Here is a 130,314-nt window from a genome sequence, read left to right on the forward strand (position 1 = left end):
GTGGACCCTGAGGACATCCACGCCCGTAGGAGTGGGCAGAGCTGCTGCAGCGGGAGGAGAGGGCTGGCACTCCCAGGTGGGACAGCGACACCTCGGCCGCGCTCTCCTCCTGTCTGCAGGCTGCAGAAGCAGCACCTGTAGATGCCTTGCCTCGGGCAGGGCAGGAACAGACTCTCGGGGTAACAATGTCAGGCCAGGCTGGCTCATGGGCAGGCTCTGAGGGTAAGGATGTGGTGTGTCCACTGCTGTCCCTAACACCAAGGCAGGAAAGGGTACACCTAACACCTTCTCCAAACGAGCTCCCTCCTTCAGGATGCCGGGCACAGGGTGCCAGGCCCAGCCATGCCCCAGCCAGGCACGACTAGCTTCAGGTGACGCTGGCCAGAGGAAGAGACCCTCCCTATTTCTGAGCCAGAAGCTGCAGGCTTGAGTCCTGACAGAGCCTGCTTGCTGGACTCCTGAACCTTCCCTGGAACCAAGCCCTTGGGGAGAGGAACCCAGCACATCCAAGAACCTGAGTGATTCCTGGGAAATTTGCAAGGAAGCTGTGACTGCTGGGGCAGACGGGGTCTTGTGGCACCCAGTGGATGAGCAAGAGCCACACCCAGGCTGAGCCGAGGTAGTTCTGGAGAGGATGAAGGCCTCACCACACTTCCAAGGGGACTGGCAGAAGCCGTTTGGCCTTGGCTACAGAATCTAAGAGGGGCCAGGCCGAGACTCCAGGCAGGAGCTGATCAACAGGGCAGACTTCACCTGCTCAGGAGTTGCCATGGCTGCCACTGGCCAGGGCCACTGGACAGTGGAGGGAAAGAGGCAGAAGGTGGACACTCCTTGAGGGCCCAGTGGGAAGCAGAAATGGTTCCTGCAGGTGTGCAGCCCCAGGCAGGGCAGGAGCTTGCTCCCAGTAGCCATTCATCCACCCATCAGCACCCACCTGCTGAGACCAAAAGGTGGGCCCCCCCCCACGCCTCAGGTGGTGGGGGTGGGCATTACTGGGATGGCAGGACAAAGATGGCCCCAGAACTGAGATGCCAAATGCCATGGGACCACAGCGTGCCACGCTCAACAGGGAGCTGCCTCACAAGTCATTGCCAGGGCGGAGGCGCGTCACAGGTCACCCAGGCCAGCAGCTGCTGACCCGGCTGCTTCCCAGGTCCTCTCTCCCAGCACAGTTTGACTGAAGCTGACGAGAATCTCCACGCCAGGGCTGGGGCTGTAGCTCAGTGGTTAAGCACCACTCAGTTGAATCCCCCAAGAAAAACCCTCCCAGCTGGGCAGGAGGGTGGACAGCAGCTTCTCCAGGTCTGGGCAGAAAGAGTGGGTCAGATTCAGGGTGGCTCCAGGTGGCAGAAACATTTGGTGGTGCCATGAACAGTGGGCACCAGAGCCCATCAGACTAAACACCTAACCAGGACCTCGCCCAACGGCAGACACAGACCACAACAGAACAAGTCACCACTGAGACGCAGCCGTGGCTGCTAGCCCTGGCTTATCAGGTCCCCTGGTCCACCGCACCCTTACCTCCTGCTGGGGCTCCTCGCCAGGCCTTGGCTTCTTGGGTTTGGAGGGACCTCCAGGGCAGGAGAAGGACTTGGGCGACATGGCCAAGGGTGAGACTGGAGACTTCGCGCTCTGCGAAGGGCCCCCCAGCCGCTGTCCCCCACCAGAGAAAGGAACAAAGGGGGCGGACACAGGCTTCTTTGTGCTCTGCTTTGCCTGAGCGTCTCCTGGCTCTGAGCTGCCCGTGAGGCTGGTCCCCGAGGTGCCTGCATCATCCTGAGACCACAGGTCGCCCCTGATGAGCCCCCCTGATTTTAAGAGGGGCAGAGGGCTGCCAGTGGCCTGGGTGGCTGACGTGGAGGAGGCCGGGCTTCCTGGGGTCTTGCTCCCCATGGCCCCAGGCTCCTGCTGGCCTGCAGAGTCACATTGCTTCATGACAAACCTGGGGGAGCCAGAAAGTGAGTGGACACCACAGAGCAGAGGACAGGACCTTCTCCACTTTCTCCAGTCCCACCCTCTGAGGGCACCTCATAGAGGGGTGGCCCGAGCTCCCGCACCGCCTCTCCTACTTTCCACATTCCCTCTCTCTTTCCTTTGAGATCTCGGGTTTGTTGTTTTGTGTGGGGATTGAACCCAGGGGCTCTACCACCAAGCCGCACCCCAGCCCTTTATGTGTTTTTGTGACAAGGTCTCACTAAATTGCTTAGGGTGATCTTGAACTTGCGAACCTCCTATCTGAGCTTCCCAAGTCGCTGGGATTACAGGTGTGGCCACTACACCTGGCCGAGCACACATTTTATTTTTAACTAAATGGAACTCCAAACCCAGTACTGCTCTGCCCTTACCTGATGGTGGCACTGCCCCCAGTCAGCCCCAGTGACTGCAGCGTTGTGCTCCGTAGGGCCTCTCCGCCAGTGACCTGTAGGAAAGGCAAACAGGACTCTTAAGTGCCTCTCCCGGATGCCACACCCAGGGCAACACCCCAAGCCCTCGCTGACAAAGACCTAGCAGGCCCAGGCCGGGCTCCTCTGACAGTGCCCTCTCCCACCAGGCCTTCCTCTGCCCTTGAGCTCTGTGAGCCCACGAGCTCTGCAAGGTCCAACAACCTGACTTGCAGCTGGTGAGGCCCCGTGACCATCTTTCTCCACCCAGCCTGGCCTCCTCAGCTATGAATTGAGCCCACTGAGGCTGGGAGAGAAGGATGGGCTGGGTGGGGGCCACCCTGAGGCCCGTAGCCCTGCCCAAAGCTGCCGGCCAGTGGGAATGGATGGGGGGAGCGCACTGAGGTGAGCGCAGAGAACAGGCCCCATACCCACCAAAATTGCCCATCTTGATCTGTGAACACTAGGTCCATGGCCACCACTGGCCAGAATGACTGCCGAGTCTGCCCAGAACAGCCTGTTCAGAGAAGGGCCTCTTCCCCAGCACTCCCAGGCCCCTCACAGCCCACTGCACTGCGGCAGGACGCAGGGACAGCAGACAGCCCAGGCCTCAGGGGTCCAGACACTGGGGTGCCGGTCAGGTTCACCAGCTCCACAGCTGCTGGCCAGGCTCCAGCAGGACCAGCCACCTCTGTGGAGGGAGCCCGTCCATGGCTCTGACTCTTCAGAACCCTTTGAGCCACAGGGACCCCAGGTCAGAACATAGTCCCGCGGGCTCTGCTGGCCTGGCCAGGGTGGCAGTACCCACTCTGCACCCTGTCTGGCTGTGGCCAGCCCAGCTTCTTCCCCACCATGCCACCAGCAGCCACAGCTGCCCTCCAGGCCAGTGCTGCCTCAGAGTCACTGACCTATCTGACTAGTCCTCCCCTCTCAAGGACCACTTTTGGTTGTGTTTTGCCAGGGACTGAACCCAGCACCATACTCCACCACTGAGCAACATCCCGCCCTCAACAGTCATTCCTGACACTCAGCTCTGGATGCACAGGGCTCAGGATGGACAGGGCCCAGGCCCAGCTGTCTACACCCACTGAGCTAACCTAAGCTCTTTGAGGAGCAGCCCCTGGAGAGGATCGTCCCTCTGAGGGCTGAACACAAGAGCCAGGGTGCATGGCCACACCCCAGCGGTCAGCCCAGTCCCAGAGGCCTGTGGCCATCTCTTCCCCAGGACGCGCTGGCATGAGCGGCTTCCTGGTCCCTCACAGCTTCAGGTCAGGGGACCTCGAATGGGAACAACGGGGGGAAGTCCTGGCCACACAAGGGCTGTCCCAGCCTCTCAGGGACCGTGTCCCCCACTCTGCCCCAAGCCAGCAAAGGGCACTGGGCCAGGGTTGAAACAAAAAGGCCCTGTGAGGCCACAGGACCAGGCACTAGGAGGGTCCCCACCATGGCAGGCAGGCTGCCGGGCGGATGGCAGGGTCTTGGGGCCAGACTTTGCCTCGGCCTCGCTGTGCTCGGTTTTGAAAAAGATCAAAACAGGGAGCAAAGCAAATATTTATTAAAATGAAACCACTTTTGTAACTCTTGGGCTTTGAGAGAAGCTGAAAAAACAAACAGGCCACTGAGGGAGGTTTCGGGAGCAGCCTGGGCGGCGCGGCTGGTCCCAGTGAGCCGGCTGTGCCGCTTCTTTCCATAAAACACGCCGGCTCTCAGGAGCCGCCGCCCAGGCTGCCGCTTTGAGCTTTGAAGATGGTGGGCAGTTTCCAGCCTGGAGAGCGGGCTGGGCTGGCTGAGCATGGCAATGGGCAGGGGTGGGTGGCCGGCACCTACCTCGTCCCTCATGTACACACAGACAGGGGTCGCCTCTCCCGGCTGCTGCACGTGCTCTCTGGGTGGAGGAAAGAGTGCTGTCAGGGGCCTCTGGGTGGGACAGCTAAGAGCCCCAGGCACCCAGCCCAGCTGGGGGCAGGGGGCCCTGGGGGCTTAGGGCCACAGCCCTCAGCCAAGCAGCCCAGCTGGCATAGCCTCCCACACCCCATCCACCCCTGACCACTGGGAGGAGGGAGGCGACAGCCAAGCAGAGCCCCAAGAAGGTCCCAGCCATTGGCATGCAGCCTTGAGAGAGAGAGACCGTCAACCCTAGACAACCCCAGCAGCAGCACGCTGCCAAGGGTGCTACACTCTGCTGTGTGCTAGGCCAGGGCACGAGACAGGTATCAAGGTCCTGGGATCTGGGTTTCCATCTCAAGACGACTCTCAGAGGGCCACTGACCCGAGATGGCCAGGACCAGTTCAGCATGCAAAGCCATTAGGCGAACTTGGAGCAAGAGGTAAAGTCCCCAAGGCCACGAGCATTGCTATATGCTGTCCCCGCTGCCCAGCACATGGGGCTCACTGGGGTGTACATGCAGCAGTCTTTAGGTACTACAATGCCAGTCCTTGACCACAGCGCACATGGCAGTCCGCAGGGCCCAGTGGATAACCGCAGGGCATGGACAGGGACAGTGGCACCTCTTGGTGAAGCACAGTTCAACACCCGTGGTGTCGAGTGGGACAAGACAGGCTCTGAAGAGGACCTTTACACAGTGAGGCAGTAGCACTGCAAACACGCTGGTCCATGCCTGCCCAGAAGGCCACCTGGAAGCTGAGCTCCCAGGGACCAACACAAGTTGGGGACAAGAACAGGAATAGGCTGGGAAACACCAGACCCAAAGGGATCCGCCCCCCATACACAGCCCCCCCCCCCCCGCATGGTCCCACCAAGGGCTGTGCCCATCCCTGGCCCCACGCTCAGCTCAGGCCTGACTGCCCACATCAGTCAGCCACATGATGTGGGGCAGGGCTCGAGCAGCAAGGGGCATGGGTCCGTGCTGGCAACCAGAAGGCAGGGCAGAGACTAGGTAAGGCAAGGCTTGGATGGGCTGCAGCCTGGGAGGGCCAAGGACAGGCACTGGGACCACCAGGCAGGGAACCTGGGCACCAAGCGGGTTTGCAGCCCCCCCTCCCCTTAGAGCATACTGTAGAGCGTCTGATGGCAAGAGCTCTGGTCTCTTCCTGGGTTACTCACAGCTCTATGGGCCCTGGGAGGTTTGGAAACCAGGAGGTGGGACCTAGCTGAAGCAAGTGGGCCCTCAAGGCACCTGCCTTTGGGGACTCGACCTTGGCCCCAACCCCTCCTCCCCACCCTGCTTCCAGCCCCTGTGATGAGCAGCTGGCTCCACCACACCCTCTGCCACCAAGCACTGCCACTGAAGCCCAAGGCCTGGGGCTGCAGGGCTAGGGACCAAGAAGCCTCCAGAACCACGAGCCAAGATGAACCTTTCCTCCTTCAAGCTGTTGCTCTCAGGTGCTCGGTCCCAGCAACACACACAACCTAAGGAAACAGGGAGCTCAGGCCACAAGTCGTCTGGGAAAGCCCTGAATGTGACAGCTAGCTTCAGGTCACACAGCTGGCCGCACCACTCAACCAGGGACTCCCCCGGCCCTGATGCCGGCAGAGCGTGGCCAGGGCTCCCTGAAGCAGGGGTGCACACAGCAGGACGACATCAAAGCCTGGACGGGCTCCGACACATGGCTTCTCCAGAAGAAACCCAGGCGGTCAGATTCGCTTGTGCAAGACTGAGGAGCGGCCAGAGGCCAAGGGAGGGCACTAAAATCCCTCCCAGACCTTCAGCCACTCAGACCAGCAAGCAGAGCTCCCTGCCAGGTGGCAGGTCTCCGGAGGCCTCCTGCACAACCCTCAGGTTCTGAAGACCTGCCGTGCACCACAGGCCAGGCGAGCCTGGAGGGAGAGACAACCAGTGCACCCCGTGGTTCCTGTGGTGCTACCCACTCACATGAGACACCCCTCGGCCAAAGAGAGGGTGCTGGGGGCACAGTCAGGTCCCAATCCTCAAAGGCCAGCAAACATTCCCTGGTCAGAGCCAAGGGCCAGCTTGGATGATTGGGCAGAGCAGAGATGCCACGGCTGCTGGCCTTGGGTACAAGTTCCACCCACCACAAAGCTCATCACCCCCTGAGGGGTAGACTGCCCACTCAGGGCCCCACTGCTGTGTGGTGCACCTTGTGCTGGGGACAGGCGGTGTCTGTAACCACTGTTTGGCCCTGAACAAGCCAGAGCTGGTACAAACACACTGCCAAGAAAATTTTGTGTTCCCCACACAAGAATGACACATGCTGACAAAAGCTAGCAAGACCAGCAGAGCCGTGACTGCCGGAAGAGTGGGTCCTCCTGCTCAGGGAGCCTGGAGAGCCAGGCAAGGTGTCTTGGCCACCAGCACACGACAGCACAGACCTGCTCCCTGCCCCCTGCCCCGTGTTCAGGCTGGAGGGAGCAAAGAGGGCAGCAGCTGAGCCCAGGAGTTCAGAGCCAGCTGTCCACTGGGCCCACAAAGCAATGAGGAGGGGCTGAGTCCCCTGTGTAGCCAGTTCATGGACTTGACACTCACCAACACCCCCAGTACCCGCAAACTGACTTGAGAGTGCCCCCTGGGGCGGGCTGGGCCGGAGTGGAGCAGAGGCGGCCGAGGCTCCTTGGGGCAGGGCACTCCAGCCTGACTGGGGGCTCTGCCCAGGCAGCGAGTTCCAGTCTGGGGACTTCGGCATCTGTGCTCAACACATGTCGGGCTTTCTCCCACCCAGGCTCAGCCCTTGATGTTGCTTCCAGCTTCCCCCTCCTCCAAGCTCACCTGGCCATGCAGAACTGTGCCTGCTCAACAGCTGCTCTGAGGGCTGCCCCACGGGCAGCAGGATGCTGCCTGACTTGTCCCTTACACCCCACACCAACCTGTCCTGGAGCTCCTCACAGGTCCCCCACCTGGATGACACTCAGGCCCCCAAAAGCCCCCAGCATCCGCTCCACGTGCTCCTGGCCTCTGCACGTGGCTGTAGACGTGCTCTTCCCAGGCCTGCCCATGGTAACATCTTGACCGCCCGATGCTGCAGCTCATCGCTGAAGGGCACTGCAGCCAGACTGAAGGTCCAACCCAGACAGGCAGGAGCAGCAGCGGCCCAGATGCCAGTGAGACATACCCAGTGCCAAGAACTTCAGGCCCACAAAAGGGGCCTCATCTTCCCGTTGATTGCGTGCTTGAAGAATACTACTTTGGTACACTGAGCTAAACAAACATTACTAAAATTATTATGCCCATTGTTACTTTCTGCTTAACACAAGTGCTAGGAAATTCTGAGTTCCTTCATGACCTGACGGTCATTGCTTGTGTGGTATTCCCAGAGCTGCTCCAGAGGCTGGGGGCCAGGTATGGGCCACATCCATGTTCAGATGGAAGGCCCTACCTAACATCACTGGCTCTAGCCTAGGAGACCACCTGGTGGTCCCCGACACACCGAGCATGACCCCCATGCCATGCTGATCTCCAGAGGACTCCCTAGCAGGTGTAGGTCTGCGATCCCCAACCTAAGCACACCTAACCAGGCCCAGCACCTGTGTGGTTCTCATACTCTCCCACTTTCCGGAAGTATCAGGGAGTAGCCAGCTTCTCTCCTGTCCCAGTCTGGGGAGACTGGGGGTCCCAGAACCAGACCACATGCTCCTCCTCACTTCATGTAAACATGTCAGAATCAGGGATGTCTCAGTTCCCAGTGGACCCTCTGCTCTGTCCCCAGCCTGTGCTCACTGGGCCTGGAGCCCTCACCATGGAACTGGAAAAAACACACGCGCGCGCACGCACACACATACACGCATGCATGCACGCACGCACACACGCACGCAAGGGACCTCCATCCTGCTTCCCAGTGAGGAGCACCAACTTCAAAGACAAAACTGGTTCTGCACTTCCAGAGCTGAAATGTCTCTTGGTTCAGCAATTCTGCCTCTGGAACTTATCCTAAGGGAGGAGCTAAGGGTGGTCCTCGGCCAGCAGCCCACTCCCACTGCCTGTGCAGGCCACACGCTGGGCAACAACTGGCTGCGTCTCTGGCGAGTTGGTCAGGTACAAAAGGCAGTCCTGTCACCCAGCAGAGGAGGGAAGTGGGAAAAGCACTGAAGACACTCTCCACAAGGGAGTCTGCACAATCATGGCCAGAAAGGCCAGCCCAAACCTCTTCCCACGCAGCCTTCCCATGTCCATGAGCTGTCATGAACATCCTTGACAGACACTCCAACTGTCACCCAGGCCCTGAGGCTGTGACCTCCAGACTCCATAGCCTCTATGGCGCGTTCCTCCAGGTGGAAGTGCTGCCCACCCTCCCCCCAGCCACACTTCACCATTTACAATCACCCAGCCTAGGAGGCTTCTGTGAACACCCTTGGCCTGCCCCAGAGGCCACTCCAGGACACTCGGGGCCATGTCCTCGTCTTCGTACCCACCCACCACCAACATGACAATAAATGAGGTACAGTCCACGAGCCGCCGAGAATCCTGCTGCCGTGTGCAGCCCTGGGACCGCCACCTCAGGCAGTACCAGGCCCAGAAGGCAGGTCCCCTGGGGCTGTCTGTCCTGGGTGCTGACTCTCCTCAAGGAGCCCGACTCCACCAAGCACAGGCCGCAGTTCCCTCCCTGGGGTGTGGGCAACACTGGAACCTTTCTGGGATTCGGAAAACACCGGATTCTGAAGGCACTTCTCCACCCCCGAAGAATTCCCAGGCCTGCCCTCCCTCACAGCTGTGGAACGTCCTGCATTTCACAACGATGACCCTTGATGAGGGTCTTCCACACACTCGGCTGGGCCCTCAAACCTTGGGCACTGCTCTCCAGAGACCCACAGGAGAGGCTGAAGATCCCACTGAGTTTCTGACTGACCCTCTGCCCTCTTTTCTCCACCCTCCACTAGGGTGCCCTCAGTTCCTCCACCCACCGAGGAGGCGCAGCCTCTATCCTCAGAGGAGTCAGCCACACAGCCACCAGGAGGGTGACCAGCAGTGGTCATGAGCCGGCCAGTGGTGCGTGCTGGCCCCAGCCTAGGAGGCTATGCACACTCTGGCTCTGAAGCCCACAACCAGAGAAGGAGCCAGTCCGTGTGACCACAGCCGCCACGGACCAACACCTGCCTGAGGCGCTCCTGGCTGCGCACACACCTGCAGCCCCAGGCCACCTTCACCCAAGTGCTCCGTTGCAGCCCATCCCCATGTTGATGACCTCGCATGTCCTCTGAAGACAGCGACTAACACACAGTTCCCAACCAGCCGGGAGCCATCTCGTCCTCTTCATTCCCCTGCCTCAGGGGCAGCTGCACACCTGGGGCGTCCACTCATCTTAAACCTTCAAACCAGGCTCCATCAAAACTGCTGTTATCAGGGTTGCCGAGAGCCCAGCCTGCAGACCCCAGTGCCTCATCCTTAGTGCAGCTGAGGACAGCTGGGCACTCCACCCACCCACTAGGGTCCAGAGCAGTCTCTCTCTACAGTGGCCTCTGCCAGGCAGAGCCACGTCGCACACACAACCCCCACGCCAGGCCCTGTTCTCAGAGCTGGAGACACCCCCGCTCATCTTGTCTGCACACCCATGCAACAAAAGGGGCCACAAAGGCCCTGAGAGTGGAGCAACAGAGCCTCACAGTCAGCACTACTCCTTCTGCTCTGCTGGTGAGGCCGGTCAAGTGAACAGAGACTTCCATCCCACAATGAAAAGACCCAAACTTAAAGGGCTACCACTTTCACACATCCAAGAATAAAGCTTAAACCATAAATCAACCGCCAGGAACTAACACATGCCAATATTATTAAGAAGACCAGCTAGGCACAGTGGCATATACTTGATGCTAGCTACTTGGGAGGTTGAGGCAGGAGGATCCCAACTTCAAGGTCACCTCAGTGATTTAATGAGATACTGCTGCAAAGTAAAAAATAAAAAGGGCTAGGGATGTGGCTCAGTGGTACAGCCCCACTGGACCCAATCCCCAGTCCTGAGGGATTAAAAAAAAAAGACAATTCATTTTCATGAAGAATTTCATACCACAGAGTTAGTGTCTTTTCTGATCCCCCAAACACTGACCCCATCTATCCAGGGAAAGCAGGCACAGGAAGAGGCACCAGTACCACTCCCTTCTCTGCTCACCAAGCCCCTGGGGGGCCTCACAGGTCCCCACAGAGCTGGAGGCATGCTCCTGCTCCTCTTGGAGAGCAATGACAAGGCTGTGTCAGGCCTGAAAGCTTAATGAGAGGAGCCACTGGCCACCCACAGCACTGGGTCCTGACCAGTAAATGGGCAGCTTCCACATCCCATCAGTCCTCTCAACCAGCACCACCTGGGGCAAGGCTCATGCTCGGGCCGTGGCCATAAAAGTGTGGGTTCAGACCCTGGGGCCACAGCAGCATGCCTGCCAGGAGCGGGCAAGAAAGAGTCAGGGACCTGCCCACCAATACTCACCTGGTCTGTGCAAAGTGGCTGAGAAGCTCCCAGAGGGTCTGGCCTGAACAGAAAGTATCCTGCAACCGGGAGCCATCATCAAGCTGCAGAGCAATTCGAACCTGGAAGGGCAGGACGTGAGAAGTCAGTTAGCAAGAAGAGCAGGTATCCCAACAAACCTCACTTGAATCCCAGGGAACAGGCAGAAGGCACCCACCTGGGGAGCACTGCTGCCACTCTGTACACCCTGGAGACACCAGTGGTTTAGGGGCCCTTAAGGGTCACACCAGCACATGCAGGGGCACAGGTGTGCAGGCCCCACAGGAAGAATCCCTCATGGAAATGCCTCTGGTGCCAGAGGCACCCTCAGAAGGTCACACTCCATTCACCTGGTGCAGCATCACCAGAGGCCCCGAGCCGAATTGCCCCTGACCAGCCCCAGAACCCTGAGACAGTAACTGATGTGTGTTGCCAAGTTTCCAGAAATTTATTACATGGCAAAATGTAACTGACACATGCCATTTTATGAATTTTTATTCACAACTGAGCACACTACTTTTCCAAATCTTTTTGGACTGGTAATTGATCACCCTGGAGCACTGAACCCCCAAGCCACATCCCCAACCCTTTTTATTTTTGAGATAGGGTCTCACTAAGTTTGCTTAGGCCCTCTCGAAGTTGCTGAGACTGGCTTTGGACCTGTGATCCTCCTGCCCCAGCCTCCTAAGCCTCTGGGATTACAGGCATGCGCCACTGTACCTGGCCCATATCTACTGTTAATAATTGTGTCCCCATTCAGGAGCACACCCAAACGGAGGCATTCCTTCTGGTCCCTCAGCAAAGGGAAGCAATAGATCCCCTGGTGCACGAAGCCTGGGTGTGGACCTGAGCTCCACCCTCAGACCACACACCCTGGCCCAGGCTTACACATCTGTTCTCACCATGGGATTCTTTCTTTAAGTGCACATTTACATCGAACCCCAGTAACTCAGAGGAGGGACTCCCTGCATGACAGGGTGCCTGGGCCTCCCACTCAACCCGCATACCTGAGGAACCCTGAGGGAAGCCAGGCTCCCTCCCACGCAGCCGAGAGGACCGCAGCAGCAACCAAAAGACCAGTGTTGGGCTCAGTTCCAGCCCACTGAGTCCTGGTCGACACAATCCAGCCACGGCCTTGGGGAGCTATCAATGCCCCAGGGCAGAGCCTCCTGATCTGATGAGAAAGCACTTTCCCACCACGCAGGGAAAACACAATCACAGGAGAAAGGCCTGGGCAGCGGCTGGTCAAGAGGACAGTCATCACCCTTGCTGCCGTTTTCATCTGCAACAGAGGCTACCTTCCAAACCCCTAATAGCCTGGACCCAAGGGACTGCGGTGAGCAGCAGCAGGGCCAGCAAGCCCTGCTAGAGAAGGACGGCAAGGCCTAAGCTCTGCAGCTGCTGGCCGAGGTGTGCAGCAGCTGCTGGGGGTCCACCTGGCTCCTCAGGTTCTATATCTTTATGACTCTGTGACCAGACGCGTCAGCCTGGTGGGCAAACATTATTGACAGGCTGAGATCGACACGGCACCAAAAAGGAAAAAAGGAAGACAGAAGACCATGACTGGCTTCCAGTCAAACCAGGTAGAATACATTGCTCCAGCCTGACGGAGAAAGGCCCCCGACTCCCTTCTCCTCTTCCAGCCCTTCCTGGCTCACAGCCCAAACGAGAGCCAGGCAAGCAGCCCCCACCTCACAGCCGGCCACATACCTACCATTTTCTCTGGCCCCTCACGGCTCCGGGACACAGGCACCATCTCTAGTTTGGCATTGTTGGGCAGGTTGGCAAATCTCCACTGGAGAGAGAGGTCCAGCACAGTCCTCTGGAACCTATGGAAAGAGACCAAAGCCACTTGCTGCCTTGCAGACCACACTCGTCCTGACTCCATCCAAACTGCAGGGCAGCTCCCCACTGAGCAGGCCCCATGGCCACAAGAGCAAAAAGTTACAACCTGCAGAGAGGCAGGTCCCCAACCACAGGGAGCTCAGGAAGGAAAGAGAAGTATAGCACTGACTCAGCCTGAAAGCCTGGGAGACAGGGAGAGGAGCAGGAAACTGGCATCATGAACCTCTGGACCCAGAGGCCTATAGACCCTCAAGAAATGAACACATGGGGGCGGGGGCTGGGACTGGGCTCAGCGGAGGAGCGCTCGCCTAGCACGGGCGGGCCCCAGGTTCGATTCTCAGCACCACATAAAAATAAAAGACACTGTGTTGTGCCCATCTACACCAAAAAAATAAATATTCCACCAGTGGAAAGTCTCCCCCTACCACTCCTGCTTCCTCCCATCCTCCAAGGGGGCCACACCCAGGAGACAAACAGAGGAGGCAGAGATTCTAGAGAAACCACACCAGGAATGGGCCAACCCAACATCCTCAAGGTAAACTCAGGGCAAGAGCAGACAGTAAAGCTACAGCCTCCCACCTGCAGCAGCAGCCATTTCTCTGCCATCTCCTGGGGTGAGCTGTGAACCAGGGCCTGGAGGTCTAAGAGCCTCCTAGCCAGCAAAAAACACCATAGATCCCTGGGAAAACAAGGTGAGCCTGAAGACTTCTCTGAGCCCCAGCAGGGAGGGTCAGAGGTGTTCCAAAGGCCCAGACAATACGGCTTCTCTCAAAAGCACCAGGGACCAAAAGCCCTGGTGAGTCACAGAGATGGCATCCAAGGAAAGGAGAAACAGGCAGCAGCCCTGAGCCCATCTGGGATCAGCCTTCAAGAGCCTGCCCCTTCCAGAAAGCATGGCCTCACATAGTCACAACTAGTGTGCCTTCTGATGAGCAGCTCAGACCAGGAGCCAGCAGGCAGCCCAGGCCAGGCGAAGGCAGAGCCAGGACCTCAGTGCAAGGCTCCTGACACCCAGCTCAAAACACCTTGGCCGCAGACCCACAAGGAACTCAACACCTGCCCTAGGAGGAGAAGAATGACAGGCACTGGGGAGCTCACCATGCTGCCTTCGCCAGGGTGGGCAGGGCAGGAGCCACCCGCCTAGGAGCCTTCCCAACCTAACCCTTCTCATGCCAACTCCCACAGGTCCCAGGACCCGTGTGGAAGCAAGAACCACTGGTCCACCCCACACTCTGTGACAGACCACACACACCTGAGAAAAGTTCCTGCTCATCCATCTTAAAAAACAAAGTTACTGGCTCCGATTTAAAAAGAGACATGTCGGGGGGAGGGAGAGGAAGGGAGGGGGCATAGGGGTTGAAAAAACAGTAGGATGCGATGGTCATCACTACCCTAAGTACGCGTACGAAAACACGAAGATGTGACCCTACTTTGTGTACAACCGGAGATATAAAAAATTGTGCTTTATATGTGTAATATGAATTGTAGTACATTCTGCTGTCTTATATAACAAATTAAAATTTTAAAAATTTTAGAAATTAAAAAAAATAAAGAGAGATATGGATCAGAGGAAATCAATGGGAGAACAAGTAAGAGAACTATTGTCACTCAGAAGTCAGACACTGGACTCTATTTTAATTAAAGTTTAGAGGAAAACTACAGAACTCAGGAGAGAAATTCATGTGAAATTTGAATACAGAGAGTGGTCAGCACAACTGTTAATGCAAAATATTAGAAACAACTGCTCAAGGTTTTCTGGATTTCTAGCAGTTTACAAAGCCCAAAGGTATTTGGAAAAAATGAAATGAGGCAACACTGATAGTGTCTTGAACATGGCTAGCAGACCGGAAACTGCCAAATAAATATCTAATGTAAGACAGGACAGCAAGTCCAAAGAGAATCAAGAGCAGTGGGCAGAAAGGAGCCTCACTCACCCAGGAGAGGGATGGCAGTGCTTTGTAAACCAATGGCACGGTGAGTGATGACAGGAAGACAGGAGGAAAGCTAATACAGTGTTGCATTGGAGCTCACTCAAACTATACTCATTAACTGGGCATGATGGCCCACACCTGTAATCCCAGCAGCTTGGGAGGCTGAGGCAGGAGAATGATAGGTTCAAAGCCAGCCTCAGCAGCTTAGCAAAGCTGTAAGCAACTTAGTGACCCGCAGCCGGCTGGCCCTCAAATAAGAAATTAAAAGGGCTGGGGATGTAGCTCAGTGGTTAAGTGCCCTTCAGCTCAATCTGTGGTACCAAGAAAAGAAAAATTATACTCATTGGCTCCAACCAGACACCATCATACGGATGGCAGTCAACAGAGTTGGAACAACACTCTGTGACAGGATGCTCAGAAATGACCCACCAGTTGAAGCATGTGTCCTGGGATTCTCAGACAGACACAACAGGATGAGGGACAGGAAGGCTGACACCACCCGATGATAACTCCTGAGAAACTCCTCCCTGGAAAGCCCTTGAGCTGTGTGGACAAAGCTGAGGCAGGCTCCTGCCCTCTGCTCAACCATCAGGACCACACTGCCAGGACCTATCTTTAAGATGTAAAGCTTCCCTGGTAAGACAGAAACCCATCCCTCACCAGCACAAGTGTCCTGACACCCCTAGGCCTCAGACCCCTGGAGGATCTTGTGGATCTCCACGGAACTGTGCAGGGAACTCCAGGACTATGCTCTGCCATAGCTGCCAGGCTCCACCCCGTTTACAGAATTTCTTCCCAGAACCTCTTTGTCTTCAGACCCCTGCAAGAAACTTATACAACCAAATGCACTAAAGCCCTCTGTAGGTTGAATGTAGGCCCACAAAAGACACATCAATGTCCTAACCCCTCAACCTGTGAATGTGACCTTATTTGGTAGAAGGGTCTTTGCAGATGTACTTAAGGATTTGAATAAGATCATCCAGGATTACCCGGTGGGCCCTAAACCCAATGACAAGTATCCTCCTAATGCAGAGAGAAGCCATGTGAAGGCAGAGGCAGAGAATAATACAGCTACAAGCCAAGTACCCAGGCCTGCAGAAGCTAAGCTGGAAGAGGAGAGAAAGGACTCTCCCTCAGGACATGCAGAGAACAGCTCTGTCACACCTTGAATTTGGACTTCCAGGCACCAGAAAAGGCAAATATACTTCTGTTGCTTGAGGCCACCCAAGGGGACTCTTCCAAGCCAGAGACAGTACATGTTGGGGGCATGGAAGCAGATAAGACTGGGACCCCACAGCTGAGCCCAAGCACACTCACTTCAGATCGTATTCACTGGGGTTGAAGTCCTGCCGCCGACAGGTGTCCTCAAGAACCTGGGAGATTAAAGGACAGTGAACCTCTATTGTTGGCCAGGGCACCTGCCCAGAAAGGCAGACACCTCCATCTGTGCAGAGTCAGCTGCTTGGCTGTCCTGACAAAACCAGGTGTCAGGCCACTGGATCAGCAGCTCAAAGCCCTGCGCAACTAACCCACAAATCCTGTCCACTCACCCCTTCTAACTAGGGACCTCCACGACCTGCCTTATTTCCACCGTCTATTCATGTGGACACGGTCTATTCATGCTCTGGGCTCTCTGGTCCTCACTCCACAGATATCTTTGGATCACATGCCCTGAGATTGTCTCTCCCAAAGAATAAAGTTCAAACTATTCATTTCTGCCCGCTGCTCAAACCTGCCCAGAGACAGACTGCCCTGGGCCTAAGAGCCTTTGAAAACCTGCTCCCAGACCCTCGCCCCTCGTCCCCAGGAGCCAGATCAAAAGGGTCACTCCTGTAGGTCCTGTGGCCCCGCAGCCAGAATTCCCACTTCTGAACTTCGCGTCCCCCACTCCACCCGACCCCGTGGTCTCCTGCCACAGACACCGGTCGCATGTCCTTTGACCCTCACTGTCCCCTACAACAGGGGCTCAATGAACACTTTTAAGTTGAAATCATTCGAGGTCACAAGCAGCGCCCAGCAAAAGCGCAGTGCGTGACTCAGCAAGTCGCTTCCGGACACGAAAGCCGGCCCGTCCAAGGTCCCGGAGGATGAGAGGGACAGGGATGACCCCCTGCCCAACGCCCCGGAAGGCTGGGCTCAAGTGAGCGCCGCCGTGGCCTCTGGGCCCTCGAGGAGACTCGCGACGCGACCACCCGCCCGCGCAGGGCGCCGCCTCCCTCGGAGACCCCCGAGCCCGAGCCGCGGACCTCCAGGAGGGCGGGGCGCCGCGCGGGAGGAGACCATTGGCCGCCGCAGGCCCCGCCCCGGGCCCCGCCCCGGCGCTCCCGGCCGCCGCAGAGACCCCCGCCCGCCCCGGGCCGCCGGCCGCACCTGCAGCAGCACGGTGCTCGGCGTCACCTTCACCGTGTGGCGCCTCCCGTTCGGGGCCAGCACCGACACCGCGGAGCCCCCGCCGCCCGCCGGGGCCGCCATCTTCCGCTCACGTGACCCGCAGCCGGCTCGCCCTCAAACAACTTTATCGGCAACAGCCGCGACGCACAGCCACGCGGCCGCGGGGGCGGGGCCAGCGCCGGGTCCCGCCCCGGCCGCCAGGCCCCGCCCCCGCGCGGTCAGAACCACGTGCCGGCCGCTGCGGCCGGGGAAGAAGGCCACCGCCAGGGCTCTTAGGCTTGCGGTGCGCTCCACCGGGCGCGGCGTGGGACCGGGCGGTCAGCCCGCCGCCGTGAGAAGAGCGAGGCCTGAGGTCCCGCCAACCCCGCAGCCATGCCCGCGCCGCTGGTCCTCAGTGCCCAGCTCTCCTGTGACCCCACCCCTCCAGCCCCTGGACCTAGCCTCCCATTCGTCTACCCCTAAAGCAATGGGCAAGCATCCCTGCATGGCTCTCCTCACTGACCCAGCGCCTGGCCTTCTCTTGTCCTCCTCATCTTCGTGGCTGGAGGAGACAGTGAGATACCTGTGAGGTGGGGGTGCTGTAGAGACCTCTGTAAAAATGGGCCTGGGCGTGTGGCTCCCGGCAGCGCGCTCGCCTGGCATGCGCGCCCGGGGCGCTGGGTCACCCTCAGCACCATAAAAAGCTAAAAAATAAATTAAAAAAAAAAAAAAGAAAGATCTCTGTAAAGCTGAGAATAGAGAAGTGGGGACATGTCCCAGAACCCCTGAGTGCGCCACACTCCTAACTTCATGCCCAGAGGACTTCCCTGGCCAAGCCCTTTGCTGAGCAGAGGCTCAGGGGACATGCTGCAACACCCTGGTGGCCTCAGCCATCCAAGCTGAAGGCTGCTGGCTCCCATATTTTGGGGGAACTGCCTTCACTCTCCAGCCACGGGCTGCTAGTCATAGCCACAGGTGTCCCCCAAGCCCCGAGCTTGGCAAAGCTCTAAATTCTGTCCTGGACTTTTGCCGTCCCCAGCACAGCTGCCCGATGCTGGTCACACTAGATATCGGCTTAACTGCCTCTCCTGGGCGCGCGTGCTGTGATCCTCTGGTAAGCAGGATCATCCGTGTCACAGACACGTGATAAACATGGACGCCTGTGTAGAAGTGGGGAAATGGGAAAGCCTAGGTGAAGGGAGAGCCCACACACTCTGCTACCTGGAACCGTCCCTGAGCCACACACGGTGCCCTGGGGAAACTGGGTGGGTTTGTCCCCACTCTCAGGCAAGACAAACAGATGTCCCAGATCTCTTGGTGGCCTGCAATCCAAGCCACACTGTCAAAAGAATCTGAGCCTATTTTCTTTCAACATACCACAGTTGGGAACCTGCAGCTAAAACTTGGGACAGCAAAGTGGGCACGGATGAGGCCAACATATTCTTCATGCAATAAATAAGCCAGGTGTGAGTAGCTCTTTGGGGCCATCAATATCATATTTTCTCCATAACCATTTACCCAACAATTTTAGCATCAGTTGATAAATGATGCAAAATTATGATTATAGCTGCAAAATTATGATTTTCCAAGTTAATCATTCCTCCTACATTTAGCAGTCAATTTTCTTCAAAAAGAAAAGTTTTCCTCTTTTTGAAAATGTTCTTAAGGGGCTGGGGATGTGGCTCAAGCAGGAGTGTGCTCACCTGGCATGCGTGCGACCCGGGTTCAAGCCTCAGCACCACAGACAAAGAAAGCTGTTGTATCCGCTGAAAACTAAAAAATAAATATTAAAAAAAAAAATTCTCTCTCCCTCTCTCTCTCACTCTCTCTTTAAAAAAAAAATGTTCTTAAGCAGTAACATGAAAATTCGATATTCTTTCTTTTTTTAATTTGTTCATTTTTTTTAGTTGTAGATGGACACAATACTTTTATTTATTTTTATGTGGTGCTGAGGATCAAACGCAGTGCCTCACATGCACTAGACAAGCGCTCCACCACTGAGCTACAACCCCAACTCCTCATTATTCTTTTTTTTAATATTTATTTTTAGTTTTGGTTGGGTACAATGCCTTTATTTTATTTACTTATTTTTGTGTGATGCTTAGGATTGAACCCAGAGCCTTGCATGTACTAGGCGGGCGCTCTACTGCTGAGCCACAACCTCAGCCCCTCATTATTCTTTATGATGCTTAAATTGGTCCAAATGTAGCCAGTGAGACTGACTTCCTTCATTCTGTTTCCTGCCCTCCTTTTTTGGGGGGAGGGGGTCTTTTTTTGGGGGGTTGTGGACTGAACCCCAGGGTACTTAACTATTGAGCCACATCCCCAGCCTTTTTAAAATTTTTTTAAATTGTAGTTGGGTAGTTTAGATGGACACAATACCTTTATTTTACTTATTTTCATGTGGTGCTAAGGATCGAACTCAGTGCCTCACACATGCTAGGCAAACGTTCAACCACTGAGTCACAACCACAGCCCCCAGCCCTTTTTTATATTTTATTTTATTATTATTTTTTTAATATTTATTTTTAGTTTTCTGTGGACACAACATCTTTTATTTTTATTTTACTTTTATGTGGTGCTGAGGATCGAACCTGGGTCCCGCCTGTGCTAGGCGAGCGCTGTACTGCTGAGCCACAATCCCAGCCCATATTTTATTATTTTTAAATATTTTTTTAGCTGTAGATGGACACAATATTCTTTACTTATTTATTTTTATGTGGAGCAGAGGATTGAACCCACGGCATCACACATGCGAGGCGGGCATGCTACCACTGAGCTCCAGCCCCAGCCCCCCTTTTTTATATTTTATTTAGAGACAGGGTCTCACTAAATCACTGAGGCTAGCTTTATAAACTTGCAATCTGCCTGCCTCAGCCTCCCAAACCACTGAGACTGTAGGCATGCACTAATGGACCGGGCTTTATTTTAACTTTTTAAATTTTTATTTCTTTTTCCAGGACCCCGGACTGAGCTCAGGGCCTTGTATGTGCTAGGCAAGCACTGGGCCATTGAGCTAAATCCCAACTCCAGGCTTATTTTTATATTACTTCAAACTTAGAAGACATCTGTAACAAATCTCTGTCTCTCTCTTTCTCTCTCTCTCTCTCTCTCTCTCTCTCTCTCTCTCTCTCTCACACACACACACACACACACACACACACGTGTGTGTATATATATATTTTTTTTTCTTTTTTTTTTTTTTTTTGCAGTGCTGGGGATGAACCATGCAAGGAAAGCACTCTACCAACCAGGCTACATCCTCAGCCAAGAAACCCCTCTATGTCTTTTAGCCAGATCAATCATTTGTCTACAGGTGGCACCATTTGCTCCATCATTGCCCTTCTCCACTTGTGTATAAACTTCTTTTGAATCATTGGAGATAAGTTGGACACATTGTGTCCCTTTGCCACTGAAAACCTCAGTGTGCGCTTCTCAGGAATAAGGGCATTCTGTAATAGAAGTCCCCTCCTGTTACGCAGAACGGAGGGATCTAACGTTGGCCCCATACTCCAGACCCACCCACAGCTGGCTGTCCAGTGACCCCTGTCCTGCTCTTTTAGGCTTCCATGACCCCCAGCACTTCCCCCTTGCTCCAGTCCTAAAGTCATCCATTTCTTTAGGAGGCCCTGGTCCTCTTCAGAGGGAAATGGGATCCAGAAGCAAGTTCCGAGAACCCAGTGTTCTCATTGCTGCTGAAATGCCCCTGCCTTCCAGCCCCTCCTGGGGCAGCACCGCACTGTAAGTGTTCCAAATGCTGCTAATTCCATGCCACACCTCAGCTTTTCCTTTTCTTCCCTCATCCCATATTTGTATTTTTTTTCTGGGGGGGTAGTGAACTCAGGGGCACTGGACCACTGAGCCACACCCCCAGCCCTATTTTGTATTTCATTAGAGACAGGTCTCACTGAGTTGCTTAGAGCCTCCCTTTTGCTGAGGCTGGCTTTGAACTTGCAATTCTCCTGCCTCAGCCTCCCAAGCTGCTGGGATTACAGGTGTGTGCCATTGCACCTGTCTTTTCCATATTTGTATTTTATTGAATCATGAAACTTCCAATCGTTTTTTATCTACAAAAAAAAATGGTAAATCTATATGGCTCAGCCTTACATCTCCTTTGTCCACAGTGAGAAGGCTTGTTTTCAGCAAATCAATATGTTGATTCTATTGGTCTGTACTGGATTACCTTCCAGGGCTGGAGGTGTAGCTGAGTGGTAAAGCACTTGCCTAGCATTTGTGAGGCTCTGGATTGGATTTCCAGCACTGGAGTGGGCAGGGGGTGGGGTAGGGGGAGTCTTCAAACAATTTCAGAGCTACTATAGTAGTCCTGCTAGTAACCACAGACCTAGTAATGAAATGCCAAATTTTTTCCTAGTTGTTTTTGCCCTTAGAATATATCCTACCAGAGAAACACAGAGTATTGTGTTCAAGATTCATTTAAGACTGGGAACAATGGTACATGTCTGTTGTCCAGCTACTGGAGAGGCTGAAGCAGAAGGAGTGCTGGAGTCCAGGAGTTAGTGGCCAGCCTCGATTACACAGTGAGACCCCTTATCAGATAAATAAAAATAAAACTGGGAAATTTTATTTGAATTAATTATTTTGGCGGGCTTAGGTCAGATTCTCAGGCTACAGTTCAAATGTTTAGGAGGAGATTCATTATGGGGATGGGTTCACATGGTCTTGTAGGCTGGAAGTTCCATGATCCACTGTCAAAGACCAAGGAGAGGGGGGGGGGGGCAATCGTGAGTCCTACTCTGAGGCCAGAGGCCTGAGAGCTGGGCGGGGAGGGGGGCCTGCACTGCCATAAGTCCTCAAGGCTCAAGACCAGGAGCCCACTCTCCAAGGGCAGGAAAAGCAGGGAAGGGGCTGAGTGTATCTGGAGGGTAGAGCCTGGCTTATCCTGCCCAAGGCCCTGGGTTCCAGCCCCAGCCCAGTCCCGGCAGTGGGAGCAGGATGAGGAGAAGACAGCGTTTTTCCTTCCGTCTTTATGCGCCATTTGTTCTCCAGTGAATTGGATGGCCCCTGCCCACCCTGGGGAGTGCAGATTCCCTCAGCTCACTGATTCACCCAGAAGTCACGTTTCACCCGCTATCTGGGCACCCCCTAAGCCCAGCCTCGCCCAGCCCATCTCCCTCCCTCCCTCCCCCTCCTCGCGTTTTTTTGTTTGTTGTAATTTATTTTTATGTGGTGCTGAGACTTGAATCCAGTGCCTCACATGTGTGGGGCAAACGCTCTACCATTGAGCTACAGCCTCAGCCTCCCTCTCTCTCTCCCTCTCTCTCTTTAATGCATTGCTGGGGTCTACTACTGCTGAAGTGCACCCCAGCCCTTTATTTATTTTATTATTAATTTTTTTTAGTTGTAGATGGACACAACACCTTTATTTTATTTATTTAATTTTATGTGGTGCTGAGGATGGAACCCAGGGCCTCACACGTGCTAGGCAGGTGCTCTGCCCCAGCCCCTCTGAATTTGATTTTGAGACGGTATTGCTGAGTGTCCCAGCTTGTCTTGAACTTGTGATCTTCCTGCCTCAGTCTCCCTAGTACCTGGGACTACAGGTGTGTCAACACGCCCAGCTAGCCCAATAATCTGACATGAAATTGACCATTACAGCTAGGTTAACAATTTGATGCACAGTCAGGCTCATTCATTTTGATTTTAACTGAAGTTTAGAGTTTGTTTTCTTCACACCCCTCCACCCTGCCTCTGGCAGCCAGTACTGGGGATTGAACCCAGGAGTACTTTTCCACTGAGCTGCATTCCCAGCCCTTTTTACTTTTTTTTTTTTAATTTATATCTATTTTTTAGTTATAGGTGGACACAATATCTTTATCATTATTTTTTTAATGTGATGCTGAAGATCAAACCCAGTGCCTCATGCTTGCTAGGTGAGCACTCTACCTCTGAGCCACAACCCATACCTGTTTTTTTTTTGTTTGTTTTTTCTTTTGAGACAGAGGTCTCACTAAGTTGATGAGGCTGGCCTTGAACTTTTGAGCCTCTTGCCTCAGCCTCCCAAATCACTGGGATTACAGGTGTGTACCACCATGCCCTACTCTTCACCTCTTTTTTTATTCTTATTATTTTAGTATTTATTTTTTTAGTTCTCGGCGGACACAACATCTTTGTTGGTATGTGGTGCTGAGGATCGAACCCAGGCCGCATGCATGCCAGGCGAGCGCGCTACCGCTTGAGCCACATCCCCAGCCCTTCACCTCTTTTTCTTCTTCTTTTTTTTTTTTTTTTTTTTTTTGACTTTCTGTTACATTTGGATGGTTCACAATATATGCTGATTTAAGTTATAAGGAGACAGCATGACAGGGCCAGCGCCTTCCTCCCGGCTCCTTCCATTGGCCTAGGACAGAGTGCTGGTGTTGGAATGCCAAAAGAGCCCAGCTGCAGCTCTTCAGTTTTCTTCTTCCACCGCAGGTGACAGGACTCGTCCTCCTTTGTTCTTTTCCTTGCAGCTTCTCCGCAGTAGAGTAAGGGGAGAGCCAAAGTGTCCCTTTGAGCAGGATGTCACAGCATCTGCAGCCTAGCTGGGCCTGAGGGAGGCTCCCTCCCCTGCACTCCAGTATTCCCTGCTGGCCTGGGCACAGAGCAGACCCTGCTCTGCCCTCAGCCCCAAATTCATGGAGTGGAAGCAGCCACAGCACTGGCCTCACAACCCCTCGGGGAGTGGACCCTGGCTCCGCACGCGGCAGCACATCCCGTGTGGGCCATGGGAAGGCCCCGAACGTGACCACAAGATGGGGTTGGGGTCTTTGCCCGGGAAGCAGAGGTCTGGGCCTGTGTGGGTCTGTTCTCTGCCTGGTTTTCACACTTCTCCTCCCACTGTCCTTCTGCCAGGAGCTCCAAAGACAAGCCTTGTGATGTGCCCTGCTGTCTAGGCCTGTGTCCCTGTGCCTGGACAGGACTCAGGTGTGTGAGGTGTGACTCTCAGAGAGCCTGCCCCTGGCATGTGGAGCCACCCACCTCTGAAGGCAGCCAGCAGCCTGCAGACAGGCAGACCCCTGGGCAGTGAGGACCTCGGTCCATGCTCAGATGTGTGAGAGGGACCACATTCTTTCTTTCATTCAATCAGCCTAGGTCTAAGTTGCCACCCGCTGGCTGGCAGGGTGATAAGCCCCTACCACAGTCCCCTCCTCTGAGAAGCCAGTGGTCTCCTGCAGGACTGGTAAGGAAGTCCCCTGGAGAGCACCCTCCTGTTCCCAGCCCCCACCGCCTTCTGTGCTCCACCTAGGTTCTGGGCAGCGACACGGTGCGTCTGGAGGGGAGGAGTGGCCCCTCAATACCACCTTCCTTCTGCTCCTTTGCTGCCAGCACCCTCCCTCCCGCTGCAGCTAGACAGCTGTTCCCAGGATCTGCTTTGAATTAAAAGTGGCATGGCCCTTTAAGAGAAGCATCCACCACCCCCGAGGCCCCCTTTGATGTCTCTGGCGCTGAAAGGTTCCCAGTGGCAAGATCTGAGGGTTTGTTTCTGCCTCCCCAGAGGCCACGTGCGAATCACAGGGTGGGAGGGAGGCCAGCGTAAGGTCACATGGCCCGGCGGCGGCCTCTGGCCTGCAGCCGCTGCTGCAGCAGGAGCCTGGGGACCAGCAGTGGGCAGATGGGCCAGGCTGCAGCTTTGTAGGACTCAGTGACAGCTGGAGGGGCAAGGAGCAGCCTTTCCACCCCTCTCCCAGCACCCAGGGCCCTGACCTCCTTGAACACTGGCTCCTTGTCTGTCCAGTAAGGACGAGGAATTGCTTGTCACTTTGGTGATGCCCCCAAGATACCCAAGAAGCCCCATCTCCACCCATGAGCTAGGCGGCTCACCCATGCCGCACCTTCTGCCCCAGCTTTGGAGTGTGCTAGCCCACATCAACAAGGCCAGCACCCCGCAGGGTCCTCCAGCTGGACCACCTCCAGGCAGGGCCACACAGGGAAGTGACTAGGGCAGGGCTCAGCTGCTGGGGTGCCAAGAAGGGGATCCATCCTAGCAAAGTACCAGCAGGGCGAAGACTGACAGGTCCAGACTGCAGTAGAAACACCCCCGGGGTGTCGGGGGCACAGTGGATCACAGGGACAGCGACCGGTCACCAGGGCTCCGACCCCCCAGTGGAGGGACTCGGAGTGCAGTGTTTCAGTCCTAGGACAAGGGTAAGGTCTACTTGCCAGATCCCCACCGACTGCGCACATCAGGCCTGGTTCCTAAGAGCCAGGCTGGGGGCTTTGGAGAGACTGGGCCTGACCTGTGGCCCTGCCTCTCTCTCCCCTACCAGGCCTGAGCTGAGAGATCCACGGTGACCCCCAGCCTCAATACCATCCCTGCCAGACACCTCTTGGTAAGGGGCTTTCCTCAGGACAAGGGTTTGAGAATCCTGCCAAAGAATGGGAGGGAGTATGGAAAGGGGGGCTTAATCTGTGGTCCCCAGGCTCAGAGCTGGAGGGAGGCTCTCAGTTCACTGGGACCAGGGCATCCTCTTGAAGCAGGCTACAGGGTAAGGAGTGGCCTTCTCAGTTTCCCTGCCTACTCAGGCCTCAGAGGCCAGCGGATTGGGTACAGAGCTGCCCAGCTGGCCACAAAATGCAGAGTGACTAGGGCAGCCCAGAAAAGCTGGGCCCCAGATGATAGGCAGCTGCTGGACCATGGAGCCACCTTAGTGCTGTTGACGGGGCAAGACATGCAGCATCCCACATCTGGGCATGGAAACTAGGTCCAGCGAGACTGGACATCCTAAACCCTGGAGACCTAGCAACTGGTGAAGTCACTGATCTGTTGGGGCCTCAGGTGGAAGCCCATGCTCTGCTACCTGCCCTCTATGATACCTGCACTCTTTCCCCAGCCCCGCCATTGGTCAGCCCAGCCTGCAGTCACCCCAACACGTACCCTACCTCTTATTCCCACAATTTTCCAACTTGACTCTCTCTTCCTAGGAATTAGGCTTCTACCTTCTGAGACAGGCCCGTGACTCTTGTCAGTTAATTTTGTGCTCATCGGTGCATCCCTGGGTCCCCTCCTCCCAAAGGGGGCGGCAGTGAACCAAACCCACGGCCCACCCTCTTCTCGGGGTTCCGCTCAGAAGGAGTGAGCCCCCTTGGAGGATCCCCTTTTCCCCAGCTCCCTTGCAGCTAAGTGGGCAGAAGATCTATGCACAGACAGCAGCATCTGCCATTGGCCTGAATGGGAGCTGGGGAAGCCCAGGGGCAGGAACCCTGCAGAACCTGGCTCTGACATGCAGTGGGCAGCCAGGGGCAGATCCGGGCACACACCATGCCCAGTGTCTTCCCTTCCAAGTAGTCCACAGCCTCCTGTGCCTGGGACCCCGCACACCTTGGTCCCTGAGGGACCGTCAGCACCAACCGGGGAGCCTAGGAGTCATTCCTGTTACCTGTCACATGTTCCTTGCCTAGAACAGCAGGCAGAGCTCCCACACAGCCTGCCTCACTCGATGCTCATGATGACCCTGTGGGGCAGGTACTCGCACTATGTCCCCTTCACGGACCAGGAACTTCAGAGCCCCAGTCACAGGCCAGCAGTAGAGCCTGGGTCCAAACACAGAAGGCAGGCCCTTTGTCACCCTCTCCATCCCCAGCTGTGCAGGGAGCAGCGACAGGAAGAGCAGCCTGCCCATCCTTAGTCCCTCCACCCGCCGGCCTCAGGCCTCGCTCCAGCTGTCCTCTGGTGTTCTCTGCCCAGCCTGATGACCATCAGCAGTCTGACTCATTGGTGAGTTTTGTTTGGATAGTTGGTTGGTTGAGGTTTTTTGGTACCGGGGATTGAACCCAGGGTGCTCTACTGAGCCACATCTCCAGCCTTTTTAAATTTATCTTTTATTTTGAAACAGGTTCTCACTAAGTGGCTTAGAGTCTTGCTAAGTTTCTGAGGTGAGCCTTGAACTTACGATCCTCTTGTCTCAGGCTTCCAAGCACCTGGGATAACAGGCATGAGTCACCACACCTGGCTGGTGGCACTTTTTAAAGGTAAAATTCATAGAACATAGAATTAACCACTTTAAAATGTACTTTAAAGGGCTGGGTTTGTGGCTCAGAGGTGGGGCACTGAGGGTTCAATCCTCAGCGCCACATAAAAATAAAATAAAAGGTATTGTGTCCACCTATAACTAAAAAAATATTAACAACTAAAATGTACTTTTAAATTCCATGGTGCTTAGTATGTTCACATTGTTGTTCTATCATCCCCACAGTTGATTTTAAGAATATTTTCATCACCCCAAAGATAAACCCACGCCCATCAGCAGCTACTCCCTACTCCTCCCTGTCCCCTGGCAGCCACCGCTGTGCTTTCTGTCTCTGTGGATTTGCCTATTCTGGATATTTCGTATCAATGGAACCACAGCATGTGCCCCTTTGTGTCTGGGCTATTTCATTCAGCATAGTGTTTTCAAGATTTATCCACATTGTAGCATGCAAAATATATCTCATTGTAAAGAAGGACTGTGTTTTGTTTATCCATTCATCTGCTGGACTTTTGAGTTGTTTTGAGTTGTTAGCTACTGTAAATGGTGCTGCTGCGAACTCTTTCACAAGCCTTTGTCTGAACATCTGTTCTCAGTTCTTTTGGGTCTATGGAGTGAAATAGCTCCGTCATGTGACAACATTATGTTTGACTTCCTGAGGAGCCACCATCCAGGGCACTTGCACCATCCTACACACCCACCAGCAATGCACAAGGATGCCAGTTTTTTCATACCCTCACCAACACTTGTTATTTTCGTTCAAAGCCATCCAAGGGGTATGTGATGGTATCTAACCTGAGCTTCGGTACACTTGTCAGGGACACAGCATCTGGTCTCAGTTGCAGGTGGCCTGAATGCAGAGACCTAGCATCCATGGCTTTAAAGATCTGCCCTCTGGGGAATTTCTGACAGGTGGTAGGGGTATGAGCAGTCTCAGGGTGCTGTCTGTGGCCATACAGTTGCAGTCTTGTCAGTTATCAGACCAGATGACAGGGGCCTGAGAGGAGAGGGGATGGGAAAGACAGAGAGAAGGCAGAGAAGTTCCAGGAAATTTTGGGTTTGAGCCCCGCTTTGCTTCTGCTACTAGTGTTGAGTAAACCAAAACATGAACTCATTGTGGTTCAATGTGCAGGATAAATCGCATCACAGCAAATGCCAGAGAACATAATATGCATGTTCTGCGCTCATCCTGGGATTTCCTTGGCAATCATTACCACGGACCTGCTGTGCACTTTCATGCACAGGCTCCCTTAATCCCACAACAGTCCTCTGACGGAGGTATTGCCGTTGTTGCCCTTCTTTGAAGAAGAGGAAATGGAGGCACAGCGAGGGGTCACAAGCCTTGCCCAGGATCTCCTTGTCTGGAAATGGCTCAGGGCCAGAGCGGTGTGCAGCACAACCTGCACAGCCATGCCACCCAGCTGGAAGTTAGCATTTCTGTGCTGGGATTTGGAATACAGTCTCCTAAAGTAGAGAGCTCCTGGTGCAGCTTCTTACCCAATGCTGAAGTCCCACCCTTAGTCAGCCTACACTGCTGGCGGGTGCCCAGGATGAAACATCAGCATGGTGAAGCTACTGCCCCTGGCCAGTACCAAACATGACCTTTAAACTGACCCAACAATGGAAGTACAGCAAGTGTGGGTTTCTAAATGAACAGAACTAAGCGCTGCCTTCAACACTTCTGTTACCTTCTCTGAACTCAGTTGCCATGAGTGTGCACCTGCCCTCAGATGCCTGAGAGTGAACCTTTGTGTTCCTCAGTTTCACTGATGTCCCAAGGTCAGCTGGGGACCTCTTGGACTGATGTTGGGCCTTGCAGTTCACACTGGGGCAACTTACACCCCTCAGGTGCCGGACTCCACAATTCTCAAGAGATCCTTTGGCCTCTGGCCATATTTTGCTAGGGTCGCTGAGCGTGCAGGTGTGCTTGGGCTTTCTTCCTATAGCTCATCAGGAGCTCAGAGACCAGCAGGACAGCACCTGTGTCCAAAGAGCACTGCAGCTCAGGCAGCGTCCTAGCTACTGTCTCATCCTAGCAGCTTGGTGTTTGCCTCAGAGGGCCGCAGTGGCCTTCCAGGTGAGGCAGGCTCCCACTGCACTGAATAAAGAGGTGGGACCCAAAAGCCCTCCCTGGGTCTGAATCCTGGCCCCAAAAGGCAAGCCTATGTCCTGTCTTTAGGGAAAGATCACCAGGCTGCAGGTGGCAGGGTGCTGTGCATGAATGGCACTGTGGAGATGGGTGTGTGAGTGTGTGTGTGTGTGTGTGCATGCCTTCTCTTTCTTTTACCCACCCCCCACCCACCACCACTGGAGTAGAAAGGCTCCTGAGCAAACACCCGCTCCCTTCCCCCAGTTTTGATTTCTGACAGCACAGGAATTTCATTCTGTCCTCAGTGACCTGAGCCCTGGGACGTGGAGGGGAGGCCAGCTCAGAAAGTGAGGTGACAGGGCAGATGATCTAAAAAGGTCACCAAGCCGGCCCCTCCTCCGGTCCTCGGCTCCCTCCCCCTGTGGCGGCTGGGTCAGGGAGAGGTTCTTGGGGGTCTTCTGTCGGGGGTGCGGCAGCCTGGACGCTCGCGGGACCATCCCAGACCTGAGACCTGCCGCTGACAGACCTTGGTAAGTCATAGCGGTCCCTCTGATCCCAGTGCCTCAGAGAGCCGCCCCGAATCACTCGCTCAGGCGCGGGACGGGGAGACTCCCCCGCGGCGCCGAGCCTGGGCGCCAGGTCCCTCCCGCAGGTCGCCTAGGGAGCGGGGCCTCGCGCCACACCTGTCCGCTCCTCCCGGAGGCCCCGGCGCCGCTACTGCCGGCCCCTCGGCGCGGAGCCCTGTGTCCGCCGCCGCTTTGATCCCGGGGGCCCGGCTGGATAAAAGTCCCGGGCGGCTCTGCGCCAGCGCCAGAGGGGAACGCAGCCGAGTCGGGCGCACCAGCCGGGCCGCGCAGCGCGAGCAACGCCGAGGAGCCGGGGCCGCGGGGCCGCCCGCGCTGGCCGCGGTGAGCGCAGGGCCCGGGGCCGTTCGGGATACGGGTTTTAGGGCCAGGGTGCGGGTCGCCCGCGGCTGCTCTGGGGCTGGACGGGGGCGGAGGAGCACTGCAGCTCCAGGTGCGCGCCCCAGGCCGTCGGGCCGAGCCGCGGAGCCGCGGGGAAAGCGCCCCCCGACGCGGAAAGGCCTCGCTCCTCCCCGCCCCCAGCCGCTCCCAGGGCGGGGGCAGCGGCGCCGGGCTGGCCGCGGTGAATGGAGCCACTGGGGCCGCCCGGCCGCGCTGCCCCCCACGGAGCTGGGCCGGGAGCGCCTCCCGCGGCCGCGACGGGGTAGTCCAGGCCCCTCCATCAGGCTTGCGGTTTGGGAAGAAAAGGCGATGCCTCCGCCAAGAAAAGAGCGAGCGCGGCCCCCTCCCCCTCCACCGAGCCCGGGCGGCGGCGGCGGCGGCACATCTAACGCGCGGGCACCCGGGCCGCCGCAGCCCCCGCGAACTACGCCCAGCTCGGCCCCGGCTGCCTATTGGCGCGGGCCAGAGCCAGCGCACCCAGACCCTGAGCAGCGCGCGGCCGGCTGAGCGCGGAGCTCCAGCTGCAGAGGCCGACGGTGGAACCCAGAGCCTCGACGCCCAGAGCCCACGCCGCCTCGGCCAGGCCCGGCGCGCGGGACTGAGGACCAGCTAGCAGACGCGGCCGGCGTCCCGTGGCCCAGGCGCATTGGGCCCGGCGTCCCCCTCCCCCCAAGCCACTGCTGCCTCAGGACCGTCCGCTTCTCTGCAGGTGGCCGCGGGCCGGAGTGGCGTGGTCATGGGCCGAAGGGTGTGCGTGCTGCTGCTACTGGGCCTGCTGCACTGGGCCGGGGGCGGCGAGGGCAGGAAGACCTGGCGGCGCCGCGGCCAGCAGCCTCCTCTGCCGCCGCCCCCGCCACCTCCCCCGCAGCGAGCCGAGGCGGCGCCCGCCGCGGGACAACCAGTGGAGAGCTTCCCGCTGGACTTCACGGCCGTGGAGGGCAACATGGACAGTTTCATGGCTCAGGTCAAGAGCCTGGCCCAGTCCCTGTACCCCTGCTCGGCGCAACAGCTCAACGAGGACCTACGCCTGCATCTCCTGCTGAACACATCTGTGACCTGCAACGACGGCAGCCCAGCTGGGTAAGGCCCGCGCCGGCCAGGACCCCGGGAGGCTCGTCCTAGCCCGTCGTCCCCGCCGAGTTCCAGGCCGCTTCATCACCCGTGGCACCCGCAGCTACACCTCCCTGCCCCTGCGAGGACTCAGAGACTCTGTGCTGGACCCCTACAGTCTGTGGCAGTTCTCAACTCTCACCCCCAGAGGAAAGGGCTCCCGTCGGGTGCCCAGCGGTGCTGGCCCTGCGGAGGACCTGGCTTGGTGCCTCCCTCCCGGGGGAGGGGGTGATTGGCAGCATTTGAAGGCCTGGTCCCCGGCCCAGCGCGGGCACTGACCCCTGGGCCGCAGTGCACAGCCCCTTTGCCGTGTCCTTGGGCGGGGATAGGGGAGTAAGGCAGACTGGAAACAACCTGAGAGTAGCCCTGGCACCAGCAAGAAGAGGCAACACTGGCTATCTCCCCCGCCCGCGCCCCTAGCAACTTGATTTTGGACAGGCAGGAATTCCATCGTTAGCTAGAGGGGCTAGGAGGGGGGCACAGGTGGGATAGAAAAGCCCCAGGTGCGGCATGGTCACACTCCAGGCCGGCAAACTAAAGATGTGATGCTGGGGATGAGGAAGGGATTGGGAGTGCCTCTGCGCTTGGTGCGTGGACTTGGTGACAAAACTGCGACACCGCTGCGGTGGCGGCCCCCCCCCCCCAGCCTGGCGCGTCCCGTGCCTCCACCCACGCCCAGACCTCTAGCGTGAGCACTCCCCACTCTCCCAGTGCCACTGTGTGCCCCAGAGCGACCCCCCAGCAGGCGGCGAGGTTACAACGGGTCCCGCACCGGGCGGTCCATGGGGATTTTCCACGGACCATACAGCCCTCGCAGCCGGTGCGGTCCCCGCGAGCGCCATCTCCCGGGACTGCCGCGTGGCTCTCGGGGCTGGTGCACTCTGCGTGGGTCTGGCCGCTGGCGCCCCCATGCGGCTATCGTGCGCACAGAACGACAGGTGGAAGCCCCAGCTGACTACCTGCTCCACGCGTTCTTCCCTGCAGTTACTACCTAAAGGAGTCCAAGGGCAGCCGGCGGTGGCTACTCTTTCTGGAAGGTGCGTTCTAGGGAACCAGGAGGGGGAGGGCTGGAGTCCCCTAGGTACAGGGGCTAGACCTTGGTGACTGTGTCTGCAGGCGGCTGGTACTGCTTTAACCGGGAGAACTGCAACACCAGATATGACACCATGCGTCGCCTTATGAGCTCCAAAGACTGGCCGCACACGAGGACAGGTCAGCAGTGGGGGGCCTGCTAGCAGGGAGCCTTGAGATGGGGAATAGCCTCAGGGCAGTAAGCTCTCAAAATGAGGTCCTGCAGAAAAGGATCTCTTCACCTGGGACATCCCCATAGCAGCACTCTGAGCTCCGGGAGGCCAGCAAGCACTCTGTCTTACCAGTAACTTTCCAGTGCTGATGGTGGTCACCCACACCCCGCCCCCCGAACAAGCTTGAAGCACCTGGTGTAGAGTGGGAAGGCCAAGGGTTGCATCTAGTGTCACAGCCTGGCGGGGCATCGTGACCTCTGTGACCCGCAGTAACTAAGCCCGTCCATCCCCCACTTCCCTGGCACCCTTGGCTCAGGCCAGAAGTACCACCTGCCTCCCTTGCCAGGGCCAAGCAGGAGCCCCTGTCCCCCACACCCTCCTGCAGTCTCCATCTTTGCACAGCCCCTCCCACAAGAAGGAAAGCTCCACTGCCTGTCTGTCTCCAGGAACCGGGATCCTGTCTTCTCAGCCGGAGGAGAATCCCCACTGGTGGAATGCCAACATGGTGTAAGAGCACGGGGTGTCCTGGGGGGTCTTCCCTGGAGGGTCCTGTCCTGAAGGGTTCTTCCTGGTAGGTGTGGTCTTTGGGGGGTACTGCTGGGGGGTCCTGTCCTGGTGGTCTTTCCTGGGGACTTGGCAGCAGAGCAGACTCACAGGTTCCTGTTTCAGCTTCATCCCCTACTGCTCCAGTGACGTTTGGAGTGGGGCGTCTTCCAAGTCTGAGAAGAGTGAGTCTCTGGTTTCCAAGCCCCTTCCTTGTGACCAGGCAGGATGGTGGGCTTCTGGTCCTCACTCTTGAGTGTTCCCCGGGGGGTGGGCCCAGAAGGTCCTCTTGCAGCTGACCCCCCTCCCTCCAGTCTACCCCCGCCCCAGGGACACCCCAGGACCTTCCTCCTGCTGGCCTGGGTGGAGGCCTTTCTTTCTGCCCAGGCCCTGCCTGAAGCCCCCCCCTCCTGCACGCAGACGAGTTTGCTTTCATGGGCGCCCTCATCATCCAGGAGGTGGTGCGCGAGCTCCTGGGCCAAGGGCTGAGCGGGGCCAAGGTGCTGCTGCTGGCCGGGAGCAGGTGGGCAGGACAGGGCTGGGTGGGGAGGGGCGGTAGCCCCTGGGGCCCGCTGGGATGGGAGTGTGGGTGGGACCGAGAGGAGGAGGCCCAGGCAGAGCTGGGGTGGGGGGTGAGGGCCAGTCCCTGCTGGCTCCAGCCTGGTGAGGCCTGGGTGGGTAGTGATGGGGTAGAGGCTGCAACCAGAACAGGGACCACCAGGGATGTCCTGGAGGTTAGGCCTCCAAGGAGCTCAGGCTGCAGACCTAGGCAGTTGGTCAGGTCTGCTGTAGACAGCTGCCTCTTCGCTAGGGCTCACCGTGTGTATGTGGAGTGGGTGACAGGGCCGGAGGCAACGTAGTTTATCTTGATTTCCAGACCAGGAAATCGAGGCAGAGAGGGTGAGGGGGGAAGGACGAGGGAAGAGCTCAGTGCCTGTGCTGCCAGCCTAGGGCTCTATCAGCCCCCTGCCTTGGGCCCTCAAGAGGCCCACGGGTTTTACATGTGAGCAGGCAACGCATCCACGGTCCAGATGCATCCTTGGGAGGCGGCAAGAGCCCTGTCCTTCCTCAGGGCCCAGGTCGGGGCTGAGCAGGCCCTGGTCTGGGTGTCGGGTGCCACTCCCCAGCCAGCTGCCTCACGTCTGGCCTTCCCTGCAGTGCCGGGGGAACTGGGGTGCTGTTGAACGTGGACCGGGTGGCCGAGCAGCTGGAGGACCTGGGGTACCCGGCCATCCAAGTGCGGGGCCTGGCTGACTCAGGCTGGTTCCTGGACAACAAGCAGTACCGCCGCACGGACTGCATTGACACCATCACCTGCGCCCCGACAGAGGCCATCCGTCGGGGGATCAGGTGACCTGGGAGGGAGGGGCGGGCCCATGCTGGGGAACCTGTCCGTGCAAAGGGCCTGGGACAGGGTGGCATCTCTGAGGGAGGAGCTCCTGGGGAGAGAGGACCCACAGCAGACTGACCTACAGCTGTGGCTCCAGGTACTGGAACGGGATGGTTCCGGAGCGCTGTCGGCGCCAGTTCAAGGAGGGGGAGGAGTGGAACTGCTTCTTTGGCTACAAAGTTTACCCAACTCTGCGCTGTGAGTGGCTGGCCTGAAAGGGGTACGGGGGAAGCAGTGGGAAGTAAAACCCAGCCTGGTCCAGCCTCTGAGCTGCTGGGTGGAGAGACCCCTGTCCTGGCCCACACAGGTCAGATCCATGCCAGGCCATCAGTCACTCCTGTCTGTCTGCAGCTCTCCTGGTTTTAGCACGGAAATCCTCAGCCCCAGGCAAACCAGGATGACTGGTAACCCTGTCTACACCACTGCTTGGGGATAAGCTTTAGAACTGAATCCCTGCGCTGTCCCTGGGTTGCATGGCCTCAGGTAGGCCCCACACTCTGAGGACTCGTGGGGTCCCATGCAAAAGACTAATTCACCAAATTTTGGTCAAATTAGAGTCCCTGAGACTCAGGCCAAGAGCAATTTCTTCCTTCCTTCCTTCCTTCCTTCCTTCCATCAGGGATCAACCCCCCAGGGATGCTTTACCAAAGAGTTACTTTCCTAGCCCTTTTTGTTTATTTTGGAGACAGGGTCTTGCTAAGCTCCTTAGCACCTTTCTAAGTTGCTGAGGCTGGTCTTGAACTTGCAATCCTTCATCATCAGTCTCCTGAGTCCCTGGGATCACAGGTGGGCACCACTATGCCCAGCAGCAAGGGCAGACTTTAAAGAAGGAAAGGAGTGTGGTGTCATCCAGTAGTAGAGGCTCTGGGTTCTGTCCCCAGAACTGTAAAAAAGGAAAAAGGGGGGACACACTGGTAGGGAGAACCTGGCCGGCCAGCTGGCCTCTGAGGCTGCCAGAGAACTGGCCAGGACCTCAGCACCAGGCCAGCCCTCTGAGCCAGGTGCCCTCCCAGGCCCAGTGTTTGTGGTGCAGTGGCTGTTTGACGAGGCCCAGCTGACCGTGGACAACGTGCACCTCACGGGGCAGCCAGTGCAGGAGGGGCAGTGGCTGTACATCCAGAACCTGGGCCGCGAGCTGCGCAGCACACTCCAGGATGTGCCGTGAGTGTGCTGGGGACCCGCTCGCGCTCGGCAGCCCCCCCAATCCTCAGTAAGCCACCCGATTCAAAAGCAGATCTAAAGTGACAGGAGAGTCATCCGTCAGGGACAGCCTGCTGCTGCCTGGCAGGCCCCAGAGGGGGAGGTAGACTCTGAGAAGGATTTGTCGGCAGAGGTCAGGGTTAGCAGGGCATGCTGGCAGGTGGGGACCAGACCTGGGCAGAGGAACAGCTGCCTAGCCACAGACAGGAGGACTGGTCCCCAGCCAGAAGATGGGGTGCAGGGAAGCAGGGTGGAGCACGGGGGCTGGCGGCACAGGGTGGGGGGCTGGGGGCCACAGGGCTCAGGCCGCTGTCTCCTCCCCCAGGGCCAGCTTTGCTCCTGCCTGCCTCTCTCACGAGATCATCATCCGCAGGTCAGTGTCCCTGGGCCCCGGGGCCCCTTGGTCTGCAGTACTAACTTCAAACACCTCAGGCTCCCACCCGGCCTGCACTTGTCCCCCCTCAAGCCCCCCACCCCTGCCTCTACTGACGAAAGGGCCTCTGGGGGTTGTCAGAGACGTTCACTGAGTGGCTGGCTGTGAGGCCAGGATTACACAGGCCCCGCCACAGTGATGGCAGGGCCCCTCCTCCGTGACTCCTGCCCGGATTTCTGTCTGCAGTCATTGGACAGATGTCCAGGTGAAGGGAACCTCACTGCCTCGGGCACTGCACTGCTGGGACAGAAGCCTCCATGACAGCCACAAGGCCAGCAAAGCCGCCCTGAAAGGCTGCCCCGTCCACCTCGTGGACAGCTGCCCTTGGCCTCACTGCAACCCCTCATGTCCCACCATCCGGGACCAGTTCACGGGGCAGGAGATGAACGTGGCCCAGTTCCTCATGCATATGGGCTTCGATGTGCAGACCGTGGCCCAGCAGCAGGGACTGGAGCCCAGCAAGCTGCTGGGGATGCTGAGCAGTGGAAGCTAGGGGAGCCTTCTGGAGAAGCAGCCAGCACCCAGGGCCAGGCCAGCCCTGCCCAGGGCCACCTCTTGGTGACTGGCAGGCCCTCCGCCTCTCCCAGGACCAGCCAGGATTCAGCCACACCCACTGGGGTGTGGATGCCCTGCGCCCAGCTCCTCTCCCGGTGCCCTCAGGAAGCCCATCCAGAGGGCAGCCTGGAGACCTTTCCCACACCCACTGGCCTCCTCCCAGCCCCCAGCCCCCAGCCCCCAGCCCGTGGTGGGGAGGGGAGCCAGAAGCGAAGCACTGGATCCCTCACCCAGCAGCCCAGACAGCGTCCAGCCACCCCGCTGATCATGTCCTTTTGTATTATTTTATAAAATGACTTTTTTATGACTTTAATATTTTTAAGAAGGAACATAAGCAAGAAATATATGATGAATGATATTGTTTTGTAACATATTTTTTTAAATATTGAAAAAAAAAAAGAAAATGAAAGAAGCTCACGCTTCGACCTGGTTATTTGAAGGGTGGCTCCACTCAACTCGCACCTCAAGGGGCTGGGAAGGGCTTGGGGGTCACGACACTGGCCCCTTCTCGCGTGCTCAGTGGCCCTCACTCCACCTCAGTCTCGTTCCAGCCCTGAGGAGGCTCTGTCCATTCAGCAAGTCCCGACTTCCTGGCAATGACGGCTCACAGGTGTTCCATGTTTTTCTTAATGGGAATAAAGTCCAGTAATGCCACCCCTGGCCCGAGAGGGCAGCTGACCTTAAGGTCGCTCTGTGAATCTGCAGGGACACTAAACAAAACACAGACACACTTTACCTTTACACAAGCTTCAGGGCGGCTGGCTTCTCCACTCTCGGCCTCAGGCCCCCAAGAGGGAGCAAAGAGAAGGTCCGAGAGGCTGGCGAGAGCGAGCACTTCAGAAGTGAGCGTTTATTGGGGGACTCTTGTTCTTAGAAAGTTTCATCCAAAACAGGTCAGAAAGGACAGGGTTACCAGGTGAGTGTAACTCGACCCTGAGGATGACACCCACACCTGAAGACGTGCCTTTACCCGAGCTGAGACAACGCCCAAGTCACCACAAATGTAGTGACTGGACAGAGCTTCTTGCTCCAGGACTGGAAGGTGTGGGTCATTCAGAGTGGCTCCCCACACAGTAAGAAAATAACATCAGCCAGGCACAGGGCATGTGCCTGTAGTCCAGGACTTGGGAGGCTGAGGCAAGAGGATCCCAAGTTTGAGGCCGGCTTGGGCAACTTAAAAAACCCTGTCTCAAAATAAAAGGACCAGGGCGGGGGTTGCAGCTCAGTAATACAGTGTTCCTGGGTTCAATCCCCAGTACAAAAATAAATAAATAGCGTGAGCCTTTTCACTGTGACGATGGCATCAGCACGTTCAGTCTTGTGCAAGGCCAGCTTTGTCTAGTTTGAAAACATACCGCTGCAGGGCTGGGGATGTGGCTCAAGCGGTAATGTGCTCACCTGGCATGTGCGGGGCGCTGGGTTCAATCCTCAGCACCACGTAAAATAAAATAAAGATGTTGTGTCTGCCGAAAACTGAAAAATAAATATTAAAAAATTCTCTCTCTCTCTCTCTCTCTCTCTCTCTCTCTCTCTTTTCTCTCTCTCTCTTAAAAAAAATTATAAAAAAAAAAAAAAAGAAAACATACCGCTGCAGAAGTACCGTTCCCTACCCAGCTAACATTTTCTTAGAAGTTTCTGCATTTTTACTTATTTATCACGATGTCACTCAGTCGTAGAGCTAAAAATCCGAAAGGTACAAAACTGTGAGGGTGAAGACGCCCCCTCCCCACCTGGCTTCACTTCCAAGAGCAAATATGTGCATCTTCTGTTCCGGCTGTTTCCGCCCCTCACTATCCTGGACACAAGGACAGCTTCAGTGGGGAGATGCTCCTGGTCCTACAACAGGCTTTGTGTCTTACACGCTCTCTGGGTGCAAAGGACACGTGTGAACAGCTTTGGGTCTACATTGCTTAGTGTGTGGGCCAGCAGTCACTTACGTTAACCACAGAAGCAGGATTGCTGGGACATAGGCAGAGAAGAGAGATTTTTTTATTTCTATTTTGGCCCTGGGGACTGAACTTGGACTTGAACACCAAGCCACACTCCAGCCTCTTTTTGTTTTATTTATAGATAGGGCCTAAGTTGCTGAGGCTGGCTTTGAATGCGTGATCCTCCGGCCTCAGCCTCCCGAGCTGCTGGGATTACAGGTGTGGGCCACTGCACTCGCCTAGGGCGGAGAGTTTTTATGCTTGTTTGTTTGTTTGTTGGGTTTTATGTGGTGCTGAGGATGGAACCTGTACGAGGCAAGCGTTCTGCCACTGAGCCACGACCCAGCCCGAGGGAGGGGTTTTGCTGGTGCCATGGTTGGTGGTAGCAACACTGACCTTGGGCCTCATGGCTGAATTCCTGAGCAAAGCCCTCTATGTGAATCCAGGTGTCAGTGCTCCTACTTCCTGCCGGGCGGGCGGGTTCTATCCTAAGCTCCAGAGAGGCCCTGAGACAGCTCAGCCTGAGCTCTGTATCTGGCTCCCAACCACACACATCAGGAACCTACAGCTCCATTCCAAAAGAGGGGACAGCCATGTGGACCCTGACCTTCTTGGGGCCTAACTATGCCAACCATTCAAGGCAACCCTGACTCTGAGAAGCACTGAGTAGGACCACAGCTGCTCGTGTTGCCCTGGCAGATGTAGCCCTGCTAAGTCCGGCCAAAGCACACTGAGGCCTTGCCCTGACCCAGGTGGGCCTTTCGTCACCAAAGTCCACTTCCTCAGGTCTCTTCCGTGGGCCACCCTGCCTGGTTTCCTGCAGAAATCCATGGAGTCCCAGCAGCCAAAGGAGACAGCACAGGAGGTTTGCAGAGACCCACGGCTGGGGATGGGAGAACACACACCCAGGGGTAGCTGTGAGCCTGGGAGAGCAGCCTTGTCCTCAGGCCTCCTGGGTGGGCTTTGGACCGCTCGCTCCATGAAGGAGCCTGGGCAGTAGAGGAGGCTGGGGGGACCCGTGGGGCTGGGGTGCCACCTTGGCTGGGGAGACGTTCAGAAGGTGGGGCCTGCCATGCTGCTGTCAGAGCTGGGCTGGGTCCTGGGAGGTGCTGCCTGTCTGTGCAGAGAGGGAGGTAGGCAGCAGCTTCGGCATGGTTCCTGCTGCGGGGACCCAAAGGCATCCAAGACAGCTCTGTGTGTCTGGGCGCAGCAGACACATTGAACACGACACTGTGGGTCAGGCCCAGGGGGGTTTTCCCAGATGAATAAATTCTTTCTCTGCACGACTGTGGCTCACCTTGGACTGGTGGTGACTCTGTGCTGGGCTTGCCTGCCAGGACCAGAGACACAAAGAACCCCAGCCTGCAAGGACAGAGGGCGCTGCGAGAGGCACCCTGGAAACCCACCCTGTGAACCCACTGCAGCCAGCCGTGGCACAGGGCCCCTCTGCACTCACGGCTCAGCCTTTCCAGACATGCTGGGGTCTCACACTTTCCATAGGAGCAGCACCGCTCAGGACAGGCACCCACACCTGGGCCTCTCCTCTCCACGAGGAATGGCCAGAGCCGCACCTTCACTGTTCAGGAGCCTGACAGTGGGATCTGAGCTCCACGTCGACATCCGTGATACATTTCAGCCCCACACTGAAAAAGAGCCAACAGGGCTGGGGTGCCAGTGGCCGTGGACTCGCCTGGCGTGAGCAAGGGCCGAGGTTTGGCCACCAGCACAGGGAAAAAAAAAAAAAAAAGAATAGAAAAGTAAAGCTCTTGGGGCTGGGGTTGTGGCTCAGTGGTAGAGCGCCACCTAGCACGTGCAAGGCGCCGGGTTCCATCCTCAGCACCACATAAAAATAAATAAGTAAAAATAAAGGTGTGTGTCCAACTGCCACTGAAAAATGAACTTTTGCTTTTTAAAGTAAAGCTCTTGAAGGACAGAGCTGGGTTTCTGCTTTTGTTTCTTCCTTTCTTCTTTCTTTCCCTGGGGACCAAACCTGGGCACTTTACCAGTGAGTTACCGCCCCCGACCTTTAAAAAAAAAAAAAATGTAGATGGACAGCAAGCCTTTATTTTATTTTATTTTTGTGTGGTGCTGAGAATAAAACCCAGTGCCTCACATGTGCCAGGCAAGTGCTCTGCCACTAAGTTACAACCCCCGCCCATTCCAGCCCTTGTGATTTTTTGAGATAAAATCCTACTAAATTGCCCAGGGTGACCTCCAACTTGTGATCCTCCTGCCTCAGCCTCCCAAGTTGCTAGGATTACAGGCTTGTGCTACCACACCCAGCTTTCCCTCTCCTCTTATATTATCCCTGCTTCCCTGAACCAAGGCCACCTAGACCTTTCGATCCCTTTTGGTCCCCCACACCAGGCCTTTCTGTCTGCCACACCCTGGCACCTGCTGATCACTCTGCCTAACACTTACCTGGGCCGGCCTTCTCACTGAGCTCACAGTCCTGTGGTCACCTCCTCAGAGTGGCCCCACGTTCTTGTCTCATACAGGAGTCTCTATGCAACACACTGCAGTCCACGATTGCCTCTTTTGTGGCCCAAGTTATGAGGATTTTTGGCTCCTTTCTCCACGTCTGTTTCTCAATGCCTAGAGCAAGGTAGGGCACTGTGCAATAACAGGGAAATATTCACTTAGTGAAAATGTTAATTAGAATGAGAGAGAAGATTAATACATTGCTGGGTGGTATGATCCCAGAGACTTGGGAGGCCAAGGCAGGAGGTTCACAAGTTCAAGGCCACCCTGGGCAACTTAGCAAGATCCTGTCTCAAGATAAAATTTTAAAAAAGGGCTGGGATTGTGGCTCATGGTAGAGTGCAGGCAGGACCCGGGTTTGATCCTTAGCACCACATAAAAATGCAGGCATTGTGTTGTGTCCATCTACACCTAAAAAAAAAAAAAAATATATATATATATATATATATATATATATTAAAAAAATAATAATAAATAAAATAAAAACAGCTGGGGATGTGGCTCAGCATTAGAGCATTTGGGTTCAATCCTCAGGACACAAAATAAAATAGTTCTAAAAAAAGAAACTCTGAGTATAGTGGCACATGCCTATATTCCCAGCCACTCAGGAGGCTAAGGCAGGAGGATCACAAGTTTCAGTCCAGCCTAGCAACTTAGCAACACCCTGATTCAAAAATTTAAAAATGGACTGGGGATGTGGCTCAGTGGTAAAGCAGCCCTGGGTTGAATGTTGAATTCCTGGCACAAAGGAAAAATAGAAGGAGAATGAGAAGAAAAAAAGAAAAAAATTTTTTTTTTTTTAAAGAGAGAGGGAGAGAGGGGAGAGGGGGGAGAGAGAGAGAGAGAGAGAGAGAGAGAGAGAGAGAATTTTTAATATTTATTATTTTTTTTAGTTCTCGGCGGACACAACATCTTTGTTGGTATGTGGTGCTGAGGATCGAACCTGGGCCGCACGCATGCCAGGCGAGCACGCTACCGCTTGAGCCACATCCCCAGCCCCAAGAAAAAAATTTTTAAAGAGATAATTCTAATATTTATTTTTTAGTTTTCAGCGAGTGGACACAACATCTTTGTATGTGATGCTGAGGATCGAACCCGGGCCGCATGCATGCCAGGCGAGCGCACTACCGCTTGAGCCACATCCCCAGCCCAAGAAACTTAAATTTTTGTAAAAGCAAATTTTGGGTCTGGGGCTATAGTTCAGTGGCAGAGCGCTTGCCTAGCGTGTGTGAGGCACTGGGTTTGATCCTCAGCATTGCATAAAAATAAACAAAACAAAGGCATTCTGTCCATCTACAAGTACAAAAAAACAATTTTTAAAGCACAAATTTTGTAAAGGCAAGGTTTTTTCTGTTCATACAAGAATATGCATTAGCTTTTAAGTTTTAAAGCATGACAATTTTTTATAGTTGACAATTTTTAAAACTAGTCTTCTTTATAGTAGTTTAGAAAGTATTTATTTTGGAAAAAAAAAATTTAAAGTCCAAAGAACAAGCAGAGGCGCCGAGTACTGCCTCATTTCACAACTGAACACTCGGGGTCACTCCAGCTGAACTGGCTGCACCCCATAACCACACAGAGACAGAGAGACCTTTTTCTTTGGGTCCTGTGACGGCTCCTCTGACCCTAGGGTCCCTGGAAAGACAGAGAGAGGAGAAGGTGCTGAACCCTTTTATGGGGGAGAGGCCATTCAACGAGGCAGGGGTCAGGTGGCGGTGGGGAGTCTAGCTTCCTGACGTCCGCTGCCAGCAGGTTGACTGACGTCTAGGAAGGCCGTGCCCATCTCAGGAGCCGTGCAGGGGTCATGGCAGAGCGAGGCCTGCCCAAACAGAGGGGCCACATGAGTTCAGCCCACCCTGTGCGCCCAGTGCCCAGAGTCCACACACTCAGCCCACGGCTGGATTGCCACATCCACATTCCCATCTCTCGGGGCCAAGGGGCGCTCGGTTCCTGTGTGGCAGCTCCTGACAGCGTATCCCCTCTTAGAAGTAGCTGCAGGGGACATTCTGGGGGCTCGCCCAGCCCCCCCTGTCTCTGAGGCCTACCTACCCACATGGCCTCTTGTTGGAACAGTGAACCGTGTCACCCAGGTGCCTGTGCAGGCTCCTCCCACGACCCCCCCAGGCCTGTCCTCTCTCGTCTGCAATGTGACCCTAGGGCCTGCCAGCCTGCACTGAGGTCAGGGCACCCCACACACTGCTGAGCCTCTGGGTGGCCTGCAGCTCCCTTGCTGCGGAAACTTTACCCTGAGGAGCAGGTGACGCAGAGTCTCAGAGCCTCTGCTGTTGCGAGTCCAGGCAGATGGTGGCTGGCTGACTGCTGGGGCCCTGGTGTCTGGGATTTGAGACACAGCCCGTGTTTGGAGCTGCTCTGGGTTTTCTGGGCCAGCCTTGGATCAGCTGCTCAGTCTGCTTCCCAGCCCAGGGTGCTGAGCAAGTCGGTGGGTAACAGGGTCAAGGGGTGAGGACCAGGGGCTGCCACACTAGAGACAGAAGCCCCACTGGGGTGGGCACAGTCCCGGCAGCAGCGCACACAGCACTTTTGTTCACACAGGGATCTCCCTATATGAGCCTGCTGGCCTCAACTCCAGGGCCAGAGCCATCCTTCTGCCTTGGACTCCCACCAAGCTAGGTGCTGCATGAGGGTCTCAGGCCTTGGGAAGGTGGTTGGGAGCCCAGTGGCTAGAAGAGGAGGTAGATTCTGTTCCCCATCTCTTCTCACACAGCCCCTGAAGGCCTCTCTTCTGAGGAGGAGCTGATAATAAGAAGGGGAGACAGCAACCAGGGCTGGGGCGGTGGCTGTGCCTACACCCCGTCCTCTGCTCCTCTGGACACTTCATTTCTCATCTTTATGTGAAAACATGGAGGCTTGACCCCCACCCACAGGCAAGAAGGGCTGGGGGAACAGGGTGGCAGCAGGGAGCCCAGCCTCACCTAGCCTAGGGGACACTTGTGCATAGCCACCACCTTGGCGGGGTGGGTCAGGAAAAGCCACACCCTGAGGTAGACACGAGGCTGGGTGGTCCACCAAGCCAGGTGCTTCCCAAGGTCTTGGGGAGAGCCGCTGTGGGAGGAGGGTGGGGCAGTGGCTGGAAGCCGGGGCTAAACAGCCTCAGCATCCATGTGTGCAGAAGGGTGATAAGGAGACCTCTTCAGGTGGCACCGCCCTCCCCAGACTCCAGCCCTCGGGGCCTTCTGGCCTCTGACAAGCCCAGGACTCCCCATCCCCTCTTCCTCCCTAGCCCAGTGCAGCCCGTGGAGGACACAGCCTTCTCCTGGCCGGGTCCCTGCAGGCTGAGGTGGGCCTGGAGGGGGATGGCAGGGAGCCCGCCCACGGCTCGGGCTCCAGGCAGTCACAGCTGCTGACTCTGGGACTGCTATGGTGGCTCCCAGGGTCACTTTCGCTCAGAACCCAGAGTCCACTGGTCACTCTGAGAGGCCCCGCAGGGCTCCTAGGATGGTCTTTCCTTGGTCGAGACCTCTGTTGCCTATTTGTGCAGGCCAGCCTGATGCCCCTGGGGACACCATAGGCCCTGGCAGTGCCCAGTGCCTCAGGTGCCACAGCCAGCTGTCATGGGTGGCAGATGTGGGCGGACAGAAGTAGAGGCCCAGGGTAGGAGCAGAGGGACTGGCTCTGGGGTTGGACCTAAGGGGTGGTGGCACCAGGAAGGTTGAGATTGCCTGGCAGCTTAAGAGGCTGAGGCAGGAGGATCTTAGTTCAAAGCCAGCTTCAGCAACTTAGCGAGGCCTTAAACAACTCAGCAAGACCCTGTGTCCAAAAAACATATTTTAAAAAGGGCTGTGGCTGTGGCTCAGTGGTCGAGCACCCCTGATTTCAATCCCCAGAACCAAAAAGGTAAATAAATAAATAAGAAGGTTGGGACCATCAGTGACCACCGGACCCATGTGGTGAAGAGATCTGAGGTCGGACACTTGCTGCTGCTTTGGCAAAACTGAGATGAAGAGATGGGCTGTGGGGATCAGCTCTGTGGTCCCCGCACAAACAGTGGCTGGTGCCAGACGCTAGGGCACGCACCTGTCGTCCCAGGAGGTGTTTCTGCGTACTGCAGGAACTCCTGCGGAAGGGTCCCCAGGGACACCGTGGAGCGGGGGAGCAGGGTGAGCTCCGAGAGGACGCTGCCCTTGAGAAGCATCAACAGACACCAAGACCCCTGGGCAAGGCCGCTGGGGATCAAGTGGACACCTGAGTGGGGGCCCCAACCAGACGGCCGACTTTCACAGGCTCTGGGTGAACTGTCACATGAGATGTCCCCTGCCGGGTTTTTCTGCCACAAGCCTTCAGCCTGGAGCCCAACCAGGAGGAAACAGGCAGACAGACTCGTTCTGAAGGCCAGTCTGTGAAAGTCCTTCCAAAGAAGGACGGCTCTAGAGTGAAGAGTGGTGGAGGCCCGGATGGCCACCCAGGGCATCCCCCGGTCAGATCTGTATTCCAAGGACAGGTGGGGGCGCGTATCCGGACATCATCGCTATGTCTGCTTCTCTAGGAAAATGGCCTTGCTCTGAGGAGCCACGATGGAAGTGTCTAGGGCCACACCGTCACATCTAGAACTAGAGCTGATTGATTAACTAACGGAGGTGCAGACAGGGCACACCATGACCAGTTCCTGGGCGCGCACACACACCAAGAAAATCCTTGACTCTGGGGGAAGGAGGCACTGTGTTGGTCACACTCTTGCAACTCTTGCCCAGATCTGAAGTTTTTCTGACTGCAAGTTGAGGGGACATCTATGAAGATACACCAGGACATTCGTGTGAGTGTTGCTGGGAATTGAACCCAGAGCCTTGTGCATGTGAAGCAAGCACTCCACCAACTGAACTATCCCGGTCCTTTTTTTAGTATTTTTTTAGTTGTAGACGGACACAATACCTTTATGTCATTTGTTTATTTTTATGTGGTGCCTTGGATCGAATCCAGTGCCTCACACATGCTAGTCAAGTGCTCTACCACCGAGCCACAACCCAGCCCTGGACATTCTGTGTGTGTGTGTGTGTGTGTGTGTGTGTGTGTGTGTGTGTGTGTGTGCGCACATGCACATACTGGCATTGGCACCCAGGGCCTCACCCATGCCAGGCAAGTGCTCTTGACTGAGCCACCTCCCCAGGGCCGACACCATGACATTTTAACAGGGGTTTGATGCAGTGGAATTTTAGGTAATGCTTCCTTCTTTCTCTTTTCTTTACTGACTGGGTCTGAGCATCTACTAGCTTTACAATCAGAATTTGCTTACCATTTCAGAAACATTTCATAATGCATTAAAATTTCAGCATGGAGTTGGAGTTACAGTTCAGTGAGAGGGTGCGTGATCATAGCATGTACAAGGTGCTGAAGTCAATCCACAGCACCAAAAAACAAACACACAGAACTCAGTTTAAAAATGGAGGGCGTGGGCTGGGCTGGGGCTCAGTGGTGGAGCACTGCTGAGCATGTGTGAGGCCCTGGGTTCAGCACCGCATATAAATACATAAAATAAAGGTCCGTCAACAAATACATACAAAATAACTAAAATTTAAAAAAAAATGGAGGGCTGGAGTTGTGGCTCAGTAGTAAAGCACTTGCCTGGCATGTAGGAGGCCCTGCCTGTGTTCCATCCTCAGCATCACATATAAATATAAAAATGGAAGATCCATTGACAACTAAAAAAAAAAAAAAAAAAAAGGTGTGGTGGTGCACACCTGTGATCTTAGCGATTCGGAGGCTGAGGCAGGAGGATCATGAGTTCAAAGCCGGCTTCAAGGGCTGGGGATGTGGCTCAAGTGGTAGCACGCTGGCCTGGCATGCATACAGCCTGGGTTCGATCCTCAGCACCACATACCAACAAAGATGTTGTGTCCGCCGAAAACTAACTAACTAACTAAATAAATATTTTTTAAAAAAGAAACTCTCTTTGAAAAAAAAAAGCCGGCTTCAACAACTTAGTAAGGCACTTAGCAACCCAGCAAGATCCAGTGTCTAAATAAAACATACAAAAGGGCTGGGGACGTAGCTCAGTGGCAAAGTGCCCCCGAGTTCAATCTTCAGTACTTCTGGGCATAGAGGAAGTTAGCCAGGTACAATGGTGCCCACCTGTAGTCTCAGCTGCTCCAGAGGCTGAGGCAGGAGGAACACTTGGAGCCCAGAAGTTTGAGGGCAACACAGCAAGATCCGGTCTCAAAATAAATAAATAAACAATAAATAACATAAAACAGGCAGCGCTCCTGTAATCCCAGAGACTCTGGAGGCTGAGGGAGGAGGACTGCCATGCCCAGTCAGCCTGGGCTACTCAGCAACGCCCTGCATCAAGATGAAATGAAATACAACAAATGGCTGGGGTCAGTCCTTAGTAAAAACTGACTGAATAAATAGCACTAGGAATGTAGCTCAGGGGTAAAAGCCCCCGAGGGTTCAATCCCCAGCACCAAAGACAAAACACCAAAGCAACAGTGCAGATCTGTTTTCCAGGTGTTTCCATGCCTCGGAAGGACAGAGGCTTCCGGAGGCCACCTCCAGATAAAAACTAAAAACCCCACCCCCACCCCCCAGCCCACACCACCAGGGCCAGAACGAGGAGGATGGACTCTTGACAAGTGGCCTGGGGTCTCCACACTTCACTCCCCTTCCCCAGAGCTCCAGGGACAAGGACAACAGGGTTCTGAAACCCAGCAGAACTCTAGAGGCACTGTCTGGGAGGGGTGGGTGAGTGACAAGAAGGGAGCCCCCCAGGTCCTCCCACCTCCTGGGCCCCTCCCCCAGAGCTGGCTCTCCCCACCCGTCCCCGTCACTGACCGGACTGAAGGATGCAGGTGCTCAGGCAGCCCAGGGGTTAACGTCCCAGCAGAGAATCTGCGTGGGACGCAGGGGTCAGATGCTCCTCCTGGACATGGACAGGCACAGAGGCTGCTATTCCGGGGATCTGATGGAGGTTGTCTATTTATAGCTGCAGGGAGGGGGGCGCTCACCACTCAGGCGGCAGAGAGGCTGCCCTGCTGCAATGTCACCATCGTCACCGCTGCTGCAGGCTGCCGGCACCTGCCACTACTGCAGAGGACAGAGGGCCCCCAGGCCATCAGGAACCCCAGGGCCGTGGGGCACTGCGTGAAGCCAGGAGGTGGCTGGCCAGATGGGAAGCACCGTGGAGCCCCCCGGGGGTGCATACCTGCACCTGGGTGCTGTGACGTCCCCAGTGGGCACAGCCCGGGTACTGCAGCTGGCCTTTGGCTGCACCACCTTCAGCCTGGTTGCCCACCGGGGCGGCTTTGCGGGCGTCCAGGGCACCTTCTGCATGGCTGCCTGGGGCTTCTGCTTCGCAGTGTCACTCCTGGTGGTGGCCTGTGAGTTCACACAGCTCCATGGTTGTCTCCGCCTCTCCTGGGGCAACTTCACAGCGGCCTTCGCCATGCTGGCCACGCTGCTGTGTGCCACGGCTGCCGTCGTCTACCCACTGTACTTCACCCGGCTGGAGTGTCCACCTGAGCCTGCTGGCTGCGCAGCTAGGGACTTCCGCCTGGCGGCCAGCGTCTTTGCTGGGCTCCTCTTCCTGGCCTACGCAGCGGAGGTGGCCCTGACACGGGCCCGGCCTGGCCAGGTGGCCAGCTACATGGCCACAGTGTCAGGGCTTCTCAAGATCGTCCAGGCCTTTGTGGCCTGCATCATCTTTGGGGCACTGGTCCATGACAGCCGCTACGGGCGCTACATGGCCACCCAGTGGTGTGTGGCTGTCTATAGCTTGTGCTTCCTGGCCACAGTGGCCGTGGTGGCTCTGAGTGTGATGGGCCACACGGGGGGCCTGGGCTGCCCCTTCGACCGAGTGGTGGTGGTGTACACTTTCCTGGCTGTGCTCCTGTACCTCAGCACCGCTGTGATCTGGCCGGTCTTCTGCTTTGACCCCAAGTACGGGGAGCCCAGGAGGCCCCCCGATTGCCCCCGCGGCAGCTGCCCCTGGGACAGCCAGCTGGTGGTAGCCATCTTCACCTACGTCAATCTGCTCCTCTACATCGTCGACCTTGCCTACTCCCAGAGGATCCGCTTCGTGCCCACCCTGTAGCCTGGCAAGTGGCCCCTGGCCCACCTCCACTCTCTGGCTGGGGGTTACAGGCATCGTGGGAGACCCAGGTGAACAGACGTGAGGGCGAGCAGGAGGGAGTCGGAGGGCTTAGCAGACGTGCGCCATGGGCAGAGGACGCTCCTGGACTTGTGGCACCACTCTGAGGTTGGGTTGGATGGGGTCCGAGGAAGGGTGGGGGCAGAGGCCCTGAGCAGGAAGACAGGGCAGCTCTCTTCCCATCTCTTCCCGTCTCCGTCTGTTTCTAATCTCTCTCTGTCTCTGTGTTTCTCTCTCTCTCTCTCCATTTCCCAGTCCTCCCTGGGTCCAATACTGACCGCCGTAATGTGGGAAACCTTGGAGCAGGTGCTGCTGTGACCCATTTTAGAGATGGGGACACGCAGGCTAAATGGACTTCAGAGGTGGACCAGCACGTCCTTCAGTGTCTGGACAGGGCACTCACGCTGGATGACATGTTAGAAAGTGGACGATTCCCAGAGGTGTGGGAAGGGTCACACACAAGCCCAGGAGCACCAGAGTCAGGCCCCTGGAGTCGACTGGAACCTCCTCCTCCTTTGAAGGGGCAGTGCCCAGAACCCTGGGGAGGGAGCTCTGCTGGAAACTGCACCAGCTCACAGAGAAGGAGCCCAGGAATCAGGACCCTGCCTCACGGGCCTCTGGGGAGCCTCCCGGTGGCCACTGGATGCCAAGTAGGACTGTGCTATGGCCACCCAGGGCTGCCTTCCAGGGCTCAGAGGCTGGAGATGGAGCTGGTGGCCTGGAAGGGCCTGCTGAGCTGGCAGCACCACCAGAGCAGAGTGCCAAGGTGTTGGGTTCCCAGTGATGGAGGCCCTGCCCAGTGCCCACCATGGGCTGTGACGCAGCAGCTTCTGTAGAGACTCCTGCGGGAGGCTGGCCTGGTGGGCAGTCCTGACACGGGTAAGGGCCCGGCCTGGGGCAGTCGCTAGAACATGGAGCCTGGGCACCAGGCATCTAGCTGCCTGCTGCTCCTGACCATCAGGGCCCACTGGCACCCACATCCTCCACGCTCCAGCTAGCTTCTCCTGCACAAGAGCCCAGCCCAGGGCAGGCCACCGGCCACCAGAGCAGGAGCATGTGTGCAGCAGTTGTCAGTCCCTCAGCTCACGGCTGTTCCCAGGACCCTGAGCAGTCAATAAAAGGAGACTCATTTGCACCCCAGCTGTGGCTAAGCCTTCTTTGCTGAGGAGCTGTGCCCGGTGACACCTCCTGGGCTCCCGGCATGCCCTGGGAGGAGGGTCTGCACTGGGGCCTGGCTGAAGGAAGACGTGGCCCTAGGAGCACCCTGGGCTCTGGAGTGCAGGGAAGGCTGGGCCTCATCTCCCGAGGAACTGGGCTCCATGAAAGGGACAGGCAGTGCTCTCCTCCTTGGTGGGTGACCGTCCAGGAGGCCTCAGATGGGCCAGTGGGGGAAGGAGGGTCAGCTCAGCCTCCTCCTTCCTAGAGGCCTGGGCACTCATCCCACACCTCCACCTGGGAGTCTCCGAGACTTGGGGCATGGGCAGAGGGGCTGCTGCCCTTTCTGGTCAGCCCTTGCTGACAGCTTCTGAGCAGCCCCGAGGCAGGCCCCGACAGTCCTGTGGTACCACGTAAGCCACGTGGCCTTGGCTGGCTGACTGGAGAGGGCACCCGGAGTCAGTCAACAAGCTGTGTCTGGACCCATGTCTTCTACTTGGAGGGGGTGGGTGCCTAGGGCAGATCCCCAAGGGCAGGCAGACAGCTGCTGGGTCTGGGGGCTGAGAAGGCTGGGGTCAGGAGGCCATGTCACCAGGTAACAAAGGAGCAGGTGGGCCACGTCCATCCTGACTCTCAGGGCAGGGCTGGACATGATCCAGGAGGGACCCTGCTTTCTTCTTTCCTTTGAAACAAAGTACCTGTCACCAAGGCCCCCCCTCACTGCCCTGTGGCTTTCTGCCCCCGCGCCCACCCCACTCCTCTGAGGTAAGGCCGAGGAGGGGCCTGGGAGAAGGCTTTGGGAGGCTCCTCTCCAGGCTGGTCCTGCCATGGTTACTCCCTGGACCAGAGGATGGTCTTTGCTCTGTTTTAGGAAAGAGTAAGACGTGTGGTCACCACTTGGAGAACAGTGACCTTACACAGGGAGCTCTGTGCTGAGAGTGTGAAGCAGGCCTGGCTTCCTGCCATGGGTCTGAGCTGCACTGTGGAAACCCACCACGACCCCAGGCCCTCCCTTGGAGTGCAAAGACCAAACTCCTCCCTACCCAACAGGGCCCTGGTGTTGGTGGTGACAGTTAGATGTCAAGGAGAAGGAAACCAGGTGGACAGGACAGAGTTTGCAGCCAGGCCTGGAGGAGGAAACATCTTGATCATTCTCAGGTTATTTCTGAAGCAGCTGGTCCTCACCCTTTTTTTTGGGGGGGGGAGGGTTTGGTAATCCGGAATGGAACCCAGAGGTGCTTGACCACTGAGCCATATCCCCAGCCCTTTTTCAAATATTCTATTTAGAGACAGAATCTCACTAAATTGCACAGGGCCTCACCATGTTGCTGAGGCTGGCTTTAAACCTTTGAACTCTGGTGATCCTCCTGCCTCAGCCTCCAGAGCCACTGGGATTACAGGCGTTGCCACTGCACCTGGCCCACAGCTGGTCCTCATTTAAGACACAGAACAGAAAAAAATGATTCAGGACACCTCTGCCCTCGTGGGGGGATGGGTTGTCGTGGTGATCACTTCTACTATGCCATGGTCCTAGACTACCCTGCAGCCCCAACACAGGGAAATAGGTCCTGGGCATGCCCTGGGGCGCGGGAAGGATGACTACAGTCCTGTTCTCCCTAAAACCCAGGGCCTAAAAGTTCCAGGAACTTGGGGAGCTGGGGCACTACAGGATCGTCCTCCCCAGTTTACGAGTGGAACACCACCTGTTCGGAGTGTGTGTAGAGGCCTGTGACCACAGAGTGGCCAGCTTCCAAAGGTGGTCTGCGAGGAAGCTCTACCGAGGAGACACCCACCCGGAGGGGTCTCCGGGCCGCTGTCTGGAAGCGCTAGCGCCTCCCACCCGCGGCCGCCCGAGTGGGGCGGGGCCGACCGGCCGGCCTCCGGAATGATGCAACACCCCAGGCTCCGGTCGCCGCTCCCGATTGGCCGGCGCGCGGCGGCTGCACCGAGGATTGGCCGGGGCAGAGGGGGCGGGGCCGGGGCGCGGGTGCCGCGTGGCGGGCGCGGCGCTGCGGCGGGACTACCTGCGCGGGTTTAGGTGGGCGGGGGCGCCGCGGGCGTTCTGCTGCTCGGGGCGGGCAGGCGGGGGCTCGGACGCGGAGGGCCTCCTGGCGCTGGGTCCTCTCCCGGTCCTCTCTCATTCCCGGCGGCTCCCTGGCTCGTCCAGAGAGCCCGTGACCCTCGACAGCGGGCCGGGGACTGCGTTGTTATGGGCGGGGGGAGCTGGGACAGTTACCGAGCGGGACGGAGGGGCAACATCCGGCTAGGCTGGCTGGGTTAGGAGGTGAGGGGGCGCCTGGCCGCCTGAGGAGTGGCCAGCCCTGGTGCTGACCACCTAACTTCCAGCTCTCCATCCCGCCCTGCAGAGCCGAAACCAGCTGTGAGGGCTTCGGGCTTCCAGGCAGCATGAGCGTGGGCTTCATCGGGGCTGGCCAGCTGGCCTTCGCACTAGCCAAGGGCTTCACATCAGCAGGTAGACTCTGGGGTCAAGAAGGGACCAAGTGGATGAGGTTGGGCCCCCTTACCCTGGGTAGGGCTGGGGCTGAAGTGGGGGTCTGAGTTACATGGCTTGAGTCCTAAGGGATTGGAAGCTTCCATATGTTTGGGGTTCCTCTTTTATCCTGAGGGTGGGATTTCTCTGCAGCTTGTTTCCCCCAGAGGTGGGAGAGAGAGAGGCCGGAATTGGCCTTGAGGGAGGAAAACTTGTCTTGCCCACCCCAGGTATCCTGGCTGCCCACAAGATAATGGCCAGTTCCCCAGACATGGACCTGGCCACAGTTTCTGCCCTGAGGGTAGGTACTGGGCAGAGGGTAGGCAGGAAGGCTGGGTTCCTAGAGAGTCAGTGTCTGGGGCTGGGTGTTGGGCAGCCCTGGCAGTGGCTGTGCCTGGGCTGGTGTGTCTCCAGGTCCTGCCTCCTGGCCCTGCCTATGGCTTCCATTGCTGGTGGTATGCATGGCTGGTGGGAGCAGTGCTCACCGGGAGCCTCTGGGAGTCAGGCAGATGGGGCCATAACAGAAGGCCAGACAAGACACACCTGGGGCTGAATACAGCTTCAGTTTGTCACCTCTGAGTCAGGATTGCAGATCTAAGGGTAGGCAAGCTTTCAACTTGAGACTGTTACCCACACCTGAAGAGCAGGCATCTCTGGAGGCTGCATCCTGAGATGGGGGAGGGGGATGGGGTTGTGGCTTGGATGTATTGTCCCTTTTCTGTCTGCGAAGGGGACTCGTTGAAGAACAGAGTGCTTCCTACATTTCTGGGTGGGAAGGCAGCTGAGGGTGTTCCAGGCTCTGTGCTGTGGGCCCTCAGCTCAGCCTGTAACTGGCCCAGCAGCCCCTGGGTGAAGAGAGGGGAGGACAACTTCTGGGGCAGTCTGAGTTGCCTTACGTTTCTGCAGAAGATAGGGGTGAACCTGACACCCCACAACAAGGAGACTGTGCGGCACAGTGACGTGCTCTTCCTGGCCGTGAAGCCGCATATCATCCCCTTCATCCTGGATGAGATTGGCGCTGACATCGAGGACAGGCACATTGTGGTGTCCTGTGCGGCTGGTGTTACCATTAGCTCCATTGAGAAGGTGGGTGCTGTGGGCTGGGCTCACGGGGCCTGCTGGGGTGGGGGTGCGGACGTGGAGTGCACACAGGAGCTCCGTGCCTGGGCTCTCCATCTGTGAGTGGTCAGGAAATGTTCCACTAGGGCAGCATGTCCATACTTATGCCTACCTGGGGTGAGGATGGGTGGCCAAGGCCAGGGTGACACACCCCGTTTCTTCTCCAGAAACTGACAGCATTTCGACCAGCGCCCAAGGTTATTCGGTGCATGACCAACACCCCAGTTGTGGTGCGAGAGGGGGTTACTGTATATGCCACGGGCACCCATGCCCAAGTGGAGGATGGCAGGCTCCTGGAACAGCTCCTAGGCAGCGTGGGCTTCTGCACAGAGGTGGAGGAGGACCTGATTGATGCTGTCACGGGGCTCAGTGGCAGTGGCCCTGCCTATGTGAGGGCTGGTAGTAGTGGGTGGTGACTGGGGGGAGTTGGAAGTTCCTAGGGTTCTGGGGTACCCTCTGTTCCTGCTTCCCTTGGAGGGCTGGGTGGGAACTTCATGGCTGTGGGAACTGGTGCTCTCTGGCACTGAGCTCTGGGCCACAGAGAGAGAGGAAGAGAGGCCAGGACAGTGGCTTAGGGTGCCTTCTCCTTGCAGGCATTCACTGCCCTGGATGCCCTGGCTGATGGCGGTGTTAAAATGGGACTTCCAAGGCGCCTGGCAGTCCGCCTTGGGGCCCAGGCCCTGCTGGTCAGTGTTTCCTGATCCTCTGGTGAGGGTGGTTCCTTGCCAGCACTGACACCGTCCACAGGGGCAGATGGGTGGGGAGTTGGCTATTACTGTGCTAGAGTGGCTGGGGACGGTGCTTGCAGAGGCAGGGCGATGGCCCATCCCCATGAGTACCTCTCTGGCTGCAGGGAGCCGCCAGGATGCTACTGGACTCGGAAGAGCACCCAGGCCAGCTCAAAGACAACGTCTGCTCTCCCGGAGGGGCCACCATCCACGCCCTGCACGTGTTGGAGAGTGGGGGCTTCCGCTCCCTGCTCATCAATGCTGTGGAGGCCTCCTGCATCCGCACACGGTGAGCACCTCTACTGCCCCGTCCTGCCGTCCATTCCAGCACACTAGAGCCTTGGCCTTAAAGGGGCAGCTCAGGGCAGATTATTTATTGAGCTGTGGCCTAGACTTGGGCAGGGCACAAGGAACCCCGAGCTTCCTGGAGTCGGTCTGAAGTGCCCCTCACCCCCTTCCACAGTCCTGTGGGCTTCTACATGTGAAGAAAGCTTCTCCAGGCCTGCACTGCCGTCCCTGTGCAGTTTCATCAACATGGCCAGAGGCCTGGGTTGGAAGGGCAGCCTGGCACGTCAGACAACCCTGGGGTCCGGCTTCAACACCCTCCTGCCCTGGCTGGGGATTAAGGGAGTTAGATAAGTGTCCTGTCCTGGCCCAAGGAAAGCTTGGTGAGAGTTGAAAGAAAACTGCTGGGATTCTGCGGCTGGTCCAAAGCGGAGCCAGGTCTATAGGGTGGTCGGCAGCACCTTTCTGGCCACAGTGCCCACTGGCTAGTGCAGACTCCCAGACTACTGAGTGGCACTGCCCGACAGCAAGCCTCACGCAGGGCTGCACTGCAGGGGAGACAGGAGTGGCAGGAGGCTAGTCCTGCAGTCAGGCAGCGAGAGCTCAGGGACTGAGGCATGCCACAGAGAGATGTGTGACCCTGAGCCACCTTGAATGGGGTTAGTGGGAGCCCTGCAGCTTTGTAGAGAAGGCAGGTCGTATGGCACAGCACCACTGAGGTGGGCAGACCCTAGGAGCTATGGCCTCCAGAAGGAGGCAGAGGCCTGAGCCCAACCCTTGCTACCTGTCCAGGGAACTGCAGACCATGGCCGACCAGGAGAAGGTCTCACCTGCTGCCATCAAGAAAACTGTTCTGGACAAGGTGAAGCTGGACTCCCCCGCAGGGGCCTCTCTGTCCTCTGGCCCTGCCAAGCCACTGGCCCGCAACCTGGCCTCGGCAGGCAAGGAATGATGCACCCTGCCTCCACCTGCTCTCCCCCCCTCCCCCCCCTCCCCCCCCTCCTCTTGTTGTTTTGCCCACCCTGGGCCTGGAGTCATGGGATTCAATAGATCCTCCCACCTGAGCCTCCAAGTGCTCAGACTGCACGTGCATACGACCGTGCCCAGCCTTTCTCTCCACTTCTTGCTCTCCTGGCTCCAGGCTCTTGTTCTGGGGGGTCTCCAACCCTTCAGTGGGCATCTGCCCACAGTCTGGGTCAGCCAGGGTTGTGGCCAGGGAAGGGCATATCACCTTTCACTGGGAGCCTCCATGGTTCCCAGGCTTCAGCCCATAACAGGGATGGGCTCTTTGACCTCCTCACACCCCGAGCTTTTTATATAGCTCCAGCCTGAGGTCTTCACCCTCCTCAACCCCAGTGTCAGCTGGTGTGGGCTTGCCCCTTCTTTTTGCAAAGGTGGAGCACCTGACATGGCAAGGCCCTGGTTCTGTTCCTGGCACCCAACACAAAAAGACCCAAGGGCCCTTTTCCACTCCCCACTCACCCTCCCTCCTGTGTGCTGGCAGAGGATCACGGGCGTCTTGAGCTTGGTGCCAGGGACCCAAGTTGTCTTGGCCAGCTGCCCAGCTTCCTTGATCCTGTCGAATATTTGGGAAGAGGACTCCTCGGGTAGCTGCTGAACTTCCCGTGACCACCAGCACACTCAGGCCATCACACTCCTGATCTGCCTGGTGGGGTGCTCACTTCCCTCCCGACCCTTTAGGTTGAATAAAGCGGTTTCTGAAAGCTCTTGGTGCCCTGACTTCTAAATGCCACTTGTGAAGGAGGCCTCTGCACCCGAGTGTAACGCTGAGGGCCCAGCCAGCAGCTCGTGGCCCAAGCCCTGCAGTCCCAGGGCAGCCAGGCTGAGGCCCCCAGAAACAGAGGGCTGGGAGCTTCTGGGCCTCATCCATTCCAGACTTGCCTAGAAGCTGGCACTGACAGAGGCTTATATCCAGCTGTGGCCAGCAGGGCCAGGTTCCTGATGAGAAACCCTTAAGGAAGGTATATTGGAGTTTGCTAGAGAAATGGAACTGATAGGATACACACAGAGAGACCCTCAAATGGCAGGGGGTGGGCTAGCAGGTTGGAGACCCTAACACATTGGCAGGACAAGCAGATGTTCTAGTTCAAAGTCTGGCAGGCAGGAAAAATCAATATGGTAGAGAAAATCTGAAACTGTGAGTTGGAAAAATTCTCCCTTACCTGGGAGAGGGTGGATCTTTTCTGTGACTTAGGCCTTCAACTGATTGGATGAGACCCACCTACATCATGAAGGGCAATCTGCCTTATTGAGTGACATTTTGCTCTTACCTGATGTTAAATTCAACTGATTTACGTGTTCATCTCATGCAGAAATGCCTTAGCAAAAACACCAGAACAATGTTTGAATAGATATCTGGATACGATGTGGCCCCATCAAGGCCACACATAAAGTGCACCCCCACAGGAGGCTCACAGACTGGAGGACCCTGCTGGGATCAGCAGCAGTGGACACTGTTCTTGTGAGGGGAAGTGCCAGGCGGGTGGGGGCCTCTCTTGGGGTGGGGAGCTGAGGTCGTACTCTTCCTCTTGGCCGTGGAGAGCCCTGGTCCTCCCCACACACTGATGTGGACCAAGATGAGGGTGGGTTAGCTGTGGACACAGCCAGGGCTGGGCAAGGAGGACCAGGATGACATGTCTGTAGGCCCCTCCTGAAGCCCAGGCCCCAGTGCAGACCCCTAGGCTTGTGGGTAGGTGGGCTCTGGGCTGGGCAGTGAACTTCCCAGCCTCCTAGCCATGGGCACCCAAAATCATTCCCTTCTCTGAAAAGACTCCTTGGCAGTATAGGAGACCCTGATGTCCTCCCCTGAGCAAAGAGACTGACCCAGAGGCCATGTGTCTGCCCGATGACTCAACTGTTCCCTCCAGGTCAAGGTCAGTCCCTATTTGGGTACCTCCTGTCAGGCACTGACCCACAGAAAGATGAAGGCTTGGCACAGTGCACCTGGTCTGGGCATGAGGGAAGCCAGCAGGCCAGCCAGGTGCTTCAGGTGAGGCACAGTCCCGAAGAAGGCAGGGCCTGGGTCCAGACAGGCTCTGCAAGGAGGTGTTGGTACCGGCTTATTCAGAACATGACTGGGACGGAGCTCTACAGTGGTGCATACCTGTGATCCAGCACCTCAGGAGGCTAAGGCGGGAGGGATGCAAGTTCAAGGTCAGCCTGGGCAACTTAGATCTTTAGATCTTGTCTTAAAAAGAAGAAGAAACGAATTTAAAAAAAAAAAAAGGAAGGAAAAAAATAATTATAAGGGCCTTGGACGTAGCAGTGCTTATCTAGCACACATGAAGCCCTGGTTCAATCTCCAGCACACAAACAAACAATAAATAAAATTAATTAATTAAAAATTATATAGAGAGAAGGTGTCAAATTTCAGCAGGCAGGCTTGTGAGGCTTCCCAGTGAGGCTCCTGGTTGGGACTGGGTTGAAGCCAGACCAAGCCTGAAAGAGGGTGTGGGGCAAGCTGTGGGGACATGTCTATCTGGAGCCAGCAAGAGGGTGAGCCCAGCAAAGCCAGGCAGGGACACACCTTCTCTCAGATCCAGGCCCTCACGGTCCCTGATGCTGGCAGCTCTGATCCCTCCCAGTCTTGGGGTACAGCTTGGAGTGAGCCACCCTGCCCTTGGCACAATAGCTGGAGGATGCAGTGGGAGAGCCAGCTCCTTCGGCTTGGTCCAGCTTCTCCTGTTTCCTAGCTGGAATGGCCCTTGACACCAGCCTGTTTGGCTGGGGCCTTTGCCCTGTTCACCTCTCACAGTTCTTTCCTGTACTAGGCCAACCCCTGTCTGTGGTCCCTGTGCAGGTCAGGCTTCAGAACAACTAGGTCTGAAACCCCTGCAGGCAGAGAAGGAGGATGTCCACCTGCACAAAGAGAGAGAGCAGGAATAACCCCCGTCTGGGTATGGATTCCAGCCATGTCCCATGTACCCTCAGCCTCCCTGTGGCCATCAGGCTGGGGCCTGCTACTCTCAGGAAGGGGCAGTGGAGTGCTAAGGTCAGCCCATGGAGGGTGCAGACTAGCCTGAGAAGGGGCTGTGGGGGCCAGAGGCTGTCAGAGAGTTTCCTGCAGATGGTAGTATTCAACTATGGCGGGAAACAAGGTGCTGGAGGTGTGGAGAGAGCCTGACCAGGGAGTCAGGCCTGAGCATTGCCCCCAGCAGAGGTTCCACAAAGATCAGCCCCTAAGGTGCTTGCACCCATGGGCTTTGCATCTCTTCCTTTATCATCTTCATCCTGGGTGCTGGCTCATGGGGGCGCCACGGAGCCATTCCCCTCATCCTTTGTTTTTGTTTTTGGTACCAGGGATTGAACTCAAGGATGCTTAACCACCTAGCCACATCTCTAGCCTTTCTGTCTTTTCTTTTTCTTTTTTTCAATATTTTTATTTTAGTTGTAGTTGGACACAATACCTTTACTTTATTTTTATGTGGTGATGAGGATTGAACCCAGGGCCTCGCACATGCTAGACAAGCCCTGCACCTCTGAGCCACAACTCAACCCCTCTTTTTTTTTTTTTCCAAACATCTTAGTTGTAGATGGACAGTATACCTTTATTTTATTTATTTATTTTTATGTGGTGCTGAGGATCAAAACCAGTGCCTCACACGTGCTAGGCAAGTGCTCTACCACTGAGCTACAACTCCAATCCATCCCTAGCCCTTTAAAATTTTTTTTTTCCTTTTTTTTTTTGGTATCAGGGATTGAACTCAGGGGCACTCAACCACTGAACCACATCCCCAGCCCCTAAAATTTCTTATTTAAAAAAATATTTATTTATTTTGTTGTAGTTGGACACAATACCTTTATTTAATTACTTTTATGTGGTGCTTAAAGGCTGTGCATGTGCTAGGTGAGTGCTGTACCACTGAGCCACAACCCCAGCCCCTCAAGTTTCATGTTTTGGGACAAGGTCTCACTAAGTTGTTTAAGGCCTCACTAAGTTGCTGGGTTGGCCTCTGTGGTACCTTCACTCTTCATTCAGTGGCTCGCTCTTCTGTCGTTTCACCTTCTTTTTTCGATCTTCTTGCTTCAGCCTCCCAAGTTGCTGGGATTACATGCATGCATGCCTGGCCATTGTTGGTTTTGTACAACAGAAGTGGAGTGCCTGGCTAGGTGCCTTGGGGCACACCTGTAATCCCAGTGACTTGGAAGGCTGAGGCAGGAGGAATGCAAATTTGAGGTCAGCCTGGGCAACTTACAGAGACCCTCAGCAATTTTGCAAGACTCTGTCTCAAAATAAAAAATAAAAGTGGCTGGGGATGTAGCTCAATGATAAAGCACTCTGGCTTCAATCTTCAGTACCAAAAAAAAAGTTGAGGGCTTTCTGGGTGGGGCCTGGTGCCTGGAATCCCAGGTAGTCTTGAGTCCAGGAGTTCAAGGCTGGTTTGAGCAACATAATCAAATGCCATTTCATTGGAAAAGAAAACAGAGAACACATCAAGGGTTTTAGGAGTCATACAACAAGCAAATTAAGTCCCTATATTTTGTGAGACTCCAGCCACGCGCAGTGCAGGGGTCAAAGATAAAGGTCCCAACCCACTCCTCTAGGGAGCTCCTGATGATAAGAGCCAACCCAGCTAGTCAGTGGCACGTGCCTGTAATCCCAGCAACTTGAGGCAGGAGGATTGCCAAGTTCAAAGCCAGCCTCACAACTCAATGAGGCCCTAAGTAATGAGAAAATTAAAAAGGCTGGGGATGTGGTTCAGTGGTTGTGTTTCCCTGGATTCATCCCTAGTACCCCAAATAAAACAATAAGACAACCCCTGGAGCTCTACCCAGGGATGGTGGAAAGTTCTGGAGGTCTGCAGGGAGGATAGCTTTAGAGGGTCCTGGGTTGGCCTCTGTGGTACCTTCACTCTTCATTCAGTGGCTCGCTCTTCTGTCGTTTCACCTTCTTGCCCACCTGGCAGGACGGGTCGTATTTCTTGGCTTTACTCCAGAGAAGAGAGGAGAACTGAGTAGAAAGTTGAGAGGTTGAAAGGAACAATTGCCTGCCTCCCATTTCCACAGTTGCCCTTTGTGACTTCCTCTGCTGGGAGTTTTCAAGAGCAGTGGTGTTTCCTTACAGAAAGTGCAGGCGCCAAAGAAATGGGAGAGAAAAAGTGCAACTGACGACATTAACTCTTTTCCTTTTATTTTTTAGGGGGAGTCTTGTGAAGCCTCCCAGGGTGGTTTTGAACTCCTGCCTCAGCCTCCAGAGTAGCTGGGAGTACAGGCATGTGCCACACCTGGATCGCATCAACTCTTTGTTTAACTGCACACTTACTATGCGACAAGACACCGCTTGGGAGCCCCTCCCCAGGCGTCATCTGTAGCGTGGAGTCTTGGGAATCAGGGCCACTGGGAATGTTCTCGAGGCCTTGTGCACACTGCACAGTTCCCGGGACGTAGGCTGGGGTTTCCGCTCTGCCCCTGTAGAGCGCGCGCCCTCCTATCTGCTGCGCGATCTGGGACGAAGGAGGCCTAGCGGCTACGTGGGGTAACCAATGGCATAACGGTGCAAGAACTTGAACCCCGAAGGTCCTCTCCGTCAGACCTGGAGCCTAGGTCCGCGCCTACATCTGGAGGCACGGCCCCTCTGGGCTACGCCCACAAGTTGAGACTGGCGCCCCACCTTCCACACGGTTCCAGCCCGGCGCCCTGCTGACTCCGGCTCCCCTGGGCGGCACCGCGGCGGGGGCGTGGTCGGCCGAGCGCGCGCCCGGGCCTGGTCCCGCGAGAGCCCACGGGGGAGAGGGGTCGGGAGCGCGGCGCGTGTTGCTAGGGGCGACGGCGCCCGGACGCGCAGGCGCAGTGAAGCACGCCCGCCCGTCGACTCGCCGCCGCCGTGCCTTCCCCTTTAAGCTGAGGCCGGCCGCGTCGCCGCTTCATGAATGGAGCCCACGTGACCAAACATCATGTGACGTCTGAGGAGCGGCGGCGGCGGCGGCGGCGGCGGCGGATCCCGAGCCCGGTCCGGCCCGGCCTTCCCAGTGCGCTCGGCTCGGCCCGCGCAGGCAGCCAGCACCCCCAGCCCCGGCCCGGACCCCTCGCGCCGGCTCCAGCCCCGCGCGGCCCCGCCCCGGCCCGCCCGGGCCCGCAGTGTGGTGAGTGCGCGGGGCCGGGGCCGGGGCGGCGGGGCAGCGCGAGCGGGGCGGCGGGGCCCGGCCGCGGGTGTGCTTCGCGCCCCGTCGCGGCCCGTGCCTGGCTTTGCCCACCGGCCAGGACCCAGAGCCTGGTCACCGCCGCCGGGTGCGGTGGGCCCGGAGACGGCGAGGCCGAGAGCGGGTGGCGCGCGGCGGACAGACCCCGGCGCCCCGCGGGGGGCGCGAGGGAAGGGCGGGGCCGGGCGGGCGCGGGGTCCGCGGGCGGTCGCGCCGGGCCGAGCTGCTGACTCATCAGGTGTCTGTCGCGCCTCCGCGCGCTGGGTCCCCGCGGGGCGGCAGGGGCGGCGGCGGCGGCGGGGAGACCCCGCTGCGCGGCTTCGGCCCGCCACGCGCGTGCGAGCCCAGCGGAGACGTGCTGAGTCATCAGCATGAGGTCACTCGGTGCTCCCGCTGACGCTCGGCTGGGGCGGGGGCGGGGGCCGGGCCGGGCCGCGGCGGCCGAAGGAGGGCAAGGTGCGGGGCGGCGAGGTCGGGCCCTGTTCAAGTTTTGCAGACTGCGAGGAGGGCGTGGGTGTCACGCTGCAGGTTTTCTCCCGGGGTGGAAGGTGAAGCCCGGGCCTGCGCATCCCTCTCAGGCAGTTCCCCGGGCTGCTGGCCCTGATCCCACGGCTGGGGCAGTTCCCCAAACTGGGAAACTGTTTTCTGAGTGAGAAGATGGGAGGAGCTTAGGTGGGTTGAGCTTGCCCGGCTGGGAAGCTGGCATTCTCTGCGACTGGTAGGGCCCGGCGACTGGTCTGGCCGGCCAGGCTGGGCCTCCCCTGATGGAGAAGACAGGAGGCAGTGGGAGAAAAAGGGGTGTGTGACATAGAGGAAGCAGGGACAGTTTTACCAGGAAATTGCAAATGAGAGGAAGTGGGGGACCTAGACAGCAGGTGGGAACCTTGGGTTACCGGCATGGTATAGAAGAATGCAGTTCCAGTGCCCCTAAAGTTTGCCCACGTGAGTGTGGGGTTTCAGTGTTGTGTAAAGTTAGCGAAGACTGTGCCCTGATGGGTGTGTAGCCTAGTAGCTGGGGGTTCAGAATGTGTCAGCCTGAGAGTGGTGTGGCTTTGGAGGGCTGGAGCAGAAAAATAGGCACTTACTCTTCTGTACCGCTTCTTTTGCTCAGGGTTCCTGGCTGGGTTAGGCTGACATTGTGCTTTGCACTCAGGGATGCTCCCAACCCAAATGCTGTACTCTTACTTAGACTCTTGAGAGTCTTACTTAGACTCTTGCTTACTGAACCCTGGGGGCTTGTAGGGGCCAGGTGTTTTCACACTTTAGCTCATCCTTGGTGTAGAATTATTTTGTTCCAGGAAAATTCAGAGTTCCACAGAGTGTGTGTGTGTATGTGTGTGTGTTTAAGTCTTCTCAGTCATTTGTTTCAGTGGAAACTAAACTTGATTGTTTTCAAAAGGTGATTGTCTGGAGAGGATGGGTCTGGAGTTTCCGGTGCCAGAGCATCCAAACTCCTGCCTAGGAATTTTGGTAATTAGGGTTTGCAGGCCAGGACGAAGGAGCAAGGACAGCTGTCTTGCCATTTGCTTTTCCTTTCTTGGCTCTCAGCCTTGAGTGGTTGGCCCAGAGTCTCTTGGAAGTCTTTGGGTGTGACTCCATGAGGCAGGGTTGGCCTATAGGTAAGCGAAAGGTGAAGGATGCCTGGGCCCCTTCACCAGGCTTCAAGACCTGAAGGAGGGCTGAGATGGGGTCAGTGCCACAGGGCCAGGGAACGAAAGCGTCAGGGTCAACTCCCATACACTCACCTGACTCTTTGGCACCCCTTGATCATCCAGCCTTGGAATCCCCCTCCTCTGGCTCAGTGTTTCTCCAGGCAGGCAGCTGGAAGCACCAGCTTGCTGAGACCTGCCCTTCCCCCACCATGCACACATGCATACACACATGCACTCACACACCTTTGATTAGGAGACGATTGGCTGTACTTGTGCTGAGTTCAGGCCTTCTGCGGAGGGTGAAATCTGTTGAGGAGGCACTTTTTGGCTCCCAGCTGCCACACTCGGCACTTTTCTATGTGGTCTCCTCAGGAAGTCACCATTGTCATTGTGCTTAGCAGTCAGGGTAGGGAAGGACGGGGGTGAGAAGAGCCTGTGCCAGGGCAGCATCCCTGCATCCTGTCTGTGCTCAAGGTGGGAGAGCTCCTGTAGGCTCTGCTCTGCGGACCTGGCTCCTGGAGTGGGCTTGGGGACAGCATGTGGGACAGGCAGATCCTTTGAGGACCTATAACTCTGATCTTCTGCCTTTTGATCTGGAAGAATTCTTGCCTCTCTGATGCTCTTGGTGGCCTAGTGTGGGGAGGTGTCTTTGGCTTCTCCAGCCTATTCTGCATGCAACCTGGTCTCTGGGTGCAAGACTAGGTAATGTAGGGTCTCTAGCGGGAACATGTATCCCTACTTCCCCAGCCACACTCTATCTCCCCTGATGAGGGTGAGGGTGAGAAGTCCCCTCAGCCCCCCTTCCCCACAGTTGTCTGAAGTGCTTGGCCTTGCTCTCCAGTTACCTCCTGTATCTAACCTGGAAAGGAGTGGGTAGTACACTGGGGTGGTCTTTGCCCAAGGGTCTGGTGGAGGCTGAGCCGGGTGGAGATTCCCTGGACTAGGTGCACAAAAATGTTCTGGCAGGGCTTCAGAAAACAGAAAGTGAGGTTGGGGTGCCAAAGAGTCAGGTGAGTGTATGGGAGTTGACCCTTGTGCTTTCGTTCCGTGGCCCTGTGGCATGGACCCCAGACCAGGAGTCAGAGAGCAGTCAGGCTGACTCTTGCCTTCCTCCAACTGAGCAGGCCCCCAGTGCGGGTAACTGGGGAACTTTGTGAAACACCCTGGTGGGGGTGAGGCAGGGCATAGGATGCTGCAACTTAAAGCCACAGGATGGTTACTCCATCATTAAAGGAGGTGGACAGGGAGGACTGGTGGGGTCTGGAGTCTCTTCCTAGCTGGATAGCCTGCTAACTGGAAAGTGGTGGGACTCTCTGACCAGCCCTGAAAACACAGCATAGCTGGGAGGCCCACCCCTGACCTCAGATATCTTTGGGAGATTGAGGCCTGAATCCCCAAGGGACAACCCCCTGAGCCCTGGAGGGAGCAGGAACCTGAGGACTTAGAGTCTAAGACAGCAGTAGGAGGTGGGACCCTAGGATACACAGCACAGTCGCTGGCTGGCCCTCACCTGCTGTTGGCACCAGCAGCAGGTCTCCTGGGGCGCTGGCTGTTGGCTGGCCTCAAGAGCAGGCTGGGCTTGGAGGGAGGGGTATGCTGAGTCAGCATGACTCGCCAGGCACAGTGAGCTCTGGGGCAGCACTGGGGTTATTTTTAAAGCTCCGCTTCCTTCTAGGCTTGCCCCTCCCGCAGATTATTCCTTCTAATCTCTCCCCCTGCCCCTTTGTCTTGCCCCTGGCTCCCTCATAGCCTTCAGTTCCCCTTCCCCCATCAGATCTCCCTGACCTGGTTCTCTAGGGGCAGGGTGGTCAGGAGCAGCCCAACTCAGGAGAGGCAAAGCCCAAGGTACCAGGGGAATGGGCATATTAGGGGCAGGGCTCTGGGGGCTGGGTGACAGGCTCCCTGGAAGGATGTGTATGTGAAACTTGTATGAACTGGGGAGGGCAGGGCAGGGATGGCGTGGTCTGCAGGGTCCTGACCCCTGCCCTGTGTCTTGCAGAGTGGCTGCTCACTGTGCCCCGGGTTATGACGACCCCTAATAAAGGAAGCAAGGCCTTGAAGGTGAGTGGGCAGAACAGGGGAGGCTGTGGTTGGGCAACGTGGAGCGAGCGCCCTGCTCAGCTGCCACCCTGTGCTATGCTACTGTAGGTGAAGCGGGAGCCAGGTGAGAATGGCACCAGCCTGACGGATGAGGAGCTGGTGACCATGTCGGTTCGTGAGCTGAACCAGCACCTGCGGGGCCTGTCCAAGGAGGAGATCATTCAGCTGAAGCAGCGCCGTCGCACACTCAAGAACCGGGGCTATGCGGCCAGCTGCCGCGTGAAGCGGGTAACACAGAAGGAGGAGCTGGAGAAGCAGAAAGCCGAGCTGCAGCAGGAGGTAGAGAAGCTGGCCTCTGAGAATGCCAGCATGAAGCTGGAGCTCGACGCCCTGCGCTCCAAGTATGAGGCCCTGCAGAACTTCGCCAGGACCGTGGCTCGCAGCCCTGTGGCCCCAGCTCGGGGCCCCCTTGCTGCTGGCCTGGGGCCCCTGGTCCCTGGCAAGGTGGCCGCCACCAGTGTCATCACAATAGTAAAGTCCAAGACGGACGCCCGGTCATAGGGACATGTGGGATTGCCGGGCAGGTCTTCGAGGGGCCACTAGGCGCATGGCGAAGTCAGCAGCCCTGTCCCACTTCCTCCTCCTTTTCCCTCTCCTTCCTCTTCCCCTTCTCCCTTCCTTTCCCTTCCCTGAAAAGCACAACCTGTTCCCCAGGGGCACTGGGCTGAGCCCCTTTGATCTCATCTTGTCGTCAGTGCGTGTGTTTGTACGCTGGGATTGGTCAGTTCGGTGGTGATGTTGGGTTGCTCCTAACCCTCTTTGTACCTAGGCCATGCAGGCTAGGAGTCTAGAGTGGGCACTATGGGAATGGACAAGAGAATGGGAAAGCCAGTGAGTAAACTGGGCCTCAAGGTCTGCCCTCCCCTCCTGGGTGCCCACAGCCCACAGGCTGCTGGGCTCAAATGGGACTGGAGGGGTTCTCTCTCTTCAGACCTGGCAGGCAGCTCAGCTCAGCCCAGAAGGAAGAGAGGGGCTCTGCTCTGAAGAGTGGGGTGTCCTTGAGGGCCCTGGACAGGTAGGTCACCTGCCTGGGCACTGTGGGTGCTGGGGCAGGGGCTCTGGCGCTCAAACCTGACACGGTGCACTGAACAAGACCAAATCACTGGCCGTGAGCGTGCGTGGAAGGTATGTCAGTGTGTCCTGCAATGGGTCCCGTGTCACTGTTTACATGACCTATTTGTGTGGTTATATAGCCCTTTATTTAAAAGAGAAGTTCCTTTTACGAAGTTATTAAATTATATGTTTAAGAGCTAAAGAGAAAAAAAAGAGCTGCAGAGTATTTATAAAATTGTCTTTTAAAAAAAAAGCAAGTAAAAAGAACATTTGACCATATAAATGGAAAAGGGAAGAAAGTATAATAGTAACTTTGCTAGTTTAAAAAAAAAAACAAACCCAAAAAACAAAAACAAAAAAAATCCCTTCTTGTAAACTTACGGACAACTCTTTGTGGCTGTTGGAATTTAGTTTTTATATACACAGAGTTATCAGACATTATTTATAAAACTTAGTTTAAAAAAAAAAAAAAAAAAAAGCCAAGCCGCGCGCCGACCAGAGGCCGTCCTCTTTGATATCTCTTTTGCAATTGTACCGAAAGTGACTTACTACTCCTTTGCCCTTCCTGCTTCCGTCTCTTGCCGGTGCCGTGGTGTTGTCCGTGCCTGGTGAGGTTTTGTGCAGCCCGTAAAGTGCTGGTGCTTCTGGTGACCTTTGACCTGTGGCCGTCCCTTCTTGTGTATTTTCCCGTGTTTGTTTTTTGGGTTTGGTTGTGTTTTTGCTTCTGCTGGCTTGTTGGACCTCAGCCGAGCCGGGGTCCCTGATGGCGCCTCCTCCACTGGAGTGAGGGCGTCTGCCTGCCAGCCCAGCCTTTTCTGCTTTCAGAGCCTGCCCCTTGCCCAGGTAGTCTGCCAGGGGTCTCTGCCACTCCCACCTGTGCCGAGCCTTGGCTTCATCGGTGGGTCTGTCGCTTGGGCTGACCCACTGGCTGTGTAGGTGAAATTGAGGGGCATCCAGAGCCTCAGTGCTGCTTCCACAGTCACCACCCCTGGCCCTACCTGGGTGGTGGTATTGCAGGGACCAAGGAGTCACTGTGGGTTCCCACAGGGCCATGGCTAAGCTGTTCCTGGCTGTCTTCCTCCTGGCTTTGGCTTTATTCCTGTAGGCCACAGATGGGGTGGGACACTCAAGGAACCCACCCTAATGGGTTGCAAATCCTACTGCTCACTTACCCCTTAGCTGTTTCCATGCTGTGGTGTGTTGCTTCCTGCACAGAATGGACAGGGCCCCACCTGGGGAGCCCCTTCTCTGCTTCACTGTGAGGGCCTAGGCAACTTCCACCAATTCCAGACAAGGGCTTGGACTCCAAAGCTGGCTCTGTCCCTTCCCTGCTAGTCTCTGCTGGCAGCTCTTGGCTCCAGGCCCTTCTTCCTCCTCTCTTTGGGAATCTGTGTCTTCCAGGGATCGCTGCTCAACTTGGAGGTGCTTCTCTGTGGGGTCCCAGCCCACTTCCCTGTTCCAGCTACCTGGCAGAGGCTGCCAAACTTCTGGGCTTGATTCGGGAAGCTCCTCATGGGATGTGACCAGAACTGGTGCCTATGTCCCTCCGCCCCCAAAAGAGGTATAGCCCCATCTCTGGGCATGTGGCTTTGGCCTCTAAACAGGGTTGCTGGTGTCCTCTTAGGGGGGCCCTGGATTCCTGAAAAGCACAGGAATGTGGGCTGGTGAGAGGAAAGACTCCGCTTCATGGACAACAGGATTTTCACCCCGAATTCGATCTGGTGTGCCATGGGGTGGGAGCTGGGCATCTGCCAGCTCCAGTCTTGGGGGGCTTCTTCAGTTTAGGGTGCTCAGACAGACCTGTTGGTACCTGTGGCTGCTACAAAACGGGAATTCTGACTTGACTGAGTCACCTGATGACTTCATGCCTTCCTTCAGTCTGGTTGTCTAAATGGGAGGCAGAAGCAAGCTGCTGCTGTTGGCTACAGCAGTAGAGTTGGAATGGATCAAGTTTGTCCCTAACAGGGGGGTAGGGGCAGGCCCTGTATGTCGTCTGGTCCTGGATGGGGTGGGGTCATCATCCCCAGGTGATGAACAGTGCTCTCCAGGTGTAGAGCTAGAGAGCATGTGGTGGGTGCGGTGAGGAAGAGGTTGGGCCAGTGCTGAGCAGAAGTTGCTGTCTTGGTTTGGTGTGCAGAAGTAGCTCTGGGGTTGGTGAAGCTGTGCTTCCTTCTGTGGATTTGGAGCAACTGTTCCTTGGGTCCGTCAAACCAGGGCAGCACCACCCCTTTCCCTTCACCTTGATTTAAAGACAGTAAATCCTGTGTCCACGTGTGACTATTGGCTGTCTTTCTGATCCTTGTCGATTATGTTTTCTTGCTGTGAGGGTATTGTGTTCTTTTTTATCTCAGCTTTTCTGACACAGTGAATAGAGGGTTTTGGCTGAGGCCAGGTCTCCCAGACTTGTCCGCCTAGTAAACCATAATGTGTGTCTTCCCTCCTATCTTGAATTTGCCCCCTTCCTCCTTTATCCTAATGTGGATGCTCAGATTTCAGAGGGGAGGGGGAAAAAGTGAACAGGTCCGCTCTTGCCAAAATCAGTGGCCCCAGAGAGCTCTCCCTGTGGTCCCTGGCTGCTGCTCCAGGGTGGTGCTTCCCTCAGTAGAGGCTCCATGACTGCTCTGTGTTGTGTACTAGGCTTTCTGCTCGACAGGCCTTCCTGCAGGCTACTCTCCGTCCACGCTTCAGGTCTGTATGCACACCTCTGTCAGCAGCAGCCTCTGTGCAGTGCCTGGGCTGACATCTCTGATCAGCTGCAGCCTGCTTTGGGATGGTGGTCCGGCCATATCCCTACTGCCCCCTACCTGGAATAGCCACTTGGCCAGTACTCCCATCCACAGCTGGCAAACTGAGCCACAGCCCGCTGCACCATTTCCGCTTTGGGATCTTGTGACTTACATTTTTAGGCTGTGGTTTGGTGAAAGGAACCAACACGTTAACGATTTTTTCCCCAGAAGCCACTGAATAATTCTTTTTGGCATGTTTTTACCTTCCGGTTGGCTGTCTGGTTTTGGAGCAGTTGTAGAGAGCAGAGTACATAATCAGTGTCACACAGAGGCAGGGCCAAGCTTCTCATGGCCTATTCTGCTCTGGCTTGCGCATCTTGGTCATGTTCTGTACCTGCTGGGCCACCTGCATACATTTCCACCTTACCCCTTGAGCAGCAGCATTGATACTGAGTGTCGCTTGAGTCTGAGGTGGAATGTAAGAGTGTGTCCCTGTGAGCTGTACTTGGTGACAGCAGTTGGGTTTTCTGCCTCTCTAGCAGCCTCATGTCCCAGCCTTGCCCTTCCTTCCATCCCTCCATCCGCTAGTCCCTGAAGCCTTTAACCAAACGGGAGTGGGTGCAGAAAGCCTTCTCCTGGCAACTTAGGGCAACAGGACAAGGGCTACCCTGTGTCCAGCTCTGTTGGTCTCCTGGCACTGAGAGGTGTGTCCAAGCAGAGTTGATCAGCCCCTGTCTGCCCTGCGGAGGGCTGAAGCCAGGGAAGGTTGGAGGGGGTACCCTGAGATCCGCTGGAGTGAGGGCCGGGGTTCTGGCTGCAAGGAGAGGCCCAGAGCCCACACCGTGTAGGGCGGTCAGGGACCTGGCCTCGGCGGGACAGCGGTCTTGGTGCCCACCCGCGCCCTGCGCAGTATTTATTGCTAAGTTATTGTCCAGGAGGGGCGGCGCTGGGCCTGGCCCCGGGTATTTATTGCTGTACATAGTGTATGTTTGTGATATATAAGGTTTTCTTTATTTTGTATATGATCAATAAACGCCTTTTAAAGAGACCTGCAGGTGCTTCTTTGGGGCGACGCGCTGGGGCCGGAAGGGGCGGGGGCGGGCCCGGCGCGCGCATGCGCCCGCCCGGCTGCTGGGCGAGGCGGAAGCGGAAGCCGGAAGCGCGGTTCCCGGAGCGATGGCAGCCGGTGGTCTCAGCCGCTCGGAGCGCAAGGCGGCGGAGCGGGTCCGGAGGCTGCGGGAGGAGCAGCAGCGGGAGCGACTCCGCCAGGTAGGCTGCCGCTGCGCCCGCGCCCGTGCCCGCCCGCGCCGCCGCTCACCGCCTGCCCGCCCGCCCGCCCGCAGGTGTCGCGCATCCTGAGGAAGGCGGCGGCCGAGCGCAGCGTCGAGGAGGGCCGGCTGCTGGCCGAGAGCGAGGACCTTGTCACCGAGCTGCAGGGCCGGAGTCGGCGGCGCGAGGGTCTCAAGCGGCGGCAGGAGGAGGCGAGTCCAGCGTGGCGGGCGGCGGGCGGCGGGCGGCGGTGGCGGCGGGCGGCGTGACCAGTCCCGGCTCTCGGCAGGTGTGCGACGACCCAGAGGAGCTGCGGAGGAAGGTCCAGGAGTTGGCCGGCGCCGTCCGCAATGCCAAATACTTAGTGGTCTACACCGGCGCGGGCATCAGCACGGTAGGGACCAGGGCGGGCCGGGCGGGTGTGGGCGCCCCCGTCTGGGCGACGGACCCGGAACAGTGCAGTGTAGAGTTAGGTCACCACCCAGTCGCAAAGACAAATTTCACCTTTAAAGCAGCTGTAAGGTCTCCATTTCTCCATTCACGAAACGACTTGATATACAAGTTAACTAAGGCAGACTTCAAAAACGCTTGATCTGGGCTGGGGTTGTGGCTCAGTGGTTGGGCTCAGTGGTTGAGCTCGCCTACCATATGTGAGGTCCTGGGTCCATCCTCAGCGCTGCATATAAATAAAGTAAGGTTAAATAAAAACAAAAAACGCTTGATCTCTTACAAACACTAAAAATAAACAGACGGAAATAGGTGTAGAAGCCAACTTCCTTCTGGCAACCCCTCTTGAAGTTATCGGCGTTAATGGATGGACCCAGGTTATCCGTTCAGTGTCCTGATATTCTGCTCATTGTGCTTTCCCCAGCTTGTAAGGAAGAAAAATAGAAAAGAAAAATAGAAAGCAACCCGGTAATAATCAGAATATATGGGCAAAGAAAAGAAATGTACTGGGTTTTGAGAAGTTTGATGAGCTATCCTGGACTGTGGAACAGGGCTAGCTTTGAAAGTGTGACTCACAGATCATTTAAACGCAGTCTGATCAAGGAGTGTGAAGTTTTAGGTATGTGTAAGCCCAGCAGAAGTGGACCCCCAGTGATTTCTACTCTGAGGAGGTTAGGTGACAGTAATCAGCCATGTAAACAAATAAACAGAATGCTGACTGGGGTTGCTATCCCAGAAATCCAGACACACCCTCAATACTCAAAACTGGGGCATCCATCCTGATGGGCTTGCTGCAGGAGGTATTGAATTAGGGCCATGAAAGGAGGAAGATTTACAGGTGAAGCGGGCATGAGGCACTCCAAACATAAAACAGCAGAGGTTCAATAGCAAGAATGTGCAAGGTGAGTTTGCTGCCTTAACTTGTAAATACCTAGAGCCCAAGCATCTGGGGCCCCCTCCTTCACAGCCATGCCTAAAAATCCAGTTGGGATTATTGAGGGACAGTGCTGTCACCTTTTATAAAATCTAATGACAACTAAAAGCCACATGGAGCTAATTTTGTCTGTTATTGTTTGAATAACATTGAATATACTACTGATTTTTTTGTTGTTGTTGTTTTGTTTTTATACAAGGGATTGAATCCAGGGGTGCTTAACCACTGACCCAAATCCCCAACTGTTTCTATTTTTATTCTGAGACGGGCCTTGCTAAGTTCCTGAGGCTGGCCTCAAACTTGGAATACTCAAGTATTACAAGCCTCTTTCTAGCTGCTGGGATTACAAGTGTATGCCACCATTCCCAGCTCTGTTCTCCTTTTGAAATGTGACAGAGTGGGCATTTGTCTTGAGATTAAACAACAGTGAGGAGACAGGGCTTCCCCAGAGAGGAGCACAAGATACTTGGATCCTGTTTGCTTTCTGCTTTCTTTTTAGGATTCGTTTATTTCACTGGACCAAAAGTTTGGAAAATTAAGCAGTGTGTGGTGGTACATGCCTGTAATCCCAGAGGCTTAGGAGGCTGAGGCAGGAGGATCACAAGTTTGAGGCCAGCTGGCAACTAAGTGACAACCTGTCTCAAAAAATTAAAAGGGCTCAATAGTGGAGCATACCTGGGTTCAGTCCCTGGTGCTTTAAAAAGAAAATAAATGAAATTTGGAAAATTGGATGTTTATCTTATCTGGAGAGGTTGGCCTCTGTGTGTTGAGGTACAGTAGTAATTATTCAGTGTCAGGATAAAATAATTTGGACAGAGGAGTGCTCCCACCCAGTGGCTTGCCATTGCTAAGTATTTCTTTAGCAGGCTCTGAAAACACAGATGAACCTGATCAGTTTTCTACTCATTGTGGTGAATAGACATGGCCACAGATCTAAGCCTTGCACTCAGCTGGAGAACCTCCCACAGAAGGACAAATCTCCATGGAGCCTGGATGGATGAGCTGGGCTTGGCAGGAAGAGGAAGTACAGATGGAGGGAAGGAGCTGCATTGGGACACACTTTACCTGGCGTCGGGCAGATAGTTATGGAAGTAACAGAGGCCAGTCTGTGGGTCAGCCTGCAATGTGGCATGTCCCATTTGGAGAATTCTGCAGATACACACAGTGATGACTTTTCCTTGGGCTTTTTGTGCAGGCAGCCTCTATCCCAGATTACCGGGGCCCTAATGGTGTGTGGACACTGCTTCAGAAAGGGAGAAATGTGAGGTGAGCCTTCTCCCATGGTTGAGCAAGGGCCTAATGTCCTGGCCTGCGGCTCCCTTATCTCCGCTTTTCCTTCTGCCCAACAGTGCTACCGACCTGAGTGAAGCAGAGCCTACGCTCACCCACATGAGTATTGCTTGTTTACATGAACAAAAGCTGGTAAGAGCACACTGACTGGCATACACACCCAGGGCCAGGCCTGGGACCCAGAGCCGTAACCTTAGTACCCAAGTGGGCAGCTGCATCCCACCTCTGCCAATTGACCCTATGATGATGAGCAGCCCCAGCAGGTCAGACTCCTGTTTGATCCTGTGGAGTTTCCTCTTCCAGAAGAAAGGGTATCCCCTGCCCTGTACTGTTCTCTCCAGGGCCAGCTTAGAGTGTCTCCAGATTCTTCTGCATTGCTCCAGGTGCCTTGGAAGCCTCCTTAGCCACAGGTTAGCTTGTCAGAAATGTCTTCAGACCCTCTGATGAGCACCTTCAACCTAGTGGAAAAGGGGGATATCTTTCTGCGTCCTCAGGGACCTGAAATAGATGATCCAAGAGGGCATCTGTCTGGAGCAGAGTGGTCATACCTGCACCCAGAGCCTTAAGTCACTTCCCAGTCTTATAGGGACAACATAGATGCTTGCCTTCCCAGCTGCTCTGGGTGTGTCAGAGCTGGTAGCAGGAGAACACAGTTCCTCCCAGTGATGGGGCCCTACCAAGTCCTGGTGGTATGCATCTTCCGAGGCTTTCTGTAGGGTCATAGTTGTACCAGGTCTTAGGAGCTCTTGGTCAGGCTGGGCTAAGAAGGGTTTCACCATTGTAGGATGTTTCCTCCATTTCCGTGCTGACTGCCACCATGTCCTGCCTTCCAGGTACAGCACGTGGTGTCTCAAAATTGTGACGGGCTCCATCTGCGAAGTGGGCTGCCACGCACCGCCATCTCAGAGCTCCACGGGAACATGTACATTGAAGTGAGCAGTCCTGCGGGGACACAGGGCCTGGGTGGCAGGCAGGTCCCACTCACTGTGCCTTCTTGTCCTCAGGTCTGCACCTCCTGCATCCCCAACAGGGAGTATGTGCGTGTATTTGATGTGACAGAACGCACTGCTCTCCACCGACACCAGACAGGCCGGACCTGCCACAAGTGTGGGGCTCAGCTCCGGGATACCATTGTGCACTTTGGAGAGAGGGGAACTTTGGGGCAGCCTCTGAACTGGGAGGCCGCAACAGAGGCTGCAAGCAAAGCAGACACGATCTTGTGTTTAGGGTCCAGCTTGAAGGTATGTGACAACAACGTAGTAAACCCAATTGGCAATGAGCCTACCTGCCTTATGTGCACTGGACTCTGTTTCTCCAGCCTGGCTCTTCACATGTGTGTGCTATTCTCAAAGGTTCTAAAGAAGTATCCTCGCCTCTGGTGCATGACCAAGCCCCCCAGCCGGCGGCCCAAGCTCTACATTGTGAACCTGCAGGTAACTTGGGTGCTCAGAGCTAATTTCTTTGATCTGAAAAGCCAGAAAGACATCTCACATCCATATATCAGGAGGTGTAGTACAAGCCTGGGTGGTCACCTGGGGAGTGCTGACTGAGTGCTCACCCAGTGCTGACTGGCCCTGCGGAGTTCAAGGCTACAGGATAGGAAGTAATAGGGACTTCTTGATTGGTTTTGTTTTGTTGTGTTTAGTACTGGGGATTGAATCCAGGGGCACTTTATCACTGAGCTACATCCCCACCCTTTTTTATTTTATATCTTGAGGCAAGGCCTCCGTAAATTGTTGAGGGTCTTGCTAAGGTTGCCCAGAGTGGCCTCAAATTTGTAATCCCCTGCCTCCACCTCCCAAGTTGATGGGATTATAGTAGTGTGCCACTGCACCCTGCCTCACTTGCTTTTCCTGTCTTCAGTGGACCCCGAAGGATGACTGGGCTGCCTTGAAGCTTCATGGGAAATGTGATGATGTCATGCAGCTCCTCATGGACGAGCTGGGCCTAGAGATCCCCCTCTACAACAGGTGAGTGGGCAAGCTGGGTCAGCCCTGTCTCCTCCCCTCCTTGGTGGGCCGTGTCTGTCTGCTCCTGTGAGCCGAGCGTGGAGGAAGCTCTGAGGTGTTGTGAGCACTCTATGAAGTGGTCTGAAGCAGGTGTCCTCCACAGCGACTGGCCTTGGTTTGCCAAGGTGGCAAGACTTCACGTGTATACTTCTCTCTGGCTGGTGTGGTGCCCAGTATCCCTTGCAGGGAGAGGGCATCAGCCAATTCGTTCTATTTGACCTTTCCTTGTTGACCTCTCAGACAAACCTGAATGGAAAGGGGCCTGGAGGGGATGAGGACTTGGCTACTCCAGTCAAACGGAATCTTATTGTCCTTGGTTTTGGGAGTTGGTATATTTGGGGGAAGCTTAACCTGTGCCTTAATGCGGAATTTGTGATAATTTAGATTTGGTGTATGTGTTGAGTAAAAAGTTTACACTTTCTTTCTCTGTGAATTTTCAGGGTCTTATAGGGGAAATCAGTAACTTCTTTTAATCAAAGGGTTCAAGAAATTAAGGATCCCTTCACCTCTGGGCCTGGCAATTCTTGTATGTTATGTTTGTGGTGTTCTGTGACGTGGGCCTATTGTGTCCTGTATTTTTTTTTTTTTTTTACATTAACTTAGCTCATTTTCTTTATCAGTGCTTATATGTACCTTACGTTTATAACATGTGGTTCTACATCTCAGTCAGACACATGATTTCTTCACGATGTAGTCTGTGGGCCGCTCCTCCCCAGTCAGCTGGCCATCCTTCTCATCCCCGTCGTGCAGTCTGGGAAGGGGAAGAGGGTCTGGTCCACCTGCCCCTGGCTGAACAAAAGAAAGGTGGGGCCCAGCGTTGCTAGTGACCATCCCTGGAGACACAACCCCCCCCCCCAAGGGCTGTTGCCATCCTACCCTGTGTGAGCACAGCCCACTAATTGTGGATGAGACACTTGAGTTCCAAGGAGGCCAGCTGGGGTGGGTGCTGGCCTTTGAGTTGCCACCCAAGGAGATTTCCTCTCCTGCAGCTCTTCTGTAGCTTGGTGAGGATGCAGCTACCACCAACCAAAGCCCAGCCATGGTTAAAAGACAAGGGATGGGGAGGGAAGGCAGGTGACCTCAGGCAGCTTCCCTGTGCTGGGGTGGGTTGCACTGAGAGGGTGCAGACCTGCCTGATGCAGCCTTCCTTTCTTGGTAGGTGGCAGGACCCAATCTTCTCCCTGGCGACTCCCCTTCGAGCTGGTGAAGAAGGCAGCCACAGTCGGAAGTCATTGTGCCGAAGCAGAGAGGAGGCCCCGCCTGGGGACCGGGGTGCCCCACTTACCTCAGGCCCCATCCTAGGGGGCTGGTTTGGCAGGGGCTGTGCCAAACGTGCAAAAAGGAAGAAAGCCACATAACCTGGTGTTGATGAAGATAATTGGCACTTTGCAGATGGCTGGAACTCTTGTTCAGGGGCCAGTGTCACAGTCAAGGCCAGGTTGCCCCCAAAGGGTCTAGTGGGAAGAACTGGGGGTGACAGGTCACCTTGACGTTTTTTAGCCATTTGTCTGTCCTTGTGGGAAGCCCCCTTGCACTGCACAGTTGCCCCCATTATGGGCTTGACCATCCAGGACATCCCCTCTCTATACAAGAGGTGGCAGCAGGCCTTTCTGGGAGGACAGAGCTGGGTCCATCCCAGCCTGGTCGGCAGAGGAGCCCATGGCTGCCTTACCTCACTCACCAGGCTACTCTCAGGGCCTCCCCAGTTTCTACTCCTTACTAAAAAGCTGACTTTATAGAGATCTCTGTTGGGTATGCGGCAAAGGGGCGGTTCTGAGCCTTGGCTCGGAGCAGACCTTTATTAAACATTTCTGCACTGTGTTCGTGTCCGTGTCCCGATGTCTGCTGTTTTGCTCAGTACCGAGCGGCCGCGAGCCGGCTCCTGGGCGCAGAGGTTGCTTGAAAACTCCGCCACTGTTGTACTGAGGCGGTGGCGGAAGCACCCGCGCGCGGTACCAGCCAGTCCTTTCTGCCAGGTGTGCGGCGAGTCACAGAAGCTAATGTGGCCGGAGGGCGGGGGTGGCTATTGCCATTGGCTGCGCTGGTGGGCGGAGGGGCGGTCAGGCTCGGAGATGCTGGTCATTGGCTGCTTGCTGGGGGGCGGGGCCAGGGGGTGCTCTCCATTGGCCAAGTGCTGCTGGGTGGTGGGCGGGGCCTGAGGGCGGAGCCCGGTGTTGGCGGCTCCTGCCATTGGCCATGCGCCGCGGGTGAGGCCCGCGTGACGCCGCGCGCGGGGCGGGGCGGGGCGGCGACGCTCGGAGTCACCGGAGCTGCGGGACCGCACCGCCGCTGCGGGGCCATGATCCGTAACGGGCACGGGGCGGCGGGCGGCGCGGAGCGGCCGAGTCCAGCGGGCAGGCGCGCGGTGCGGGTGTGGTGCGACGGCTGGTGAGCGGGGCGGGGACGGGCGGCCAGCAGTCTCCTCCCGGGTCCGCGCCGGCAGTTGCCCGGGGGCCGGCCCGCGCCTGCGGTCGCGCCCTTCGGTGTGCCACCAACCCCAGTCGGGTCGCGGGGGCCTACTCCAGGGTTTCCCTGATGTCTCCCTGGGCTCCCAGAGACGCCTGCCGGCTTGGGCTTGGAGCCTCCCGGGGCTCTGTCGCTCCCGGCTGCGCGAGGCCAGCCGACGTCCCATCACTTCGAGGTTAGGCGCGAAATGTGCAGACGCTGATGCAGCCGGCAGTGTCCTTCCGGAAAACTGGAGATGCGCCCCTCGGGCGCACACTGGGGACTGCCAGGTCGTCCTAGGCGCTATGGAGCACACAGGCTCCCAGCCCGCGGTGGGTCAGGAATGCCATGGGCTTGTCTGGCAATTTAGAGGAGGTCATTGTTTTGAAGAAACTTTGGGGCTGTCAACAAGTAGAAGGAAAGTTGACCTTTCTGATAGCTTGCTGTCCTCAGTGATTTCACAGGCCTGCACCTGATGGAGTGGGGAAGGACCTTGGCTAGTCAGCCCATAGCTCCTGAGAAGGCTAAAAGGGAGCGGGCAGAACCTTGTCTCTTGCACCTGAGTCACCTTGGGAACTCTGACCTTGGCCCTGGCCAGGGGCCCACCCCAATCAGGCCACAGGCCGCAGTAGCTAGGATTCAGTGTCACTCTTTCCTCCGTGTGTTCCCCCAATCTGACCCCTCCTCCCAACCATCCTGTGCAGAGGGCACATGGCTGGATGAAGTTGACCTGAATCCTGTAACCCCACCCAGTTTGTCTGCTGGGACCCCCTGCACTGTGGTGAGAGTGGTAAATGGCTGTTCTGAGAGGGGAGGGGGGGCTGCTCCAGGTCGCCTGATCACACCTCACAGGGGATGGGGATCTCTGGAGGGAAGTAGAGGCAACCCAGGGCCCAGCATTGGCCCACAGAGGATTTCCGGGGCTGTTCCCAAAGTGTGCAGGAGCACCTGGGGCCCAGCACATTGCAGGGGCTGAGGAGCCTTGAACTGGAGAATGCACTCATAGCTAGACTCGGATTTGAGGATAAGAGCTGGAGAACCAAGTGACACAGGCTGTTTTTCACTAAGCCAGGCAGTGAGGGAGGAACCAAAATTTTCAAAACCAGTGATTCCCAGGCTTCTTTGGTTGGAGTTTTGGTTTTGTGTTGACCCCAGGGACCTCAAGATAGAATAGGATCCAGACCCAACCCACAATGTTTGTTTTAAAGTTTAAAGTGACTCCCCACAGCACGTTGTATTTAGTGAAAGAAGGAGACAAGTGCAGAGACCACCTGAGGCCTGAGCAGTGACCACAGCCACCAGTGGGAGAGTGTCCTGGGAGCTCCTCAGCCTTGCTCTCCTCCAGGCCTGTCCCTGGGTGCACCATCCTTGCTAGTCCTGATACTGATAGGTCCTGACCTCTGGCCCAGGATCTTGGGGGGTGGACATCTTAGTGCCCACCTCACTGCCGAAATTCTGCTTCTGGATAGATCCTAGGTAGCAGTTTCCCACGGTGTTTTCTCAAGAGAGCTGTCTAATGAATTCTGGAAGGATCAAAGCTGTGCCCCACAATGCCCCTTACCACCTACCTTCCTTGACATAGGGCCTGACTGCCCTGTCTGTCCCCACAGCTATGACATGGTGCATTATGGCCATTCCAACCAGCTGCGCCAGGCACGAGCCATGGGAGATTACCTGATTGTGGGCGTTCACACCGATGGTAAGGTGCAGGCTGCTGGCCCACGCCACCCACAGTCGGACAGGGTCTTCTCTGACTGAAGGAAAGCCTGTGGGACCCTGGGTCAGGTAGGGCAGGTCCACACATCCTTCCCAGAGCTGGGCTGTGAGTGAGCTTGGCAAGCTCAACCCAGCTTTGCCTGACTGAGGAAGGCCCCGGCTATAGAGAACAGGCCGGTGGCATTCATGACGGGCTCCTTGGCTGTGCAGCCCATCCCCTCCAGCCCTGTCCTGGCTCCTGAGCGCCTAGACTGAGGGGCTGTCCTGTTACCCAGCAGATGCTCTGATCCATTTTGCTGGCCAGAGCACAGCGGTGGTCTTGCCCCGTGGCCTGAGCACCCAGTGAGAGGCAGGCTCCCTACTACACCCCACGATAAGTACAGGACAGGGCGGCTCCTGAGGAAGGAGCCTAGGGGGCTGGAGGTCACCTCTCTCATCCTTGTCTTTTCTTGTGGTCATAGAGGAGATCGCCAAGCACAAAGGGCCTCCGGTGTTCACCCAGGAAGAGAGATACAAAATGGTGCAGGCCATCAAGTGGGTGGACGAGGTGGTGCCGGCGGCTCCCTATGTCACCACCCTGGAGACGCTCGACAAGTACAACTGCGACTTCTGTGTGCACGGCAGTGAGTGGGAGGGCCTGGGGCTGCGCTCAGGTCCCGGGTGGTACCTGGCGATGGTGGGCCTCCTCCCTGTGGGCTCCAGGAAAGCTCTGCTCCCTCCCCAGAAATAAGTGCACAGATACTGGGACAGGCTGGGGACTGAGAGGGGAGCTGGGTGCTGGCTCTAGGCTGAGCCTCCTTGTCTTGGTGTGCATGTCACTCTCTAGATGACATCACACTGACTGTAGATGGCCGTGACACCTACGAGGAAGTGAAACAGGCTGGGAGGTACAGGTAAGTCCCCAGGTGGCCTACCAGTCAGGGCACCAAGTGCAAGGGTTCCTTCCAGCTCATTCTTGGCCGCTTTGTGGCCTCCTCTGAGAAGAGTGTCTGGGCTTCTGGCCAAGACTGGGGACACAGGAAGGGGAGCCTTGTTGTGGCCCTGACTTCATGGCAATTCCAGGGCTTCAGAGAAGTGTTACAGGCAGAGCTTAGCAGGGATGGCCAGGTTCTTGATCAGAGCTGTGAGCACGGCCACCACCGCCGAGCACAGCTGGTGAGTGCCTTATGGGACTTGTGCCCTTTGGGAGCTGGCTTTTAATTACTTTAAAGACCTAGTTGTGGCCAGTGGCTCCTGCAAGAAATGGGGCAAGCTGGAATTCCCTTGGCAGAGAGGGCATGGTCAGGCAGGACCTGGGTGTGAGGGAGGCTGGGGGCCTGATGCAGAATGGGGACCACCCTGAGTCTTCCCTGCCTGCTCCCAGCTCCCAGCACTGCAGGAGTGGGCCTTAGTGATCTTCTGCTCTGCTCCTGCTTCTCCGTAGCTGATCTCAGTACGGGGCTCTTCCCCATGCTCCAGTTCTGTGTTCTGTTGTGGTCAGTGCAGAGAGGTACACAGGCAGGGTTAAGGTCATGTCCCTCAGGTGGGGTCCACTGTAGGTGGAGCCTAATGAAGGGGTCCAGGACAGGAACCCCCCCATACTCCCTTTGGTCTCCCCAGAGAGTGCAAACGCACCCAGGGCGTTTCTACCACAGACCTCGTGGGCCGCATGCTGCTTGTGACCAAGGCCCATCATAGCAGCCAGGTGAGTGCCGGATGGGGCAGGGTCCCTGGTTCCCTGGGTTGTGGACAACCGCCCTTCCCCATCTTTCTCCTCCCCAACCTCTCCTCTGGTGGGGGAGCCACAAGCCATGCAGTCCTGGGTTGGCAAGTCTGGAGGGTGAGACCCTCAGCGGCTGTCCCTCCTGCACAGGAGATGTCCTCCGAGTACAGGGAGTACGCAGACAGCTTTGGCAAGGTGAGTGAGCTCTGGCCACTCAGGCCACCTGGAGTGCACCAGTGCTTGGCTGCCCCTCCTCCACCACCCACACTCCCCTGGGGCCTCTCTTTAGAGAAAGACCAGCTCTCCTCCCTCCCTGCCTGGAACTGACAGGTGGCCTCTAACCAAATGGCCTGCCCCTCTCTCCCTTTGTAGCCCCCTCACCCGACACCTGCCGGGGACATACTTTCCTCAGAAGGCTCCTCCCAGGTGACCAGATGGTGGCCTCAGGGTGCTGGGTTCCCAGAGGGCTGTGTCCACAGGCCACTAGGTTCTATACCTCATGGTGGTGAGTCCACCAAGTGGAGCTGGTGTTAGTTGCAGTACCTGCTGTGGCCATTAGGCAGAACCACAGCCTTGCCAGTGGCAGTGGCCTTGCCTGGACTGGTGGTGGTGTCCCTGCTCCTGCCCTGTTCCAGGTACCTGCCTGGAAACAGACCCAGTGGGCCTCTGGGTTGTGGCCTGCTGCAGTGGGGGTGTGACGTCCTGACCCATAGTGCCCACTGCGTCTGCTCCCCAGTCCCCACCATGACAGACAGGGGTACAGGCAGCCCTATACCCAGAAGAGTGGTCCCAGGAAGGAGCCGGACGAGGGACATGCCTGAGAGGCCTCCGCTGCTGACCAGCTTCCTCTTTTGGCTGACAGTGTCCTGGGGGGCGCAATCCCTGGACAGGGGTGTCCCAGTTCCTACAGACGTCCCAGAAGATCATCCAGTTTGCTTCTGGGAAGGAGCCCCAGCCAGGGGAGACGGTCATCTATGTGGCTGGTGCCTTCGACCTGTTCCGTATCCTCCCGGAACCTCTGTGGTGCCACGCCCACACCACGGAAGGGGAACCTGGGCCACAGGCCCCTCAAGGCCCTGGGACTGGGCTGGGGTGCGGGGAGAGCAGCCTGGCAGGGAGAAAGAGTGGTGAGGTGCTGAGCCAACTCCCTGGGGGGCGGGAGCTCTCTGCCCTCTTGCCTGTTGTTGCCTCTTGACCTGTGTACAGATATTGGGCACGTGGACTTTCTCGAGAAGGTGTACAGGCTAGCTGACAGGCCCTACGTCATCGCCGGCCTGCACTTTGACCAGGTCTCTGCCCTGCCTCCTTGTTCCCCAGACCCAGACAACTGACGGGCCATGAGGCCCTGGTGGGGCTCCAGGGTGGACGTTGGGCACAAGTGGCCTGTGGAGGAACGAGGCTTCAAGTGCCTTTTGAAAGCAAAAGAGACCTCCTGGGTGGGTGAGCTTGGGTCTCTTCTGGGGTCCAGAACCGTTCTGCCTGGCTCCTCTCCTAACTTCTGCCCATAAGGGATCACTGGGAGGGCTAACACCCGGTCCACATGAGGCCCTGAAGCTGAGCTGACCTTGCTCTGCCCTTAGGAGGTCAATCGCTACAAGGGGAAGAACTACCCCATCATGAACCTGCACGAGCGGACCTTGAGTGTGCTGGCCTGCCGGGTGAGCACAGGCCAGGGGCCAGCCCGGAGGGGAACATGCCCTGGCCTCTCCCTCCAAAGGCTTCCCTGAGCCAGGGTGTGGGTGCCTGTCCATCCCACCTGGTAAGGTGGTCTGGCCTCCTTGGTGGTGTTTCTCCCCAACTAAGGAACCCAAGAGGCCCAGGAGGTAGGACGCCGTGGGCTCCCTGGCCAGCCAGCCCCAGCCCTGCCTGTCTCTGCTCGCTCACCTGCAACCTCAGCCCTGCATCTAGGGCCATCTCCTACCATTCTCCAATCCTGCCTGCCAGGATTGGGGACCTCTGCTACTACTCCTTGACCCAAGCTACTCTGCTCCTTGTCCCCACAGTATGTGTCAGAAGTGGTGATTGGGGCCCCATATGCGGTCACAGCAGAGCTCCTGGGTCACTTCAAGGTGAGGCTTCTCATGGGGTAGGTACTTGGTGCTGCTGTGGCTCCCAGAGAGGCACCTGGGCTGACCCCTGCTCCCTTCCCAGGTGGACCTTGTATGTCATGGGAAGACAGAAATCGTGCCTGACAGGGACGGCTCTGATCCCTACCAGGTGGGTTTCACTGCTCCCTGATGCAGCTCCCCGAGGCTTCACCTGCCTCTGGGATGGCACAGAGATCCTTGCTGCCGTGTGGCTCCAGGGGACAGGGAGGCAGGTTGCTAATGAGCGCCAGTGATTGCTCTCCTGGCCCTGTGCTAGTCTCCCTCTGGGGCAGGGCAGGGACAGCTAGTTTCTGTGGTCAGGAGGGAACTCATCTCTCTCTCCTTGAGGCTTCCAGGAACCCAAGAGGAGAGGCATCTTCTATCAGATTGACAGTGGCAGTGACCTCACTACGGACCTCATTGTGCAGAGGATCATTAAAAACAGGTATCCCCAGGGCCCCTTGGGGGTACCAAGCAGCTGCTAGCAGAGGGAAGATTCCCTGGCGCAGCTCACCATAGCCTGGCCCCCAGGTTAGAGTATGAGGCACGAAACCAGAAGAAAGAAGCCAAGGAGCTGGCCTTCCTGGAGGCCACAAGGCAGCAGGAGATACAGCCTGTGGGGGAGGGCGACTAGACTTCCGACTGGAGGACTGTCACGGAGAGCCCCCATGCCGCCGCCTGCCCCCCCGCTCTGCTTGTCTTAAGAGTTTGGCTCACGCAATTCTAAAGGAAGCTGCAGCACCATCCACTAAGTGGCCTGGCTCCAGCAGGGCTGGTGGGGAGGGCACTACTCTTGCCTGCCTGCAAGGTGCCTGTTTGTAGTGGGCTCTCAGCTCCTCCTGCTCAGAGAAGGCATCCAGCAGTGGAGCAGCCCAGCAGGCAGGATGGGCAGAGAGGACCAGTGATATGAAGGCTGTTGCTCCTGTGTGCTTCCATCCAGTGGTTTCTAACTGCTGCTCCTCCCCCATCTCGGAGAGAGATGACCCTCCTGCCTGGCTGGAGGCTGCACTTCCTGCTTATCCAGCTTTGTGGAAGGCACAGAGTGAATGGCTCTGGGGAGCTGCGTTCCTGGGGTCACTCCCCATTGTGCACCCTGTGCCCTGCAGCTCATCCCAGCACCCTGTGCCTGGCTCCAGGAAGGTGCACTTGTCCTGCTGTCCTCCCAACAGACTTCCTGGTCTTGATTTGTACATCTCTGGTGCAGCTGAATAAAGCCTGCTGGGAAGTGCTGTGTCTGCCCCCAGCTCACCCACCCACCACAGGGCTTCTGGAGTGGCAAGACCAGGAAGGCCGCAGAGCCTTGGGGCTGCCTACCAATGGGGCTGGGAGGCAATGATTTGGCATGTCTGTTGAATACAGATGCGGGAATTAGGGCTATAGGTGTGGCTCAGTGGTACAGCAAGGCCCTACCTAGGGTGCATTCGTCCCTGGGCTCATTCCCAGTTCTGCAGAAAGAAGAATATGAAGGTGCTTTCCAGCCCAGCGCCCTCCCACGTTGAGCTGCTGAACCAGGTGGAAAGGAGCAGGTTCCTCTGAGGAAGATGGGCCTGCCCTTTCCTTTTAATCCAGCTGATTTTGAGGTCTGCTTTACAATCCCAACAGAAGCCTCACCCACTTTCCCTCTGTGCCCCCAGTTTCAGAAGTGGGGTGGTGCTCATTTTCAGACCCCTGAGCTGTGGGATTCCTGAGCAGAGAGGCCAGGCAGTGCCTGCAGGCTAGATCTGATAGGGCCTGGCTGCTGGGCTGGGCAGAGGACAGGCCAGCACTTAGAGTATGCTGCTGCTTGCACCCTGGAGCAGAGGCTGGGGACTGATCTGCACCAGCAGCAAGTAGAGCCTGGGCCCAGCACCCCAAAGACACATCGTCCAGCCAGAGGAGACTCCCTGCTCACCTGCTACTCATGGAATCCCTGGGTGGAGGGCTGGCAGGTCCAGCTCGCAAGGGCACAATGGGGACACCCTGAGAGGCAGACCGCAGAACTCTGGGCCTTCTGTCAGCCCTGCCAGGAGTGGAACAAGAGGGAAGCAGCCAAAGGTCCCAGCTCATGCTCTAGGGGAAGACCCAGAACCCTTGAGTGTGCGAAGGGTGAGGGGAGCCAGCTTGACCAGAGGAGTGGGGCACCCTAGCAGGAACCCTGGTTTTACTGGCCAGGCGGCCGCTAGTTTGGGTGACTTCGGGGCCCCGCCCTGCTCGAGGCCCACCCCTCCAGCACTCCCCCTCTGAAGACTTGACGGAGCTTCTCCTTTATTCATTTGGCGGAATACTGCACGGGGCCGGGGAGGGAGGGTCAGGGATGCCGTCCCGCGAGGCAGGTCTGGGGGTCCCTGAGCTGGCAGTGGGCGTTGGGGGCACCCACCTGGCCAACGAGGTTGGTATTTTGGGGCGGGGCGGGGGGGCTCAGGTGCGATGACAGTCGGAGGCGCGCAGCGACAGGAAGACATCCGCCTTGCACTGGAAGGTCCCGCCACTGCCACCGCCGTCAGGGAGCCGCTGGCAGCTCTGCAGGTTCGGGGTGACGTCCTTGACGCACACGGCCTGGGTGGGCGGTGGAGGCTGAGGGGGCTGCCCACACCCACCGGCCCCCGCCGCCCTCCTGCGCGCACTCACGAGGCTCCGCAGGCTGGGCCGCAGCTCCGAGGAGGCGCCGGCGCGGCGCTGGAGGCCTGTCCCGACGGCGAGCTCCGAGCGCCTCGCAAACGGGGATCCGCGGAAGCCGGACAGTAGTCCCGCGGCGCGGCCCACCGAGTAATGGCTGGGCCCGGCCGCCGGCTTGTACCACGCGAGGCCCCGTGGAGCCAGCAGCAAGAGCAGCGCCAGGGCCACGGCCACCAGCGTCGCGTGCCGGGCCATGAGGACGCAGGCAGTGGGAGGGCTGGGGAGCGTCCAGGTGGAGCCCCAGAGCTTGGCCGCCTTATATCTACTGCGGTGACAGGGCGGGGGCGGGGCGGGAGGGGACCCGTCAGCGCCCCGCAGGCATAGGGCACGCAGGAGGTGCGGGTGAGGCCCACGCAGCATCATGCTGAGGCGCACAGACCCTCCCACTGACCCATCCAGCCTGGACTGACACACTAGACCCCCAAATAGCCCAAGGAGCCACCCCCGACCCAGTCCCCAGCACTCCCGAGACTCTACCTGCACAGTACTCAAGGGACAGATTCTCCCTCCCTAAAGGGGAACTGAAAACTCTTGACCATAGGCATCAAAGTCCCTGGGTAAAGCATGGGGGCCATGGTCTGGTTCATGCCCATGGTGGAAGGTTCTGTTACTGGCTGGATCCTATAGGAAGAGGAGGGTAGCAAGGCCAGGACCCAACTTTGGGAAGGCCAGACTAAGAGACTGCAGACCCCAGGCCGCTCCCTGCCCAGCTCTGACCCTGTATGGTGGTCTCCGAGATACTTCCACCTGGAGCCTTCCCTGCATTCCTTCGGCCAATACTGAGCACACAGGAGACGGCCCAGAAATAAGACATACTGAACACTTCCTGCATGCCAGGGCCAAGGCCACAAACAGGGCTCAGTCCCTGCCTAGGACAGGTGGGAGTAAGGAAGGGGTCTTCCCAGGGAGGTAAGAGGATGCTTGGGAAGAGTCTGCAGAGACCAGTGGGGTGACCCTCCCACAGGAGTTTCTTTTTTCTTTTTTTTTAAGAGAGAGTGAGAGAGAGGAGAGAGAGTGATAGAATTTTTAATATTTTTTAGTTCTCGGCGGACACAACATCTTTGTTGGTATGTGGTGCTGAGAATCGAACCCCGGCCGCACGCGTGCCAGGCGAGCGCGCTACCGCTTGAGCCACATCCCCAGCCCTCCCACAGGAGTTTCTGTGGCTTCCTGGAACGGGAGGCTAAGGGGGGGAACGCTACAGGGTTTGATGAGGACTTTAATGGGATCAAAGGGCAGGAACTGGAGCCCCCATGTGCAGAGTGGGGTGACTACTAGGTTTGTGATCTCCAGAGAAACTCAACATTCTGGGAGGTCTGGTGAGCAGACCAGAGATGGGTGGAGCTGACCCACCCGGAGGAAAGGACCCAGGTGGACTCAGTGGGAACTCAAATGGCAAGGAAGCCAAGAGGGAGGCTTTGTGGCAATAGAGGGTTCAGAGGTTAGCCTGAGGAGGCTGAGCCCTGGCAGACAGGTCCTGTCTCATGAGAAGAGGCTTCAGAGCTTCAGAGAGGACGAGGGCAGAACTGGTTCCCAGGAGTGGGGCTCCATACTGGCTCACGCTGGGCCCAGGTTCCGGGTGCCTAGTAGCAGAAGCTACTAAGAACAGCACAGGAAGGACGGTAGTGGGCTGCTGGTCCCTCCGTAGCTGCCTTTTCTTGGCTGTGGGGACCAGAGGAGCCTACCGAGAGCTGTCCTTCCAGGACACCTGGAGACATCCCAACATGGAGAGCCTGCACTGGACCTGGTCTTCAGTTTGAACAGAGAACGAGGTTCTGTGAGAACAGAATGCCATAGCCATCTGCAGCCCACCTGACACTATCAGAACTTGCTCAGGGACATCTTCCTCCTGCCAAGGCCTGAGTAAAGGTTCTGGGGTGACAGCCATTAAGAAGCCCACTGACAGGACATGGCTGCTGTGCCTCCCCTTGGCACACACAAATTCCGGGGCCTTGATTTGGCCATGCCCTGCCCCAGGCTCTTTCATGATTCTGCACTTTCCCCAGAACTGTGACTCAGGTCTGATGAGGACTTCAGCGGTGTTTCATCAAGATGTTTATTCATGAGAGTTTTCATATCAAAACACTGCAGCTTCATCAATGTGCCAGGACCCAGGCAACCAAAGCCTCTGGCAAGGCTCAGGTACTTTAATGAGTTTTATTTATTGAATAAAAGCGTCAGCATGGTGATGGAAAACAACAAACAGGCTCCAGTCCTCATTTCAACCCTGTCACAGCCAAGGACTGTCTCCAGACCATAGCCATTGGGTCCCACTAGGAAAAGGGGGACTCAGAGGCCATCTTGGGGTGGGGGAGGGGGTCCAGGTGCAGTGTGGGTGCCTCATTCCTTGAACTTCCACTCCTGCCGGCACATGGGGCAGTGCTGTTGCACCTGCTGCGCGTTGAGCCACTTGAGGATGCAGTGCATGTGGAAGCAGTGTGAGCACTGGCCCCACACCAGCGGGCAGTCATCGCCAGGCACCTTACCTGCAGGAGGGCCAAGATGGGACAGCATTAGGGAGGGCCCAGCATTCTCAGGCAGGCTACACAGAGCATGTGGCAAGCCAAAAGGGGTCCCAGGACAATAGGCTGTGGCTCCTACCCCAGGCCAGTACCTCTCCTGTCTCATGTTTCAAAGACAAAAATCTGGTCAGGCTCGCTTGTAATTCCAGCAGCTTGGGAGGCTGAGGCGGGAGGATCACGAGTTCAAAGCCAGCCTCAGCAATTTAACAAGGCCCTAAGCAATTCAGTGAAACCCTGTCTCTTAAATAGACATCAAAAGGGGGGGTGCTGGGGAATGTTGCTCAGTGGTCAAGCACCCCTGGGTTCACTCCCTGCTACCAAACCAAACAAACAGAAATCAGGGGTATGACCAGACTCATTCTCACATAGCCCTCCCCTACCAAGGTCTGCCTTGAGATGAGGCCCCACCTGGCTGGGCACCAAATTGGGAGGTCAGGAGCCACTTATAGGTTCAAACAGGAACTCCTTTATTGCCGGAACTCCACCAGCACTCCCCGGGAACTCTCTCCACCCTCAACAAGGATCCACAGGAACTCAAGGGGAACTCCCCAAGAACTCAAAAGTGGGGGGGGGCACGCAGCAGGAGCTGCCCTATTGCTGGACAGCAGGAGTCTATATACAACTGAATACACAGCCTGTTTCAATCCAGCATCATCCAGTCACAGCAATTATAAACACAGCTTAACTTAATTACCATCATCCTCTCAACCACTCCTTCTGGCAAAATGCCATGTGCCATCCCTAATCAGCTGTGGCTCTCAACACCCACCCCTACCCCAAGTGAAACAGAGGGGAGCTTAGCAACCTCCTCAGAGGGGAGGGAGTCTGGCTGGACCACCAGGACCCTGTACCTTTAGAGTTTGGGTAAAGAGACAACGTCTGACCTCACAGGCCTTGGGGACCATCTGTGGACTCTTGACTCACTGTGATAACCAGAAAGTAACATTACTGGTCAGATGCCAAGGAGCTGATCTGAGCAGTGAGCTATTCTCTCTTTATCAAAGCAGGAGGGGTGGAGACCTAGAAGATCCTCTCCTTGGACTTCAGGGATTTGGTGACCTACAAGCATCCTGGGGACACTGGTGTTTAAGGGCCAGCTTTCTTCCCACGTATAGCTTCAAAGGGCCCCATCTCCAAGGTCAGGTGAACAGGATGCAGACACCCAACCTGTGGGTCTGAAAATGCTTCCTGTGGAGAGGATAGTGCAGAGAGGGACACTTCATACTATCAAAGTTGTCCTGATCTCTCAGGACCTATGCAGAGCACAGCAATGCTCCCTAGTCCTGCCCCAGTCAGTCAGTCTAGCACCAAGGAGCTAAATCTCACTGCCTCTAACCCACCCTCTGGTGCCAGCTCTATGTCACATCTGCTCCCAGTCTCCACACAGTGCCTGTTCCATCATTAGCAGAACTCTCAATGAAATCACCCCTTTCAAATTAGGGTTAGAGTCTGAGACCACAGTTGTGGGCACCCAGTTGGCCCTGGTAGGAGGGTTACTGTGGAGGAAGGTACTCCCTTCCTTCCAGATACTGGTAGGCAGCCTGCTGGGCATCCAATGACAGAGGTCTGGCTGGACCTCCTGCGGATGTCTCGGGAGGGCTTGCTAGTGTCCTGATGAGATATTTTCTTTTTTTTTTTTTTAAATTAAAACACCTCTCAACAAGACCGCTTTCACCCAGGCCCCTCTGGGTCGTGTAGCAGATTTATTATAGCCTTAGTCACTCTGGATTGCTCACAGTTGTTAAAGAAATGTGGCACTAGTTAACCTATCCAGAAAGCATATTAGACTGCCAAACATTTTGTACATTAAAATCAGATCCCGCTAACTCCAAGCATTGGACTGAATTCCCTATTCTCTACAGCCAACAGGCCATTTTAACAAAAACTCTGCACACTGCACAAGCATGAAATGCTGAATGTTCAACCACAAAGATCTTCTTTTCGTGTCCCAAAGACACCCCTGGCATGCTGCAGGCCAGGCTCTGTAGGCTATGTGTGGGTCCATCCTAAGGGGTCTAGCAGGTCTGGGTACCCCACAGCCATCTTCAATCCACAGGACCAACTGCCCATGCCCAGCCTATGGGGGAGACCAGAAAAGGCAAAGTTACTGAAAATGTTTCTGAATTATTTCCCACGTTAAGTAAATGCTCTACCACTAAGCCACACCAAGGTCTTTTTGTTTTCTCTATCTTATTTTTTTGGCACCAGGATTGAACCCAGCAGTACCTAACCACAAAGCCACATCCCCAGCCCCTTTTTATATCTTATTTAGAGATTTCTCCCTGAGGTGCTTAAGGTCTCGCTAAGTTGATGAGGCTGGTTTTGAACTTGAAATCCTCCTACCTCAGTCTCCCATGATGCTGGGATTACCGGTGTGCATGTGCCACCACGCCTAGCTCCTTTTTGCAGGGTCTCAAGGAGTTGCCTAGGCTGGCCTTCAATTGGAGACCCTCCTGCTTCAGCCTTTGGAGTAGCTAGAAGGCAGCAGTACATGCCTATACCTGTCTCACAGATTTTTCTTGGTATCAGGAATTGAACCTAGGTGCTCAACCACCCAGCCCTTTTTGTTTTGAGAGAGGATCTCACTAAGTTGCTTAGGGCCTAAGTGGCTGAGGTTGAACTTGCAATCTTCAGCCTTCTGATTTGCTGGGATTATAAACATGCATTACCAAGCCTGGCTTTAGGAGTTATTTAAATACAATCAATCAGTGATTTCTTTCTTGCATGTGCCACCACACCCAGCCAATCAATGATTTATTTCTTAAGATACATTTCACGTATCTGATTAAGTGAGAATGCATTAACTCCTGGATGATGGGATTTCTTTTCAACCAGGGAAGATATAAAAATTTGGGTTAGGCTTGGTGGCACATGCCTATAATCCCAGTGACATGGGAGGCTGAAGTAGGAGAGTCACCAACTTTGAGGACAATCTTGGCAATTCAGTGAGACCCTGTCTCTAAATAAAATACAGAATAGGGCTGGGGATGTGGCTCAGTAGTCAAGTGCCCCTGAGTTAAATGGCTGGAAGAAAAAAAAAGGACTAGGGATGTAGCTCGGTGATAACGCACTCCTGCATCCAATCCCTAATACCAAAAACCAAAGACCCCAGCCCCCAACAACAAAAGGTCACACAGTTTACTTTTAAAGACTTAAGCATGAAGGCTGGGGATGTAGTTTAAAGGTAGAATGCCTGCATAACAGGTCTAAGGCCTGGGTTCCAGTCCCAGTACCACCATGAAATTTTTTTTTCCTTTTTTAAGGTATGACCAGCTCAGTAGTGCATACCTGTAATCACAGGGATTTGGGAGGCTGAGGAAGGAGAATCATAAGCTGGAGGCCTGCCTTAGCAACTTAGTGAGACTCTGTCTCAAAAAATAAAAAGGGCCGGGGCTGTAGCTCAGTGCTAAAGAGTCCCTGGGTTCAATCCCCAGTACTGAAAAAATAAAACACTTCTTTTTTTCTGGGGGAAGTACTGGGGTTGGAACCCAGGGTCTCTCTCTCTTGCACATGCTAGACAAGTGCTCTACTACCAAGCAATATCTCCAGCCCAAAGGTGTCCTTCTCTGTTTCACTGTTTGAGAATTTTCCAACAAAATGTCTAAAACATATCTTTCTTGGTGCTACGCATGCTCTGCTGGTCTCCAATTCCTGGGCTCAAGGGATCCTCCTATCTCAGACTCAGAGTAAGGCCCACAGGTAGGACACCGGCTTTTGACCGGATTTTTTTCGGGGTGGGGTGGGGTGTGGGGGGATGGTGTTCCAGGGATCGAACTCAGGGGCACTCGACCACTCAGCTACATCCCAGCCCTATGTTCTATTTTATTTAGAGACAGGGTCTCACTGGATTGCTTAGCGCCACATTTTTGCTGAGGCTGGCTTTGAAGTCGCGGTCCTCCTGCCTCGGCCTCCCAAGCCTCTGGCATTGCAGGCGTGGCCTCGGCGCCGGGTTGGCAGATCTCCGCAGGAACGGGATCCCAACCTGCCCGGCTCTTTTCTGGAAAGGAGACGAAAGCCAGGGGTTTCGAGGCCGGGATGGGTCAGTAAGAGCTGGGCGCGCAGGAGACACTTACAGTCTGGACAGCAGCCATTGAACGCCATCCTGCAGATCCCACAGTTCTCGTCGTTGGCCACCCAGAGCCAGGTGGCCACGCCGTTCCAGCACTTGATCTTCACCTTCATGGCGGCGGGGCCTGCGGGCGAGGGCAGAGGGTTACTGGCTAACGTTATTCTGCGCAGCTGCAGCGTGTGGGCAGCGAGGCGCCCGACGGCCGGGGCTCCGCGCTCTCGGGCGTCACGTCCGCGGAGGCTCACGCCCGCCGGGCGCAGGAGCCGCAGGCCGCTCTGCTCGCCGGGCTGTGCTCGGACCTGCGCCCGCCACAGGGCGCACTGGTTCTCAGAGTCGCCACGACGCCGCGCGGAGTCTCCAGCGGAAGTGAGCGGGGAGACGGGGTGGCGGCTCCCCCGCAGGCCCGAGGGAGGCGGGCTGGGGGCCTGGCCCACGCCGTTCGTCGCCCGAGGGCAGCTCTCCCGGACCCGCGCGCCCGCATCCCCACCCTCGGGCAGAGAGGGGCGCCAAGCCCCGCCCACCCTGGGCCCTCGCACCTACGCCGCCTAATCACGCGCCGCCCCGCCCTTCCGTTGGCGGCGCCGGCGGCCGCGCGGGAAGGTATAAAAACGACCGCACCGCGTCCGGCGCCTTCAGAGCTGCTCTCGCCGAGCCCGGCTCCCAGTGCGCACGCGTCTGACCACCCCGCGCGCGCCGCAGCCAATCGCCTGCCGCTCCGGGGTCGCAGCGCCGGAAGGCCGCGCGCGGCGCCGGAAGTGACGCGCCAGCGTGCTGACGCGCGGGCTCGAGCTGAGGCCCGATTCCGCGCCCGCCATGGCCGACAAAATGGACATGTCTCTGGACGACATCATTAAGCTGAATCGGAGCCAGCGAGGCGGCCGCGGCGGGGGCCGGGGCCGCGGCAGGGCCGGCTCCCAGGGCGGCCGTGGAGGCGGGGCGCAGGCCGCCGCGCGGGTGAATCGAGGCGGCGGACTCATGCGGAACCGGCCGGCCATCGCCCGCGGCGCTGCGGGCGGTGGCGGCAGGAACCGGCCGGCGCCCTACAGCAGGGTGAGTGCGGGGCCGCGCGGGCGCGAGCGGGCGGCCCGGCAGGCGCGGGCACCGTCCGCGGAGCGGTGGGCGGGGACGAGGTCGCGCCGCGAGGCCCGGCCCCGAGGCGGGGGTTCTTCCGCCGCTTTGTGCGATCCCGCCGGCCCTCGTGGCGGCGGCGGCGGGAAGGCGAGCGAGCGGCCCCGCGGGCTGGCGCGGGAGGGCCGGCTGGCGGAGCGGGCCAGGGGCCCGCGGCGAGGCTCACGGGCTGTTCCGCTTGCGCTTTCCCTTCAGCCGAAGCAGCTTCCCGACAAGTGGCAGCACGACCTGTTCGACAGCGGCTTCGGGGGCGGTGCCGGCGTGGAGACGGGGGGCAAGCTGCTGGTGTCCAACCTGGACTTCGGAGTGTCAGACGCCGACATCCAGGTAGGAGCCCGCCGCTCGCGGTCTTGTCAGCAGCACGGTCCCCAGGCCCGTCTCTGGGGGACGAGGCTTGTTCCCTTTTTGATCGGACCTCAAAGTCATTTAAAGTGGTCTGGGACCGGGACGTGGCCCGTGGCGGCGTGCTCGCCGGCGTGTGCAGGGCCCCACTGCAGCCCCCAGCACTGCGGAAGGAATAGGTGGCTCCGTGTTTTTTCTGCTCAAGAGGCAGTGTTGGTGATGGCTGGGGCAGGGTGCCGGGCCCCGGAGCCCGACCGTGTGACCTTGCCATGGGGACGGAGCAAGGCCAGTGAGCACTCACAGTGTCTCAACACTTTTTTTAAGGTGGTTTCTGGCATCCACTGGAAACCGCTTTTGGTGAACTCCACTTCCCTGCTGTGTGCCTGCGGCCGGAGCAGCCCCACACTCTGGGTTCCCTCTCCAACTCCCAGCCTGCCTGAGGTCAGGGCAGTTTCCATGGCGTGCTTGACCTCAGTCTTTGAGGCAGGCTTGAGTAGGAGGAGAGGGAAAGGTGAGCAGCCAGAATCTGCCTTGGGGGGGGGCTCGGGTCAGGGCTCCAGAGGCAGTGGGCCCTTTGAGCCGGCCTGGTCTATTGGACAGTTTCCCTTGCTCTTGGCCTTTTCTGTTTTGTAAAACATCCCTTGAGTGTATTTTAAGTTTTCCATTGTTGAAAAAGAGAGTGCCTTAATCTTTGTACCAGGGAGCGTTGCAACTTGCTTTATCTGCATGGTGGTACAAATGTCAGGTCCCCAGATGGGCAGGAGATTTCCTGACTCAGGTGCTCTTAAAAGTTGCTGTTTCTCCTGGCCCATCCCTTCCCACAGTTCCTCTTACCTCTGCCCCATCCTCTTTGTAGATGGCTGCCAGGGATGTACCCCAAGCATTCATACTTGCAGGGACTGACCCTGGGCCAGTAGAGGAACACAGTGCAGCTGCCTTGTCAACACATGCTCTTTCTGACTCCTAGGAACTCTTTGCTGAATTTGGAACGCTGAAGAAGGCGGCTGTGCACTATGATCGCTCTGGCCGCAGTTTAGGGACAGCAGATGTGCACTTTGAACGGAAAGCAGATGCCCTGAAGGCTATGAAACAGTACAATGGTGTCCCTTTGGATGGTGAGTCTGGGGCTGGGCCCAGGATGCCTGTGGGGCTCGTGGAGTTTGGGGCTGGCACCTGTCCCTGTAGGAATATGGGTTGCCCCTCTGGCTGAGGACACTTTGCATTTGCCCCTTTGTCTCTCTCTTCCATTCTGCCACCTCTCATGCTGCCCCACACATCTGGACCAACCTCTTGTGAACCCCCATCCAGCAAGCTACATCCCTCCCCTCCTTCAGCTCCTTCCGGAAGATTCACTTCTGTGAAGCCTTCTCAGAACCGCCATAGTACACCTGAGTGCGGGGCTGTAGTCGTAAAGACAAAGGTACCTGTTCTTCTTCCGTCAGGTCACCCACACCTGTCCACCCATGAGCACCCTGGACATCTGAGCAAACAGCCCACCTAGCCTGGACTGAGAAGGAGTGAGGAGGTGTTGGTGGGGTTGTTGTTGTTGCCAATTTGTTGTTCTCCCACCAGACTCTCCAGGCCATTTCCCTTGTTGGGGGCATTGGAGACACACAAAGGCCCTTTCCAGAGCTTGCATGGAGACCAGGGTATGGTGCCCCCTGGGCTGGCTTCAGAGCCTCTGGAGTGAGCCTTCTTATGTTCTTTGCCACAGGCCGCCCCATGAACATCCAGCTTGTCACATCACAGATTGACACACAGCGGAGACCTGTACAGAGGTGAGTTCCATGGTCTCTGGGGTCTGTGGAGATCAGCTTTGTTGTGTGGTCATGTTCCCCTCAAGGCTTTCCAGCTCGGTCATTGAGTTCTCTTGTCCTCGCCAGCATAAACAGAGGTGGTATGACTAGAAACCGTGGCTCTGGAGGCTTTGGTGGTGGTGGCACCAGGAGAGGAACCCGTGGAGGTAGCCGGGGAAGAGGCAGAGGTACCGGCAGGAACTCAAAGCAGCAGCTCTCTGCAGAAGAGCTGGACGCGCAGCTGGACGCCTATAATGCAAGGGTGAGTCCCAGCAGGCCACCAAGGCCACAGTGGGGGAGTGAGTCCTTTGGGGTTAGCAAAGCTAGGAATGGGCCGAGGCCAGGGCCTCCTGAGTGAACCTCCTCCCTCTGTTTCAGATGGACACCAGTTAAACAGCCGGGCAAACCGTGTGTGGAACAGGACCCAGACGTCTCGTCCCTGCTCCCTGGTGGGAGGGGGTGCTGGGCTGCGCAGCCAATGACGGATTTGTTTCTTTTGTGTTTTAAAATAGGATTTAAAAACTCATGTAAAGGTTTTTTCTTTTCTTTTTTTTTTTTTTAATTCTGAAACAGACCTGTTTTGTACCAAGTTATTTTTGGGATAAATTTTACTGGTTGCTGTTGTGGAGAAGGTGACGTTTTTCACCTTTGCCATAATAAAATAGAAACGTGTGTAGACCTGGAAGTGTCTGGTCCATCCCGCTGCTACAGCCCTTGCCTGGCAGCGCTGGGTGTCTGCCCTATGGGAGGGGAGAGTAGAGCCATCTGTGGCACCTGGCATGGGGTTGGAACTATGCTTTGAAGGTGGTGGCTGCCACTCTCCTGTCCCCTTCCCTACCTTTCCTAACTCTTTACGCTCTGATTCAGTAGGTGGGAGGACACCAGAGGCGCAACAGCCCCTTCCCTAGAGCTGCCTGTTCTCTCTGCCTGTGCCACAAGGTTAAGGGTGGGTGGGTCATCTGTGCAGTGTCTAGAGGTCTCCCATGACAGGCTGTTGGGCTATCCTTTCCCTTCTCTGCACTGTATCGGGGAAACCTGGGCTCTGAGGTTCTGATTCTTCTGTGTGGTTCCAACTCTTCATAAATAGGATGTACATTTTCCCCTTAATCTTGTACAGTTGTGCAGATAATCAAATCTAGGGGCGTTTGAGTCCTTCTCGTACAGCAGCTTGGTGTGTGCATAGGTCAGGTCCTGTGCACACTTTCCCATTTCTAAGTTGTCTCTGGCTCCTTATGCCTGGTGCAAGGCACATGTTCTGTTATTGCCTGTTGTCCTGTAGTGGTAGGGAAGGGTTCTGTGTGTCCCAGCACACCCAGTCTTCCTGGATGTCTGCATCCTCGGTTGGCTGACCAGGACATTGGAGGGCTGGCTGTATTTGATAATGATAAAGTAGGTAGTGGAAGTGAAGGCAGAACCTAACCTCTATGCCAGAGGGGGCAGGGCAACAGGGACAGCTTGATGTCAAGTTAGTTGGTGATACTGTTTTGAGAATGGGTTGGACATGGAGATAAGAGCTTTAGATCTTACCCTGCTGGGAGGACCCTGCTGGTGTGTGAGTATTGTGGAGACTTGAGGCTGGAGAGGGAATTCACTCAGGGGAACTGACAGCGCTCTCTGCAGACAGTAGGTTCCATTGGGCACATGCTCCAGACCAGCTCTGCTTCCGAGTTTGGTCTGACTCGAGTCATGCAGGAGAGAGTGTGTCAGTTACAGTGACCCTACATAAAAATCAGTGGCTGCCATCTGAACAGCCTTTCCCTGTGCCAGGAAGGGCCACTACTATTAACAAACAAGGTGACTCATTCTGGCTCTCTGAGGCAGCTCGTCCAGTAGGGGAAAGGACTGCTGCAACTCTAGTTGCCAGAGCAGAGGAGTCAATGAGAGGCAAGGCAGTCCATGCAGTGGGACGGAGGCCGTCCCTGAGAAGGTGGCCTCGAGTGGTCCTGAGTGTTGGAGCCATACCCGCTGCCTAGCAAGCAGAGGAAGCACTTGGTAGGTGTACCTCACAGGGAGGAGTGAGGAGAGTTAGGGGCTATGACCTTCTTGGGAGGAAGGAACACCAGAATGATGTGTTGTGAGGTGCAGTAGGTAGGTGTCAACGGGGAGAAGACCCCAGGAAGGAGCAGGCTGAAGGTGGCAATCACGGATTGGCTATGTCACACACGCGAGAGGTGAGGCAGAGGCACCCAGGTGTCTTGTATGAGAATGCTACTTTGAGTTGGACATCTTTGGTTTGGTAGCTGGCAAGTGGAGGTGGCTCAGAGGAAGGCGTTGGAAGAGATGGAAATGGGGTCACATCACAGGAGCAGTGGCTAATGTCTGCTGTGGGGACAGTGGCATGCGGGTGGCAAGCCTGGCCATTTGTAATTAGTGTTGCTAGTGTGGCCAATCTGGAGGCCACCTGGCTTCCTGTAAGTGATGAGCAAAAGAGCTGGGTCACCTACTTTCTGAAGTAGACCTTTGTTCCCAGTGGGCACCACAGGGAAGACCTCATTTGTCCTCTGAGCCATTTAGTCTGGATATTTTTCAGGGAAGAAGATAGAGGCTCTTTTTGTGGAATGCACATGCTGTAGTTCAGGTCCTCTGGAGGCTGGTGCCTCAGTTTCCTGCCTAGAGAGGGGGGAGGAAACCACTGACCCCAAGAGTGTTTGAGGAAAGGATGACTTGAGACTTGATGTTCTGCAGGTTTTTCTCCTTTATTCTCCCTCAGACCATGAGCTGCAGATGTTTGGTTGGCTGCCAGAGCCCTTCAGGTGCCTGGGGCGACCCAGTTCCTTTTGTAGCCCTGTGGTCTGCATGAGAAACTAGAGTAATTGGCTCAAAGGAGGGCACGTGACTCAGGAAGGGCAAGAGGGGGGCTGAGCTATCAGATGTGCTGATTGAAGGAAAGGTCAGCAATGGGGAGAAGCAGCAACTCCAGGTTTCAGAGCTCTTCCCAGGTTAGCTCACAGCACCCAGTGCTGACGTCAGCTCCATGCATGGGGAGGTGGCTCTCTGTTGGAAGCAGAAGGAGTGGAGCAAAGGCCCGCCAGATCCATGCATTGAGAAGGAGGAGTCCTCCCTTTGGAGTTCGAATCCTATTAGACCTAACCTGACCTCGCTGGGTTCAGTGATTCAGTGGTTTGGTTGCTATATGCAGACACCATTGTAATAATTTGTCTTGCTGTTTATACCTTGCAATGGGTTGATGGTTTAAGTAGGAAATGAAACACAGTAATGATAGATATGATGGTGACAGAAGAAGTAGGGGAGTGGAGGTGCAGAGGTCAAGGTAGACGGAACAGCGCGCTCCATAGCAAGCCGCACAGCTGTCAGATGTCTGTTGAGACCCTGGCCTGTGCCTTGTACTCTATTCAATGTTCTATGTAGTTTTCTCCTCTTTTCAAGAATCTAGTGATATGATCTTTTCACTTTAGAACTTAAAGAAAATGAAGTTTATTAACTCACCCAACAAAAATGTGTGCACCTGTTGCAGGGATAAAAGCACTGAACAAAATACATAATCTCTTAACAGAACTCTAGTACATTCTAGTGGAGAAAAAAGAGGAGGGCTGGGGCTGTAGCTCAGTGGTACAGCACTTGTCTAGCATGTGTGAGGCACTGGGTTCGATTCTTCAGCACCACATATAAACAAGTAAAAAGTTCATCAACATCTAAAAACAATTAAAAATAGGATTGCTGGGCAGGGTGGTATACTCCCATACTCCCAGCAACTTAGTGAGGCCCTAAGTGACTTAGTAAGATCCTGTCTCAAAAAATAAAATGGGCTGGGGATGTGCTGAGTGGTTGAGGGCACTTGGGTTCAATCTGTTACCCTAAAAAAATGATGAAAGGAAGTGGAGTACAGACACAGGGTATCCAGTGAGGCCATGGAGGAAAACCTTGCAGGGTGGAGTTGTGAACGCTTGGACAGTGGAGGTGAAGCTCACTGGCAGAGGCAGAGAATAGCACACACCAGGGAAGGGTAGGAACCGCCCAAGATCCCAGTGTGGGGGTGGTGTAGGTGACCTGAGGCATTAATGTGAGGACACCAGCTAGGGGATGAGCCAGTGAGTGGAGGGCCAGAGTTTCACTCATGGCCAGTGGACCAGGGCCATCCGTGTTAGATGGCACTCCATCACTGAGCTCTGTCCCCAGCCCTAGGAATTGAGCCCACGGATCCATGTACGCCAGGCCAGGGTACTGCCACTGTGCTACACACCAAGTCTTTAAGTTTATTTTGTTGGGGTGGGGGGATTGGGGATTAAACCCAGGAGTTTACCACTGAGCTACGTTCTCAGCCCTTTTTATTTTGAGAAAGGGCCTTACTAAGTTGCTGAGGCTGGCTATGAATTTGCAATCCTTGAGTTGCTGGGTTTATAGGTGTGTTCCACCATGCCTGGCAATCCTTTTCGTGTCTGGATAAGATAGAAGTTATCACAGAAAGACTTTCTTTCCTGGGAAACTTGGAGGATTTCACTTGAGAACACTGTAATGACCTTCATGGGGTTGAACACTTTTGGCATTAATCCATGCAACAAAATAGATTCAAATACTGATTTGTTACCAGGCCTGGCGGCCTTCACCTGTGGTCCTAGAAACAACTGATGTTCTTGAATGTGATGAATGCCTGTACTCCAGTCTGTTGTGCTGTTAGCTGCTGGTAGGACCTTATAGGCTGAAGGGCATTTGGAAGTTAGGTTTTTGGAAGCATGCCCTTGAAAGGGATATTGAGACCCTGGCCTCTTTCACTTCTTGGCTGTCATCTTAAACTATGCTGCCATACACCCAAACAAGCTGCCAACAGCTCATGGACTGAAACTGGAAGCCAAAATAAACTTTTCTTTGACTACATTGCTTGTCTCAAGTATTTTATCACAGTATCAGAAAGTTCAGTGTTGTTAAATTTAATAGAAATATGTATCTCTTGGGGCTGAGGTTGTGGCTCAGAGGTAGAGCGCTCGCCTATCATGCATGAGGCACCAGGTTCTATCCTCGATACCACATAAAAATAAAAGATTTTGTGTCCACCTATAACTAAAAAATAAATGTTAAAAAAAATAAGGCGCATGCCTATTAACTACTTGGGAGGCTGAGGCAGGAGGGCCCAAGTTCAAGGCCAACTGAGCAACAGCTACACCCCATCTCAAAAACGGTCGGGGCTGTGATCTAGCATCTCGCTTCAATCCTTCTGTTAATGTCAGCTTGTTTATTTAACTGAATGTTTGAAAAGCTACTGTGTAATTTTGGTGTTTGTATTCGTTGAAAGAATTCCTGTATAACTCTACCTAGACTCCCCTGATGATGATTTGCTGCAGTTCTCCATGTTTTCTGAGTGAATCGAGAGAAGAATGTAGACAGGAAACTTTATCCCAAAATCCTTCTGTGAGATTTATTTATTTAGATACTAGGGATTGATCCCAGGGGTGCTTTACCACTGAGCCCTTTTTATTTTTTACTCTGAGACAGGGCCTTGCTAATTTCCTCAGCCTGGCCTGGAACCTGTGGTCCTCCCGCCTCAGCCTACTGAGTCACTAGGATTATAGGTATGTGCCTTTATGCCTGGCTCCATAAGTATCTTGAGATATTTAGGTGAATATGTTTTTCTTCATTTTTTCCCCACTAATTTTAGCATCTGTTGGATCTCAGAAGCAACTGTCACGGCTTTTTATATTTTCCACATCCTTCGACACTTACTAATTGGAATTCTTGCATAAGCGGCAGCACTCCTCCAGGGTTTGTTTAGGTGGTTGTCAGGTCAGGACGGACACTGTTGCTCCAGTGACTCTCCGGGCAGGAGTGCTCTTTGAGGTGGCCTGTGCCCTTCGGACGTGCTCATTGCCTTCACTAAGCACTTCAGACATCTTGAGAAACCCCACACCTGAAGTCACAACTTCTCCAAAGAGCCCTGGTGCTTTCCCATGGAGACTGGCATTTATCAACCAGGATTTCAGCACTGGTCGTGTTTGCTACTTCTGGCCCTCAGGGCACAGCACAGAAAGTATGTGCTAAAACACACCTACCTACTGCTGGATTGATTTCTGTGGATATCTAGCTGGATGTAGACGTTTTTGGAAAGCCACGAGTTCCTACAGGTGTCTGACCACCCCAGTGCCGCAGGGCACTCCTGCCCTGCCCTTATCTGTATTTTCTCCCTGTGACGGAGAAGCCTGGCTCTTGGTGCATGCCATTTACTTACACAATTTCAGTTTCTGGTGTGCCCAAACCCCTGTGAGGGGCACTTTCAACCACAGTTATTGGCAGGTTAGCGCTCCTGCATTTGGCCTCATGGGGTCCAAAGTACTGCTGTCCAGTGTAACCTAGGTGAGTGCTTCTCGCCCGCCAGCTGCCTGTGGTTTGTACAGTGAGGGGTGTCTGTCGTGGTTCATATGTAATCACCTGTAATCCCAGTGACTTGTGGAGGTTGAGGCAGTTCCAGGGCAGCTGGGCAATGTAGCCAGACACTCTCTCTAAAGAAAAAGGGACTGGGGATGTGGCTCAAGCGGTAGTACGCTCTCCTGGCATGTGTGCGGCCCAGGTTCGATCCTCAGCACCACATACAAACAAGGATGTTGTGTCCGCTGAAAATTAAAAAATAAATATTAAAAATTCTCTCTCTCCTCTTTAAAAAAAAAAAAAAAAAACTTAAAAAACAAACAAACAAAAAAAAGATAAAGGGACTGGGGATATACCTCAGCAAGGGCTTGTTTAGGGCCTGGTTTCAGTCCTCAGTACTGAAGAGGGGTAGTGCTTTTATCTAACTCACATGCCAAGTTCAATTGCTTAGGTTGGTCTCGAACTTGCAGTCTTCCTGCCTTAGCTTCACATAATGCAAACAAATGCTCAACCACTCAGCCATTCAGCCCTATTCCTTGTTGACTTTTTTTTTTTTTTAGTTGTAGATGGACACAGTACCTTTTTTTTTCACTTATTCATTTTAATGTGGTGCCGAGGATTGAACCCAGTGCCTCACTGTGCTAGGTGAGTGCTCTATCACATAACCCCAGATCCTCCTTGTTAACAATATTTTTAAATTTTAATTTATGAGTTCTAATCAGCTATACATGACAATAGAAAGCTCTTCGATTCATTGTACACAAATGGAGCAGAAGTTTTCGTTTCTCTGGTTGTGTATGAAGTAGTCACTCTGTGCGGTCACATATGTGCCCAGGGTAATGATGTCCATCTCATTCTACTGTCTTTTCCTTTGCCCACCCCCAACATTTTTTTAAATATATATATTTTTTAGTTGTAGATGGATATGATACTTTTATATTTTTAATGTGGTACAGAGGATCAAACCCATTGCCTCACATGCAAGGCAAGCAGTCTACTACTGAGCTACAACTCCAGCCCCCTTGTTTTTATTTATTTTTTTATAAAGAGAATTTTTTTTTTAATATTTTTCAGTTCTCGGCGGACACAACATCTTTGTATGTGGTGCTGAGGATCGAACCCGGGCCGCACACATGCCAGTCGAGCGCGCTACCGCTTGAGCCACATCCCCAGCTCCCTTACTTTTAACATTTTTTTATATAAAAATGAGGTGGTGGACTTACCTAGTGTGCCCAAGGTTCTGGGTTTGATCCCCGATGCCACAAATAGGTAAATAAAAGAAAATCTCTAGTTCCCCATGATGCTTCTTACTCTCCAGATAACACACATTCTGCTCTGAGAATGTTTCTTTTTTTGTTTGTATTTTTTATTTTTTAATATTTTTATGTAATAAAAAATAAAAGTCCTTGTCCAACCATCCTTGTGGGGCATCTGTCTGTCTCTCACGCAGGTCACTCAAGTTAATGGGGAAGAAAGAACAGGGGGTCCAAGTCTGAGGTTATAAATAATAGAAAATAAAAGATCTTCCGTCTCCAGCGGGGGGAGGGAGGAATAGATGAGAGTCTTTTTTTGTTTGTACAGTACTGGGGATTGAACCCAGGGGTACTTTACCACTGAGCTACATCCCAGCCCTTTTTATTTTGCCCAGGCTGACATCAAACTTGCCATCTTTCTGTCTCAACCTCCAGGGCCACTGGGATAACAAGTGTGTACCACCATGCCCATTTCATCTTTCACTTGGTTGTAAAACTCTTGCTAAAACCTTTTTTTTTTTTGCACTAGGAATTGAACCCAGTGCTGCTTAACCACTGAACCACATCCCCAGCCCATGTTTTATTTTTTGAGACAGGGTCTCAGTTGCTGAGGCTGGCTTTGTACTTGTGATCCTCCTTGTCTCAGCCTCCCAAGCTGCTCAGATTACAGGCAAGGGCCACCACTGCTATCACAGTTTTCTGTGGAACAGAGGTCTCTGCCTGTGAAGAGACCTCCTCAACCCTAGGGTAGCAAAACAAAAATAATGCAGTAAACATTTGTTTTAAAATATGTTTTTTAGTTATAGATGGACATACAATATCTTTATTAATTTATTTTTTATGTGGTGCTGAGGCTTGAACCTAGTGCCTCGCACCTGCAAGGCAAGTGCTCTACCCACTGAGCCACATCCCTAGCCCTAGATCTGAGCTATTTGGAAGGCTGAGGCAGAAAGATTGCAAGTTACAGTAAACATTCTTGATGAAACCGTTCTTTTCCTCCAAGGCCATTCCCTCAGGATGCATCCCTGAAGGGGGATATCACTGAGCCAGCCAGACATGCCCAGGTGTGGTGTGAATCCCACTGCATGGTTGAGAGCAGCAGCTCCTGTTTTCTGCACTCAATCTCTCTCCCTTCTTCAAAACCAGCGACGCCCTTTACAAGGAAACACCATGCCAAGTGAGGGTCTCAACTCAAGGCTGTAGACACCGCCAGCAGACTGATCCTCTCACATTAGGAGGAGCAAAAGGGGGCCTTAGTGCTTAGAACCTGTCCTCCCAGAACTCCAGTGTTGGATTCACAGCTCCCCAGGTGGCAGTACTTCTAGGTGGGGCCTTTGGGAGTAAGTGAATCCCTGCCTTGGGGAAGGAAGCAGTCTCCACCTGACACCAAACCTGCTAGTGCCTGATGTCTACTTCCAGCCTGCAGATCCTGGAGAATTAAGTAAATGTCAGTCTCAGGTCCTGTTCAGTAAGGCAGGATGAGCCTCCTCATCAGGAGACATCGCAGCCAACTGCACTGCAGTTTATGGCTCTCAGCGCTGGGGATCAAATCCAGGGTTTTGTGTATGCAAGTGTTCTACCACTAAGCTAAATCCCCAGCGCTAGAATCTTAGAAATTCCGGGCTGGGGTTGTGGCTCAGTGGTAACCGCTTGCCTGGCATGCATGAGGCACTGGGTTCAATCCCCAATACAGGCCAGCATGATGTTGCGTATCTGTAATCCCAGCAGCTCAGGAGGCAAGTTCAAGGGCAGCCTCAGCAATTTAGCCAGACTCAAAATAAAAAGGGTTGGAGGCAGGGAAGGCATGGGGCTGTAGCTCAGTGGCAGAGCATTTGCCTAACACATGTGAAGCACTGTGTTCCATCCTCAGCACCCAATAAAAATAAAGGGGCTGGGGCTGTAGCTCAGTGGCAGAGTGCTTGCCTAGCATGTGTCAGACACTGGGTTTGATTCTCAGCACCAAATAAAAACAAATAAAGGCGTTGTATCTACAACTACAAAAAAATTTTTGATTTGTTTTTTTTAGTTGTAGTTGGTATCACAATACCTTTATTTATTTTTATGTAATGCTGAGGATCAAACCCAGCACCTTGCACATGCTAGGCAAGTGCTCTACCGCTGAGCCACAACTCCAGCCCTACAACTACAAAAATTTTTTTAAAAATAAATAAAAGTATAAAAGGGGGTGGGGGCTGGGGAAGTGACTCAGTGGTAGACCACCCATGGGTTTAATTCCAGTTCCAAGAAGAAAAAAAGAGCCTGAAAAACAACAAATGAGGCTGTCTCAGTGGTGGAGTGCTTGTCTAGTGGCATTCGAGAGGCATGGGGTTTGATCCTCAGCACCACATAAAAGTAAACAAAATAAAGTCTACCACGCGGCCTGCGCAATGGTTTCATTAATGAGGTTCTAGGCATAAAGTTAGTTAGAAGAGATCGAAATAAAACACAAAGACTCAGTTACCTTATTTCTATTGCTAGGTCCGAGAGGCTCCCCTCTCTGGTTCGCTCCTCTAGCCGCCCAGCAGGGCAGCAAGGATTACTCAGGGCTAGCAGGAGAGAGAAAGAGTGAACACGCTGGGGACTAGCCTTTTATTGGGGAACAAGAGATTCAGGGGAGAGTTCCATCCAATGAAGGTTGAGGGGGTGCTGCACTCCAAGGTCAGGGTCAGTGATTGGGTCCCCAGGGTCAGTGGTCAGGCACACCCCCACACGGATGGGCTCTCTCGTCAGCAAAGGGTCGGGAAAGCTTCGACATAGCCAAAGTGCCTCAGGCCCTTAACGGGAGTCACCCAATCACGTGTCAGAATGGCTTCCCACAATAAAGGCATTCTGTCTATTTACAACTACAAAAATAAAAAACAAATGAACTAAAAATAAACAAGAAAGAAATAGTGTCTGACACACAAACTAAATCTGAGCTATTTGGAAGGCTGAGGCAGGAAGATTCCAAGTTGAAGGCCAGCCTGGGCAATTTAGCCTGTCTCAAAAAAAAAAAAAAAAAAAAAAAAAGACTAGGTATGTAGCTCAGTGGTACACTTCCCATGGGTTCAATCTCCAATACCAAAGAAAGAAGAAAAGGGAAAAGAAAAAGTAGAAAAAGATTCAGAATACAACCAAGGAAATATTGACCAGACATTTAAGATTTTTGTAAATATTTTTGATCGTTAAACCAGGTAACTGTTCTGTAAAAAACTCCAAACTGGTAGTAATGTGTGTAACCCCAGCTACTTTGGGGCAGAGGCAAGCGGATCCCAGGTGAGGCCAGCCTAGGCAACTTAGAGAGACCCTGCCTCAAAATAAATAAAAAGGGCTGGGGGTGCTGGGGATGTGGCTCAAGCGGTAGCGGGCTTGCCTGGCATGCGCAGGTCGCTGGATTGGATCCTCAACACCACATAATGTTGAGAGCCACAGCCGAGTCAGGATGGAGCCTGGCATTGCCAGAAGGAGTGGTTGGGAGGTGAGGCCAGCGAGCCATTAAGATGATCATAACTAAGTTAAGCTGTGTGTAATTGCTGACTGGAGGGTGCTGGATTGAAACAGGCTGTGTATTCAGTTGTATATAGACCCCTGAAGTCAGGCAATAGGGCGGCTCCTGCTGCCTCCAGCGCCGGCTACTTTTGGGAGCCCAGAGAGCTGAGTTTCCCCGGGGAGTGCGCGTGGAGTGCCAGTGGATCCTGTTTGAACCTAAAAGGGGCTGTGACCTACCGATTTGGTGCCCAGCCAGACTGCGGCAAATAAAGATGTGTCCACCGAAAACTAAAAAATAATTAAAAAAAAAAAAAGGGTGGGGTGGGCTGGGGCTGAGCGGTAGAGCACTTGCCTAGCATGCGCGGGCGCTGGGTATATCTGGGGTATATCTCAGCGGTAACGCACTCAAGTACTAAAAATACAAAAAAACAGAATCCGCGCTATTTGGAATGGTTTGTCACAGAGCAGCAGACACCTGAAGCAGGCGAAGATCGGCCAGGGCCCTTCTCATTAGGAATAAAAATGCAGGCTGAGGCAGGAGGATCCCCAGTCCAAAGCCAGCCTCAGCAAGGGCGAGGCGCTTAGCCACTCAGGGAGACCCTGTCCCGGGGATGGAGCTCTGAGGCTGAGTGGCCCCACCCCCGGACCCGCGCCTCAAAAAAAAACCACTGCTGACATTCACAGCCGCAGGCCTGTGGCCAGCAGAGCAGGGCGGGGCGCCGCTGCTGCCCCGGCCCACAAGCCTGCGGTGCAGGAGCCCGTCCTCGGGAGGACCGGGTCTCCTGCGAAGGCCAAGGTCGGAGACCCGCCGACGGGGCGCCCACAGGCCGCCCTGAGGGACAGACGCGCGCAGACGTGGGGGCGGGAAGCGAGGCCACCCGCGCCAGCGTCCCTTCCGAGCAGAACACGCAGTCGCGCGCTGTGGCCGCTCGGGGCCGGGCTCGGGGCCCCGAGGCGTGGGCGTCAAGCAGGAGACCCGAGCCCAGAGGTGCTGCGCGGCCTCCAGGGGGCCGGACCCGCGACGCGGGGCCAGGCCGGCCATGCCCGCGGCCCGGAGGCGGAGGCCAGGCAGCTCACCGAGGCCGACTCTACAGTCACAGAAACAGGGCTGGGGTGCGGCTCCGTGACGGAGTGCCCGATCCCCTCCAGCTGACCCTAGGTGGGCGTGGGACAAAGGGACAGAGTCGCGGGCACCGCAGCCAAGGCGCAGAACGGGCCGAGAATGCGGGCCCTGAGCGCAGGGTCGCACCCATTCAAGGCGACCCCGGCAGGGCGGGAAAGTGCAGCTCTCCACCGACACCGCCCACGCGGGACGCGAAGCCGACGCAAGATGGCGGGCGCACAGCCTTCTGCGCACGCGCGCCGGCCCCGCCCGCGGGAGCGGAAGTCGCGTGACCCCGGAAGTAGCCGTCCGGGCGGCGGGCGGCCGACGACGTTCGTCATTTGCTGCGGGAGGGAGCGCTAGCGCGGCGGTCGAGCCTCCGGTGAGTGGCCGGCGGCGCGCGGCGCGGCGAGGGGAGGGGCTGCCTTTGTGCCGCCGCCTGGCCCGCGCAGGGTCTCGCGGGCGGCGGCAGTGCGGCGGCGGCGGCCTCCCGGCGGGCGGGGCGGGCCGGGGGCGCTGCGCAGGCCCCGCCTGTGCGGGCGCCTGTCTTCGAGCCGCGGCGCGGAGGCTGGGGTGGGGGCGCCCCCGGGGCTGCACGCCGGGCCTCCGGGGTGGGCGCCTGCCGCCTGCTCCAGACGCCAGGCCGCGCCCCGCCCCGCCCCGCCCGGCCCGGATTGCAAGCCCTGCGGAAGCGCGGGCCGCGCCCAGGGATGCTATCGCCTGCGGCCACGTTGGGGCGGCGTCCGGCCGCGCGCTTGCGGGAAGCGGTGGCGTGGATGGGCTCACGGGCCACCCCCGCCTCGCGAGTCCCGACGGCCCTATATTCCCGCGTTTAGGCCCCCTTCCTGGGCCCGAGGAGGGAGGCGCTGGCCGCGCCCTGCGGGCTGCGCCCGGACCCCTCCGTACCGCCTCGGAGATTGCCGAGTGGGATTCCGAATGTTCTTAGAGCCCCTGGAGGCTGATCGGTGTCCAGGCCGAAGGAGACTTGTCTGCGACAGCGCTGTCGCTGCTTGGTTGGCGCCGCCCTTGGCGGCTGCTCCACTTGTCCGAGGGTCCTGAGAATACCGATCCTGCAGCAGTCCCAAGTTGTAGCCACGAATGGGGACGACCTCGTGCCTCTTGGGGCCTGTGAGATCCAGAGGGCCCGGACATCCGAGCTGTAGCACAGCACATGTCTGCCTGCACGTGGCTCCCACAGGGAGCTTCCCTCTTCAGGGCTCTCAGTCCCAGGGCTCAGTAGGGATCCCTTGGGTGAGGGCCTGGAACTTAGAGGCACAGCAGACAGTAGGGGTTTAGTGTTGGCCCTCCAGTTTGGGTCTGGGTTCGGTGCCTCTGCTGGGGAAGGCATCTTTGTGCCTTTATCTCCCCGAGGAGCAGGCTGCGTTCCCATTTAGTCTCCTATTTGGAGTGGGGTCCTTTCAGAATGCCCCCCCTGAGGCCGCAGGGGCAGGTGGCTGGTGAGTCTGAGGGAGCTGCCCCTGCTATTCAGACTCACCAGCCACCCCTTCTTGTCCTGCTTCCTGCACTCTGAGGTCTGGTACTGTCCAGGCTGTCATAATCCTGCCTACCCACAGGTGTCCCATACCCAATCTAGAGGTGAGCATGGCAGAACAGGAACCCACAGCCGAGCAGCTGGCCCAGATTGCAGCTGAGAATGAGGAAGACGAACACTCAGTGAACTACAAACCCCCGGCCCAGAAGAGCATCCAGGAGATCCAGGAGCTGGACAAGGATGATGAGAGCCTGCGCAAGTACAAGGAAGCCCTGCTGGGCCGCGTGGCTGTCTCTGCTGGTGAGTAGCCCGTTGGAGTAGGGACAGAGTGGGGGCCCATCAGAGCAGCAGCTTTCCTGCAAGGACACCTGTCACTCTGCTTAAGCCTCTGCTCCACTCCACTGCTTGTCTGTCTGATGGAGGAGGAAGACCTAGTGGGTGGGAGTTGGGCTCCAACTTGCTGTCTTTCCCCAGACCCCAATGTCCCCAACGTCATCGTGACTCGCCTGACCCTGGTGTGTAGCACTGCGCCAGGCCCCCTGGAGCTGGACCTGACAGGTGAGAGAGGAAAGGGGACACTGAGGTCCCTGGGTGGGGCTGGCTGGCACCCTGCTGCTGCCCCTAAAAATAATTTCCTGTAGCACAGGGGCCCTCTGGTGGGGCATGCAGGAAGTGCAGCGAGGTGCTATTGGAGGTTTTGCTTTGTGTTGGGGGGAGGAGATGGGAGGGGGTGGGGTGGGGGGGAGGGAGCTGGACAGTCAGCTGAGCCTCTTCCCCAACACAGGTGATCTGGAAAGTTTCAAGAAGCAGTCCTTTGTGCTGAAGGAGGGTGTGGAATATCGGATAAAAATTTCCTTCAGGGTAAGGCCAGGACTTGGGGAGGCACTGGGGGTGTATGGCTGGAGAACCTGGCTGACCTCACTCTGGGTTCCTACAGGTGAACAGAGAGATCGTGTCAGGCATGAAGTACATCCAGCACACATACAGGAAAGGTGTCAAGAGTGAGTAAGGGGCCAGGTGTGGTGGTGCTCAGCTATAATCTTGGTAACTCAGGAGGCAGGAGCAGGAGGATCACAAGTTTGAGGCCAGCCTCAGAAACTTAGCAAGGCCCTGCCTCAGAATATTTTAAAAAGATCTGGGGATGTAGCTCAGTGCCCCTGGGATCAATCCCCAAGACTTGGCGGGGCATGTAAGAGCGGGCAGCTGTGGTCTTCCCCAGAGGGCCATTGGCACTGGTGACCATACCCTTTCTTGTGTTCTGCAGTTGACAAAACTGACTACATGGTGGGGAGCTATGGACCCAGGGCAGAGGAGTATGAGTTCCTGACGCCCATGGAGGAAGCACCCAAGGGCATGCTGGCTCGGGGCAGTTACAACATCAAGTCCCGCTTTACAGATGACGACAAGACTGACCATCTGTCATGGGAGTGGAATCTCACCATTAAAAAGGAGTGGAAGGACTGAGCCCCTGCCAGGAGGCAGGCAGGGCAGACGGACAGACGGACGTGTCCCACCCCACTCCCCTCCCCATCCCAAACCAAAGTGCTGACAGGGCCCCTTCCCTGCCACCATCCCACCTGGCCCACAGGAAGCTCCTCAACCCTCCCTCTCCCACCCTCCCGCCTGCAGGCCCTTATGGTCTCTAGTGTCATGTTGCTGCTTCTGCCTGTGCAGGGGTGGGGGGGCATCCAGCCCAGGCTACTGCCCCCTCTGTGTCTTGCCAGGTTCTTTCTGCCCGTCCTACCCCAGATTCTGGCTTTTAGGGATTGGAGCACTGTCCAGGTGCTCAGCCCACTTTGTCTCTGCCCAGTTGAACTGGGGTACATAGTGCAAGCCCGTGCCAGCTGGCCTCTGCCCCAACACTCCCTGGCCACTTCATCATTGCTGTCAGTCACCGTCTAACCATGATGCCTTAACATGTGGAACGTGTATTGGGGGGGGCCTTCACTAACTCTTAACTCCCCCTGTCTGCATGAGCATGTGGTCTCCCCTGTCCCTGCCCTGTTTGTGATCTTGGTGACCCGGGGAGGCCTGGGGTGTGCTGCTGCCCAGCCTGCCAGGGCCTAGGAAGCCCCTTCCCCTCTCTGGGTTAGGGTTTGAGGTGATGCCAGCAGCTTGGGGAGGGCCAAATTGCCAAACTCCATGCCTCCAGCCCCATCTGGGAGGCAGGTATGTTCACACCTCTGCCTTCTCTGATCCAGGAGGCACTGCTCAGAGCCCTTGAGGGATAAAGCCAGCGGCAGAGCCTTACTTGTCCCACCTGGGCCCTGTGGCCTGGAACCTTGTGCCTGGCCTGTCAGTATTTATTGCCTCCATTTGTGCCGTCCTCTGGGCTGGCTTGCCTGCTGCCTCTGCCCCGGCTCTCAGTGCCACCATCCTGGGCAGGCCCTCCTTGGACCCAACCAGGACAAAAGCGGGACCAAGCGCACACAACTGTTGGGAGCTGTCTCCTGTGCCTCCCCTCCCTGTCCCCGTGTGGTGTCTGCCAGGCCCAGGCTTCGACAGGCAGAGGAGCCTGCCCTGCTTCTCTTCCGACCGGGAAATAAACACCCTTGAAGGAGACTGGATTTGCTGCTTGGGGGTTGCCTGGGGTTGTGGAGATTTTGTGATCCTAGCAGGGAGGTGAAACAGAGGCCCCCTCGGGTCACAATCCCTTGTTAGGGGTTGAGGTCCATATTCCCAACCCTGTGGGGACACAGCTGCTAACTCGGGTGAGAAACACAGAATTCCCCTTCTGTCACCAAGCACCATAAATCCAGAACCTCTAAGAAAGCTGAGTGGTGGGTAGTCTGCCACGCATTTTGCTAACATAGTGGTAGCTTCCCCTCCATTATCCACTGAGGCCCCATGCATTGCTCACATGGCACACACAGCCCAGGCATTTCAGGAAATGTTCAGTTCTGCTGAAGGCCCTGTGTGGGCCTGCCAGATGTGGGTGAGAGGCTGAGGCTAGTGCCAGAACTGACAGAGCTGGCCCTCAGCAGGATGGCCTACCAACAGCAGGGAACTGTAGCAGCTGGCCCAGCCAGACCAGGAAAGACCTTACCCAGTCTCAGAATGGGTTCTGGTCCAGCTGAGTTGACAGGAGGGGTGAGGCAGTGCCCTGAGGGTTCAACACAGGCTGACCATCTCAGCTCAGAAGGAATGGGCGCCTAGTCAGCAGTCTTGGGCACTTGGGCTCACACCTCTCCAGCTCCTCCTTAAAAGGTTCCATCTCATTGTCAGCAGTTGTTTAGTGGGGAAGGACTTCTGAGGCTCACATCAGGCCAAGAGGCTTGATCTTTTTGCTCTGGGATTTTCCAAGCTTGTTAGACAGGTGAACTCAGACCCTGAGTGCCAAGTTGTACAGGCACATGGCCAACAGCCAAGACTTTGCTCCTGGGGGAGGATAACAAAGTTGCACTTGCAGAAGGTACATGACGTGTCTCTCCAGTCCCAAGTCTAACCTGATCCTCCTGGTCCCACCCTGACCTGTTGTACAGCTTGATGCTGCTCCAAGGCTAGCCTCCCAGCTCCACAACCCATGCCCTCTTCTCACCTCCCTTTATCCATAGGCCCCAGAAATCCCCAAGCTTCCACCTCCTCATCCGCAGACAGGCCCTTCTTCTGTGAAGAGGCCATAACTGGTGCCAGCTGAGGTCAGGATCTGGATGTGACCAAGCAATCGCCAGGTACTGATTTACCACCACAGCCCTGCCCTCTTCTGCACGCCTGTCTCAGAATTGGGCACAGAAGCCTAATACAGCAAAAACCTGCAGCCAGCAGCCTTCTAGATGCCCATGAACTTGGTCACCCCTTTACACATCCAGCAGGATAGGAGGCGCAGGCTAAAGGAAGCCGTGTTCGAAGAACTCTTGTTTTCTTTCTTTTTTTTTTTTTTTGTTAGCGTTTGGGATCAAAACCAGGGCCTTGTGCATGCAAGTATATTTGAGGCTGGGAATGTAACTCAGCTTAGTAGCAGAGTGCTTGCCCAGCATATACAAGGCCCTTAATTCACTCACCAGTAACACACACACACACACACACACAAAAAAAAAAAAAGCCAGGGAGGGGGTGTTGAAAGTAGCTTTTTCCCCTCAGTAGCGGGAATTAAGCCCAGGAGCACTGACCACTCAGCTACCTCACAATCCTTCTGATTTTATTTTGAGATCAGATCTCACTAAATTGCCCAGGCTGGCCTGGAACTTGCCATCACCTACTTCAGGTTCCTAAGTCTCTGGGATTACAGGTGTGCACCACTGTATCCAGAGAGGGTAATATTAATGAAAACATGTTGACTCAGCAGGAAACCATGTTTAACAGGTAACATACTCTGAACGTGACTCTCCCTGGAAGATGTCCAGAAGCACCTATGATGGCCAGTCACTGCCCCAGGGAAGGCCGACCCCAAGGACACACTCCTTGAAGGCCTGAGCACAGGATGAGTGACCTATCTCATCAGCCCTCTGCTCTGGGCTGAGGCCCACAGGTATTCAGACAGGGTGGCCTATATCCAGGGAAGTAGAATGCACTGTGGGTGCCCAGGGGTCTCTCAGGCCTCCTGCGGGGCTCATAAGAACCAACTTTGCTGTACCTGCTTAAATTGGAGAAGGCTGATTCAGGAAGGACAAGGTACCAGCAACAGCTAGCTGCCAGGGTAGCCATGGCAGCATGATCACATGGGGGGAGTGCTGCTACGTGCCCTGATTTTCACAGAACATCAGCTTAGCCACAGCCACCTAAGCCACAGAACAGCAGCCCTGCCCTCTGCTACTCTAGCTGGGCAGTTCCCCAAACTGAAGTGTGTTCAACTGCCCTTGACACGAGCCACTGTAGGCCCAGAGCCAACCTTAGACTCTACCACAGCTACTGTGATCCTTGTCTGATCTGTGCACCTGCAGTGGCCTCTGCTTGCTTCTGGTGATGTAGATGTGCACATTTCTTCTTAATAGTTTATGTTCTGGAACTAAGATGCCTTCAAACCATCACGAGATAATCCACACAATAGTACCTTAAATCCCTTCACTTCCCATCAGTGGACAAAATACTAACCTCCATAGTTAGGAAATCTAAACTCAAGTCTTTTGTCTTGGGCCCCAAATCTTGGTTTGTAAAACAAGTCAAGGCAAGCACAAAAATAGACCAGTCCATGCGATCTGAAGCAGTCATCATCCCACAGAGGCATTATGAAGAGCTGCAATTCAGTGGACAAGCACCTGGTCAATCCTGTTGAACTGGGGCGTGACACTGGTTCATAGTCCGCCAGGCCTGAAATGTCACACCTGGGAACCTGGGAAAGACCCATGCTGGCCTCCATCTTGCAATACGGGTTTTGGCTTCCAGAGTCGCAGCAGTTACAGGTATGAGCTACATGAATGTAGCACTGAGTCTTGAAGGAAAGGAACTCACACTCTAAGTGGAGTGCCACGCAGGAAAGGTGAGATGCACACTCTCAAGAACAAGTCTCTGGGGGCTGGTGATGTGGCTCAAGCGGTGGCGCGCTCCCCTGGCATGCCTGCGGCCTGGGTTCGATGATCAGCGCCACATACAAAGATGTTATGTCCGCCAAAAACTAAAAAATAAACATTAAACAAACAAACAAACAAAAAAGAACAAGTCTCTGGGCAAGGCGCCCACGCCTGTACTTCCAGCGAAGTGGAGGGCCGAGGCAGGAGGAGCACAAGTTCGAGTTCAACCTGGACAATTTAGCCAGACCCTGTATCAAAAAGGCTGCGGGCAGTGGTAGAGCATTTGCCTGGCATGTGCGAGGCCCCGGGTTCCATTCCCAGTTCCTCCAACAAACGTCCCCACACGCACCAAGCCTCAGAAGTACAAGAACACCCTCCGGTACTTCACCCTCCCGACCGTCGGGCCGGGGCGCGGCGGGTGCACCTCCGCGGGGAGCTGCCCCTTGCTGCTGAGCGCACCAAAGGGGCGGCGGCCGAGCGCACGCGGACAGCCCCACAGACACCGGGCGTGGGCCTCGTGTGTGACTTAAGGTCCTAGGAGCCACGGAAAGAGGAAAACGCCACTTCGACAGGCGGCCAACACCGCGCTACCGTCTACGGGGCTGTGTTCCGCCCGCCCGGCCTCCGGGTCTGGCACGGACCAGCCCTCGCTCGGAGGCCGCGGGGAAGCTCGGAAGCGGATCCGAGCCGCGCCACCGCCCGCTGACCCCGCAGGAGCCAAGGCCTTAAGACCGCCGCCTGGCCCACCCCGCCGAAGCCGCGCCAAGCACTGAGGGTGCCCACCTGTCGGACCCCACGCCTCTGCAGGCGCTGCACGGGCCGCACGCGCGACGGAAGTTGCGTCAGTCAGGCTTCCGGCCGGCCGGCCGGGGGCGGTGCCCGTTACGGATACGCGGTCCAGTCAGAATGCAACACGAGGGGTTTCGGAGGCGCAGGCGCAGCTCCGCCCCGACCAGGGACTCCGCCTCACTGCCACGTTCGACGGAGGGACGCGCAGGGTGCGCGCGAATCTTGGCCAATCAGAAGCCACAGAGCCCGGACAGCCGAAAGAAGTAGCCATTCCCGACCCGCGAAAGGTGTGGATGAATATCACCAGTCAGAAGTCGAGGGAGAGAAAGTTCTCCGCTCGGAGCCAATCAAAATCTGGAGAGCAGAGCGAGCGCGAGCGCCGCGGCCAATCCTGGATGAGGGCGAGGAAGGACTCCGTAGCGTTTCCGACTCCGGGGCCGGGCCTAGCATGGGCGTCCAATCCGTGCACGGCGAGGGCGGGCCCCGCAGCTCGCCGGCCAATTGGAGGGCCCCTAGGGGCGCGTGCGCGCGGCGGCTGGCGCGCGCGGCGGGTTATTGGGCGCGTCTCCGGACCAGGATTTATAAAGGCGAGGCCAGGACTGGCGCGCGCTCTCGTCGCCTAGGCTGTCCCGGCGGCGCCAACCGAACCGCCCCGCCCGCTCCGACGTCCGACATGCTGAGCCGCGCTCTGCTGTGCCTGGCCCTGGCCGCGGCGGCCCGGGTGGGCGCCGACGCCCCCGAGGAGGAGGACCACGTCCTGGTGCTGAGGAAGAGCAACTTCGCGGAGGCGCTGGCGACGCACAAGTACCTGCTGGTGGAGTTCTGTGAGTGGCCGGCCTGGCGGGCGGGGGGCGCCGCCGCGGTGCGGCCCTGCGCGCGGCGGGCCGGGTCAGCGGGCCTGCTGGCCGTGCTGGCCCGTGGCCGCGCCGAGTTCGGCCTGGCCCGTCGCGGCCCGCCCCTCGCCAGGCGCGCCTGCTGTCAGCTCGCTGCCCCCGGCCGCCGGGAGGGCATCCTTCCTGCCCGGATTGGAAGCGTTCGCGTCCCGGGCTCCTCGAGAGTGGCTGCCCGGCGGAGAGCCAGGGAGTGTCTTTGTGCCCGAAGTCCACATGGCAGCAACCCTCGGTTAGCTGGGGGACGCTGGACGGACCTGTGTGAGCCGTGGCAGACCCCACAAGCCGGGCTCCAAGCCGAGCTCCAAGCCGGGTCCGGCTCTGCTGATTACTCAGCTGGACTGACCCAGAAATGCCCAGCTCCTGCCCGCGCCACCCTTAACCTGCCCTGGCTTTCCTGTCGTGTAGCCAGTCCGTCTGAGGCTTTTACTTGTTAGCAAGTATTTGGGCTCCCACTGTCTCTGGGCTGGGAACCTTATGCCACCACATCTGCTACCCTTCCTTGGCAGATTGTGTTATTCCCACCTATAAAGAACGGTTTAAGATGAGAATGTGAGAGATGCGGACCTCACACAGATGTGTGTCACATACTCATAAGCATTTTTTGGTTGGTGTAAGGGTGGGCCATCAAACCTTTGACTTGTCCTGGGTTCTTAAAGGGAAATCCTAGGGACACATTGGTTCTGATGGCCTGCAGGTTATAGGAAGTTACCAATCTAGAGGGTGTGTCTTCCTGTGCTGGTGGTGACAGAGCAGAACAGGGATGGTGTTGGTGTGTCGATCGTTGATGGCCTCTGTCCTGAAGTTGCCCAAGATCAGCAGCTATCAGCTCAGCCTTGTGGGTTTGGAGGCCTTATCTTGGTGTGCAGATAAGGTTTTTATGAAGGGAAGAAGCAATGGGATGGGATCAAGGGCTGCTTTCCAGTGTCCCACTTTCTTTTCCAGATGCCCCTTGGTGTGGTCACTGCAAAGCACTGGCCCCTGAGTATGCCAAAGCAGCTGGGAAGCTGAAGGCAGAAGGTTCCGAGATCCGACTAGCAAAGGTGGATGCCACTGAAGAGTCTGACCTGGCCCAGCAGTATGGCGTCAGAGGATACCCCACAATCAAGTTCTTCAAGAACGGAGACACAGCCTCCCCCAAGGAGTACACAGGTGTGACCACGGTGCAGGCCTTGGAGGCGAACCTAACTGAAAGCTCATCCAGTAGTGTATCTGAGGTGGGGGCCCGTTTTCAGGGGCTCTGGGGGGGACTGTGTTTGCAACTGGTCCACACTTGAGGGTCCTGTGATGTCTGATGGCCTCCTGGGGGGCCTGCTGGCAAAGCTTGTCTGGAAATGAACTAGAAAAGGGTAACGTGTGCTTGCAGCGTGCCAGCCACCACACTCAAGCATCCAGGCAGGTCCTCAACTACTGTCCTGCCACCTCCAGGGCAAATGAACCACTAGTGGCAAAGAAACGCTTTCTGGTCTCTAAGGTCAGTTCTGCAGAATGTCTGTCAGGCCCATGTTCGGAGCAGCCTGAAGCTGCCCATCCCAGGGTTAGCAGAAGTATCCCTTCAAGCAGTCTTATCCTAATCAGCATCAGCCACTCTGGTTGCCTCACTAGTAGACCCCACTATTTTTTTGGTACCAGACATTGAACCTGGGGTGCTTAACCACTGAGCCCCAGCCCTTTTTATTATTTATGATTTGGTGCCAGGAATTGAATTGTGGGCACTCTGTCGCTAAACCACATCCCCAGCCCCATTTTGTATTTTATTTAGAGACAGGGTCTCACTGCTTAGCACTTTGCCATTGCTGAGGCTGGCTTTTTAGTTTTTATTTTTTAGTTGTTTATAGACCTTTATTTGTATGTGGTGCTGAGAATCGAGCCCAGTGCCTCACATGCCAGGAAAGTGCACTATTACTCAGCCCCAGTCCCTAGTCCCCACTTTTCAATGTGTATTTAATCTTGCAATGGGGGTGCCTTGTCCCAAGTTACCGTCATTCTCCACCAACACTTAGGTTTTGCAGATGAGACAACTGCTCCTAAATCCACTGGTAACTGCCAGCTCAGCTTTTTGTAGGCACTTGGTTAAAGAATCCTTGTCATTCTCCGGTGGAGCAGCACTTTCTCAGGTAGTCACACCCCAGGAAAGGAGGGGAGAGCAGTTTGTTGGCCTCCATCTGGCGGGAGCAGGCCTCTTTCTTATCCCTGTGTGGCCTCCTGGCCTCTTGGATGGCATGCGGACACATACTCTTTCTCTAGTTCTTACCAGTCAGGGAAGTGGGTAAGGCTGGCCTTAGAAATAACTGGCCCACCTGGGAGTGTCAGAAAGTCAAGTTGAGCCTGTTTTCAAGAAAGGAGAACTGGCGTGGAGGTTGACTTAACTAACCACATCTCAGGACTGGGGATATAGCTCGGTTGGTAGAGTGCTTCTCCCATGCACAAGGTCCTAGATTTGATCCTCAGCCCCCCCCCCCTCCCGCCAACACACACACAAAAAAAAAACATGCTATATCTCCATGACTTAGCTTGGTAGAGAGTACTGTGGGGAGACAGTGTATGTGAGTTTAATAAAAAAAAATTTTTTTAAATATTTTTATTTTAGTTATTGGGGATTGTTGAACCCAGAGGCACTTTATTACTAAACTATATCCCCAGCCCCCACCCACCCACGTTTTGTTTTGTTTTTTTGCGGGAGGGGGGCGGGGCATGGTCTTACCAAGTTGCCTTGGCTGACTTTGAACTCATGGTCCTCCTGCCTCTATCTCCCAAGTTGATGGGATTACAGGTATGTGCTATTGTACCCAGCAGAGTTTAACCAATTTTAATGTCCAAAAAAATTTAGAAAATGCAAAGAATTAGAGAAGAAAATCCCACCTCCCAAGGATGACACTCTTCCCTTCTTTAAGCATAACTGTGGTCTCAGGAAGTGGGTGGCCAGGGTATAGACCTACCTGTGGAGAGAACAGCTTGTTATAGGGGTCAGTCAGGTGTCCTCAGCCTGCTTGGTGGAACTCAGGTGAGAGGGTGCCAGGCATGGTAGGGGCACCCTGTCTGACTCGGGAACCTGCCTTTGTTGGGGTGCAGCTGGCAGAGAAGCCGATGACATCGTGAACTGGCTGAAGAAGCGCACGGGCCCTGCTGCCACCACGCTGCTCGATGGTGCAGCTGCAGAGTCCTTGGTGGAATCCAGCGAGGTGGCCGTCATTGGCTTCTTTAAGGTAGAGCTTCAGAACTTGAAGGAGGGGTCCCCATGGCTTGGACACTGCAGTGTCGGCTTTGCTGCTGTGCCAGGCAGGCTCCTAGGTATCGGTGTGCAGCACCTCTTGTTTCCTTCCTTTACAGGATGTCGAGTCAGACTTGGCCAAGCAGTTCTTGCTGGCTGCAGAGGCCATAGATGACATACCATTTGGGATTACGTCCAACAGTGATGTGTTCTCCAAATACCAGCTCAGCAAAGATGGGGTGGTCCTCTTCAAGAAGGTGAGTGGCCCAGGGCAGTGCAGGCGTTGGTCTGTAGGGGGTGGTGTTGCTTTTCTTACTGCTGGAGGCCTGTGGTTATCCTGAGTCCTGTCACAGACTGGCAGAGCCAGACTACAGGAGCCACTCGGTGGCCTTTGGACTTTGGAGTCTTTGGAGTGCAAGGCCTTTGGCCAGCCTCCTATAACAGCCAATGTTCTGGACCTCCTAAAGGACACAAGGGGAGTTGCTTTTTACTAGTAGCTTTTTTTCCACTGTGACAAAGTTGGTTATTTTACTTTTTTTTTCTTTTTTTTTTTTTTGTACCAGGGATTGAACCCAGTGTGCTCTTAACCAATGAGCCACATCCCACCTTTTTTTTTTTTTTTTTTTTTAATTTTGAGACAAGGCCTTGATCACCCACTGAAACTGGCCTCAAACTTGGGATCCTCCTGTCTCAGCCTCCATCATACCCAGCATTAACCATGCCCAGCATAGTTAAATGGCCAATTTGGTGACATTAATGGTGGTCACACTGCTGTGCCACCATCACTGCTGTCTACTTCAGGTCCTCATACCAGATGGAAACTGGTGTGAACTCCCTGGGTATGTTCCCACTGGACAGACAAAGCTGCAGTTCCTGGGCCTCCCACCTTGGAAACTGCTGATTCTGACCCTGTCCTTTCTCTTTGTAAGCCAGGTGTCCTTGAACCGAGTCTGCCTATTACAGGGATGCAGCAGGCTCCTCATTGCCCGTTGTTGCCTGTGGGTTTGCCTTCTCCCTGGGGGTGGGATGGCACAGAGCAGCCCTGCTCTTGGAGCACAGCTGTACCTAGGTATGTGTGCTCCTGGGTTAATGCCATCCAGGTGGCAGATGCACAGGGAAGAGGGAGAGGAAGCTGTATGAGAAGAAGACCACAGGAGCAGAGTAGGTGCGTGTCCTGGGTTGGGGAAGGATCTTGGAGAGCTGTCCTGTTCTGCTCCCAGCAGGAGGAAACCTGCAGACAGTCGACTATTTAGGAAGAATGCAATGTTGGGGGAGAGGCTGCCTGGCTCTGTGCTGACCTTGTGTTTATGCCTTTCACCTATGAAACAGCTTCTCAGGGTGGGCTGAACACCTTGCACCTCCAGACTGGGAGGAGGAGGAGGAGGACCCCTCCTAGCAGCTGAAGCTAGGGGGTGGGGTGAAGACTGCTTTCTGTGTCCTTGCTCTTGGCATTTAGCCATTTTGCTGACTCCTTCCTCAAAAGAACCCCAGCCAAGTGACATGCTCTACTCAATAGAAACCAGGGGGTAGAGCTGCTGTGTCTTTGACACCCGACTAGAACGGGAGAGTGCAGAGCACTCTGGGCTGCTAGACAAAGTCGCCCATGTCCTGAGTTGGAGGTTGAGGGACAGTTTCTCTGAGGCCTATAGGAACCTGCGGATTCCACTTTCAGCTCCATCCACCAATCTGCCCCTGGCGCTGTGTCTGAGTAGCCATGTTAACTCTGGGTGGATGGCGGTGGCCGTCACATATACTTGTAGGCTAGGATGACAATTGCTTGTTCTTGCCTTTGAAGAATGAAGTACATTGAGGCTCTCTGTTCAGGCTGTTGGTGTATAGTTAGTTTTTTATTGAGGGTTTTTTGGTTTGGTTTTGTTTGTTTTTTGGTTTATAATCAAACCCAGGCCACTTGACCACTGAGCTATATTCCCCAGTCCTTTTTGAGACAGCCTTGCTGAGTTGTTGAGGCTCGCCTCACATTGGTGATCCTCCTGCCTCAGCCTCCCAAGTTGCTAGGATTACAGGTGTGTGCCACCATGCCTGTGACTCTTTAGTACTCAGCTGTCTGCTCTCCACTAGGCTGGGCATACCCTTGGATCTGGTGCTGGCTAATGGGTGGCAGTTTTCCTTGCACAGAGCTGAAGACTTGCTTCCTGGCAGTCCTGCCGAGGGGGTCAACAGGGGGTCAACAGGGGACAGAGGACGTGGTGCTAGAGTTCATCTCGGGTTTGTCTTGGGGATTTAGGAGTGAGGGTGGGGCCAGGGGCTTCTCCACCAGCCTGCAGCATCTGCCTTTTAGTGAGACCTTGTCACTGTGACCTGACAGGACTGGTGTCCACAGCCAGAGGTGTAAGTGGGGGCACAGAGGTCTTCACTCGAGGCTCCTGGGCAGGCCTCTCGCAGCCACCCCTGGCTGAACCAGAGCAGACTGTAAAAAATGGGCTGGACATGGTGTCGTACACCTATAATCCAGTCACTCCAGAGCACAAGGCAGGAGGAGCACAAGTTCAAGGCCTGCCTGGGCAATGTGTCAAGACTCTTGTCTCAAAATATTAAAGAGCTGGGAATGTGGCTCGGTGTGCCACTGGGCTCAATCTTCAATACCCCCAAAATAAGAAGAAAGTGGACAGTGACCACATTAAGTGGCCACATTACCAGGAGGATTTTCAGCCTGACACGGGTGCTGAGCTGTGCTCTGAGGTCTCAGCATGAGGCTGTGCCGGTGACAGCTGGTGCTCTGGTGGGAGCAGAAGCCTCATTCTGCAGGTCAGGGTGCCCTCTGGCTCAGCATTGTAGGTGGGGAGAGCAGGCCAAGCCCACCAATTCCTCGTGGACCTGGGCCAACGACCCCCTCAAAGGGCTTCTTGGCCTTGCCTTTCCACCCCATCATCCTCTCCACATTTGCTGATTTGGGGGACATGGAGCATGCCTGGAAGCCTCTGACCCTCAGGCTCTGGTGGGGAGTGGCCCACAATGTGGAGGTGACCTGGGTTTAGCACCTTTCCAGGGTTGAGTTGGAGGGTCTGGCTGGCACAGGCCTCCCCTGGATGTAACCTACCACAGGAATGGGAAGTGGCCAGTAAGAAAAGCTGAGTGCGGTCAGCCCTCCACATCCTCAGACCACCCGACCTGGAATAGAATCGTTCAGCAGTAGGCCAAGCCTGTGGTGCAGGCCTGTCTTCCAGAGGGAGGTTAAGGTGGGCGGACCCCTGAGTGCAGGAGCTGAGGCCAGCCTGGGCAGCCCAGCAAGACTCTGTCTCAAATACAACACATGATGGTAAGCCTGTGACACATGACAATGAAAAATATTTTTGCAAAAATTATTTTTCTCAGATAAAATCACTTTAGTGAGGAGAGTAATGTTCAGGTTTCTAGCAGTCTGTTCAGCGTGCAGCCTGGTATGAGACGGCAGGCCCTCCTCTTGTGCCGTCAGGCTAAGCACCCACCTACCCTGCCCGCTTCTCCCTGCACAGGGAGCAGCAGCGTGTAGTCATGGAGGTACCTTTGACACTGGATCTGCTTGGGCCAGGCTCTGTGAGTGCTGTCCTGGAAGCTGGGGTTGAGGAGCCTGAGGGACTCCCTCAAACTCGACTGCCAGAGGGTCTCAGCCTGTGGGCATTGGTGGAACCTCTCGCAGGGGGTCTCTGCAGTGACTTCCCAGCCTGGCTTGGCTTTGCAGAACAGCAGGCTATTAGCCTCCTTGTCTGGCCTACAGGGACAGGATCTAGTCATTCCTGTGACCGTCCTACCACACATGCCCTTTTTGGGGGCAGCTAGAGGACCTGGAGGTGTCACACCTGAGTTTTGGACAAACCAGGACTTGCTGGTGGCCATGGTGAAGTGGCTGAAGCTGGTCCAGGCTGTCGGGGAGCAAGCGGCTGGGTTCCCAGTCGCTGCCTGGCTGAGCCCAGGAGCCTGTGGCAGGCTGGCTCACGATCCCCCTTCTGTCCACAGTTTGATGAGGGCCGGAACAACTTTGAAGGGGAGATCACCAAAGAGAACCTGCTGGACTTCATCAAGCACAACCAGCTGCCCCTGGTCATTGAGTTCACTGAGCAGGTGTGTCTCTCTCTCAGGCTCTAGTGGGAGTCAGATGGTGCAGGTGGGCTCCCTGGACATGCAGGAGGCGCATTTGTCACTGTCATCAGTATTCTGTCAAATATTAGCTTGTGGCTTAGACGAAGCAATTCTATGTGTGACACAGACAGCCCCGAAGATTTTTGGAGGTGAAATCAAGACTCACATCCTGCTGTTCCTGCCCAAGAGTGTGTCTGACTATGACAGCAAACTGAGCAACTTCAAGAAAGCCGCCGGGGGCTTCAAGGGCAAGGTGGGCCACCTAGGGATGGGTGGCTTCCCCAGGTAGTCAGGGCCTCTGGACTCCGCTCCCCCTTGGGGTCTGGGTGATGGGGTCCCCTAGGCCAGGCCTTCGGCTCGAGGCCGCCTGCGGGCCGGTCTCAGTGCGCTTTTTCTCCCCCAAGATCCTGTTCATCTTCATCGACAGCGACCACGCCGACAACCAGCGCATCCTCGAGTTCTTTGGCCTGAAGAAGGAGGAGTGCCCAGCCGTGCGGCTCATCACCCTGGAGGAGGAGATGACCAAGTACAAGCCGGAGTCGGACGAGCTGACAGCGGAGGGGATCACAGAGTTCTGCCACCGCTTCCTGGAGGGCAAGGTCAAGGTGGGTGGCAGGCCCACTTGGGCGCATGGCTGGCCTCGGGGAGTGGGCTCCGCTCCTGGACCCTGGGCCCTGGTGTCTCAGGCTTCACCTTCCAAGCCTGGAGATCCTGACACCAGAGCCCACACACAGCCCTGGCCATCCTCGCACTGCAGTCCCGCCGCGCGCAGAGGTGGCCTCAAGGCTGCGAGGGTAACCTCATGTCCTCTCATTGGGCCGACCTTGACAGCTCCTCTCCTTTCGCCAGGCTCCTGGCACTGTTCACTCTGGCGGCCTCGGAGGACAGCGTGTGCCTCATCCACGCCAGGGGTGGGTGTGGCGGGGAGCACTGTGGGCCTCTGGGCAGTGCAGCCTCTGACCGGCTCTACTTGCCCTCTAGCCCCACCTGATGAGCCAGGAGCTTCCTGAAGACTGGGACAAGCAACCGGTCAAAGTACTGGTTGGAAAGAACTTTGAAGAGGTGGCTTTTGACGAGAAGAAGAACGTCTTTGTGGAGTTCTGTGAGTGCTGTGTCTGGGCCCTGGGTGGTCGCAGGCTGTGCAGAGCCAGAGGCAGCATTTGCAGGTGGCTCCTGGTCTAGGGTGGACCCTCAGCCCAGTCTTCTTTTCAGATGCCCCGTGGTGTGGCCACTGTAAGCAGCTAGCTCCTATTTGGGACAAACTGGGTGAGACGTACAAGGATCACGAGAACATCGTCATTGCCAAGATGGACTCCACGGCCAACGAGGTGGAGGCTGTCCGGGTGCACAGCTTTCCCACGCTGAAGTTCTTCCCTGCACGTGCAGACAGAACGGTGCGACAGCCGTGGGGCTGGGAGAGTCCTGTCCCCACACCATTTTGCAGCCTCTCTGTCCACGAGGAGCTGGGGACCAGGAAGGAGTGGGGCAGGAGAGGCCTCGAGGGACCCCTCTTTAAGAACCCCCCTTTCTGCACCAAGGGGAAGCTGCTGCCCCTTGGGGTCGGGGGGGCCTAGGGTTGGCTCCATGTCCCTGGCCCTTGTCTTCCACAGGTTATCGACTACAACGGGGAGCGGACCCTGGAGGGTTTTAAGAAGTTCTTGGAGAGTGGTGGTCAGGATGGGGCAGGAGATGATGATGTGAGTGTGGCCATGTGGACCCTGGGCTGGCTTCTGGGGCACAGGCCTAGGTCCACTTGGGAGGTGCGAAGGCACTTGTGAAGTCTAGACCTTCTTAGGAAGTCTCGGGGCCCTCACATCCCTGCTGACTTGGGCTCAAGTGTCCCACCACTGGTTAAAGCCCACCATTGCTTAACAGATGTGACCACTTAGTTACTCTGTGGGGCAGGCACCCTCTGGCCCCAGGCTGGACAGTGGATTTGGGCTAGTCCTCAGAAGCTCAGTCTTGTCCACATCAGCTTGTGGCCAGGGGTGGTGGTGGTAGTTATTCTGGGGGAAGTGGAGGGCAAGTCAGGAGAGGCTGGTGGGGATGGGAGTTAGTGACTCTGGTGGCATTTGAGGCAGGGCGTGGAGGGTATAGTCAGTGTGAAGTGAGGAGTGAGGGCAGGTCTGTCCTGAGGGAGCCACTGTGGCTGCTGGGGGTGGATCTGGATCAAGGGGACAGCAGGACCTTGCTGCTGACACTGCCAAGTGTCACCACTGGCCATACAGCAAGGGACCGAAGGGCTGAATCACCCAATGCTCACTGCGCTGGGACTTTTTTCCCCACTGGGCTGTCCCTGTCAGGATGCCTGGGGTCCCTGGTTCATCCACCCTTGTAGGCAGGTCTGGGTGGCCTATTGGCCACCTCCAACTGCTACACTGCCACCAGCCCTTTCACCACCCTCCCTTCCCGCACCCCAGGACCTAGACCTAGAAGAAGCTGAAGAGCCAGACATGGAGGAGGACGACGACCAGAAAGCTGTGAAAGACGAACTGTAGCACCGCAGCCAGACCTGGGCACCCCAACCACACCTGGTGGGCCGCGCTCCCGCAGCCCAGGCCCTCGGCGCCGACCCTCACCTGAGCAGGGAGTGTCATCGGAAACCCAGGGACTCATTCTAACACACGTGTGCACCTAACCTGTCTCCTCGCTTTTCAATGTTTGGAAAGGGATTATCTCCAGGCAGCCCATCCTGGTGGGCCCCTTTTTTAAATTGTGATGTACTTTTTTGTACATGGTTTTTGTCCTGAGTGCTCGCTAAAATGTTTGGGATCTCACACTGGCAATCCCTTTCCTGTTGGAGAGGTCTGTGCTCTCCATCTGTGAGACTTTTAGACATTTTTCGACATCAGGGTATTTGCTCCACCTTGGCCAAGCCTCCCTGAAGACCCCTGTGCCCTGTGTGGGGAGGGACAGATCCACTGGATACGGTCGCTCTCCATGCATGTTGTGCCAGTGTGGCCATGACTGAGCATGGTTCTTAAAATTCTTGGTTAAATGGAGACCTCTGGATCCTGTCAGGGATGCCTCACATCTAGACAAGGGCACTGTGATTGCCGGCCGCAGGGCCCAGGACAGGCCTGAACAGCTCACCTGTTCTTCCTCAAGCCGGGGCTCCCACTCTGTCTCAGGCGCTCCACACCGACTGCGGGTTCTGTTGCAGCATGGCTGAGGCCTACACAGGCAGAACCAGGCCCTTGGTTCCCAGGCCAGGAGACAGCCAGGGATGCCGGGGCTGAATCACATGTTGACCATTCTTCGGGCATTTCTACCACGATATTGGAATTGGACACATTGGCCAAATAAAGTTGAAATTTTACTACCCGCCGTGGCCTCTGCTGTATTTCTTCAAGTCACAGGAGCTGGGCTGAAGAGATTCAGCCAGCTTTGAGGGGCCACTGTTGTCATGACCTCTGTGTTGAAGTGTCACAGTGCAGAAACAGCTCAGGCACAGCTTGGGGTTACCCAGGGCATGAGCACCTGCAGGCTGCCAAGCAGGGGCATGTTGATTTGCCCATGGACCAGGGCCACTGCCGCTCTGCCTGTGCCCAGGGCCATGATGTTGACTGGACCTTTGTGCAGCTGCCCTGGCCACCAGGGACATGCTGGCCATCTCATCCCCTGCCCTCACCTCAGTGATCAGACAAAAATTTGGGTGGATCAAACCTCAAGAAGAGGTAAGATGACGGACTGGGATTGTGGGGCACTGGGCTCAATTCCCAGCACCACATTAAAAAAAAAAAAAAAAAAAAAAAAGTCCATCAACAACAAAAAAACATTTCGAAAGAAGAGGTAAAATGGACAAGTTGCCATGATTACTAACCAAACCTTGATAGAATTAAGATGGAACATTCACCGGGTTTTACACTGGCCTGATGCAGCAGTGCACAGTGGTATTCCCAGCTGCTCAGGAGGCTGAGGTAGGAGGTTTGCAAGTTCAAACCAGCCTCAGCAACCTACTCAGGCCCTCTCAGAATTTAAAACAAGGGGCAGGGGACTGTGCTGGGGATTTGGCTCAGTGGTAAAGCGCACCCGCGTTAAATCTCTGGTACCAACAAATTTTAAAAATGTGACGTGCTTGTGGATCACATACAGGAAAAGGACAATTGGAATCCGCTTCGAAGACAATGGGCAATGGAGCTGCTGAGCCTGGCCATCTTCCCCTACCCACTCGGGTACATCAGGACCTCTGCAGGACCACACAGGAGAGGCAGCACGGGAGGGGGATGGCAGCATCTGAGGGAGCCCAGCACAGCCTCCAGCAGGCTTCTGTCCCACACTCGCCAGGTGGCCTGCTTCTTGAAGGAGCCTTCAGCACCACCAGCCTCCTGGGTCCCCCCTACTCATGACAGTGGCCCTGTAGAGCCCTCAGATGTGCTGGTACAGACCCAGCTATTGGGCCAATGCAGGGCTCATTGGGAGTATGATTCTCCACTGGGCACCTACCCAAGGGCATGGTGGGTGGCCAGACCCCCATGCCCACCCTTGCAGTGCTACATAGACCCTCACAAGCCCAGGGCCCCTGCTTGTGTGCTGTTGTGCAGTACACAGCCGGCAGGTGATGGAGACTGGTGTCAGGTCCTTGGGCACACTGGCTTGCCCAGGCACCCATGGTCCTGACACTGCCCACTCCAGCCTGTCCACTTTGCTGGCTTCCAGGTGGCCCATGTTGGGGGTGGTTTCCAGCCAGCTGGGCTCCAGGTGCCTCAGCAGGATTTGTGGGCTGTGCCTGGGTCCTGCCCACACAGTGGGGTACATCTCTATTGTAAAGTAGGCACAGGTAATTGGAGGGGGTGAAAGGATGCTAACTGCCCCCCAAAATGTGAGCTGAAGCCCTGGAGATGTGACTCGGGCAGGATGTGACTCTGGCCCTGCTGCCTGCCTTGGGGGAAGGCAGGCAGCAGGGCCAGAGCAGGGGGCCATCTCCAGCCACAGCTGAAAGGGGTGGGCTACACTCCCTGTCTGACCCTGCTTCCCAACTGTGTAGATGCTTGGTCTCGGGATAGAATGTTGGGACCAGGCGGCCACCATCACGCGCTCCTGGGCCCAGAGTGAGTCACGGATACATTTCCCCTTCGCAGAGGCAGCTGATGAGTGCATTCCTGGGCTAGGCTGTGCCGAGGCTGTGGGGTGGTGTCCAAAAACCTCGCTGGCTGGGCCAGTGGATTAGCAAGGCAAGCCTGAAGGCTCTGGGGGAGGCAGTGAAGGCTTAACAGTCTGGGACTTCCCAATCCCTCGCTCTCTCCCCAGATGACCAGAAGCCACTGAAACCTAAAAAGCAAATGCCAGGCTGATGGTGCTCACTGCCCCAGGGTCCTCTGGCCTCAGAGCCTTCCTGGGAGGAAGGGCTACAGCCTGCTCTGGGCCGCCACCCTTCAACATGCCAGCTTTCTTTTTTCTTGTTGGTACTGGGGATGGAACCAAACCCAGGGGCATTTTACCACTGAGCCACTTCCCTGACTCTTTTTATTTATTTAATTTTTTTTTTTTTTTTTTTTTTTTGGTGCTGGGGATCAAACCCAGGGCCTTGTGCACATGAAGCAAGCAACCTACCAACTGAGCTGTATCCCCAGCCCCCTTTTATTTTGAGGCAGGGTCTTGCTAAGTTGCTCAGGGACTCAGTAAGTTCCTGAGACTGGCTTTGAACTTGTGGTCCTTCTGCCTACGCCTCCCCAGTCACTGGGATCATAGGTGTGCCCTGCCGCACTTGGCAGATGGTAACCTTTTTGCATAAATGTTTTAATTTGTCGTTGAAAAAATGGAAACTTAAAATCATGCAGACCAGGTCACTTTTATCACAAGTTCATACCAACTGAGACAAATTAGGGACAAAGCTTTTCATTTCACCCATGATAGCAGAGGGTCCTCTCCTGCTGAGGTGCTCCAGGCAGCCTCTGGGACTCAGGATGCAACTACAACAAAAGCACATCCATTCCTCTAGGGAACCTGTGGTGGCGGACAGGCCTTGGGGACCAGTCCCTTCTCTGATCCACACAGAAGCCTTCAGGGCACTGGTTGCAGGATGAGCCACTTGGGGTCCGACTTGGGGCTGCCAAACAGGCTCATCTGACCCATTCAGCTCAGTCCTGTCCAGCTTGAGGCCCAAAGCCTGCTGGAAAGGGCCATTTTGGGGCCCTGGTCAGCGCTGGACGGAGGCATTTTCACCTCACTGTCTCCTAGCTTTCTCTCCCCTCCCCCACCTTTCTTTCTCTGTTAGGGATGGAACCCAGGTCCTTGCCCAACAAGAGAAAAGCCATGTCCGCAGCAGAGCTGCCGCCAGCTGGCCACAGGGCAGAATGTTTAGTCTCCTGGCTTCCTGTAAACAAGGGAGAAGAAACCGTACTGATTCTTCCCAAGTGGCCAGGAGTCACGACTGCCCAGCACTCCCAGAGTCCCTGAAAATGCAGGACCCAGGCACCACCCAGCAAGGTCCCCGCAGGTCGGGCCTAGACAGGCTGTGTGTGGGGTGCAGAGTCTGCAGCCCTGTGTGAGGCCCAGTGGACACTGAGGCAGAGAGAT

General features: G+C 55.9%; 13 protein-coding genes and 1 long non-coding RNA gene across 36 annotated transcripts in view; 10 read left to right on the forward strand and 4 right to left on the reverse strand.

Moving 5' to 3' along the window:
- The window catches only part of Aspscr1 (ASPSCR1 tether for SLC2A4, UBX domain containing), a 38,127-nt gene extending 21,094 nt beyond the window's left edge, over nt 1–17,033 (reverse strand). Inside the window, exons 1-7 of one of the 3 annotated variants that reach the window (XM_078041395.1) lie at nt 16,871–17,033; nt 15,818–15,873; nt 12,439–12,553; nt 10,707–10,807; nt 4,209–4,266; nt 2,346–2,419; nt 1,522–1,942 (exon numbers count right to left, since the gene is read on the reverse strand). In XM_078041395.1, coding sequence (XP_077897521.1) covers nt 1,522–1,942; nt 2,346–2,419; nt 4,209–4,266; nt 10,707–10,807; nt 12,439–12,553; nt 15,818–15,873; nt 16,871–16,972 — 927 coding nt within the window. In that variant the 5' untranslated portion in view covers nt 16,973–17,033. Of the gene's footprint in view, nt 1–1,521; nt 1,943–2,345; nt 2,420–4,208; nt 4,267–10,706; nt 10,808–12,438; nt 12,554–15,817; nt 15,874–16,746; nt 16,766–16,870 lie in introns of those variants that run through there. The other 2 variants (XM_078041397.1, XM_078041396.1) reach the window with 2 other exon arrangements.
- A 12,177-nt stretch (nt 17,034–29,210) lies between these two features.
- Notum (notum, palmitoleoyl-protein carboxylesterase) lies at nt 29,211–36,722 on the forward strand. Of its 3 annotated transcripts, none has more exons than XM_040268330.2 (12): nt 29,211–29,454; nt 30,599–30,969; nt 31,984–32,036; nt 32,116–32,211; nt 32,690–32,750; nt 32,934–32,971; nt 33,207–33,309; nt 33,945–34,136; nt 34,274–34,374; nt 35,190–35,337; nt 35,702–35,749; nt 35,996–36,722. In XM_040268330.2, exons 2-12 carry the CDS (start codon nt 30,626–30,628, stop codon nt 36,300–36,302), a joined length of 1,491 nt encoding a protein of 496 aa, XP_040124264.1. In that variant the 5' UTR covers nt 29,211–29,454; nt 30,599–30,625; the 3' UTR covers nt 36,303–36,722. The 3 variants fall into 3 exon arrangements, with proteins under 3 accessions (XP_040124264.1, XP_021586966.1, XP_077897534.1); XM_021731291.3 differs by having other exon boundaries at nt 29,212–29,454; nt 32,913–32,971; XM_078041408.1 differs by lacking the exon at nt 29,211–29,454 and adding an exon at nt 29,732–29,832 and having other exon boundaries at nt 32,913–32,971.
- On the reverse strand, nt 36,658–47,694 carry LOC110598860 (uncharacterized). 2 transcript variants are annotated; one of them, XR_002484763.3, is made up of 3 exons: nt 47,557–47,694; nt 40,714–40,905; nt 36,658–37,074 (listed from the first exon to the last, which is right to left on the reverse strand). It is a non-coding gene; the product is annotated as an uncharacterized LOC110598860 (long non-coding RNA). The 2 variants fall into 2 exon arrangements; XR_013435781.1 differs by having other exon boundaries at nt 36,658–39,935.
- Nucleotides 47,695–47,805: 111 nt separating this feature from the next.
- Myadml2 (myeloid associated differentiation marker like 2) lies at nt 47,806–50,011 on the forward strand. The gene is made up of 2 exons (XM_005332679.5): nt 47,806–48,882; nt 49,127–50,011. Exon 1 carries the CDS (start codon nt 47,891–47,893, stop codon nt 48,812–48,814), a length of 924 nt encoding a protein of 307 aa, XP_005332736.1. The 5' UTR covers nt 47,806–47,890; the 3' UTR covers nt 48,815–48,882; nt 49,127–50,011.
- A 1,954-nt stretch (nt 50,012–51,965) lies between these two features.
- Nucleotides 51,966–56,373, forward strand: Pycr1 (pyrroline-5-carboxylate reductase 1). Of its 3 annotated transcripts, none has more exons than XM_078041410.1 (9): nt 51,966–52,064; nt 52,393–52,499; nt 52,748–52,818; nt 53,427–53,603; nt 53,804–54,025; nt 54,230–54,322; nt 54,490–54,653; nt 55,442–55,590; nt 56,154–56,373. In XM_078041410.1, exons 2-9 carry the CDS (start codon nt 52,433–52,435, stop codon nt 56,258–56,260), a joined length of 1,050 nt encoding a protein of 349 aa, XP_077897536.1. In that variant the 5' UTR covers nt 51,966–52,064; nt 52,393–52,432; the 3' UTR covers nt 56,261–56,373. The 3 variants fall into 3 exon arrangements, with proteins under 3 accessions (XP_077897536.1, XP_040124265.1, XP_005332738.2); XM_005332681.4 differs by having other exon boundaries at nt 51,967–52,064; nt 53,424–53,603; XM_040268331.2 differs by lacking the exon at nt 53,804–54,025 and having other exon boundaries at nt 53,424–53,603; nt 55,442–56,373.
- Nucleotides 56,374–61,633: 5,260 nt separating this feature from the next.
- Mafg (MAF bZIP transcription factor G) lies at nt 61,634–70,388 on the forward strand. Of its 4 annotated transcripts, none has more exons than XM_078041422.1 (3): nt 61,634–61,752; nt 65,461–65,522; nt 65,610–70,388. In XM_078041422.1, exons 2-3 carry the CDS (start codon nt 65,487–65,489, stop codon nt 66,060–66,062), a joined length of 489 nt encoding a protein of 162 aa, XP_077897548.1. In that variant the 5' UTR covers nt 61,634–61,752; nt 65,461–65,486; the 3' UTR covers nt 66,063–70,388. The 4 variants fall into 4 exon arrangements, with proteins under 4 accessions (XP_077897548.1, XP_077897549.1, XP_077897550.1 ...); XM_078041423.1 differs by lacking the exon at nt 61,634–61,752 and adding an exon at nt 62,247–62,265; XM_078041424.1 differs by lacking the exon at nt 61,634–61,752 and adding an exon at nt 62,460–62,481.
- Nucleotides 70,389–70,474: 86 nt separating this feature from the next.
- Sirt7 (sirtuin 7) lies at nt 70,475–77,110 on the forward strand. Of its 4 annotated transcripts, none has more exons than XR_013435782.1 (11): nt 70,475–70,609; nt 70,684–70,821; nt 70,899–71,003; nt 73,186–73,256; nt 73,340–73,412; nt 74,114–74,212; nt 74,285–74,521; nt 74,633–74,713; nt 75,144–75,250; nt 75,730–75,815; nt 76,449–76,630. XR_013435782.1 is itself a non-coding variant. In XM_078041414.1 (11 exons), the coding sequence occupies exons 1-11, from the start codon at nt 70,517–70,519 to the stop codon at nt 76,589–76,591; spliced, it is 1,257 nt and encodes a 418-aa protein (XP_077897540.1). In that variant the 5' UTR covers nt 70,475–70,516; the 3' UTR covers nt 76,592–77,110. The 4 variants fall into 4 exon arrangements, 3 of the variants coding, with proteins under 3 accessions (XP_077897540.1, XP_077897541.1, XP_077897542.1); XM_078041414.1 differs by lacking the exon at nt 75,730–75,815 and adding an exon at nt 75,984–76,093 and having other exon boundaries at nt 76,449–77,110; XM_078041415.1 differs by lacking the exon at nt 75,730–75,815 and having other exon boundaries at nt 76,449–77,110.
- Nucleotides 77,111–77,511: 401 nt separating this feature from the next.
- On the forward strand, nt 77,512–84,495 carry Pcyt2 (phosphate cytidylyltransferase 2, ethanolamine). Of its 6 annotated transcripts, none has more exons than XM_078041417.1 (14): nt 77,512–77,677; nt 79,345–79,433; nt 79,912–80,073; nt 80,277–80,343; nt 81,050–81,134; nt 81,303–81,347; nt 81,525–81,578; nt 82,015–82,153; nt 82,359–82,441; nt 82,733–82,810; nt 83,156–83,221; nt 83,304–83,369; nt 83,596–83,684; nt 83,759–84,495. In XM_078041417.1, exons 1-14 carry the CDS (start codon nt 77,589–77,591, stop codon nt 83,871–83,873), a joined length of 1,227 nt encoding a protein of 408 aa, XP_077897543.1. In that variant the 5' UTR covers nt 77,512–77,588; the 3' UTR covers nt 83,874–84,495. The 6 variants fall into 6 exon arrangements, with proteins under 6 accessions (XP_077897543.1, XP_040124270.1, XP_005332731.1 ...); XM_005332674.5 differs by having other exon boundaries at nt 77,514–77,677; nt 83,771–84,495; XM_078041419.1 differs by lacking the exon at nt 77,512–77,677 and adding an exon at nt 77,750–77,930.
- A 971-nt stretch (nt 84,496–85,466) lies between these two features.
- Nucleotides 85,467–86,177, reverse strand: Npb (neuropeptide B). 2 transcript variants are annotated; one of them, XM_078041425.1, is made up of 2 exons: nt 85,847–86,177; nt 85,467–85,738 (listed from the first exon to the last, which is right to left on the reverse strand). In XM_078041425.1, the coding sequence occupies exons 1-2, from the start codon at nt 86,087–86,089 to the stop codon at nt 85,637–85,639; spliced, it is 345 nt and encodes a 114-aa protein (XP_077897551.1). In that variant the 5' UTR covers nt 86,090–86,177; the 3' UTR covers nt 85,467–85,636. The 2 variants fall into 2 exon arrangements, with proteins under 2 accessions (XP_077897551.1, XP_005332793.3); XM_005332736.5 differs by having other exon boundaries at nt 85,467–85,774; nt 85,847–86,171.
- Nucleotides 86,178–87,932: 1,755 nt separating this feature from the next.
- On the reverse strand, nt 87,933–93,162 carry Anapc11 (anaphase promoting complex subunit 11). 2 transcript variants are annotated; one of them, XM_005332673.5, is made up of 3 exons: nt 93,022–93,162; nt 92,490–92,609; nt 87,933–88,380 (listed from the first exon to the last, which is right to left on the reverse strand). In XM_005332673.5, the coding sequence occupies exons 2-3, from the start codon at nt 92,596–92,598 to the stop codon at nt 88,235–88,237; spliced, it is 255 nt and encodes an 84-aa protein (XP_005332730.1). In that variant the 5' UTR covers nt 92,599–92,609; nt 93,022–93,162; the 3' UTR covers nt 87,933–88,234. The 2 variants fall into 2 exon arrangements, with proteins under 2 accessions (XP_005332730.1, XP_005332728.1); XM_005332671.5 differs by having other exon boundaries at nt 93,026–93,160.
- Nucleotides 93,156–96,429, forward strand: Alyref (Aly/REF export factor). The gene is made up of 6 exons (XM_078041421.1): nt 93,156–93,535; nt 93,809–93,940; nt 94,923–95,070; nt 95,670–95,733; nt 95,839–96,013; nt 96,130–96,429. The coding sequence occupies exons 1-6, from the start codon at nt 93,299–93,301 to the stop codon at nt 96,142–96,144; spliced, it is 771 nt and encodes a 256-aa protein (XP_077897547.1). The 5' UTR covers nt 93,156–93,298; the 3' UTR covers nt 96,145–96,429.
- An 11,690-nt stretch (nt 96,430–108,119) lies between these two features.
- On the forward strand, nt 108,120–111,943 carry Arhgdia (Rho GDP dissociation inhibitor alpha). Of its 2 annotated transcripts, none has more exons than XM_078041429.1 (6): nt 108,120–108,271; nt 109,484–109,681; nt 109,856–109,939; nt 110,166–110,242; nt 110,319–110,382; nt 110,646–111,943. In XM_078041429.1, the coding sequence occupies exons 2-6, from the start codon at nt 109,492–109,494 to the stop codon at nt 110,843–110,845; spliced, it is 615 nt and encodes a 204-aa protein (XP_077897555.1). In that variant the 5' UTR covers nt 108,120–108,271; nt 109,484–109,491; the 3' UTR covers nt 110,846–111,943. The 2 variants fall into 2 exon arrangements, with proteins under 2 accessions (XP_077897555.1, XP_077897554.1); XM_078041428.1 differs by having other exon boundaries at nt 108,123–108,271; nt 109,464–109,681.
- A 4,238-nt stretch (nt 111,944–116,181) lies between these two features.
- P4hb (prolyl 4-hydroxylase subunit beta) lies at nt 116,182–127,119 on the forward strand. The gene is made up of 11 exons (XM_005332668.4): nt 116,182–116,441; nt 117,453–117,659; nt 119,580–119,713; nt 119,838–119,975; nt 123,673–123,777; nt 123,923–124,048; nt 124,200–124,400; nt 124,777–124,897; nt 125,008–125,189; nt 125,406–125,492; nt 126,216–127,119. The coding sequence occupies exons 1-11, from the start codon at nt 116,291–116,293 to the stop codon at nt 126,291–126,293; spliced, it is 1,530 nt and encodes a 509-aa protein (XP_005332725.2). The 5' UTR covers nt 116,182–116,290; the 3' UTR covers nt 126,294–127,119.
- Nucleotides 127,120–127,252: 133 nt separating this feature from the next.
- Nucleotides 127,253–130,314, forward strand: part of Ppp1r27 (protein phosphatase 1 regulatory subunit 27) — a 5,802-nt gene continuing 2,740 nt past the window's right edge. For both annotated transcript variants that reach the window (XM_078041426.1, XM_021731200.3), the window contains exons 1-2: nt 127,253–127,472; nt 127,891–130,314. The exon at nt 127,891–130,314 is cut by the window's right edge. The gene's annotated coding sequence lies outside the window, so the exon portion shown is untranslated. The remainder of the gene's footprint in view (nt 127,473–127,890) is intronic.

The sequence above is a fragment of the Ictidomys tridecemlineatus genome, chromosome 3 (assembly GCF_052094955.1).
Source record: "Ictidomys tridecemlineatus isolate mIctTri1 chromosome 3, mIctTri1.hap1, whole genome shotgun sequence".
In the NCBI taxonomy this organism is placed as follows: domain Eukaryota; kingdom Metazoa; phylum Chordata; class Mammalia; order Rodentia; family Sciuridae; genus Ictidomys; species Ictidomys tridecemlineatus.

Excerpts from the sequence above, each read along its gene's own strand:
- Sirt7 (XM_078041414.1), top strand. The coding sequence starts at position 70,517 with ATGGCAGCCGGTGGTCTCAGCCGCTCGGAGCGCAAGGCGGCGGAGCGG. Across the intron at positions 70,822-70,898 it reads TCAAGCGGCGGCAGGAGGAG|GTGTGCGACGACCCAGAGGA; the intron begins GCGAGTCCAGCG and ends GGCTCTCGGCAG. Across the intron at positions 74,522-74,632 it reads GTTTAGGGTCCAGCTTGAAG|GTTCTAAAGAAGTATCCTCG; the intron begins GTATGTGACAAC and ends CTATTCTCAAAG.
- Notum (XM_021731291.3), top strand. The coding sequence starts at position 30,626 with ATGGGCCGAAGGGTGTGCGTGCTGCTGCTACTGGGCCTGCTGCACTGG. Across the intron at positions 32,037-32,115 it reads GTGGCTACTCTTTCTGGAAG|GCGGCTGGTACTGCTTTAAC; the intron begins GTGCGTTCTAGG and ends CTGTGTCTGCAG. Across the intron at positions 35,338-35,701 it reads AGCACACTCCAGGATGTGCC|GGCCAGCTTTGCTCCTGCCT; the intron begins GTGAGTGTGCTG and ends CTCCTCCCCCAG.
- Npb (XM_005332736.5), bottom strand. The coding sequence starts at position 86,089 with ATGGCCCGGCACGCGACGCTGGTGGCCGTGGCCCTGGCGCTGCTCTTG. Across the intron at positions 85,775-85,846 it reads GGCCCAGCCTGCGGAGCCTC|GCCGTGTGCGTCAAGGACGT; the intron begins GTGAGTGCGCGC and ends CCGCCCACCCAG.
- P4hb (XM_005332668.4), top strand. The coding sequence starts at position 116,291 with ATGCTGAGCCGCGCTCTGCTGTGCCTGGCCCTGGCCGCGGCGGCCCGG. Across the intron at positions 123,778-123,922 it reads TCATTGAGTTCACTGAGCAG|ACAGCCCCGAAGATTTTTGG; the intron begins GTGTGTCTCTCT and ends TGTGTGACACAG. Across the intron at positions 125,493-126,215 it reads ATGGGGCAGGAGATGATGAT|GACCTAGACCTAGAAGAAGC; the intron begins GTGAGTGTGGCC and ends CCCGCACCCCAG.
- Myadml2 (XM_005332679.5), top strand. The coding sequence starts at position 47,891 with ATGGGAAGCACCGTGGAGCCCCCCGGGGGTGCATACCTGCACCTGGGT.
- Mafg (XM_078041422.1), top strand. The coding sequence starts at position 65,487 with ATGACGACCCCTAATAAAGGAAGCAAGGCCTTGAAG. Across the intron at positions 65,523-65,609 it reads AAGGAAGCAAGGCCTTGAAG|GTGAAGCGGGAGCCAGGTGA; the intron begins GTGAGTGGGCAG and ends ATGCTACTGTAG.
- Alyref (XM_078041421.1), top strand. The coding sequence starts at position 93,299 with ATGGCCGACAAAATGGACATGTCTCTGGACGACATCATTAAGCTGAAT. Across the intron at positions 93,941-94,922 it reads TGTCAGACGCCGACATCCAG|GAACTCTTTGCTGAATTTGG; the intron begins GTAGGAGCCCGC and ends TCTGACTCCTAG. Across the intron at positions 95,071-95,669 it reads CAATGGTGTCCCTTTGGATG|GCCGCCCCATGAACATCCAG; the intron begins GTGAGTCTGGGG and ends TCTTTGCCACAG.
- Pcyt2 (XM_078041417.1), top strand. The coding sequence starts at position 77,589 with ATGATCCGTAACGGGCACGGGGCGGCGGGCGGCGCGGAGCGGCCGAGT. Across the intron at positions 81,579-82,014 it reads CCTCAGAAGGCTCCTCCCAG|TGTCCTGGGGGGCGCAATCC; the intron begins GTGACCAGATGG and ends TTTGGCTGACAG. Across the intron at positions 82,442-82,732 it reads CCGGCCTGCACTTTGACCAG|GAGGTCAATCGCTACAAGGG; the intron begins GTCTCTGCCCTG and ends CTCTGCCCTTAG.
- Arhgdia (XM_078041429.1), top strand. The coding sequence starts at position 109,492 with ATGGCAGAACAGGAACCCACAGCCGAGCAGCTGGCCCAGATTGCAGCT. Across the intron at positions 110,243-110,318 it reads GGATAAAAATTTCCTTCAGG|GTGAACAGAGAGATCGTGTC; the intron begins GTAAGGCCAGGA and ends GGGTTCCTACAG. Across the intron at positions 110,383-110,645 it reads ATACAGGAAAGGTGTCAAGA|TTGACAAAACTGACTACATG; the intron begins GTGAGTAAGGGG and ends TGTGTTCTGCAG.
- Anapc11 (XM_005332673.5), bottom strand. The coding sequence starts at position 92,598 with ATGAAGGTGAAGATCAAGTGCTGGAACGGCGTGGCCACCTGGCTCTGG. Across the intron at positions 88,381-92,489 it reads CAATGGCTGCTGTCCAGACT|GTAAGGTGCCTGGCGATGAC; the intron begins GTAAGTGTCTCC and ends GCCCTCCTGCAG.
- Pycr1 (XM_005332681.4), top strand. The coding sequence starts at position 52,433 with ATGAGCGTGGGCTTCATCGGGGCTGGCCAGCTGGCCTTCGCACTAGCC. Across the intron at positions 52,819-53,423 it reads CCACAGTTTCTGCCCTGAGG|AAGATAGGGGTGAACCTGAC; the intron begins GTAGGTACTGGG and ends ACGTTTCTGCAG. Across the intron at positions 54,323-54,489 it reads TTGGGGCCCAGGCCCTGCTG|GGAGCCGCCAGGATGCTACT; the intron begins GTCAGTGTTTCC and ends CTCTGGCTGCAG.